At 32.7% G+C, this 135,444-nt stretch overlaps 12 protein-coding genes and 1 non-coding gene across 26 annotated transcripts; 7 read left to right on the plus strand and 6 right to left on the minus strand.

Moving 5' to 3' along the window:
• Positions 1-12,234: 12,234 nt before the first annotated feature.
• LOC101268297 (photosystem I reaction center subunit) lies at positions 12,235-13,283 on the minus strand. The gene is made up of 3 exons (NM_001329132.1): positions 12,927-13,283; positions 12,535-12,660; positions 12,235-12,430 (listed from the first exon to the last, which is right to left on the minus strand). The coding sequence occupies exons 1-3, from the start codon at positions 13,200-13,202 to the stop codon at positions 12,341-12,343; spliced, it is 492 nt and encodes a 163-aa protein (NP_001316061.1). The 5' UTR covers positions 13,203-13,283; the 3' UTR covers positions 12,235-12,340.
• A 1,439-nt stretch (positions 13,284-14,722) lies between these two features.
• LOC101268593 (soluble inorganic pyrophosphatase PPA1-like) lies at positions 14,723-16,335 on the plus strand. 2 transcript variants are annotated; one of them, XM_004244683.5, is made up of 9 exons: positions 14,723-14,821; positions 14,933-15,048; positions 15,139-15,167; positions 15,265-15,330; positions 15,408-15,515; positions 15,590-15,655; positions 15,738-15,858; positions 15,938-16,019; positions 16,148-16,335. In XM_004244683.5, exons 2-9 carry the CDS (start codon positions 14,949-14,951, stop codon positions 16,188-16,190), a joined length of 615 nt encoding a protein of 204 aa, XP_004244731.2. In that variant the 5' UTR covers positions 14,723-14,821; positions 14,933-14,948; the 3' UTR covers positions 16,191-16,335. The 2 variants fall into 2 exon arrangements, with proteins under 2 accessions (XP_004244731.2, XP_019070755.2); XM_019215210.3 differs by having other exon boundaries at positions 14,774-14,821; positions 14,936-15,048.
• A 7,282-nt stretch (positions 16,336-23,617) lies between these two features.
• On the plus strand, positions 23,618-26,524 carry LOC101268890 (B3 domain-containing protein Os03g0120900). The gene is made up of 2 exons (XM_004244684.5): positions 23,618-26,203; positions 26,346-26,524. Exons 1-2 carry the CDS (start codon positions 25,255-25,257, stop codon positions 26,405-26,407), a joined length of 1,011 nt encoding a protein of 336 aa, XP_004244732.2. The 5' UTR covers positions 23,618-25,254; the 3' UTR covers positions 26,408-26,524.
• A 6,904-nt stretch (positions 26,525-33,428) lies between these two features.
• On the plus strand, positions 33,429-34,747 carry LOC101268779 (B3 domain-containing transcription factor NGA3-like). The gene has a single exon (XM_004244762.5). The coding sequence runs from the start codon at positions 33,668-33,670 to the stop codon at positions 34,550-34,552; it is 885 nt and encodes a 294-aa protein (XP_004244810.1). The 5' UTR covers positions 33,429-33,667; the 3' UTR covers positions 34,553-34,747.
• Positions 34,748-41,117: 6,370 nt separating this feature from the next.
• LOC101243912 (RING-variant domain-containing protein) lies at positions 41,118-47,859 on the minus strand. Of its 2 annotated transcripts, none has more exons than NM_001329130.1 (7): positions 47,769-47,859; positions 46,742-47,081; positions 44,914-45,048; positions 44,790-44,832; positions 41,756-41,824; positions 41,558-41,672; positions 41,118-41,453 (listed from the first exon to the last, which is right to left on the minus strand). In NM_001329130.1, the coding sequence occupies exons 2-7, from the start codon at positions 47,011-47,013 to the stop codon at positions 41,323-41,325; spliced, it is 765 nt and encodes a 254-aa protein (NP_001316059.1). In that variant the 5' UTR covers positions 47,014-47,081; positions 47,769-47,859; the 3' UTR covers positions 41,118-41,322. The 2 variants fall into 2 exon arrangements, with proteins under 2 accessions (NP_001316059.1, XP_010324682.1); XM_010326380.4 differs by lacking the exon at positions 47,769-47,859 and adding an exon at positions 47,600-47,747.
• Positions 47,860-50,116: 2,257 nt separating this feature from the next.
• LOC101243804 (uncharacterized) lies at positions 50,117-58,068 on the plus strand. 4 transcript variants are annotated; one of them, XR_011211358.1, is made up of 9 exons: positions 50,120-50,412; positions 50,497-50,549; positions 50,893-50,952; positions 51,090-51,167; positions 53,706-53,835; positions 54,088-54,140; positions 55,580-55,765; positions 56,740-56,951; positions 57,150-57,380. XR_011211358.1 is itself a non-coding variant. In XM_026032651.2 (8 exons), the coding sequence occupies exons 1-8, from the start codon at positions 50,181-50,183 to the stop codon at positions 56,890-56,892; spliced, it is 966 nt and encodes a 321-aa protein (XP_025888436.1). In that variant the 5' UTR covers positions 50,117-50,180; the 3' UTR covers positions 56,893-58,068. The 4 variants fall into 4 exon arrangements, 2 of the variants coding, with proteins under 2 accessions (XP_025888436.1, XP_025888437.1); XR_003247891.2 differs by having other exon boundaries at positions 50,121-50,412; positions 50,893-50,973; XM_026032651.2 differs by having other exon boundaries at positions 50,117-50,412; positions 50,893-50,973; positions 56,740-58,068.
• On the minus strand, positions 57,436-61,475 carry LOC101244210 (probable aquaporin NIP5-1-like). Its single transcript, NM_001287359.2, is given in 4 exon segments — positions 57,436-58,067; positions 58,631-58,692; positions 58,775-59,194; positions 60,743-61,475. Coding segments are annotated over 4 exon segments (888 nt in total). The 5' UTR covers positions 60,953-61,475; the 3' UTR covers positions 57,436-57,871.
• Positions 61,476-70,829: 9,354 nt separating this feature from the next.
• Positions 70,830-73,843, minus strand: LOC101244509 (probable methyltransferase PMT18). Its single transcript, XM_004244687.5, has 6 exons — positions 72,851-73,843; positions 72,554-72,764; positions 72,174-72,462; positions 71,795-71,966; positions 71,411-71,706; positions 70,830-71,324 (listed from the first exon to the last, which is right to left on the minus strand). Exons 1-6 carry the CDS (start codon positions 73,553-73,555, stop codon positions 71,102-71,104), a joined length of 1,896 nt encoding a protein of 631 aa, XP_004244735.1. The 5' UTR covers positions 73,556-73,843; the 3' UTR covers positions 70,830-71,101.
• Positions 73,844-79,084: 5,241 nt separating this feature from the next.
• LOC101244792 (F-box family protein) lies at positions 79,085-84,253 on the plus strand. Of its 4 annotated transcripts, XR_003247628.2 has the most exons (3): positions 79,102-79,523; positions 83,358-83,474; positions 83,661-84,176. XR_003247628.2 is itself a non-coding variant. In XM_004244688.5 (2 exons), the coding sequence occupies exons 1-2, from the start codon at positions 79,210-79,212 to the stop codon at positions 83,716-83,718; spliced, it is 372 nt and encodes a 123-aa protein (XP_004244736.1). In that variant the 5' UTR covers positions 79,085-79,209; the 3' UTR covers positions 83,719-84,176. The 4 variants fall into 4 exon arrangements, 3 of the variants coding, with proteins under 3 accessions (XP_004244736.1, XP_010324683.1, NP_001316060.1); XM_004244688.5 differs by lacking the exon at positions 83,358-83,474 and having other exon boundaries at positions 79,085-79,523; XM_010326381.4 differs by lacking the exon at positions 83,358-83,474 and having other exon boundaries at positions 79,132-79,523; positions 83,642-84,176.
• Positions 84,254-86,925: 2,672 nt separating this feature from the next.
• Positions 86,926-103,969, plus strand: LOC101245081 (uncharacterized). Of its 3 annotated transcripts, XR_011211360.1 has the most exons (5): positions 86,926-87,159; positions 87,282-87,367; positions 101,674-102,565; positions 102,682-102,852; positions 103,518-103,969. It is a non-coding gene; the product is annotated as an uncharacterized protein (transcript). The 3 variants fall into 3 exon arrangements; XR_742615.4 differs by lacking the exon at positions 103,518-103,969 and having other exon boundaries at positions 102,682-102,984; XR_002028390.3 differs by lacking the exons at positions 101,674-102,565; positions 102,682-102,852; positions 103,518-103,969 and adding an exon at positions 89,080-89,387.
• Positions 103,970-104,012: 43 nt separating this feature from the next.
• Positions 104,013-106,341, minus strand: LOC101244098 (putative F-box/LRR-repeat protein 23). The gene is made up of 2 exons (XM_069287955.1): positions 106,183-106,341; positions 104,013-104,623 (listed from the first exon to the last, which is right to left on the minus strand). The coding sequence occupies exons 1-2, from the start codon at positions 106,331-106,333 to the stop codon at positions 104,160-104,162; spliced, it is 615 nt and encodes a 204-aa protein (XP_069144056.1). The 5' UTR covers positions 106,334-106,341; the 3' UTR covers positions 104,013-104,159.
• A 1,746-nt stretch (positions 106,342-108,087) lies between these two features.
• LOC101244395 (putative F-box/LRR-repeat protein 9) lies at positions 108,088-109,494 on the minus strand. Its single transcript, XM_019215202.3, has 2 exons — positions 109,059-109,494; positions 108,088-108,938 (listed from the first exon to the last, which is right to left on the minus strand). Exons 1-2 carry the CDS (start codon positions 109,382-109,384, stop codon positions 108,380-108,382), a joined length of 885 nt encoding a protein of 294 aa, XP_019070747.2. The 5' UTR covers positions 109,385-109,494; the 3' UTR covers positions 108,088-108,379.
• Positions 109,495-124,129: 14,635 nt separating this feature from the next.
• LOC101244687 (putative F-box/LRR-repeat protein 23) lies at positions 124,130-126,358 on the plus strand. 4 transcript variants are annotated; one of them, XR_742616.4, is made up of 3 exons: positions 124,130-124,527; positions 124,623-125,853; positions 126,104-126,358. XR_742616.4 is itself a non-coding variant. In XM_004244766.5 (2 exons), the coding sequence occupies exons 1-2, from the start codon at positions 124,367-124,369 to the stop codon at positions 125,173-125,175; spliced, it is 714 nt and encodes a 237-aa protein (XP_004244814.1). In that variant the 5' UTR covers positions 124,130-124,366; the 3' UTR covers positions 125,176-126,358. The 4 variants fall into 4 exon arrangements, 1 of the variants encoding a protein (XP_004244814.1); XR_011211101.1 differs by having other exon boundaries at positions 124,623-125,255; XM_004244766.5 differs by having other exon boundaries at positions 124,623-126,358.
• The last annotated feature ends 9,086 nt before the right edge of the window (positions 126,359-135,444 follow it).

Consider the following 135,444-nt stretch of genomic DNA (forward strand, 5'->3'; position numbering starts at 1 on the left):
TGACACCCGATCCCCTAATTCTACGTGTCTGTTCGTGACACCCGATCCCCTAAATCTACGTGTCGGTTCGTGACACCCGATCCCCTAATTCTACGTGTCGGTTCGTGACACCCGATCCCCTAAATCTACGTGTCGGTTCGTGACACCCGATCCCCTAATCTCATTGTATCAACTCATCAAGCCTTTTCCCTTATCAAGGCATCATCAATCTCATTACTTTAGTTCATCAAGCCTTCTCCCTTACCAAGGCATCATCATTAAAAAGAGATTAGGTTTTTTTATCAAGATTTGGAATTCAATAACTTCATCATGCTTAATATAATCACAATTATATAATCACGTTCATGCATGCATACAATTAAGCACATAGCAGGGTTTACAATACTATCAATACATATCATTCGCTATTAAGAGTTTACTACGAATAGTATGAAAACCATAACCTACCTCCACCGAAGAATTGCGATCAACAAGCTATCTTCTCAAAATCCTTGTTATTCCCTTCGTTTCTCTCTCTCTCTACTCGTTCTCTTTCTTTTTCTGTCTCTCTTTGTTCTTTCTTATTTTTCTTATTCCAACCCTCTTTCTTTTACCCTAATTAACATATAATTAAGTGTAAAAGATGACAATAATAACCCACAATTTAACTCAAGGTTACTTCTTTTATCCCCCAAGAAATTGAGTTATTAATATAGACCCACAGAATATATAATTATAGCAGGAATAGTCCAAAACGCCCCTTTAAAACTTAACCAGAAATTCGACTCAGCCTGGGATTGCGTATCCCGTGACGGGCCATCGTGCCTGCGACGGTCCGTCCTGCTGTCCGTCACATGCTACAGAAACTCAATTTTAAGTGAATGGCCTGTGATGGGCCATCGAGCCTGCGATGGTCCGTCCTGTCACTCCGTCACGAAGTTCAGAGAGTCGATTTTCAGTACCCAATTTCAGAATTTCTAAGTGTTTTGAAACGAGACCCTGCGACGGTCCGTCTTGCCCATGACGGTCCGTCGTGGGGTCCGTCGCTTCTGCCAGTTTTTCCAGAATTGAAATCTACTGCTCAAAACGACTAAATAGGTCGTTACATTAGATACCAATTTACCCATCATTCGTCCCTGAACGATCACAAGAAGGAGAATAAGGGCGAAAAGGAGTACCTGAATCTGTGAACAGGTGTGGATATCTTTCTCGCATATCAACCTCATTCTCCCAAGTGGCTTCTTCAACGGGTCGATTCTTCCATTGAACTTTGATGGATGCAATCTCCCTTGATCTCAACTTGTGAATTTCTCTATCTAGAATAGCAACAGGTTCCTCCTCATAAGACAAGTTCTCATCAAGCAAAACTGAATCCCAACGGATAATGTAGTTTCCATCCCCATGATATCTTTTCAACATCGACACTTGAAATACCGGATGTACTCCGGACAGCCCTGGAGGCAAGGCTAACTCATAAGCCACCTCCCCTACTCGCTTAAGTACTTCAAATGGTCCAATATACCTTGGACTTAGCTTACCCCTTTTTCCAAACCGCATCACCCCTTTCATGGGCGAAACCTTCAGCAGGACTTGTTCTCCCTCCATGAACTCTAAGTCTCTAACCTTTCGATCTGCATATTCTTTTTGTCTACTTTGCGCCGCTAGAAGCTTTTCTTGAATAGATTTCACCTTCTCTATCGAATCCCTCAAGAGATCAGTACCCCAAGGTCTAACCTCGAACGCATCAAACCAACCAATGAGGGACCTACATCTCCTACCATACAATGCTTCAAATGGAGTCATATCAATACTTGAGTGATAGCTATTATTGTATGAAAACTCCGCTAAGGGTAGGAAGCTATCCCAATGACCACCAAACTCTATCACACATGCACGAAGCATATCCTCCAACACTTGAATCGTTCGCTCAGACTGACCATCGGTCTGAGGATGGAACGCAGTACTAAGGTCCAACCTAGTACCTAATTCCGCATGCAGTGTTTTCCAAAACTTAGAAGTAAACTGCGTACCTCTATCTGATATGATGGATAGTGGAACCCCATGCAACCGAACGATTTCTGAGATATAAATCTTGGCTAACTTCTCGGCATTGTAAGTCACCTTAACCGGAATAAAATGAGCAGACTTAGTTAACCTATCAACAATTACCCAAATGGAATCATACTTACCCATTGTCCTTGGAAGACCAACCACGAAATCCATTGCGATCCTTTTCCACTTCCATTCAGGAATGGTCATTCTCTGAAGTGTTCCTCCTGGCCTTTGGTGTTCATACTTTACTTGTTGACAGTTTGGACATTTGGCAATAAAGTCCACAATATCACGCTTTTCCCGGATGATACAAGATAGTGATATCGTAGTCCTTTAGTAACTCCATCCATCTCCTCTATCTTAAGTTCAAATCTTTCTGAGTAAAGACATACTGAAGGCTACGATGATACGTGTAGACCTCACACTTGACCCCATATAAATAGTGTCTCCATTGCTTTAATGCAAACACCACCGCAGCCAATTCCAAATCATGGGTCGGATAGTTACGTTCATGCACCTTTAATTGCCTTGAAGCATAAGCAATCACACTCTTCTCTTGCATTAGTATTGCACCCAAACCAGAATAGGATGCATCACAATAAACAATGAAATTCTTACCTTCCACTGGCAAGGTGAGAATGGGTGCGGTAGTCAACAAAGTCTTGAGCTTCTGAAAGCTTTCTTCACACTCATCCGACCATACAAATGGAACATTTTGCTTAGTCAAGTTCGTCAGTTGGGAAGCAATAGAAGAGAATCCCTTGACAAATCGGCGGTAGTAGCTAGCTAACCCAACAAAGCTCCTTATTTCTGACACATTAGTAGGTCTTATCCAATTCTTCACTGTCTCAATCTTAGAAGGATCCACTATCACTTCATCCTTAGAAACCACGTGCCCCAAGAAGGACACTGCATCTAGCCAAAACTCACACTTAGAGAACTTGGCATAAAGCTTTTTCTCCCTCAACATTTCCAATACCATTCTCAGATGCTCCTCATGTTCTTTCTTGCTCTTTGAGTATATCAGTATATCATCAATAAATACGATCACGAAGAGGTCCAAATATGGCTTAAAAATATCGTTCATCAAGCTCATGAACGCAGCAGGGGCATTCGTAAGACCAAAAGACATCACTACAAATTCGTAATGCCCATACCTCGTTCGAAAAGCAGTCTTTGGCACATCCGTTGCCCGTATTTTCAATTGATGATAACCGGATCTCAAGTCAATCTTAGAGAAGACACAAGCACCTTGTAACTGATCGAACAAGTCATCAATGCGAGGAAGAGGATACTTGTTCTTTATGGTTACCTTGTTCAACTGCCGGTAGTCTATGCACATCCGAAAACTCCCATCCTTCTTCTTCACAAACAAAATCGGAGCACCCCAAGGGGATGCACTTGGTCTAATGAAGCCTTTGTTCAATAACTCTTGAAGTTGTGCCTTTAACTCTCTTAACTCCGCGGGAGACATTCTATAAGGGGGTATAGAAATGGGGCGAGTACCCGGTTCAAGATCAATACAGAAGTCAATATCCCTATCCGGTGGCATACCAGGGAGATCTGCAGGGAACACATCCAGAAACTCACGGACCACTGAAACCGACTCAATCGAAGGTACTTGGGTAGTGTCATCCTTGAGATGTGCCAAGAAAGCTAAACACCCTTTACTAATCATTTTCTTATCACGAAGAAAGGAGATGATACGCACCGGATTGGAAGTGTAGTCACCCTCCCACACTAACGGATCTGTCTCGGGCTTGGCTAACGTCACCGTTTTAGCATTACAATCCAAGATCGCAAATTGCGGAGAAAGCCAAGTCATACCCAAAATTACATCAAAATCATCCATTTTTAAGATAACCAAATCTACATAAGTGTTGCTCCCCACAAAGTTCACCAAACAAGACCTATATACCTTTTCAACTACCACAGACTCACCCACCGGAGTAGAAACACGAATAGGCATATCAAGTAATTCACAATGTAAATTTAGACCATTAGCAAATGAAGAAGATACATAAGAAAATGTGGATCCAGGATCAAACAATACAGAATCCATGCAATCACAAACCAGAAGATTACCTGTGATGACAGCATCAGATGCCTCCGCTTCAGACTGCCCAGGGAAAGCGTAACAATGGGCCCTATCGTTTGTCTGTCCATTTCCCCTACCATGTTGTGATGTAGTGGTTCCAGTTTGCCCATCACCTCGGCCATTTTGGTGACCACCATTACCTCGACCACCACGTCCTCCAGAATAACGGCCTCTACCATGACCACCTCTACCTCTAGCCATTGGGGGTCTATAACTCTGTTTTGGACAATTCCTCCTAATATGTCCAGTCTCCCCACATCCATAACACTCTCTAGAGTCAAGCATAGGTCTCTCAGAGAAGTGTTGACCAGTCTGAGGTGGACCCCCAACTACAGTCTGTAGTGAAGACTGAATGGGTCGAACTGAGTAACCTCCGGAACCTTGTCCTCTAGAGTAAGAACCATTAAACTCACCTCCCTTTCGAAACCTTTTTGATGTCGATGTCGTGGTGAAGTCATCTGGCTTCACTCCTTCCACCTCTATCACGAAGTCTACCACCTCTTGGAAGGATTTTGTCGTAGCCGCTACCTGTAAGGCTGAAATCCACAACTCTGACCTCAACCCCTTCACAAAACGGCGAATCCACTCTTGTGGACTGAAACATAGTTGGGTGGCATACCGGGATAATGCACGAAACTTAACCTCATATGCATTGACCGACATCCTACCTTGCTCTAGGCTCAAGAACTCATCCCTTTTCCTATCCCTCAAAGTTCGGGGGATATACTTCTCCATAAACAAGCTAGAGAATGAGGCCCAAGTCATAGGTGGTGCCTCTGTTGGTTGACACTCAATATGTGACCACCACCACATTTTGGCGTTCCCTTGAAACTGATAACTCACGAACTCAACACCAAACCGTTCTACTATACCCATCTTGTGTAGTAGCTCATGACAGTCAACCAGAAAATCGTAAGCATTCTCAGATTCCGCACCCTTGAAGACTGGAGGTTTCAATTTCAAGAACTTACTGAAAAGTTCATGCTGATCATTTGTCATGATAGGCCCAGTAGTCAGACGTGGAAACGTGCCTATATCTAATGAGGCATCCATACGAGGAGCCATAATGGCTGCATGTTGTACCTCTGAAACCGGAGGTGTTGGTGTAGAAAACACTGGAGGTGCCTGACCTTGATCAGACAGCCCACTGAGATAGGCGAGAACCTGATTGATCATCTCTGGGGTAGGTTGGGGTGGCAATCCCTCATTCTGCACTTGTTCATTCTCCTTATCCTCCCCCTCTCTTACCACTTCCTCAGTCGGTGGAGGAGTCACTGCCCTAGTATCAGATGGACTAGGTGCTCGTCCTCTTCCCCTAGAGGACGTCCTCCCACGACCTCTACCACGGCCTCTTGCCGCTGCTCTTCCTCGAGCTACAGCCCCAGTGGCTGGCTCAGACGCACCCTGTCCCGCCGGTACTGGTGTTGGTGCTGGCGTAGTCGTTGCTCTAGTTCTAACCATCTGCGAAATAGAGTGAAGATGGTCAGATACCAATTTGTATCACCTAAATACCAATTGGACCCAAGTAATAGCACGAAAGAAAGAAAGAAAGAATGGAATTTTCCCAAAGTCTTATAGCCTCTCAAAGAAAAGTAAAGGCGTCCCCCTACCGTTCCTCAAGACTCTATTAGACTCATTCTTGTGTGATGAGACCAACGAACCTAATGCTCTGATACCAAGTTTGTCACGATCCAAATCCGGGCCGCGACTGGAACCCACACTTACCCTTCTATCTGAGCGAACCAACCAATCTAAACTCTAACATTTCAATATAACATCAACAGTAAATAATGCGGAAGACTTAAACTCATTAATAAAAATCAATAATCAACTTCTATAACTCAAAACTTATCATTCCCCAAAATCTGGAAGTCATCACCACAAGAACATCTACGATCAAATGACTAAACTAAGAGTATTCTAAAAGCTAAAAATACATAAGAAGCTAGTCCATGCCGGAAGTTCAAGGCATCAAGACTTGAAGAAGAAGATCCAGTCCAAGCTAGAAGCATTAGCTCACCCTGAATTTCCGATGTAATAAGACTGGCTTGAATTACTGTTGAGTCGAAGACGACGGCACGTTTGCTGCACTCCACAAATAAACAAGAAGAAAAGATAAAAGTAGGGGTCAGTACAAAACACGGGTACTGAGTAGATATCATCGGCCAACTCAAATTAGAAAACAGTATATACCAAGTAATATCATAAAATCAACTATGATACTCAACATGTGGCAACAACAAGTACTATATCATTAACAATTACCATCAAGTTCATACATGAGGACTTAAGCCTCAATACCATACTCATTTGGGAATTATGTTCATTAGATTGAGTATATTAACATCTTTCAAGATTCATTATCTTTATTTCTCTTGTGTCGATACGTGACACTCCGCTCCCTCATATTCATTAATTCTCTTGTGTCGGTACGTGACACTTCGATCCCCTAAATCTACGTGTCAGTTCGTGATACCCGATCCCCTAAATCTACGTGTCGGTTCGTGACACCCGATCCCCTAAATCTACTTATCGGTTCGTGACACCCGATCCCATAATTCTACGTGTCGGTTCGTGACACCCGATCCCCTAAATCTACGTGTCGATTCGTGACACCCGATCCCTTAATTCTACGTGTCGGTTCGTGACACCCGATCCCCTAAATCTACGTGTCGGTTCATGACACCCGATCCCCTAATCTCATTCTATCAACTCATCAAGCATTTTCCCTTATCAAGGCATCATCAATCTCATTACTTTAGTTCATCAAACCTTCTCCCTTACCAAGGCATCATCATCAAAAAGAGATTAGGTTTTTTTATCAAGATTTGGGATTCAATAACTTCATCATGCTTAATATAATCACAATTATATAATCACGTTCATGCATGCATACAATTAAGCACATAGCAGGGGTTACAATACTATCAATACATATCATTCGCTATTAAGACTTTACTACGAATAGTATGAAAACCATAACCTACCTCCACCGAAGAATTGCGATCAACAAGCTATCTTCTCAAAATCCTTGTTATTTCCTTCGTTTCTCTCTCTCTCTACTCGTTCTCTTTCTTTTTCTGTCTCTCTTTGTTCTTTCTTATTTTTCTTATTCCAACCCTCTTTCTTTTACCCTAATTAACATATAATTAAGTGTAAAAGATGACAATAATAACCCACAATTTAACTCAAGGTTACCTCTTTTATCCCCCAAGAAATTGAGTTATTAATATAGACCCACGAAATATATAATTATAGCAGGAATAGTCCAAAACGCCCTTTTAAAACTTAACCAGAAATCCGACTCAGCCTGGGATTGCGTAGCCCGTGACGGGCCGTCGTGCCTGCGACGGTCCGTCCTGCTGTCCGTCACATGCTACAGAAACTCGATTTTAAGTGAATGGCCTGTGACGGGCCGTCGAGCCTGCGACGGTCCGTCCTGCCACTCCGTCACGAAGTTCAGAGAGTCGATTTTCAGTATCCAATTTCAGAATTTCTAAGTGTTTTGAAACGAGACCCTGCGACGGTCCGTCGTGCCCATGACGGTCCGTCGTGGGGTCCGTCGCTTCTGCCAGTTTTTCCAGAATTGAAATCTGCTGCTCAAAACGACTAAACAGGTCGTTATATTTATCCAAATTCTAATTAAACTTTTTCAATTTTTGGACAATTCTTATGCTTTCAAAATTATCATTTGTAGTTTTGAATTTATATGGAAAATGAGATAAATTAAATTATGATACCTTCAAAATTTTGATCTTTCTTAGAAAAATAATTAGTTTTGTTATCAATAACTTAATAAAGTCTAGAAAATAGTAAAATTTTGAAAAGTAAAAAATTTGACCAAAGAAGAAGAAGAAAAGAGAAAGAAAATAGAGGGGTTCAACTTGATATAGATGTGGGGTTAGGTGAGGATGAGAGGTGAAGAAGAAAAAATAAAGAAAGAAAATGAAGGAAACTTGAAAGTTGGGATGAACGATGAGTTAAAAATTGAAATGAAATTAAAATAAAAATAATAAAACTAAAATAAGTCAAAAAGTAAGAGAAAGAAATAAAGAAAAAATTTAAATGAAAAAAATATATTTTAAATTAATTAACACATGTCACACAATGATTGATGTGTGATTACACTTTCTTTTTAAAATCTGAAATCCGAAAATGATGTAATAATATATGTTCGAAATAGTTTAGGGGAGTAATAGGAAATCTGCATAGCTAAAATATCTTTTTAAAAATTTAGGACAACTTCATATGTCACTTTATGCCTTTTTTTATTAGTATCATTACCATTACCGTATTATTAAAATAAAAAGAATCTAAATAAAAAAAAATGAATTATCATTTCACCTTTCAACTAAATAAAAAAATAAAAATATTTATTAATTAATTAATTATTAAATAATAATCCTATCATATTAATAGATTATTATACATATGCTAATCATCATATAGAGTTAGACATCACTTCAAATTCATAGGAGTCATGATCTTTCCATCTCCTATACGACTACACATCTTTCGAGAAATTAAACATATGAGTAAAGTAATGATAACAAATTATTGTTTTGGTATTTGTTCTTCCAATAATTTCTTAATTTCTTTTTTCTTTTTGAACTATATCATATTAACTTATTTTTATATTTCTCTCATGATACTATGTACATAATTCTATTTTTTTCCCTAAATAAATATTTTTAAAAGATTGAGTCGTTTTTCTTGTGTGACTGCGATGCCTAGACGATAATTGCACTTTTCTAATGAGGTTTTATTCAAGATAGTCACTCAACTATGCACTGTTCTCTCAGAAAGTTACTCAACTTTCAATTTTCACTCAAAAGTCACTCAACTATGCACTTCTTTCTCAGAAAGTCACTCAACTTTGAATTTTAACTCAAAAATCACTCAACTATCCACTCTTTCCTCAAAAAGTCACTCAATCTATTAAATTATTTTTTAATTAAAATTTATTGATATTAATTATTTATATAACAAAACAAAAAAATTTTAAAAATAAATTAAATCATTTAATGATCAACCCACCTAACCCGACCCATTAAAAAATATGATATGACCCATTTTATTTTATCTTTAATCCTAAATTAATCCCTCTCTTTAAACCTTAAATTAGGATTAAAGACAAAATAAAATGGGTCATATCATGTTTTTTAATGGGTCAGGTTACGTGGGTGGATCACTAAATGGTTTAAATGGTATTTTTATTTTAAAATTTTTTTATTTGTTATATAAATAATTAATATCAACAAATTTTAGTTAAAAAAATAATTTAATAGATTGTGTGACTTTCTGAGGAAAGAGTGGATAGTTGAGTGACTTTTGAGTTAAAATTCAAAGTTGAGTGACTTTCTGAGAAAGAAGTGCATAGTTAGGAAAAATAACTTAAATACACAACTATAAGTTTTATATTCTCTAATTTTCCCTTCTTTTTTTAAATATTACATAATTCCCTTTTTTTTAATTTTAGTGTAAGTTTATAGATACATTACATTCTCTCTCCTAAAATAGACAATTACCATTTTAATGCCTATTTTTCTCCATTAAAACACTCAACCTTTTAAATCATTTTTTGGATTTTGAATTTTCTCCATTTAAACATTCAACCTTTCAAATCAGTTTTTTTATTTTGAATTATTAATTTTAATTAATTTCAAATAGAAGACCTAATTTTGAAATTTTGAATTTCAAAATTCAAAAAATTTCAAATTTCAAAAATCAGGACAACTCTTAACTTCTCCCGTTTTTCTTACTCCATCAAGTTTCACTTCCTTTTTTTCCATAATCATCTTCCTTCTTCTTAACCCAGCAAAATTTATTGGTTTCTTCTTTTTATTCTTAATCCATCATCTTTTTATTCTTAATCTGTAATCGTCTTAACCCAGCATCTTTTTATTATTAATCCATCATCAGTTCGTCTTTTCTTCTCTTTTTTGTTTTTGTTAATTGTTCTATTACATCATAGTAATGGATCCGTTAATTAATAGAAGGATATATGATTTCGACGATGAAAATTGGAAAGAAAACAGGAAAAAGTCTTTGCATGATCCTATGAATCTTCAGAAGGATTCAAACAAAGATTCTTGCGAAACATCAAAATCAAAGGTTGTCAAAATACAACAAAAAAAGAAAAAAGAAGCAGCGAACATTGTTGTTAGGCTTACATTGTCTCGGATTAGTATTTTGGTACTTAAAACTGTTGTTGAAATTAGTAAAAATTTTAAGGAATGTAGTGTGCTTGCCGATACATTTGAATAAGTGTGTATATTGTTTTAGATGGTGAATTGATCCATGAATTTGTTGTGTATCATAATATTTTATATGTATCATGAAGTTTTGAAAATTGTTATAATGTATCATTCAATAAGTTTAGTAAATGCGTCATCAACTGTGCTTGATGATACATATAGAATCAGTGTGTACATTGTTTAGTCAATTCACTGATACATGTAGTAGATATGTATCACATGTTTTGCATAAAGAATGAATTTCTGAAAACGGATATCATGTATCAGTAAGGTATTAGTTGTTTAGTTGATGTACTGATACATGTTTTGAAAATTGTTATAATGTATCATTCACTAAGTTTAGTTGATGTGTCATCAACTGTACTTGATGATACATATAGAATCAGTGTGTATATTGTTTAGTCGATGTTTCTGATACATGTATTCGTTTTTTTTTCAGTTCAAAATATAGTTTAACACTCATATCGTTCTTAAGTTTTATCGGACAGGAGTTACCTTCTACAATGTATCGAATTTCAATTTCTTTCCTTGATACAACAATATCCAACTCGGCTGCAATTGTTGCTTTGAGATTAGAAAACGAAATTGAATCTCCAACAACGATTCCGTCGATTTTGTAACTTTCATACTGCAATTCGTTCACCCAAATTCCAGAATGTCTCATCAAAATTGAAATATTCATCTTGAAAAATCCACTTTAACAACAATAAAATTACTGTAGTTCGAAATTTAACAGATTGTTCAAAAAAATTGTTTTCAAAATAGATGATATAATTTTTGTTTTTCAAAATTTGAAATTAATATCAAATTAAGTGCAGATTAATGATATGTTACCGTAAATTTAGCTGTTTTATTAACAACATTAACTGTACCATTTTTTCCCTTTTTTTTCTCAACAGTTTAAAATTACCATGTATCACTAGAGTCTAAAATATCACGGCTCAACAAATTTACTGGATTTTTTATAAATACTAAATTTGTCGGGACAGAATGTAATTATTGAATTACACTATGAGATTCCTTAAATTTTTACTCACAGTTAAGTGACTTTTAAGTGAAAATTGAAAGTTAAGTGACTTTTTGAGAGAAGAGTGCATAGTTGAGTGACCATATGAGGTATTAACTCTTATTGATTGGTAATATTGATGGATGTTATGTTTTCCTCTCCAAATCAAAGAAAAAAAGAATTAAATACACTTACTTTCTCTTATTTATACATGACATACAATTAGATTAGATGTTAACTAAATTTTTTTCTTTTTTCTATTATCATTTTTCTTGACAGTCTTAAATTTCTTATTTATTGTGTAGCTATATAATCTTGCATTTTCATAATAGTAATGATCCTTTGTTTAGGAATTCAAGAAACTAGGACATAATTTCTACTCCTTTAACAAGTACGTCTATAGTCAGAAAAAATTATGTACATGTGAATGAATATTTAATTTTTAATTTACAAGTCAGGATATTATACTGGTTACAAATTTTATATAGTAAATAAGAGATAAACGTGCGACACACGTTCCCAAAACTACTCTACACACACATATATATTAGTGTTACTGAGCCCGAATTTAATAAGTTGGAACAAGAGTAACACGAAAACTTCAAATATCCTAGTATAAAAATTTGTTACACTAACAATATTCTACTAGTATGTAATTAGATTTTGTCTATAATTAGAGCTAAACAAAATGAGGTTAAACTGAGTTGAAATGAGGCTAAAAGCTCTGTTTTATAGTCAAATCGATCTATATATAACATTGCTTCTCTGAATTTGAAGAATTGTTAGCGCAGATATCATTTAGTGTAATTAGATGGACAAATTAAAGTAATCAATTTGAAAGATTAATGAAGATGAATTAATTAAAAAGAAAATGGATGGTAAATTACTTCTCATTGTCACAATAGATACATTTTGGGAAACGATTAATACATTTCTTCAAGCTAAGCTTCACCATTTCCAGAACACATTTGAACCACACTTGTATTTGTCCTTGCCTTCACACTCCAACGCCAAATCGTCACTTATAAATGGCACTTTCTGAATCATTTCAATTTGTAAAAACACGCAAAATATTAGCATTGTCAATTAATTCATTCAACAACAACAACAAAAAAAAAATCACCGAAAATAGTTGAGATTACCTTTTGTTTTGCAAGGTCTTGGCATCCTGTAAAGTTCTCAGGGAACTTGCAGGTTCCAAACTGAACAGTATACGCCCTTGCGAAATTCGCACCACTTGTAGCCAACCTCTTCTTGTCATTCAATTCCTGTAGATTGACTGAATCACGTTAAATGTCTGTGTCTTTTTTATACTTTCTCTGTTTCATTGAAGAATGATCTAGTTTGAAATGAAGAAAGATGACTTTTGATCACATGGTTCTAAATTAAAAGTTATGTCAAATGTACAAAATTGTTCTTTCATCTTGTCACCATAAATATATCACGTGGAAAGTTGTTAGAGGTTCATTCTTTTTTTAAACAGACTAAAAAGGAAAGAAAGTCATTCTATTTGAAACGAATGGAATATATATACCTTGTTGGCTTGGCTTTTCTCAAGATATTCGTCGATAACACCAGCATTAGCAGAAGAGGCAGATGTGAAAAGTGCAGCAGCAAGGCCAAGCAGAGCAACTCTTCTTCCAGCAGATATGTTGGAACTGGATTGTTGTTGAGCCTTAATGATGAGTGGCAATTTTTGAAGTGAAGGGGAAGACATAGTAGTAACAGTATGTTTTGATGTGAGTTCAGATGAACTCATGCCTGATATAGCATAGCTGCAAGCCAATACACTTGAGTTCATTGCTGCCATTTCTTCTTTTCCTAATACTATCTTGGATTTCAATCAAACCTTTTTTAATTAGATAAAAGTTTTTATTTTTTTATTTTTAGGTGATGGATTTTGTTATATTGTTATAAGGATAGTGAGTGTAATTTAAGGTTGTGGTAGGAGTTTAGATAAGGTGAGATTGCCTTACTCCCTATTGGCTAATTTTGTTTTCTTGTTTTAGCATACATCTATATGTGTGGTGAACATGAGCCTTTTAAGAGTGGGCCCAATATCCAAATATGTGCTTGGTTGGGATTAATATTCTTCTGGCTGCTGAATCAATAGGTAATAGTAAATCGAGAAGAGTATTAAAGTATTTATCGGTATTAATTAATTGATATTGGATCTAATGTCGCTATTGATTTTAGGGACATTTATAGAGAGTGTTGATAGTCTCTAAAAATTCATATTTAGCGGCGATTAAGTTATGAAAAACAACAAAAATTAGGCTTTGAATAGGACTCATTATATATTGTTTCATTAATTATTTACAATTTGCAGGTACACTTTGGTTTACTACGCATTTGTATTCGTTGTATTTTTTTCAGCAGATTTTGGAGAGAAAAAAATACAAATACTAATATATGTGTATCAAATTGAATCCATATTAGGAGGTGAGAAGAGAGCGAGTCGAGAGGAGGAGGCAAGCGAAATCGAGCGAGGGAGGAGAGATGATGAATTCATGTTGTATAACAAATACGATTGATACAGAATACAAATTTAGTTTTTCGAACATAATGAATATAAAATACAAATTTCTCACTTTTATTTGATTAAACAATTGATACATTATGCATTCATTGAGAAGATGAATGCATATTATATTTGTATGAATACAAATACAATTAGTACAGAAATACAAATATAGTTATTCGAATATAATTGATTTAAATTATAAAACTCTAACCTATATTTGATTGAATACAATTGATATATGATAAAGTTGAATAAAATTTCTTCTTGACGGGAGAGTGAGGGAGAGAGTTTGCTATAAAACCAACATATAGTGGTTTATTGTATTTTTAAAAAAATTATGGTTGTGTTCCATAAATATGTCGATATTGTTATCTTGTTATGTAATTTTTTCTGTTAGCGTTGTTAATTAATTTCTTAAAGATGATATTTAGTGTAATATTATAGTATTTCTATGCCATAATTATCAGTTTTATTTTAAAAATTTAAAGCTTATGATCTTAATCATGTCATGACAGTAGGCATAGCCATAAAAAAAAACTCGTTATACAAGTATAGTTTCTAGGGCATGTACTTATCATTTTTTGTTCAAAAGAGTACTACAAGGAAATAGTGTGACACAGAAGAAATATTATTCTTCATCTTGTCTGTAAATAAATACTCAATTAATTTCAAACATCTACAATTTGATGTTTGACATAGTCTTACTAATTTGAAAACAAATTAATGGAAGATATTAAAAGAAGGAAATTAAATGGCAGAGGAGGAAATTAAGGAATAAGGAGGGTCTCCTCTCATTGCGTGTCTACTTTTTCAACTTATATATCACAATCATACTAATCACATTACGAAACTTCTCGATCCCCAATTAATTCGATTCATTTCATATTTCTTTCTTTCAATCTAAGGTACGTAAGGCATCAATCATTTGAGTTAGTTTTCACTTCTACTACATTAAAGTTCATACTCCATATACTACATTTGACGTTTGATTAGTTTCACATCTATTTTTAATACAGTAGACAGTAGTAAAAGATGAGCGATGAAAGAAGTGCCCCTCATTTGAATGAGAGGATCCTTTCATCTTTATCTAGACGATCCGTTGCTGCCCATCCTTGGCATGACCTCGAGATAGGTACGTACTGTACCTATCCACGATTTCATTTTCCGTTCTTCAGACTAGCTATTCGATCTCATTCTGTTTCTTGAATAATCGATTTTGTAGGACCTGAAGCTCCCAACGTTTTCAATGCTGTAAGTACACTAAATTAAATTACCCTCTCTGGTTTATAACTGCATATGATATGATCCGATGACATATATGTACATACATTGCATCAATCGTTAACAGGTAATTGAGATAACAAAAGGAAGCAAAGTTAAGTACGAACTTGACAAGAAAACTGGTCTGATTAAGGTATATATCACTTATCGTGTGCTAGCTCTAACACAATATGATCAGTGTATTATATAACTGATATATTTGACTTGCAGGTTGATCGAGTTCTATATTCATCAGTTGTTTACCCTCAGAATTATGGATTCATTCCTCGAACATTATGTGAAGATAATGACCCTATGGATGTATTAGTCCTAATGCAGGTTCGATTTTTTTCTTCACAAAACAGGGCAAACAGAAATTATACAGAACGAAAATATTTACTTTTGTCGAACAGGAACCTGTCCTTCCAGGTTGTTTTCTTCGAGCTAGAGCCATTGGATTGATGCCTATGATCGATCAGGTTATGTTTCTGATTATATTTATGTACTTAGAACTAATGTGAATCGCATTTGAGAGACTAATAGAACTTTTCTTATATTCAGGGAGAGAAGGATGATAAAATTATAGCAGTGTGTGCTGATGATCCAGAATATCGCCATTACACTAACATAAATCAGCTTCCTCCTCATCGTTTAGCTGAAATTCGTCGATTCTTTGAAGAATGTATGTTGTTTGAATTAACTATTTTATATCTGCAAATGTGTAATACATATTTTACTAGTGACAATTAATTTTGTTTTAGATAAGAAGAATGAGAACAAAGAGGTTGCTGTTGATGAGTTTCTGCCACCAAATACTGCTGCTGAGGCCATCCAGTATTCTATGTAAGAATGCAACAATTTCTGTGTTATTTAACTGTGACAAAGTCACTTAAAATTTGAGCGATTTTCTGAAAAAAGAACCGCGTATTATAGGTTCAAAAGAGGTTTACATTTGTACTATTGTTGGGCAGGGACCTTTATGCTGAATACATATTACACACACTGAGGAAGTAAATTCAAGTTTATGGGATACAAATCATTTAAATAATTTTGTTTTACTACCACAAAGTTGTGTGCTAAGAGGGATATATATCATCTCCTGACTAATTGATTTTTTTTTACTTATTTTTTTTAAAAAAAACAAATGTTTGTATTCTTATATGTATCTCAAATTGTTTGAGTTAAAATACTCCTTAGTTAGTCACCCTTTTAAAATAAAAATAAGGAAAACTTACTTCGATATGTTATATTAAGAAAATATTTATCCTTTTTTTGTCGTTGGACTCTTATAAGATACATAAAACAATTTATGAAACGGATATAATGCAAGTTTTATTCATGGTTAATACATATATCACGTACACCTAAAATAAATTGTGTCAATTTTTTATCAAACAAGAATAATGCATTTTACAACACTTCTAATACATTTATATTTCATGCATAATTTACTTTTAATACATAGCAAATTTATCATAGTACTACTATAAATAAAAAAATATCGCTAAAATAAATAATTATTTATTAAAAGTACTCATCCAAGCAATTTTCTTCTTAAAATAAATTGCAAAGTTCAACATTTGGAAGGGTGGTTAAACAAGATAACTGTAGATCAACAATGGACCAACCGATCAGATGAGCCCAATAAGAAAGAATGGAAAAATTATCAAACTAGTCACAATTCCTAACTTAATTATTAAAAATATTTACACTTTAAATTAATTATTGAAAATGTCAAAATGTCAATATTTTAGAAAATAATTTATATTCAAATTTTATTCTCAAAACAGTTCAACTTTGAATCAAATTCTACCTTCTTTACCCATTACACTTTTTCGCTTTATTATCATTAAATTTATTTTTCATCTTTCAATTTTCAATTTTTTTTCTCTTTCATCAACTTTTCAGTTTTCACCATCCCCATCATTCACTTTTTTTTTTCTTTCATCAAAATTTCACCATTATTCTCTTCATTGCTGAAGAAGAACTAATTATTCAAGTTCGTAACAATTTGTTTAGATCTTTCAATTAATTAAGAAATCTCTCAATTGATGAAAGTATTTTTGAACTCATCATTTATTTTGCGAGATTTTGTTTTCAAAATCACACATTATGTTGAATTTTTCCATTGTATGTATTGAGAATTTTCCGTCATTTTTAAAAAAATTTATGTGAATTTGTTAACTTACTCATCAAATATTCATGTATTTTAGATTTTTAGTATTTAAAATTTTTTTTGTCAATCTTTCTTTTTGATTTGTTTTTATATTTCAAAGTGATAATCTAAATACAAACCTGTATTTTGATTATTTAAAATTGTGAATGAATACAAAATCAAAAATAAACTAGTTGGTATAAACATATAATGAGCAAAACATAAAATATTTGACTGATGCAATTATGATGAATACACATATAATGAATACATAAATAAACTGTATTTTGGCTATTTATAGTTGAGAATGAATACGAAATCAAAATATAAATACAAAACTTTATGATATACATTAGGACGAATACGAAATCAAATCTAAATACAAATTTTATGGTATACATTAGGACGAATACGAAATCAAATCTAAACACAAACTATTTGGTATACAATGTGATGTTGAAAATAAACAAAATAAAATACATATGTAAGATAGATGAATACCTATATCATGAATACATGAGTATTGTATTCTGAATTTGGAAAATTTTTTAAAAGGAGATACATAAATTTCATAACCTTAACATGATAGCCAAATAACTTCATAAAATTTCAGACATTTTTAAAGATAAATAATAATTTTATAGCGTCAAAATATGCCTTAGTAGAATAAAATGCTTAAAAAAATTTAAGAAAATTGAATATTAAATTTTTAGAACAATGGTGATAGGCGTGTTTTTTAGAATATGGTGAAAGAAGAAGAAAGATATGGAAGTTGGTGTATTTTGATAAATTGTCAATTGATTCTTTGTTTTTGAATCAGATAAGACTTTTAAATAATTGTTTCTTTTTAATATTTTTCTCTCCATTTAATTTCTCCTTTCTGTTTTAAATAATTGTTTCTTTTTTGACATTTTTACTAAATATAAAAAGTATTGACAATGAATCCTATTAAATGTCAAAATATTGACATTTTGAAAATTTTTCCAAAAAGAATTCATTAGTTGGGCCCAATACAAGGCCCATTTTGCACAAGGAGGGACAAAACTAATACTAGTAGATTTACGTTTGGGCGATCACAAATAACATACCATTAGCCCTAGGAGTATCAAATGGGCGGGTTGGATTGAAAGTGCAAATATTATAATGGGTTGAATAAAATCGGGTTGGATCTTGACCCGCCCAAATTTACTTTGGGCTCAAATGGGCTAAAAAACTAGTTGGGTCTTGACCCGCTCAATTTGACCCGATAAATCTAAATGATTTAACATATTGATAATTAACTTTTATAATCACAATTTGAATTTTCGCTCAAGAATTTTTTGTTAAAAAAGAAACAAATGAATAGATAAATCCTAAAAGATGTTAAATTAATAATAATTCATATCTTCAATATAGGAATATATCTTAATAAAAAAATTTAAAACAGGTTGAAATTGGAGATTGAGTTGGGCTCAATTGAGAATTCTTTTCAAATGGATTATGTTTGAATGAGTTGAGATTGAACCCAATTCAAATTATCTTGAGCCCAACCCTTAAAATTCTGGGCGGATTGGACATGTTACATATGTTTGGTTCATTTTTGACACCCCTACTTAGGCCTCATTTGCATTTAATGAGTTATGAATCTTATTCATTCAGATTCAACCCATTAAGTGTATTTAATTTTTAGGTTTCATTCCATCAAGTTCATTTGTTTATTTTTTTAAAAAAAAATCTCTTAATGGGTCTTAAGGAGTCTGAATGAATCAAATCTATTGTACCGATGAAAATGAAATGGTGTTCTCTTGTTTGACATATATCTCTTAGTTGTAAATTTACTTAGTTACCACTTTGTCTTCCTCTTTTAACATTCCCTGAATTTTCCTTTTCTATTGTTCCATTGATTAATGTTCATCAGTATTATTGTTTCATTGGATCTGCATTATTTGGTATTAGAACATAGTCTTGAGTTTTGTGAGTGTTATCATGGATACTGATATCACTGAGATCAAATCAATATTAGAGAGGATAACCTTGGAGACAACTAATGTCTCCATGAGGCAAACTCAAATGGAGGATCATCATGAAAAAACTGTGGCAATCTTAAAGAAAACTCTAGAGGCAGCAAAAATGACAAATATAGGTGGTGAAGATATCTATACTCCATCTGGAACCTCTAACTAGGATGAATCAGAACTATTGAATGCAACAAATCACCAGGAATAAATCTTTTGGGGTGGGGAGGAAGACCAAATGTTAGAAATGCAGGAGGATCATGATAACTATGAAGAGGATGAAGGACATGAATAGAATTGTGAAAATATATGTACATGGTCTTAATGGAATCCATAGGTTCAATACATTTTAGGGTTCGTTTGGTACAGTGTATAAAAACAATGTTAAATATAGTGTATTAGCAATACTTGCATTAGTAATGTTTGTATTAGTTGTTATGCTCGCATTAGTTGTACATACATTATTTTTCATGCATTGTTTGGTTTGGTGTATTAAAAATAACATGTATTTACAAAAATATTTATTTACAGAAATCCTTAACAATTATGGTGAAAAAGATATAAAAGTGCTTTTGGGGGGTATTTGTGTCTTTAAAGTGATAAAGCATGCATTAAATCCCTTTGCATTACTAATACGTAAAAAATCCATGGTATTACACAATAGAATAAGCATCAGTTATGCATAACATGAAAAAAGGTACCAAACAAGATACTACTAATACACAGAGCTAATGCAAGCATTATTTTTGTTAATACAGTCTACAAAACGATCCATTAGAATCATGGCTACACTAAGGATGTTCCTCTAAACATAATTTTTTTTATGATCAAACCATAGTTTGTGAATGCAGCTGATGATGGCTATAAACAGACTAATGAGGTTTATAGAAACTTTCTTTATATATTCTACTAATGAAAATGAAATGGTATTATCATATATCTCTACTTGTAAATTAGCTTACTTACTACTTTGTCTTTCTCATTCTCTTTCTTTTTTTATACTCTTCCATTCATTATACTTCATCACTATTACTATTTCATTGGATCTGCATTACTTTTGACTCATGCTGCTTTAGACCAGACCCTCCCCGCCCCATTACTGATTTTTCCTCCACGGCTATGAAGGGCTAAAAGATCTACTACTTTAATTCCTGTTTCAAAAATAGATAATTTTATATCTAACTATATAAAGACGGGCGCAGATCTATGAATAGGAGACGATGTACCCCTAACGGCAACTAGCTTCGTTCTCCAACCATTTTTAACGTGCATTGTTATTTAGTTATGTTTGTATTAATTAGAGTTGGTATTGATTTGAATAAGTACCATAAGCGCTCTTACTTGAATTAAATTTAAGAGAATATTTAAGCCAAACCACTTCTATTGGAATAATCCAATAATTACATTAACCCATTGTGATGTGATTTTTAGGTAACGTGTGCATTTAATACAACTAATTAGTCAACTCAATAATGACTTTGTTCAAAGAATTAGCAATTATATATATATATAAAAAAAAATGTCTTTCTAAGGATGAAAGAAAGAATATTCATAATATTGATATTAGTTAAATGTTATTGAATTTAATATGATTATAAATTTTACGGACATTTACAAAGAATGTTAATTATCGCTATAAATATGTATTTAATTTCAATTAAACTATTACCGTGAAAATGAATTGCTATAACAATTCCTAAAGTCTTTTAATATAATGTTGCACCTCTTATGTACATGGACCACCTCTATATATATATATATAAGAAATACTATAGGCTACGTACCACCTACCTTAGCTTGCCCAATTTTTCAGAAACTTAATAATTAAAATAATGGAGGACATAAAAGCATGAAACTAATAATTACATTATATGCATATAGAGCTTAATATGTTAATTAATTAATTTCCCTTAGTTAACCAAGCCTGCATAGGTAGGATAATATAATTAAAAGTTCCTTTTCACCCTAGGCACTATTTTGTCTAGTAGCATTATTTCACAATCTACATCAAATAGGCTCTTTAATTTCATATAGGCACAACAGATGGAATGAAAGTCACCTTCTATTGAAAACTAACGACATGTCATCGTCAATTTATAAATTATATATATATATATATATATTTGAGATTAAACTTGAGACCCTAGATCCATTACATAAGTCTATACCTTGTAAAATTCTTCATAAAAATAACAAAAAATATATAGGAAGAATCTTGATCCGTGAGTTCACTACTGTACTATAAAAATAATTTTTAGCAGTGACAAATAAAAATATTAACAAAAAAAGTATTAAAAAATTATAAATATTAGTACTTAGATTCAATGTCGCTATAAGCCATTTACAAAAGATATTAATTGTCATTATATGTATATATATAGACAATTAAGCTATTGTCATTAATTAATTGCCACTAAAATTCATACAACTAATATTTCCTTCACAAGCATATTCAATACTCCCTCCGTGCTTATTTACTTGTTCATTTTTTACTTAACACACGTTCTAAAAAAATAATAATTGACATAATTAATTTATCATTTTACCTCTATTAATTGATGAAATTTCAAAATTAATTTATTCATTAAAGAGATTTTACCTTTTTTAAAAACATTAGCTCTATAAAAAAAATAGATAAATAATAAGTGAAAATATTTTCTTTTCTTGATTTATCAACATGATAATAAAAATTTAAATTGAACTGAGTAAAAAGAGACCAAGGGAGTATAACTTTTCTTTATTCTGGTTGTCTTTTTTTTTTTTTTCTCTTTGGTTACAAACTTAAATTATGAGCAATTAATATTTCTCCTAACAACAAATGTACTTTAATTTGATTGGTGGAAATGATAACAGAATGTGATGGGCCTATAATCAATACTTTTAGAATATGACCATTTTGATCATTTATTTCACTCATTATTTTACCAAAGTCCTCAATACTCTTGCTACCATATCATGAGTCCCCACTATATATGTCTCATATATATATACATCTTTGAAAAAATTGGCTCAATACCCATTTGGTCCAGGGTATTAATAATTATCTCCCAAAAGGTCTGTTTAACATATATTCCCTATGAATAATTTTTTATTTCTAAATGTCAAAGCTTAAAAGTTTGAACCTTAAAATTTTAACGATATATGTTATATAAATTGAGACAAAAAGAGAGTAATAAAGAGAGGTATTGAAAACACTCTCAAATTATCGGTGCGAATTGTTAGTTTTATTTCAGAACTATTGATGATATTCTTATATAACACCTCTTTATTTGACTGATTAAAAACACCCTGTTACTTGGTAATTCATATGTCTATCTAAGTTTAGTTAGTCAAGTAGAAATTTTTTTTAAAAAATTGTCAATAGTTTGAGGACGAAACCATTCAACAACGCTATGCTTATGGATATTTTCAATACTTCTCGAAGTAATACTAAACCTTAAACTCTAAACTTGATTTGGTAACATATAAAATAAAGGACTTGGGGGAATCTTAGTTAGTAGCTTAAGTAAATCAACAATCTGAATTTTCACTTTGTTAATAAGATCATCACATAATTTCGAAATATTAGTTTGAATTATATGATGGATGAGTCATAAAATTACAAGTTGAGATCAGTGTCTAACCCTATATCATATTTATGAAGATGGAATTAATTAAAATAAAAATAAAAATAAAAAAATGCATGAATTAAATGGTGTATATAGTTAGGTTGAGACTAGAGCATACAAACTCTTTTTTGATTTTTCATTCTGTTTAAATGTGAAAACTCTTTGAATATAATTGATCACTAGCTAGGTGGTCCTATCTCTAGCTATCAACAATGAAATATTAATGAGCCTCTCATATATACCTTTCCATTCACCTAAAATATATAATACATTTTTGAGATAAAATTTAAAAAATATAGTTCGATGCATTAATCTTTCGCTATATACGGAGTCAGAAAAAGGCATATAGTAAAAGTAGTAGTACGTAAAAGAAATAAAAAGAAGGCATTTGGTCCCCAATCTACTTATTGAATAGATTTATCCCATTCTCTCTGCACATTGTCAGTCCACCAATTGCATTAAAGATCACATTCTTTTTCATTTTAGGTTTATGAAGCTGTTTATTTTGTCATTTGTTTAGTATATAGTATTTATATTAGCTACATATTAGGTTTTTATTATAGAATATATAGATGTTACCATTTCATTTAGAAGTTGATCAGAGTAATAATTCGGGTTAAATCGAATTGATAAGTCAAATTTAAAATTTATGAATCACATTATTATTGATTTGATTTGGTTATAACAGAAATAAGTTAAATCCAATTCAAACTAAACCGATATAATATATATGATTTTAATTTTTTTAATTATAATATGCTTTGTAAGTATTTTTTTTTTTTAAAAAATAATTAGAACTTTCAATGCTTATACAAAGTAGTTCATGGGCTTCTAATATGACCAAAAGAGTTGACATGTGTTGTGTTTTTTTTCTTGAGTTCTTTTTATATGTTTTCCTAAGATAATGTCTTAAAGATGTCATTATGTACATTTTTATTTTTTTCAATTTTATTTATTTAAGTGTCTTTGAAATACCATTAAGCAATATAATATCACACGATCAAGTACAAGATCTCTTCAATTTGATCTCTTTTTCAATTGTAATTATACTAAAAAAAAATCTATTAAAAATTGAAACTGGTAAAAATCAATATTAAATTGAATTGATTTGATTTGTAGATTTAATGAAGACATAATTAATTAGTTATTTTTTTTAATAAAAATCAAATCAAATCAACCTATGTACATCCTTAGTAATAACAATACGGCTTGGAACAAGCAAACAGAAAAGAATAATATATATCGGGATCAATTATCTTGATATTATTTCTTATCGATGGAATAACATGTATTTCATAATCTTATAGAAAAAGGAATTTGACATACCTTAAAGATATTTTGACAATTTTTATTATTTTACTTCAATATAACTTATCACATGATTAACCTTTAGCTATTTATATTTGTAATTTTATGGATTTTATAGCTAGAAGGCCATTAAATGATCAGATTTAACTGCAATATGAGAATGAAATAATGAGGTTTTTGTATTATTGTACGGTCTTTCCTGCAATGACAGCAAATAAAAATCCAAAACATTTTTTAGATCAGTACAAGATTATATATATATATTGGTTTCTGTAATATTTAACCACTGGACTTTTGGTAATTAATTATTCAATGTACCCCCCAAACCCTATATATATTTTTTTTAAAAATCAAAAATTAAAGTATATAGTAGTACTATATATCTATGTACTTTGTCATTACATTATTGTTCTTGTTCCTTCCTTCCTGTTAGTTGCTATGTTTTGTTTACTTCTTTTCCGTACAATGCAATTGAACCGAGGATTTATCAGAAACAATTAATATAAATCATGATAAAGTTTGAATACATTTTACACCGTATATACGTGTATTATTGAAATATATCAACAAGAGTCTTAAGAGAATTATAGTCAAGTGAGCCTGTTGTTTAGTAGGCCTAATTAGAAATGAAAATTATACCACTCCACTAGTGTAGTGTCAACTGTTATAATGAAAGATCCATATCTGTAAAAAATAATAAATATCTACACATGGAAGTGTATTTTAATTTTTTATATATATAATATAATATAATATAATATACGATGACAAGGACAAGGACAAGTCAGATTATTGGAATGAAAGGAGAGAGTAAAAAATAAAAGTATAATTGCCTAACTTGATAAGATTCCAGGAAATAGACGCTACCACATATGATATGAAAGGCATCATCATCATCTATTTCTCTTTAGTTTGAGACCCTCTTTCAAAATCTTTTAAGCCCTAAAATCATTAATTTTGTCTATTTTTTTTTTCGATTGAAAATATCAATTCATTACTAGATCTGTTTGATCATGAATTTCTTTGGTAGTGTTGTAGGAGAAGAAGAAGCATCTTCTTCGTCTTATAACAGCCAACAACTTAAAAGGCCTAGTAGTAGTACTACTACGGAGCTTATGTTGATGGATTCATCGTCTACTTGTGATGCGTTGGTTGAAAGGGAACATATGTTCGATAAGGTAGTTACTCCTAGCGATGTTGGTAAGCTCAATCGTTTAGTTATACCTAAACAACACGCGGAGAAGTATTTCCCTCTTGATTCGTCTAGTAACGATAAGGGGGGACTTCTATTGAATTTTGAAGATAGTAATGGGAAGCCATGGAGGTTTAGGTATTCGTATTGGAATAGTAGTCAGAGCTATGTAATGACTAAAGGATGGAGTCGTTTTGTTAAGGAGAAGAAACTTGATGCTGGTGATGTTGTTTCATTTCAGCGCGGTGCTGGTGAGTTGTCTAAGCACCGTCTCTTCATTGACTGGCGCCGTCGCCCTCATCATGAGAATGGAAATAATCAATTTATGTTACCGCATCAATTTTCTGATGGGCGGCTCTTTTATTACCCAACAACATTTTCGAGTAATTTGTTGCTGGAAGGAGGTAGCAATATCGTTCATCCACCTAATTATTATAATCCTCAAAGTTACATGTATGAAATTGGTAACCGCTCTTATAATATTAGTAATGGAACTGTGATAAATGCAAACCCTTTAAAAAATGAGATAAGATGGGGAGGTTGTAGTAGTACTACTACAACAGGTAACTATGTGGAGCCAAGGGTGTTCGATTCGGTGCCAGTGGTTCAAGGTAAAGTGGCTGCAAAGCGATTCAGGTTGTTTGGGGTAAATATGGACTGTCCCATGGATCAGGATCACCCAGATACTTCATCTATCCCAGCAACAACAACGGTTTATTCTTATTTGAACAACAACAACTCGACACCCTCTGAAGAATCATCTAAAAAAGGCAAGTCGTTTGATTTGGATATCTGAATCTTCTGTTACTATATTATGTTTTTTAAGATGAATCAATGTGCATATACTAATGTTTTCCCCCAAACCCCACTCGGAAGAAAAAAAATGTTAAAAAGTATTATATATACATACAGAGATCAATATTGAAGGGATTCCTGATAAATGTCAAAATTATGGCAATGGAGGACGAAAATAACATATCCAGTGCAATGGGAAGTCTGTGAGATAGAAAAATTCCTAATTTCAGGTTCAACTATTTGTATATGTGATACTACTTTACCTAATACTGGTTATATTATTTATGATGACTTGACCCTCGTCTTAGTAATGCCGCAGTTTTATATTGAAATTACACAGGATACGTTGTTGTTTGTTGTTGAAAATTCAAAACATTCTTGTTTCTCATTCACTGAATCTCTTTGAATTAGTGGAATCGACCTATGTTTTGACTTGGGTAAATTAGGTATACTTCTATCATGTACCAATCGAGTCTATCTCTTATATTACTTCTTTTCTTCCCCTCTTTCTAAGTACATGAACAATATACACGTTTTAATATTAATTTTCTAATACATGAACTTTCTTCTTCGAAATCAAGGTTTACATTTTAGGTAGTATTTTAGCAACATTCCCTTCTTCAAGAATCACTTCTTTAAATTTTCATTAAAGCTAGTCTTGTTAGATTAGATAACATGTTTTCTCAAGTACTCTACAATCATTATTTAAGTCATTGAGTTATCATTCATCGTTTTTTTAAAACTTGACTCGTTAATTGATTTGTTCTTTTTCTTGTAAAAAAAGGTAAATTGATGTATAAGCTTTTTTTTTAATTAAGTCTTCTGAATTCACATAAGTCCCACAAGAGAACCTTTGCTCTAGTAGTCACTCATTTTCTCTAGTGAACAAAATGATTCTTCTTTACTTCATTTTACTTGCTTTCTCAATTCAAGATACTTATATATTCTTCTAAGTATAATTAAGTTGTTTAATTTCTAGTCTAGTGCATGTATCTTCATTTAATTATTTTCCTCTCCTCTTTTCTAGTACACCAATAATACATGATGTATCTTCATATTGATTTCTTATACATCAGACAAATCAATTATCCTTTTCTTCTTTCAAAACATGGTTCATATTTCGATAGTAGGGGGGTACTAGAGGAAGGAATAATAGAGGAGGAGATTATAAAATTAAAAATTAAATTCTCATTAAAGGTAAAAATTTAAATACAGTCAATTAACTATGTTATTAAGATTGGTCGTTACGTAAAAGTTACAAGATGAATTAATTGTCTTCTATTGGCTTTGAAAGTTGTGTTCTTGTCGCAACTTTGTTGTTCGTGTTCCCTCATGAAATGATTGGTTTCACTTTTACCATCAATCCATTGACTCTGAATGAACTCCTCTAGGCATTATATGAAAGTGTTACTCCCTTCGTTTCGTTTTATATTAAATGGTCAGTTTTATTTTATACGATAATTTAGAAAGTATTAATAAATTTGATTAATTTTACTGTTTTGCTCTTTGTTTATATCAATACATATAAAAATAAGTTAGGAAAAAAGAAATTAACTTTTTTTTCATAGTGGACAAGAAAATTATACAAGAATATTTATTTATATTAGTATATTCACATGTTATTAATATTTTAATAAAAGTAACAAGTGTTTTATGATAACTTAAATTCTAAATTAATTATAGGAGTTTGGTTAAGATTCTTATTTGGTTATCAAAAATAAGAAAGATTATTTCATCTCCTTCTTATCGTAATTATTTTCAACTCATTCTCTATCAAACCATTGAAGCAATTGTAGACAATCAACAATAGTAACTATTTTTTTTTCTTTTTAAAATCAATACTAATTGATCTTATAAAATAATTATTCAAACTTTATTAAGTCTTCTTTGCAACAAGAAAAAGTTTTTGGATAGGTGCTTCTATTCCTTCGGTCTGTATTTTCTCTTCTTTGTTCATTCAATCAATAATATAAAAAATAATTGAAAACAAATTTGATTCATATACCAATTATATGTACTTCAATTTATTCAGAAAATACTCAAAATTGATAGTATCAAAAATATTTGAATGTTCTTTCGAAAAAACAAATTTAAATTTGTAAAACTTGTTCTAAAAATAAAAAATAAAAATAAAAATAAAAAGAGAAGCTGAATAATTCATTAATCTTTAAATATAAAAATATAATAATTAAATTAAAAATCAGTACTTCCAAAAAGAAATTAATGGTGCGATTTTCTTGTCTTTGAGAATTGTTCACATTTCAAAAGCCATATTAATAATTGTAGAGACAAAGTAGGAAAGATTTAATTAATTTTATTCTGATTTTAGAAGTAATCAAATAATATGGGACGGAAGGCAAGTTCTTGTATAAAAAAGCTCTCTTTAAAAAACAGAAATGCCTAGTTTTGAATTTTATATTGTATTTTTTCAACCATTTTATATTTTTACTACAGAGAAGGGCTAAAATATTCTCAAAATATTAAAAATGGTACAAAATTACCCTCCATCCACTTTTGGCTTCAAAATATCCTTTCCACCCACCTATTGGGTCCAAAATACCATTGTCATCTACCTTTTGGTTTAAAATTGACCACTTATTTAACGGTTTTATATTTAAACTATTTAAATATTATTTTAAATATGTGGCGCTCAACTATATGAATAAATTGAACTTATTAATATAATTTATAAATCAATTCAATTACCCACCCATTACTAATTAAACCCCTCCAAATTAATAAACTCGTTACATTATTAATGCAACAACAGAAAAACTACTGTCAATTAAGTGTTTTTAAAAATTTGAGGCGAAAAATATCTATAGAAGTAAATTATCATACATTCAAGTGTCTAAATAAAAATTACCAATAAACTTAAAAGTCTTACTATGTTCATCTTAATTATTCTTACGTCTCAATTATGTGATGTTACTTCATAGGTAACTTTTTTTCAAAATAATATATTAAAGGTTTTAAAACAAAACATAAATATTTATAAAATTATATTTTAAAAAAGTGCATGAATTAATTAAGGATGTATTACTTCTTTACCTTTAATCATAAATTTCTAATTTAATCTTGAAAGAAATCCTATTGAAAGTGTTCTCCTAAATAAGCGGCTCAACCTAAATTTAATTGGGGCTTCATTTCGGACTCGAATAATTTGGACGTCATTTTCAACAATCTATAATATCATCGTGTTTTAGTAGTGTTTATGACGATTTTTATATTATAATTGAATTATTAATTGGGTGGGGTTTAGTTAGTAATGAATGGGTAGTGGGTTGGTTTATAAATTATACAAATAAATTAAATTATAACCAATAGTTGAACGCCAAGTATTTTATAAAATATTTAAAGAGTTTAATTTTAAAACAATTAAAGAAGTGGTCAATTTTGAACCCAAAGGTGGATGACAAGGGTATTTTGGAGTCAATAGGTGGATGAAAAGCGCATTTTGGAACAAATATGTGGATGAAGGGTAATTTTGTACCATTTTCAATAATTCAAGGGTATATTAGGCTCTTTTCCGTTTTTACTATTTGAAACTGGTCTCCCTTTAATTACTCCAAATTAAAATTAACGGAAAATATATGTCGAACATTTCTTATGATTTCCCACACTAATTTAAGCCCTGTATGCAACGAGTCACCCTTATATATATCGAAAAAACACACGAGGGTGCATGCTTCTTTTGATATTCCATAGAGACACAATATTCATTAAATTTTTAGATGAAATGTTCTCACCCTTCAGTATCACAGTATAGTGCGTAACAATCGACCCCACCACCATTCATATTAAAAATAAAATAAAATTACGTGTTTGATTTATGAAAAAGAATTAACCAGAATCTGAAAAATATTAGCCACCTTTTGTACACATTTTTAATTAGAAAAAATTATCATATTCCTCTACCTTAGCTTGCTCATGGGTTGTCATGTCCACTTCATCTTCATATAGTTAATGATTCTTTAGATAGAATATAAACAAGTAACAAATAAAGTAAAAGATTTGATTTAGTTTTACTTAAAAATAATTCATTATACTTGATCATGTCCTAATGTGCCTATGGAATAATATTTGTTCACTATGATCATACATGTACATTCTATAAAATATATATATAAATTCTAGCTAAACACACCTTTACATAAACAAAATAATGCTCCCCTACTACAATTTGTGATCCCAACTCTATAAAAGATTTTCATTACATAATAATAATAAGTACTTTTTTATATATAAAAATATGTCATTATTTCAATTTAAAAATAACGGACTAAAAAGGAAATAAAAGGAGTATTTTGATGTTTGAGCTAATTTTGTGTACTGATCAGACGTATGCATATGCAAGGTCCACCCTAGCTAGTCTTACTTTAATTAATTGAATAGGGATGTATAGGAGTACGTAGTGATTGCATAAATATGAATCATAGGTTTTTCAACTTCATGCTAATTTGAAGCAAAGCCAGCTAACCATAGTATATAAAAAGTATATAGATAGTATTGCTAACATGACACACATCATATATATATATATATTATACAATATGATGTAAATTATCGGTTTCATTTTCAAATAATTGAGAGACTTAAAAACATTTATATATTTGACTAGCTAAAATTATTAAATACGCCTTTAACAGCCACATGACATGAGTATTAAACTCGTAATAAAAAGTCGAGAGAAGTTTTAAAACAAACTCAAATTTGACAGAAATTTGAGAGTGTATATATGTTACAAATTCGAAGTGTATTTAAGTTTATCTCGTCAAGTAAATAGGTGTTTTTTAAACTGTAAATAGTTAAGAAATAATTAACAACTCTCCGTTTTAAAAATTGATCTAGTTTAACTTGTCACGAAGTTTAAAAAAATAAAGATTTAAATTTTTTAATCTTCTAATCTTAATTTAAAGTTATGATAAATATACTAAAACATCCTTTAATATACGATCTTAAAAGTGTCACGTGAAAAATTGAAACTAAAATATTATTCAAAAAATATTTTTTTAAACTAATAAAAATAATATTTTTTAAAAAAAACAGATCATTCTCTTTAAAATGAAGCGAATTATAATTTACACCGCTACTAGCATATACAAACTATATAGAGTGATGGCAAAAAGCTAGCTACTTACAACTAGCGTACTTGGGTGGCAGTAAGTTTGCTGGTTTTTGAGCAGACAAACATAATAAATTAGCTTTATTAATCATACTTCAAAATTCTAAATATAATTATTACTTATTTAATTATTAACAAAAATAATACTATAAAAAATAGGTAATATATCTCTTTTATTTGCTAAATTGAATATCTATCACATTGCAACAAATCCTACAACAATCAAAACTCAAAACAACTATTATTCTCTTTGTCTTATTTTTTATTTCACATTTTTACTTTATATTTACATTAAAAAATATATAATTTTACCCTTCTATCTTATTTAATATTTTCTTAAGTCAACATTATAAATAATAGTGAATAAAATTTTAAAATTAATTAAATACTTTATCAAGGATATAATAGGTAAAATATGATAATTTATGCATAAATTTAAGGGTAAAACTTATCAACTCCGGATGTTCACACCAAGTCAATGCATGCATGTCATGTGTTTAAATTTATAGTTTATTTTACTCTATAAAATTACATAATAATGGAGATTGCATTGATATTATAATCTAACTATTTATAGAAAGTAATGACAAATAAAATGGGATGAAGTGAGTATATTTTTTTATATATAATACTTTCTTTGTGCAGTATTTTACTTTTTAAAAGTCAAATTAACAATTTTTTTAAATTCAAATTAAATTATATTAATTTAATACTATAAATTAAAAAAAATAATTATTCAAAAATTATACAAACCAATATTTTACTTATCAATATAATAGAAAATACATAATAAAATTTTAATTATAATTGATCTCAAAAAAAATTATAACGATTAAAAGTGAACGGAAATCTGATAACGGTGATAGTAACTGTTCAAGCTACGTTCCATATATAAGAGCCGTAAAGATAAAGAGGAATTATTATTATATTATATGGTCCAAAGATAATTGGTGGGCCACTCTACATTAGCTAGCTACAATAGTGATCATCATCACATACACATACACAAAACCCAATTGTTTCCTTCAAAATTTTAATTCATTCAAAGCACGCCGGCCTTTAAAACTTTATCTCCAACTATAATTATTAATGCTTATAAAAACTTATCATAAACACACATTTCATTGTTTTAGTTTCATACTTAAACTATTCAAAATATAATAACAATAATGATTTGGATTAATTATATATATCATGACGGAGTCAGTATTTCCATCGAAAAGGTTAAAAAAACCATATGTAATAGTGTTGACAAATAAACTACACCAAATTTCAAGCTAAAATATTAAAAATGTTGCTAGCCAAATTCAAACTACGCGCTTACGAGTTTCTGAAACCCTATAATCCCTAAATAAACCGCTTGTGTTGAAGGGGTTCAATACATATTTGACCTTGTATACTGAACTTCACGTAAATCCGCCCTTCACTAAAAAGAAAAGGTGAATTATATGAGAATTTTTCTGGAGATTAGAATGAAAATTCGCATGAAACTTATTTTCTTACAAATTTTTCATACTAATTCCCAGGAAAATCCCCATGTAATTTGCAGTTTTGTTTTTAGTGCTTGGTTACATCTAAGTGTATCTACATACACACATTTGATCCAAACAACATTGAGGTGTATTTTTCAAACTAACGTATGATGTGTTAGGATCGAATCCACACACACACTTGATATGAATTAAGAACACACGAACTTTTAAGAGAAAGAGATGAGAAATCTAGAGAGAAACCAATATTTCGTGGTAACACTCCGTGAGTAAACTTTCACGGCGGTGGGTATATATATTAATAATTCAGAGTATTTTAGATTACAGAGAATAAATGGAGAATAAATATTGCAGCCTAAACTTTGGGTTAAACCGCGTAAACATTAATATATGATAGTACATCAAATATTAATCAGGCTCCACAATCTAACATAATGATAGTAATTCAAGTATTTTTGTGACATTTCACTCGAAATTTTATCTATTAAATTATAGACCTCCTAAAATCTACTAAAAACAAATGGAGCCTAGCTAGTTAAAAAAGAAATAAAATAGCATATTATATATATAAATAAATACAGTAGCACAAAGGAGGAAAATAGGGTAGAAACAGAAGAGAAAAAGGATGGTGATCTGAGTTATATATATGGAAATAGCACAGACTGGTTGGAGTTGGGAGACTGTACATACAGAAAGTGAAGTAGACACAACATAAATGATAATAGTCATATATAGCACCAGATCCCACAAAAACAATTACTAAAACTTTTTCAATCTCTTTAACCCTAGAACCATTCAATTTTCTAGATCTATACATTTTGATCATGAACTTGTTTAATAGTACGATGATACATGATGAAGCATCGGATTCAGCCTCATGTTATTACAGCCAACAACTTAAAAGGCCTAGTAGTAGTACTACTACGGAGCTTATGTTGATGGATTCATCGTCTACTTGTGATGCGTTGGTTGAAAGGGAACATATGTTCGATAAGGTAGTTACTCCTAGCGATGTTGGTAAGCTCAATCGTTTAGTTATACCTAAACAACACGCGGAGAAGTATTTCCCTCTTGATTCGTCTAGTAACGATAAGGGGGGACTTCTATTGAATTTTGAAGATAGTAATGGGAAGCCATGGAGGTTTAGGTATTCGTATTGGAATAGTAGTCAGAGCTATGTAATGACTAAAGGATGGAGTCGTTTTGTTAAGGAGAAGAAACTTGATGCTGGTGATGTTGTTTCATTTCAGCGCGGTGCTGGTGAGTTGTCTAAGCACCGTCTCTTCATTGACTGGCGTCGTCGCCCTCATCATGAGAATGGAAATAATCAATTTATGTTACCGCATCAATTTTCTGATGGGAGGATCTTTCCTTTACAGTCTTATCCAACAACATTTTCGCGTAATTATTATAATAATCCTCCACATAGTTATTACATGTATGGAATTGGTAACTCCAGTGCTAGTACTCCTTACTACAGTTTCAACAACAATACTAGTGTGATGGTTAATGCAAGTCATTTTGATCATAATCTGATGAAATCAACTAGCGTTGAGGAGCCAAGGGTGTTCAATTCGGTACCAGTGGTTCAAGGTAAAGTTGCAGCAAAACGATTCAGGTTGTTTGGAGTAAATATGGACTACCCAACGCCCTCTGAAGAATCATCGGAAAAAGGCAAGTCATCCATGTCCTTCGATTTGGATATCTGATATGTAGCAGAATCAAGATTATGCATATACTATCTTATAATGTTCATGGGAAGTCTTTGAGATAGAAAGATTCGTAATTTCAGGTTCAATTTGTGTATATTTATCAGTATTTTAGACAATTGAGATCGTCGAGGATGAAATACTACTATTGCTGGATCCTCTGAATGCTAGTTATTCTATGATTGATTTCTCAAATGCAGGCCCTGCAGGGCAGGTTATGACCCTGATCTAACTTATTTGTATATGATGCACCTGACTTACTTAGCCCGTTGACATAACACTATGTTAGAGTGGGTAAAAGTCTTACACTGGTTAGGTAATGGATTAGTGGTCTGCTTATATAGATTTGGATAATTCTCCGTTCATGAGCTAGATTTTGGGGTTGAGTTAGATTCATGTGTCATATCATTACGGGCTGGGAAGCTTAATTCTCCTTGTTTTGATAACCTTATAAAGATGGATCGCTAGCTCATGATTTCATTTGTTTGCTTCTTGGATCAAAACTTGATTACATTTCTTCTAACTGATCACCAAGTACAAGTCTTTGCAAATCTTTCTTCTTTAATTTTGCGCTCTTTCTCCTCTAATCATCTACCTGATCAATCAGGCTTAGCTTGTTTTACTTATGTATATTCCTAGTCCACTTGAACAACTTCTTATATCTTCTACATGGTATCGAAACTTGAGAGCTCAGCCTCATATTGACCAGGCTGAGGAACAATGATTGTCATGGAAGGAATTGATCAAAGTTGAGTTTTTTTTCTAGAATCTTGGGATTGTACTAGGTATGTTGTTGTTGTTGGGATAGAGGATTTTCATCTATCTGAAGATTCTCTCATGTTCTTGGAAGATATTTCCTTTCGATTTTGGGGTTGAGTTAGATTCATGTGTCATATCAACAATATGCTTTCTCATGTTTACAATCATAATCAAAATGATCCTCATCTGACTCACTTTCTTCTCAAAGTTTTGATTCATCTTCTCCCTAACTCGACAAGTGAAGGAAATAGTTCTTCTCTAATTTACTTCACTCTATACAATTAATGATTCTCTTTGAATACAAAAGATTTGTGAAAGTAGGTATTTATAGATATTTATTTAAAAATGGGAGTAGGTGAAGGGAATTAAAGAGAATAATTACGAAGTAGGGATTGGACCTTTACCAATTAGGTGAAAGTTCAAAAAATCAATCAAGCAGGTGGTCTACGGCCATTAGATCCTTAGAAAAAGGAGGAACTGAGATGAGAGGGATATGAAAGAAGGAAATGAATGTCTTCGATCTGGCTCTTGTTTCCTGTAGATTTATACTTTGCTAGGCTGACTAAGAAAGGTATTCTATATTTCTCTTTTTGTTGTTGTTCGGTTCGATAGAATTGGTTAGAATCTTCTCCTAGCTTCAGTTTCGATATGGTTGTTGAAATAAGATGAATTAATTGGCATTTATTGGATTTGGAAGTTATGTTATTGTCACAGCTTCAATATTGCTCATGTTTGTATACATGATCTCCTCCTGAAATATTGATCTATTGTTTAAAATTATTTTACCAAAACCTTACAATTACTCTATTATATAATAATAATAAATAAATAAATAAAAACTATTATATTAAAGGAAACAAAAAATGTGTAATTTTAAAATCTTTGTCTCAATCCAAATGTTTGTTCCATCATTCAGCTGTTAAGTTCCCTCGATGCAACACCACATCCTTAGAAACTAATTTTCTTTCGTAAGAGTCGTTTGATAAAGTGTATCAATAAAAATAACGTATTTATTAACTCTATAAATTAATAATATGTTATATGGTATAGTGTACTTTTTCAAGAATTAGATATACTCTATTGTATATGAAGATATGTATAACTAAAATAATAATATCTAGTAATAGTAATACAAAGGGTTTTAATGCATGCAGTACTACATAAAAAATGAGTTTTAGCGGCAATAAATAGCAATTGCTACTAAATATGTAATTTTAGCGGTAATTAGCACATTTTGTATATGTGTCTAAAGGTTTTAGGATATTAGATCTAGTGACATTTAACAAATGTCGGTAAAGATTTTAACACTCTTTATTAATGTGTCTTTTTTTCGCCGCTAAAAATTATTTTTGTTATAGTGTGATTAAAGACACCGCTGTTTCTCAAAAGAAATATTTTTTAATCTTTGTAAGTAAATATTTGAGCTCATACATACCCTTATCATTATACAAACGGCTCAAGTATACCCCTCAACTTTGTCATTTGAAACTGATATGTCCCTCGTAATAAAAGTATCTCATATATATCCATACTGTTATACAAACAACACACATGTACCCCTATCGTTACAAAATGAGCTCATGTATGTCCTTCATTTAACTGCAGAAGTGAGTCATTTGTATAATATTATGAATAAATTAAATATGAATCACTTTCATAACGAAGAGCATATCAATCCTAAATGACAAAGTTAAAGAGAAATATCAAATATTTTTTCTATAATTAATGTAAGTATTACTAATATAATATATTTTAACAATATTTTCATACGCTCTATCAAATGACCCCGACAGACCTAATGAGTACACATGCATATGCAAGGTCCACCCTAGCTAATGTGACTTTAATTAATGTAGTATAGGAGTACCCATGTATAGGTTTTCCAACTTTTTGAAGCAAAGCAAAGCTAGGTAACCATATGTATAAATATTATTGGTGACATGGCACAAAGTGATTGCAATTAATTAGAAGGTAGCTAAGTTAGTGTACTTGTGTGGCAGTGAGTATGCTGGTTTCTGGCCAGACAAACATAACGAAACCTTTTCTGCTCAACTTTCACGTTTTAGTTTGTGAAAACTTCTATATACATGTATATATATGTATGCAGCCTTATTACACTTAACTTTTCTTCTCATCACTCATATAAATGTAGCTATACTTTCATTTAAATAAAAAAATATAGCCAAAGAGTAGAACGTCTACACGAGTTATATATAAGCATAATATATAAATATGTCATTTAATTTTAATTTATTTTATGTTTATGCCGTTTAATTTTGAGTATGTATAAGTAGACACTCAAACATGTATAAAATTGAACCAAAAGATACAGATTGAGTAGACATCAAACGAGAACGAACTCTGAATTCGGCCCCTAAAAAAAATAGGTAAAATCGATGTTGAAATCGAATATGTGTTACGTGGCATATTACATGGTAATTTGTGTCCTACGTGGTGTCTTATGTGTATTGTGTCACATATGACTCATGTGTCTACTTGTTCAATCTTATACAAGTTTAAATACCTACTTATACACACTCAAAGTTTAAGGGTATAAATATAAAATGAGATCAAGTTAAAAAGCATATTAATGAATTATGTCTTATATATACTCAAAAGTCATAAAAAAAATATAGATTGGCGTTATACATGTATACATTAACTATATTCAATCTAGATCAACTTAAAATCACTTTTACATAGTCCTAAAAATTTTATAATATATGAATTCGCTTGAAACAATTCACGTTTGCGGGTATGTTGATTTTTTAAGAAAATAACGCAGCATATCGTAAAAGAAGAAGAAAGAAGAACACAGAATAAATGTCTTCAATTTAAAAAAAAAAAATCATATGCAGAAAAATTTTAACTGGCTGAATAAATAAAAGTCCATTTTTTTAAAAAAAAAAAAAGAAAAAGTTAAGGGCTATATGGCCTAATTAATAATTATCCCATTAAATTAAGGAAGGGGACATAAAACCAATCTTCCATCGTTTTTTAACTATTAAAAGCATCACTTGATAATACATTAAAGTTATGACTAGTGTGATTGTTTTGAAGTAATGAACTAAATATGATCATTGTTAGAAAGGGGCCATTGTTTTTAAAGTAAGAAAGTGACTCTAGCTAGAAAGTGGCCATTATTTTAAGTTTTGTGGTTTTCTTTTTGGCCAACTTTCACATATAGCAAACAAAAAATTTATATTTATATATACTATAGCAAAGTTTATATAATTGCGCTCCATAGCAAACATAAAATTGTATAATTCGCTATACATATACAATTGTATAATTCGCTGGCCTATTTCGCTGCAATTGTATAATTCGCTATCCTATTTCACTGCAATTGTATAATGCTTAATTGTATAACTCGCTGCCTATTTCGCTGTAATATTTTTATAAAAGTTGTTTTGTATACAATTGAATCGAATTAAAATGTATGTATCTTGCATAATTATAAGTGTATAGCAAGAAGATATATGTTTTTCTCTCGCTTTATACAAAAACAGAAACACAATATATACACTTCTGTTGTATAAAGCTAGAGAAAATTGTATTTCACTACAATTGTATAATTCGTTGGCCTTTTCCTCTGCAATATTTGTATAAAATTTGCATTTGTCTACAACTGAATTGAAGTAAAATGTTTGTAAATTGTATAATTAAGTGTATAACACGAAGATATATGCTTTTGCATGTGTGTATACAATTTTCTCTCGGTTTATACAAAACAGAAACAGAATTATACACTTTTGTGTATAAAGCGAGAGAGGAGAGCAGAGTAGAGCGGCGAGCGAGAATGGGAGAGTGGCGAGCGAGATTTTTGAGAGAGAGACGCCTGACAAACTTTGGCTAACGTTTGCTATGGAGCACAATTAAATCAAACCCTAGTTACTCCAATTATTTTAGGTTATTAGTTTGCTATTATATACAATTTTTCCTTTCTTTTTTATTTGGTCCGAATCCAATTAAATATGAATTTCGCATTGTAAAACCTATTTAGAGATGATATTTTACGCTCTCAATAACATTTTCTTCGTACTCATAGCTCGAGTTTAAAACCTTTAATTAAGGACGAAGAAGTTCCACTGCTGCGCTACGATCCATTCGTTAGGTCTTATGGTTAAAGATGCAAACGTCAAAATGAGCTATGTATAATATATAGGCGTAAAAAGGACAAAAGATTTATAGGTGGATAAGTCATAAGTGGATTTATCTTTGTTAAGTCAATTTTAATTGGAGAAAAAAGCAAAAAAGAAAGAGGAAATAAAAGAATTTTGTTTTGAGTACTGTTTTAACTTTTTGTGCATTGGCATTACGTGTATAATTTTTACATCATAGCAAAGCTTACTTAAAGTAATTTTACAAACCAATTGTTATATTTAGGAGTTTTAATGATTTAACTAACTAAAAAGAAATAGAATTTGCTAAAAAGATCTAGTCCTTTTGTGTTCTCATCGTATATAATAAGTTAATGGATTGCAGCTGTAAAGTTATGATCCTTAGTCAATGACAAATTACTAGGTTGTTTTTTCGTCTTTTTATACATTAGATATATTGACAAAAATATTCTGATTTTTGCAAATTGCAATCAAAAATATTTAAAGCACAAACCATTCTCAAAGAAGAACTACTAGTAAGAGACTTGATCGAGTGTTGCAACATCTTAAATTATTATGGAAAAATTGCTAAAATACACTACTTTAATTTCATTAATTCCCTACTAATGTATTAAATTACAAAAATCTTGTGCTTTCATATTGTTGATCTATTTGTTATTATTAAGATTAATAGATCACATCAGATCTTATTTAAATTGGACCCAACCCAATATGTGTATCTTGATTGAACTCATTTCACTTACTCTGTTCCATTCACTGATGACATCATCATAGTGTGTATATATATAAATCAAAATATATATGTAAGTTGATGGTATCAAACAATAAATCATAAAAAAATAACGGCTTATAAATAATTTTTATTTTCGGATAAAGTGTTCTCTTCCATCGTCTTTATATGATATTAGTAGTGCGAGCACTGATAGTTACCATTCGAGCTACGTTCCATAGCTAACAGCCGTAAAGATAGAGACCAATCATGGTCCAAACTTAATCGGCAGCCCAAATAGTGATTATCATGACACACACAAACTCCAGTATTACGCGTTTCAAATTTATAATTAATTTTCAAAATTAAAATTAAATTAACTCGATATTTTAAACAAAATAGATTTAATATTCAAAAAAGTACTATAACTTGCAATTTTTTTGCATATCAATGTAATGAAAAAACACATAATAAAATGATAGCCATGACAGTTAAAAGTGAACGGATAGAGTTATATTACTGTAACCTATGTTGCAGTGTTAGTGTGTGTGTTAATTCACAGTAAATGGAGGAATTTTCAAATATAGTCAAGACTTTGAAATATAATGAGGTAAAAATAACTAATATTTGGCTAATTACATAACGTAGCTAACCGTTCGAATTAAACACTTGCTGCTAATCGAAATTAGTTGCAACTATAACTATGTTAAAAGAAAACACTAATAGATGTTTATTTAGTTGCATAAGTTTCCGTTTCAAATAGACAAGAGCCATGCATAGATTTATAAGTTTTTAATTGTGTGATAGATAAATGCATAAATTACTCACAGCAGTCACCAAGTACACTGCACAAGATGTCTGATACAGGCAAAAATGAAAAAAGGGGAATAAGGCAACTTATTAGCTAGGCACCTAGCAGCATAAAGACAAAAAATAAAAACTTAAAGCTACAGAAAGTTATTGTGTTCTAAAGTAATTTTGGGAATAGAGGCTGTTGTATATAGAGATATCAAAGCTGCAAAACAAGATGTCAAACTGCACACTGCATCCTCAAACGAAATAAATACAATGGGTAAAGTACGTTATCAATCAGAAATTGTCATCTAAAAAAATACTGGCTCCAACAAATCTTTCAAGTTGCAGGCTGGATAAATTTCAATGTTTTCAGGGTGTATGAACAATTATACCGTAGGATGATATCCAAGACTGACGTTTCCTTCTAACCGGTGAACTACACTTCTGATACTCCGATCATGGCAGAACTCAAGGGCAAGCCGAAGAGCTGTTCCGAGTCCCAGCACAACTATTACCCCTGCACATTGATTCTTGCTTTCAACATGACAATGTACACTTAAACAGTATCTAGTGTCTATGTTTTGACAATAAACGATTAATGAAAAGATCAAGGGCATGTACCGATTATGATGTTCACAGGCAGTGCAGAGACTCCAAGCGTAATTGATATTAACACATCCAGAAACAGACCGCCAATGAGGATACAAAACGCAACCCAAAGTGGATTAAGACAACCCTGTACAAACTTACTAATTTTAGAAGTAATACAGAAGGCATCGACTTCAAAGCAGGAGCTTGGGAAAGTGTAATGCTCCTTACTCTATTCCGCTCTTGGGAAATATTTGTCCCCCTAAAAGAAGGATCGACTCTCCAAATCCAGTAACTTGTCTGCCATCCATAAAATGATGCAGTCAGAACATAATTACAAGAGTATCTATCCCAATAATTTGTAGCTGACTAATCTTTGAGATTATATCTTTTTCTGACTAATCTTTTGTCCATAATATATATATATATATATATAAAAGAAGATTTTGTTTCATAGAAAATAAATGTTTTATGGAGAAAAGATTATGAATTTATTTTTGGTTTGGTTGTGTGATAGATAAATGATGCAGTCAAAACAATCCCAATATATACACACAAATAAAAGAAGATTTTGTTTCATAGAATAATAAATGTCACGGTGTTCCACCAGATCTCTATATGAATTTGAACTTGGCTCAGAGATTTTAATCAAATATTTGGAACAAGGGACTACCTAATAAGATCCACCAGTTAACTTTATACTCTGACATAGTAGAATCTGGATCCACATTATTCATTTGATTTCTAACCTGATGTAACAAGTTAAATCAGTAGAATATTTGTCACAGAAAAAAGAGGGCATGTCCATATTTTGACGCCACAAAAACCAAAAAAAGAATAAATGAAATTACTATTTATGGATATATGGACATTGAGCCTAACTCAAAAGTGTAAAACTCACCAAAACAGTCAATACTCTCTCTAGAACATAAGCTCTCCGTGTACTTTCAAAAGCTGGTCCATATCGGTCACTGAGAACCTCAATTGTGAAGAACAGGGGGGAGAAAGAACCTATGCAACAGCTATTGACCTCTCTACGAGTACAAATCTTGACCAAATCTACATGCTCAAAACCAGTAATTGCCAAATAGACCACTTGTAATAATTACTTGGGAATCATGGCTGAAGATTGGTCGACTAACAATCTTAGGCCAAAACTGAAAGACTTGGATCAAAATTCAAAGAACTCTTCCCGATTAAGGTGTCTGCGAAAATTAATTCTTCAATAACTACAAAGTGTTTCTTGATTTTATCAATGAAGATAATTTCAATATGACATGGTTCAAAAGAAATGATCAAAATCGACAGACTGCAAATGAGGTTGCAGAAGTGGTTTCCGGATTTCAAACAGTTCCTGTGTGAGTTCTGCTTCCATATATCCCCTTTCACCTCCACACATGGCATCTTGTAAAACAATCTGTAGCAATGTGGGGAACTCCCCTGGGGAATCATAGTTGCTCCGTTGGTTGACTACCTAAACTCCCACCTTGTTGGTGAGGGTTTGATTCCCCACATTGTAATCCCCTCCCATTTCCCCTTCCCCTACCGCCAATTTAAAAAATAAAATAAAATGTGGGAACACACCCCTCGCCGTTAGTTGGGTGGACTCTTCACTTTTGATGCCGCACCCGTCTCGAATTCTTCAAAAATACACCCTTTCTGGCGAATCCCACACGCACCCGTTGGCATTTTTGAAGAGTCCGAGCAACATAAGCCTTGCCCTAGATGCTGCTACATTTGGTTGACTAGGCCAAGTATGGCTAAGGTTCCGGAGGAGGTTGATTTACTTAAGAGTCGACTCTGTTATGTAGGCCTGGAACATAAATCCCCGTTAAAAGGTTATTATCAGAAAACCGAGTATAAAATTATACCAAAATTCTGTAAGTAGTGTAAGAAGCTAGGTCATAACAGTTACTCGGTTAGAGTGGGCAAAAGTCCCACATTGGTTGGGGAATGGATTGGTGATCTCCTTATATGGACTTGGGCAATCCTCCCCTCATGAGCTAGCTTTTGGGGTTGAGTTAGACCCATGTGTCATCGATCAGAGAGGTGAAAAACAATGAAAGTCTAGGCAAAATTGGGCAGATCTCTGGGGCGGTGAATAAGAATGAAAATGGGTATGGACAGAAGCTTGAGGCTGAGATCACAAAAGATGTGGACATGGAAAAGTAAAAGTTCACAAGGTCATGATAGCTAGGCAGAACATCAGCAAGGTACTGGAAAACAGAAGCAGCCTATGAAGAAAAGCAATGTTGTTTTTCAGCCAGCTATAACTCATATAAGAAACAAGTCTAGGACTGCTATATTAGGAGTTAATTCTTCCCAGTCTAAGGGTAAGGATGACACACAGCAGGATCAAAATGACCAAAATGACATTAATGCAGTTAACACCTCTGCTTATCAGAACAAGATTATGGACTGAGCAGTCATGTTAGTGATGTCAATGCCAGAACTGCTAATGTAAGGACACAACAGAACAAGGAAAAATGAAGAACAAAGAGAATAGCAAGAACAGAAGATCAGGAAGCAACTGTAGGCATGCGATCTCTGGAAAGTCTGATAATAGTAAGAATAACTTAGTGAACACTTAGCAATCTGATAGTGAAGACACTGGTCAACAACACAAAATTTAGGATTTCAATAATATTGATCTATCTACCAGTCTTGCTTCAGAACTGAAAAACCAAGAGCCTATACAGTTGGTTGTGGACCTTAGGTATGATCCAACTACTCAGAAGTCTGTTGAGCAATATGAGGAACAAAATGTGAAGCTTAATTACCTGATGACTGTATACAAGACAACTTCCTGAACAATGAGGGGACCAAATCACTGGAAACCAGAATTGATTTTTTTTTTCTAAAGAAGAAGCAGATCATATCTCTGGACCAAGACAGGAATACAACAAAAAAAAAATTACTTACAGGAAAAAGGGGGAAGTAGCAGACAAAGAAAGGAAGGAAAAAAGCTGTAAAAAAGGCACACTGCCTCACAAAAAAAGGGAGGACAACAGACAAAATAAGACTAGCCAACTATTACACCATCCAATGGAGGCAGGTGCAGTCAAATGCTCAATTTCAAAAACCTATTAGCTGAAAGGCCAGAAGGATATTCATGCTTTGAAAAGACCAGTCTAGCTTGATGGCTGAAGCACCGAGCAATAACTTCAAAAAGAGAGCGAAAAGCATGCATTACTGATGCTTAAAGAGATCCAATGTCCAGAGCTCATCCAAAACCATTGCTATCCAAACAAAGAAAGATACTTACAGGTGCATGAGCCTCTGGAGATGCCACATTTACAGCTACTTGCCTGCATAAAATGGCAAACCTACATCGATATACTGTCTGATAGGGAAAAACAACATTAAAATGCATTTAGTCTACCACTTACTGGCATATTTCACATTTATTTGAACCTCTAGTACTAAACCATGTATCTATGCATGTCCGATGTGCTTTTGCCAATCCACCACGACAGTGGCATCCAAGATCGATCAATTCTTCCTCTTTTTCCTCTTGACATACTCTGCAAGAACATCACAGAACACAAATTTCAAAGAATTTCTATACTGGACCAGAGCCTCATTCTTTATATTTTAGAAAGCTGCCTAAGAGACTTGCCAATGTGAGTACCTAAAATTGTCAAAGGATTGGTACTCCAAATATGGAAATAAAATAATAAATAATAAAAAGATTGGCACTCTCAATATTAAATGGGGAAAAAAGGTCATTTTGCTGTAGCAAGTTCTGAATGATTACCAACTCGAAAGCCAGAAAGTACTACAAATATATAAAAGATTCTACCTTAAAAGTCCTTCACTTTTGCAAAATGACCATTTTGATGTCTCCTTTTTCAATTTATTCTGGACATCAATTTAATTCTTTTCTTATGAATAAAGTGGGCACCGATTCAAATATAAATCCTCTAAGCATTTCAATCTCACATATTTGATGTCTCCTTTTTCAATTATTAATCCCTTGTTAGTTATGTGTCGTACTCTACCATTCAACTTAGCAACAGTCATGTATAATGAGCACAACCACTACTTGGACCGTGATTATAAAAAACACATCAAATTCACAGCAGCACATGATGCAGTGCTAAACCCTAGCAAGAACAAAACGGTCATAGTGTCAAAAGGAAAGAAGGTATGGGACATAGTGTCATAAGAACACAATGTCCAAGTGATATTGATCAATAAGCAAATTCTGACGTTATTACAGAAATAGATTTTTTGTAACATCTCTGGAAAGAAAAGCTAAATCAAGGTAGAACAAGAGATCTTCCAAGAAATTGATGGTCCCTAGTTATTGAATCCAGAATCTCCCTAGCCCGCTTTGACTATAACAACACTTGTGGGAATAGCCTGATCTCAATGATTTACATAAAAATTGATGGTCCTTGAGTCCAGAGTCATGTGAAAGAATTTGATGTATCACGATGCTGCCAGACCAATGGCTAGATCCACACACTGTTTCAGTGACAAGACAGAGTGCTGACTATAGACAGATTGCTAAAATAGGGAATGCCTGTTTCTTTACAATGTCCCTTATGCCATATACACAATGAATAAAGAGACCATTTATTTGTCTTCTCTGATTATGGGGAAGCAACTGGGAAAAACTTCAATCCTGGAGAAAGCTAAGACACTAGAGTTTCACTCTTGGGACCAATATATCAATGAAATCATAAGTTGTGCAGAAGGGAAGGCACAAAGAGCTCAACTCTTCAAGATGATTTAATCTTGAGTTTGTGCATAGCTTGTGGAGAAAAAAGAACATGAGAACTTTAGAAAAAGTTTGTCAAGACCCTGAAATTACTGCTAGGGAAATAGCTTGCCGCCTGTGTTAGGGCCCCTCCCAGGATCAGTTCAATTATGTCTATTTTTCTGTTTTAGCCAGAGTATGGAGCTCTGTTGCTTGTATTTTGATAGTTTGGGTGTGTTTAGACTTTAGCCAACTATGGCCTGTTACTATTTTCACTAGTCACCCACAAAAAAAGAGATATCTTCCAAGAAGGTCTTGTCACACCAAGCAAGATTTCTTCTTTTTGGATTATTCAATTCACATGTGGCTACAATGCAAACGTTGCACATAAAAGAGACTAAGGATCAAAAAGTTTGAAACAAATAGAGGGTTGATACTAAAACTTTATATGGAGAAATCAGTAAAGAAATATATCAAAAGTCGTAATCTTTGTGCACGAAAAAACTAGAAACCTGCATTGTTCCTGAAAGCTATGATTCCTGGATAAGTAAGGCTTCTTAGGAGACTCTACAATGGTGGAAATGTTCCCAACTGGGTCTGTGATTAATGTTGGATCCTGGGAGTTGATTGATTCGCTTGCAGGAACCACTATGGTGAGTACAGATTGATCCACTCTTTCAGTAGCTAAGTCATGATTGCTGATCTCCCCACTCTGCTTTTCAATATCAGAAGGATCATCACAGTGAACGGTACTATCATGCCGGACTACACCGACATCTTGCATTGGTAACAAATACAAAAGAACCAAGCAAACGCGTTGCTATCCTTTTGCAACCCTTTTTAACATTCCTCCTATACAAAACAAACTCAAACTCAATATAAAGCTGAAAAATTATTTTGTTCACTGTACCCAGTAACAGATACTCTTAGTTGCACAGACTCTTCACTTTTGATGCCGCACCCGTCTCGGATTCTCCAAAAATACACTACCTTTGATGAATCCGACATGTACCCGTTGGCATTTTTGAAGAGTCCGAGCAAAATAATACTCACCCAATAATCAAGTAAGGCATTAGACTAGTTGAAATCCAAATTTCAGTTTATCAAAAAAGGAATTTAATTCAGTAATTATTAAAACATGAATTCATTTTTTGGTTTTCAATGTTCACTTACATGGATAAAACTTTTTAATAAAAAGGAGTACATTTACCAGGGCATAAGTACATGAACTAAACTGATCCATCTTAGAACCAACAGAAGCAAGTAAGAAACGAAAATTAAACAAACAAACAAAGAAAAAGAAGAGGTTTTTGACACCCATTTAAGCAAACCCACATCAAAAACAAGTAGAATGAAAAGAATAGTAATACCCATATCAAAATTATGGTGCAGTTCACAATTCAATCCCTCAATTAGATAAATTATTGTTTGAATCGATTTTTAACTTAGAAGCAAGCAAAGAAAATAAAGAAAGTAGAAACATTGTTAGGTAAAGATATAGAAATGTGTTGGTGCAACAGAGAGAGAGAGAGAGGAGACCTGAGACGGTAGCGGTGAGTGAAGTTGATTCAATGGAAAGTTGAAAATAGTTGTGGACCGGACGGACACAAGTCATTTTTACTTTGGCCGCCGCGGTGGTTTAGGGACCAAAGATACTAATGGAATCTTTTCTTCTTCTTTTTTAAGTTCAAAAACACATTAGATTCCCAATTAAATTCGAATTATTAAAAAGTTTACTAATAAGATTTCGTTGATTTTGTTCATGCTACTAATTCAAATTTAAAATTTTTAATTAAATTTAAAATAGTCTCATTACTGTATAATATAATTTACATTTTAAAATTCATTTTGGAAAAAAAAAGTTGTCACAATTATTAGGGAAATATGAATGAATACATTTATGTAAATGAAATTAATTAATGTTGTGAATTTACAAAAGGGGAAAATTACATGATAGTTCACGTCATTATAGCTATAGTTTTAGTCAATACCTCTAGCGATATCAACATTTTGTGTTAATTATGTGAGTCGAGATTTGTATGATTCAGAATTTGTATAATAGAATTTATATAATTTTTGTATAATATAATTCGTATAGCTATTTAAAGTTTAGATATTTATGTTGATATAAATTCGACAACTCTTATAGTTCAGTTATTTGTGTTGGTATAAATTTCTTATTTCGAGTTTATACAAAAATACTTAATTATACAAATTTGTGAATCATACAAAAGAAATAGTTCAAACAGTAGCTACAATTCTTAAATATGTAAACTATAGCTATAAAAAATAATTAAATTTATAATGATTATTTGTGAATCATTTAAAAATAATATTTTAACTTTTTAAAAATAAGATTTACATATTTAAAATGACAATAATTATAATTTAATATATTCAAAATATATATTGAAAAGTTATGATGAATATCACTGACTCTTCAAAACATTAATTTTTGTCCCATAAATCAAGTTACTTGATATTTATTGTTGGTAGAAGGTACTCGTCAATATTAAGTGAAAATAATTAAGGTACGTAAAAGTTTACTATGAGTATATCATACACAATAAATAAATAAAAAAGGAAAAAAACTTTAAAATATCCTCAACGTATTAGAAATGATTTTAAAATGTTCACCTTTCACCCGTTGATTTAAAAATGCCTTTAACATTTTGTTTTGGTTCAAAAATATCCTTAAATTAACATATATATGACATAAAACTTAACAAACAAATGTCAATTTTCATTGGTACACTACACATCATTTTTTGTTTTCAAATAAAAAGACCCACCCAATTAGCTAATAATCCGTGTTTGATTAGTCTTAGCATCTTTTACCGGTTCCTTAAGGGATTTTTTTATTTTTCGAAATTGAGGAATTAGAATTTGCTTATTGTCGAAATAGAGTGTGAAAGAATGAGTGAGGCGGAAATTAGGAATAGGGTTATTCATGGTTATGGTTAATAATTAAATTAAATTGTAATTCGAATCAAATCAATTAAAAAAATAAATATTTGGTTTAGTTTAGTTGGGTTAGGTTTTAAAATTTTGAAAATCGATACTATTTGGTTTGATTTTGATTTTACTAAAAGACTATCACAAAAATAACCAAACCGAATCGATAAATTAGATATATAACTAATTATTTATATATATTCATAAATAAATTAAAAATATTTTGTTAAATTTTATTTAACTTGGGTGTTTAATTTTACTATTTTTTCAAACGTAACATTTTAGCCAAGGTATAATAATCTCAAATCCAAGTCCATCAAAATTCATTTTAGTCTTTACTTACTGTACTTCACATAAAATAGTCACAATTTATCTTAAATGAATCATTTTGTTTGTGTAATGATAACTCTAATATTGCTTAATTGCTTGACTGGACCGACATTAGTTTTTCTGTAGATTGTTCATGTACATAGTGTTGTGTCTATCTACATATGTACGCCCTCAATAAAATTATTATTTTCAAACTGGATAAATCAGAAAAACTGAACCAAACCGACAATAACCAAATCGATGGTTATTTTTTTTCATTTGGTTTTGTTTGGTTTTAGATTTTTTAAAAACGATTAAATTGATTTGATTTTAGTTTTAATCAATGTCCGATCCAAATCGAACCACGAACCCCCTAATTAGGATGATGAATCACAAAACAATTTCGATGCTTTGACAAGTTTAATATCTATTTTTACACATCCAAAGTTGAATGACATAAATGTAATTTGAATCCAAATTAAATGACATATTTATGTATTATAACCTTTCAATTTGTGGGGACTTTTGAAATTTTGAGATTATAAATTTCCGACTAAATTTTAATTGTTTGAATCTCGAAATTAGAAATTAGAAAAACAGTGTTAGAAAACGAGGGAACAAAGGCAAGATGTATTTGGGGTGTTGTCATTCTCTTTTAACTCTTATCCGCAAAACACACAGAAGGACATGAGCAGGCTTAGTGTATGGGGCGGCCCATCGGCGAGCGTATTTCCTATTGGCAATGAAAAGGTGTTGAGCTCCATTTCGCATTCGAGAAGACAAGTGCATTTGAGAAGAAGAAAGACGATAAGGAGCTGCGCAGCAGATTTCAAGGTGCTCACTTCTGTTACAAGTAATTATAATAGCATTGTAATCCTCGATACTCCACAATCACGAGTCCTGCTTCTCGATTCTTCCAGTATGTTTCTAATTCTCATCACACTAATACTCATTCAATTTCACAAACAAGAAGGTTTCTGAATTTTATTTTGCTGGAAAACAGATAATGTGCATAGCATCCTTCACAAGGAAACCAAATGGACGGGTGCATATTGGGTATGCAATTGCTTTTTTTTTTTAAATCTATCTGTATAATGTCCTCATAGTAGTTGGATTCTCGCATTATTGAAATCCAAATGCATAGTTAGTGAGCGTTGAACAGTTCTGAGTTATGAAGATTAGTATCTGTCTGAGAGATGTTAGATGGTATTGCCGGTAGTAGTAATAAAAAAAATCTCAGTTTCGTGTCCAAATGGCGCGCAACATAAATTCAGGACATGACATGATCAAGACGAAAATTTTGTACTTTCTGTTGTATGGTTTAGGGTTATTGATCCTAATGCATATGTAGTGAATTGAGTCTTCTAATGTGGTACATTTTCTTCTGTTTGATTACCAGGACGAGTTTGCTGGCTTGCCGGCTATTGTTCCAAAGGGCCCTCTCGCAATCTTTGGCTTGGTAAATTTAGGTTCTTTTAAGGTTTTTGACAAATTATCACTAGTAAAATTAGTTTTTTAACAAATTTATTTTTCGAAATCTTACTGTCTCTTTATGGGGATTAAACTGATGTGCAGCTACTTCCTGCTAATTTTCAGGGGGGTGCAACTGCTGCACATTTGATGCTTGAACTGTGGCCTTCATTGCTGCTTGTTGGATGGGAGATAGATGAAATTGTAGTAACCTCTCATTGTCATTTCTTAGCTTTTCTCCTTTCAAGAGCATATTTGTATTTTGATATTTCTCATGCAAGCTTTCTATATCTTGGACCTTGATGCATCACAATAAATAAAGGAAAATATAAATTTAGAGGAGTTATATAGTATGATGCTAGCTTCTGTTTTTTTCTTGTTCCAATAAGAGTAATGAGTTATTCCAACTAATCCAATAACGAAAAGAAAAAAAAAACATTACTGAGTCATTCCACAACTATCCAAGGTCTTAAATTAGTATTATATTATTTTATTGAGGAAGCACCTCTGTTGCATCAATTGTTTTATTGTCAAAACCATGTGAAGGGAAACAGAGGGGATGGTGATTTGAAGCCTGACTTCTTGCTATTTTCTTTGAATAAGTACCCTTTCCTTTACATTAAGATGGGTCCTACAGAGCCACTAGAAAGAAAATCCCTTTACTGTGCAAAACTTACAGAAAACAGTCAATCTACTGGGGATATATGAGCATAGAGACATACCACTCCAATCCAAAAGAGTAGAATGATGTCGAAGTTTAGGCAGTTACAGGAATTCTAAACATCATTAGGGAGATCTCCTTTTCTTTTCTTTTCTTTTTTTGGAAAAAAAACTATGTGCATACTCTTTACAACAAGCTTAGCCAATGAGACTTATTCAACCTCCTTGTTGCAAGTTAATAAAAAAGGGCACTGCATAGGGTTTGTGACTTGGCAACTGGCTAATTATGATTCAACATAGATAGTATTTTAAAGGCAGTTGGTGAACATCAAATGAAGGAATACTAAAGGCCTTAGCTTCAGCGAAATTGTATTTCCAAAACGAAAATAGGAAGCATAAACAAGAATCATATTTCCTTGTAAGAATATAGGCAGGACTAAGAGATACATAGCTATGATTATTGAAATTCAAAATGTTGACAGGTCTAAAGTACCTTTCCAGCAGATTCACTAAATGATTCAATTGAACTGGCCTCTAATGTATTTAGGAATTGAGCTTTCACAAAATCGTAATGCACATGTGAGCATAATAGAAATTGCTTTTGGGTTTTCGTCGATTTTTGGCAGCCCTTGTTTTTTCTACAAGGTATTTGATGCAAATCAGTTTTTGATTGTTTCGTATATTTCCAGTGTTTGCTATGAAAAGTTGATCTTGTTCTCTAACTTATGTGGAAGTTATGTAGTGATCTTAGTGACTGAAAGTTGCGTGGAATTCCGGAGTTGATTGTCACATAAATGACATAGACCTTTAGTGACATGTTTTATACATCTCTGAGGAGGATATTATACTCCGCTTCTAATTTAGAAAAAAATATATGTGATGCGTTTAGAACCTCAAGTAAAGCTTATCATGCATTGTTACCTCTTCAAGATAGATTCCATGGTCGAAAATATACATGCTGTATTGATTTAGTGCCTTCCATAAAGAGCCTCTAATCGAGTTGAGTACCAAGCCTATTTGCACCTACTTTGAGGACTTAAGTCTCCTCAAGCAAGCCTTCAGCAAATTTCGTTGCAACTTTCATGTATTATGTGATATTGAGTTCTTGGTTGAGGCTAGGTTACTAACATGTACTAATGCAGAAAACATACCAATGCCAGAAGAAATTGCACGAGTTATAAAAACTGTATAGGTCGTCGAAGGAAGGAAGAAACAAAACTATTATTGAAATTTGTTGGTTAACGACACACTAGAGAGACCTTTCTATAGGAATTTTTAGTAACATGAAAAAAGAGAACTTTCTAATTCATGGGAATACTAATTATTATAATATTGTCATTTAGTAGTTTACTTTATATTCTCAATGATTCTCTTGACTTAAAACACCCCTTAAAATCGAGATGGTGAAGCAACTTGAGTTCACTAATCTTAAAGATAGGAAATATTCAAATCAGAAGTGTAAAGAATCATCCAAATAGTACCATTAGAATAATAGGCAATCACCAGAAAGAAAAATGGTGCTGGAATTCTTTCCTTTAAAAGTCACTAATAATTGCAAATAATATAAGTGGTTCTTGTAGTATGACAGAAAGAATCAATTCTGAATGGTGTTGTGACGCACAATCTCCTTGATGTCATTGAACTAGCTTGAATTGGTGCTCAAGTAACGACTGGAAAAATTTTCAGAACAGTGATAGGTGAACTTTTCAGAATAGTGACCATAATAAGTGGTGTGGTCAGAATATCTACCAGAAAGGGGTGCAGTGCTGTTGAAAGTTTGAAGGGCCACCTGAAAGAAGCACTGACTGCTGGAACAGCCACCATAACACAATATTTTCAATGATTCTCTTTACTTGCAATAATTACATGATCATTTAGAATATTTTACGCAGTGATAATATTTTCAGTTCGAAATTTTGTGTTTTAGATATCGATCCAATAACATGGAGTTCAATTAGTTAATAATGCCCCCAAAAAAGGATTTAGTAATGTTATCTGGCACATAAAACTAAATAATTCAAGTCATTGTCCAATTCAGCATTTTGATTTGTGAAAAGGAGTTGGCTTTTCTCATTATTCCAGTTGATTGCAAAAGCAAGAGAATATCTTGGGCTCTCTGATCTGGAGAAGCATACTCAAGGGGGAGGTGTGTTGGAAGTTCACATTGGAGATGTATTTTCTTCATCTGTTACTATTCCTGGAGGTTATGCAGGTATATCACTGCCTTATTTCAGACATGTAACCCTTAGTCGACCTATTAGTTGCTTTATGATAGAAGGGAAGTTCTTATCCTCCAGAAAATGATTGTTCTTGCAGCTGGTTCTGCAGCTGAAGCATTTCAAATAACTTCCCTGATTTATCATAATTTTAACTTTTTTTGCCATGCATCAGAAGTGAGCATTGGGGAACTTCGGTATGACTTCTATCCGAAGTTTACTTATATTCTTCTAAATGATAATTTCAGGTATAATAGTTGATTTGTTTTCTGATGGAAAGGTTTTACCACAACTGGAAGAGGTATGCTCAACTGCACAAATTTTGATAGGCATGCCACATGCATTAGTTGTTGCACTATTTTTACAATGCATGTTTATCTATCTTTTTATCAAACTATGTAGTTGATAATAGTATCTCTCATTCTCTCTTCTGAATAATTACATGTGGATTTTCTTTTTGGCTAATAACAGAGTTGATGGTTGAATCAACCCATTTAGGCACCCGATTGGGATGTGTTAGCTTCTGGATAAGTACATTTTTGTAGTTATTTAGAGAAGTACTTTAAGAAAATTTATAGTAGCATCTCATCGTACAATTATTTTGCAAAGTACTTTAATATACAGAATCAACCATTACGGAAATTTCTTTGATTTGTCTGGTATAGTCAAGATGTGTAGAAGCTGGTCTAGATATTACTGATAACAAAACGAAAATCGCTTTGATTTGATAGTGAAAAAAATGTCAAATAGTACCTAAATAATGACCAACAGAAAAAAACTTATCTTATTTTTTTTTAAAAAAAGAAATTGACAGACAGAAGATTCATCAGCTCCAAGTTTGAGCATCTTCTCTACTCACTTGTTGAAGGCTCTACCATAGCAAAAACGCTTCCAATATTTACCAAACACTGACTAGACGAAGTATCATTTTCATGCTAAAATCACTACTTTCTCAAATGCACTCACAATGATGTCTAGATTGATTGTGACTTGCAGATCTACTCTCATTTTTATCGATAAAGTAGATTTATTATTCACCAGAAAAACAAGTATTAAGATAGTGCTACTGTCATTTTGCCTTTGTATGCCTTGTTGATTCATTATGTTCACCCTTGTGAATCTAGTGTTGTCAAAATGGTTTCCGATTTACTCAATTAAGAACGTTTAACATTCAGTGAATGCAGGTTTAATCTCTAGTAATATCAACTTTAAAGCTGAATGGCCTCAGTCTCTTTAGATATCAATATACGTAACATGAATTCAAGTGTAGTTCACTCTGCCTTTCCTTTTCATCTAACATTGGGATATATGTTAATTTTTTCACACAGCTTTCCACAGAACTCTTAAGTTTTAACACATATATATACTGATTTCTTTCTCTACTCTCTCTATCTCATTTTGTGTTTTGATGTTGTGATACACAAGCTGAATGTGTTCATACGTTAAGATTTCACTGGATAGATTCTTAAATAACAGTTAAACATATGAAGCTTTGGCAGATTGGTTAAAGATGTTAACAGTTATCATTCAAAGTTTACAATAACCTTTTTTGGCAACATATGTGAAATAAAATGGAAGGAGTACCTCTGATCTTCCTAGAATTATGAGATTCCCCAATTTGGTACTTCTTGAATAATATATGTAGGAAGATTGTTCCGAAATAGTGATATGCTTTGCTGTCTGGTTCTTTGGTGGTAGATTTCCAGGATCTAATGCATTTGTTTCGTCTTCCCTTGACAGGTTACAACTTGGTTGGAGATGAATAAGATGTTGATGCCCAATGGTCGGATCATGGTGAATTGTGGCGCTGCTACCAAAGAATTGTCTGATAATTCTGAAATGATGCAACTGGATATTTCCAAAAGGGATGACCCTTTGGAACTAAATGCAACTATCAATGCATTATGCAAGGCATTTCCTGAGCAAGTAGGGTACTTGAATTCCATTTATCTTCTTTGTTTAGTAAAGCCAGTACAAAATTTTTATGGCCTTTTGGTTTCCAAAACTGCGCTTTTTGTCTTTCTTCATTCCAAAAGGTTACCTAGGGTTGTGAGCCTATGAAACTGATACTTTAAGTCAGTGAAACAAGGAGGCTTTCAAAAAGTAATCTCAGCCATATGTAATTTAAAAGTTCCTTCAAGATGTGCAATTTGATGGAGAAATACTGTTTAGTAATTATGACATGTTCAGTGTCCTATTTATTTTACAGTTTACACAGTGACATGGCGTAGAAATTGAAATGGTGGTTCGCTTGAATGAAATTGGTTGTGGTAGAAGAAAGTTATGTGAGTTTGCAAAAATAGAATGGTATATATACTTGTGTGCGTGTTGGACCTCAATAGGTTTGGACCAACTGTTACCACCGTCTGCACATCATATAGACCAAAAACCCATGTATCTTTGTGACCCAACAGTCCCAATAAAATTTACAATGATTTCTTGAAACATCTGTATAGTTTTCTAAAGTTGTGCCCTTGTTTTAGAAGGAATTCTTGACATTTCAAGTTGATCAAGGTATATGGGTGCAATGTAATGGTGTACCCTGTAAATGTGTGCTAAATTTTCTTGAAATGTGCAATTGCATGGTGTGTATTGCTAGGAAAAGGCAGACTGGTGACTCTGTTAAGTTAATGATAGCCTGCTCTACCTTGGCAAGAAACTTCCCCAGAGAGTTCCACTGACATCACATCTTCATGTCATAAAGTAAATTTCTTTATTTGCTGTGATCGCAGTGTTGTGAAAGACGATCGCCTCGTCTCCAATGGCGAGAGGCGAGGCAACCCTTCATTGCCTTTTAGCTCACAGTGAGCGCAATAAGACTATTTTCGTCTTTTGAATATCGCTCTGCATTTTGCTGGCTTTACCTGCTATGACTAAAAGTTCATTATCTGAAATGGCAGGTAAGCTGGAAAAAGCTGCCAAAGAGCGCAGGAGAAAATTATCTTGCACTGACAGGACCATTACCAGATTTGGATATTTGGTCTGCTCATCTCCCAGATCAATTAAGCTCAAGCGTCAAGGAATGGAGAAGTTGCACGCCTTCACCTTCGTGAATGTGACATTAGGACTTGGTTAAGGTGTAAATTTCCACATGCCAAACCATGCAGAAAAGGTAATTTTTGCCAATAGAAAAGGTCCTTTGCAGACCCCTATGTCTTCATGTCAAGGAGTTTTTCCTTCCTAGGTGTTAACTTTCGTGTAAGTGATAGATTTATAAGAAGGAAAACAGGGGATGCAGCCTTTATAGATTGACCCACAGGCAACCATCAGGCACGACCATCTGACAGTAGCCTGTTTCTATAATTTGCAGTAATTTCCAGTCTCTTCAGCTCTCCCTGTTGCATATTAAACGTGATGAATATCACTGAGAGTCTGAACTATGCTTAAGTCAGGATACTACTTGGAGTTGTTACTACGTCCTCAACAATTGTGGAAAAGCGTGATGATTTATTACAAACCGGCATGCTGTATTATATCCAATTTCAGGTTAGATAATTTATTTATTTATTTCAGCAATGAAGATGATATATGTATGCTGAAATGTAGTTGTTGTAGCATGTGATTAGCTCATTTAAAAGTTTAAAGTTATTAGAAAATTATATCACTGTTGAGTTAAATTCATGTCTGATTCTGGAGAAAGGAAAGTAACCTACAGGAATTAGTTGTAAGGAGGATAAAAAGATTTAAGTGGTTCTGGTGGGACGATTGTTAATAAGCATGGGATGCTTGAATATTTTCTTACTAGATATACAAGTAGAAAGCTTCTTATTACCGTCACACATAGTTTTAAGGTAGCATAGTTCACACAGAGCAAATCATAGAAAGAAAAAAAAGGTCACAGACCACAACCAAATTTCTGACTCTTCTTTTTAAGTCATTCACACAAAGTGAATGAGAAGAAAGAGTGTCTAAATGCAAATGTAAATTGTTACCGATGGTTAGACTGAAAGTCATAGTTTCCCTAGTCCTCCACCTTTATTTTCAAGCACACGATAGTAATATAAGTTGGAACAACACCCTTCCTTCAGCAGGCTAGCGGCGGAAGCTCCTAACCTGACGTGGTGTCTCTGTAGTGTCTCCGCGAAGTTTGACGAGCGTATAAACAGCCGCCCCTGCAAGAGCCCCCAGAGTTGGAGCCACTAGGTATATCCACAATGACTTGTAATTTCCTGCTGCAACAGCCGGCCCCAAAGTTCGTACTGGATTCATAGAAGCACCGCTTGACGGCCTGCTTATTCCATCAACACGTCAAAAAACACCCAAAAAGAACTACTGGATTTGCTTTGGCAAAAACTAAAGTTCTAAAACCCTTTGGGGTGGCCCAGTGGTTCGATCTTGAGACTTCCATGTTGGAAGTCTCAAGTTCGAACCCCCTACCCAGCAAAAGCAAGGGATTTGCCTTCTGGGTCGAGCAAGCCTGGTACGGATTACCTCTCCTATGTGGTTTGCAATCTATTGCATAGGAGCGGAGGTTTTATCCTGTACGCACCCTAAGGGTAGCGACTGCGGGTTTCCCTCTTTGTCATAAAAAAAAAGAAGAAAAAAAAACTCAGGTTCTAAGCCTAGCTGAGAATTCATGTCACAGTACTAGGCATGAATATATCATAATTGGAAGGAGGGTATTAATTTGGCTCTCTATTGGTTGGTTCTCTGCAACATTATTTGTAGAATAAATGAAAAAAATTTCTTCCCTATTGCAAGCTGCTGATATATGGTAATGCCCAAAGTGTTTGTTTGAGTTAGTATAGACCCATTTTCGTAATCTACTTGGGTGTTGAGATATTTACTTACCCGGCAACTAGAATATTGAGCATCACTGTGGCTCCAACGGCTATGCCAGCCAACTCTCCCACCTGTTGAAAGAATTAGTAAATACTAGTAGTTGGATGTATTTACTGGACATGAAGAATATATAAGGTATAGGTTGGTCTATACCGCTCTGGTGTCAGTTGCAACAGCAGTGACAACGAAAAGGAGATTGAATGTGATGAGGAATTCAAGAGCAAAAGCCTGGCCAGTGTTTACTGAAGGGACTGTAACTCCACCAGACATGAAGGGATGAAAGACACCTTTGAGTGCAAAAGAAGCACAAATGGATGCAGAAACCTGTGCTGCAACATAGGCTGGCACTTGAACCCACGGAAAGTGACGAAGTGCTGCAAATGCTATAGTTAGGGACGGATTCAGATGAGCTCCAGAAATATGGCCTGTCGACAGAATCACAATCATAACAGCCAGCCCTGAGCAAGCTGCATTCCCAATAAGAGATTCAGCTCCGTTGTACTTTTGGTTCACGATTGGCCCGGCTGTTGCAGCAAATATAAGGATAAATGTTCCCACGAATTCAGCTCCCAACTGTATCCATCACACACATACATATGTTTTACATTTTAGGGTATGATAAAGTAGTTCTAACAACGAAGGTCAGAATAACTTGCAAGTTGAACTACTAATTAAAACAGTCATCAGCATTAGTTTGTTATTTAGTGGCACCACAACGACTTGCAATATTTTTGGAACTTTCCATTTTCATGAGAAGAATCTTGCATGTTCTCTATATCAAAGGGAAAAAAATGGAAAAAATGAAAGCCATGTTTTAGAAGAATGTGTTGTAAATCAAATTAGAATTAAAGTAAATTGGGTGTGCAAGAAATACTAGTGAGTTTGTAGGTTCAATTAGACTAGCTTATTTAAAGGGCAAAAAAAATTAAAATCTACTCATTTGTAAAGTAAATTGTAGAATTAAATATTTCCTTCCATTTTAATTTATGCAACATATGTTCACTTGATATGAAGTTAAAAGAAAAATCATATGGTCATTTGAAAAGTTGGAACTAAAGATATGCCAATTATATCAAAATGTTCTTTAATTTTATGATGATTTTAAGCATGTCATGTGATTATGTGGACAGTTGAAACTAAAAAAAAATGATTAAAGAAAATAATAAAAAAAGTCAATAATTTTCAAGATGGACCGAAAAAATAAAATTAATGACAATAAAAATAATAAATACTATACATATAAACAAATTAAAATAAAAAGAGTAGCATTTATAGGCAAATTGACTTTTCACATTTAATTAATCACTGTTTTTGATCTATAACAATGGTGTAACAAATCAGGTTGATGGTTGACCCAATAGAGGTGCACCAACTACCTCAATATTATGGCGATTATTGTGTGCCTCATTGATTGAAATGAAAAATATGAATGAAATTATTGGCTAATTTGGGCCCTCTTGTGATGTAATTGTAATGGTTTAAGTACCTATATTATGTACCTAACCCTCAACTTGATCATTACATAGGTACTCTAGTTACCCCCCAAAAAAAAAAATTACCCTCCTCATTTCTCTTTTATCAAATACTTTAATTTTAATTTTTTGCGTAACATATTCAAAACAGAAGATTACCGTAGAATCAAAAGATTTTCTTTTGCTTTTTAAAAATTGCATATCAAATTAAACTAAATTATCCTTTTCTAATATAGTAAAAAGAAAAAAAAATTATCCGCATCGAGTGTTTACATCAAGTTAATACAATTTTTATTATTATGTGATTTAATAAAGTAAAAACAAATGTCAATTAGTCATGGTTAAATAATTGTGGGGACATTTTTGATCCCAAAATATAATGGAAGGTATAAGTGGTCTATTTTGCATAGTTTAGAGACAATTTTAATTCTTTTCCGTAAATTTAATCACGTGACATGCATGTATTGACTTGGTGTAAATACAAGCGTGTGTGGGTAAGTTTTACCCAGTAAAAAGTTATAGTCATAGAAATGCAGTAAATAGCATTCTATCTAATCGGTCCTAGAAAGAATGACACAAGTTTGAAATTTATTTATTTTTCTGTAAATTTCGTGTCGAATCAAATTAACGGGAGGGAGTAGTAGTGTACCTTTCGTGTGAGGGAGACATCTGGTGCAGGAAAATCTGCAAGACAGGTATGAGGAGCTCCCCATGTTGGTGCATCCAAAGGCAAACATTTGCATCGAGGCATTGACTTCCGATCATAAGAACCCATCGAATCCACTCGTAACGACGGGAATAACGGAGTCGGCGTACCCGGCGTTGCCGGCGCCGATATCCCATTTTCTAATTCCGCCATCTTAGATCAATAACTCCCAAACTTTTTTTTTTTTTGTTTTAAGAAAAAAATGAACAAAATTACTTTCAATAGAGATAGATATTACATATTTTTTTAGCTTTTATAAATGTTTAGCTACACGATATTCAGTTTAACAGCCAGATCGATAGATTGATCCAAATAGATAAATCAGAATACAACAACTGAAAGAAAAAACTTTTTTTTTGTTTTTTTTTTGGGGGGGAAAAGAGAAGATTGAAGAAATAGATGAAGCTTTAGTTACATGATTTAAAGGTTTTTTTTTAGTGTGTAACTAAGGAATAGAAGAAATGAATATATCCAGCTTAATTATGCAATTATAAGATGAATCTGAACTAAGCAAGAGTACATAACAAAACCTAGCAAAAGCAAAAAAAGCAAAAGAAGCAGAATTGAGTAACCTTGATGAAATTGGGAAGTAAGAAGAAGAAACACAAGTGATTTTGATTTTGGGTATTGCACTTGCATATGTAATACTAGTAGTATTATATACACATAATTTGTTAGCTATAATAATAATTAAAAGTAATAAAAAGGAGGCCGACAACCAAGAGAGGGAGAAAGAGAGGGAGAGAGAGAAAAGTCAATGGCCACAATGCTAAACTGACAGCCTAACACTTTCTTCAAATGAAATTCTCATGAATTCACCCAAAAGTACTCATTCATTTTTAATCAGAAATTTTGATTTCGAGTTCAGATTCCTCTGAATATTATATCATCTTTATTAGAAAGCGTTTCACTGTAGAGTTGAATTGAGAGTTTGAAGATTTCAGTTGCACTATTTGAACCTGGGTCTCGGTAAATGACATCACTAGCTTATACCAACTGTACAACGATACATTCATGTTAACTATGGATGCACCCTTAATCATATCTTTTTTTTTTAATTTCTTAAGATAGATATACATGTATATATACATCATTTTTTCGAAATTAACAGGTGCATTGCACCCTTACCGAGCCATGTGGGTCAGCCCCTGATTTCACCCCTAATGTGAAATATAAATTTGAATTTGATCATGCTGTAATATAAAAATTGAATATTAAGTGAGAAATTCAGATTTAATCGGATTCAAATATGATATCCGATGGAGAAATAAAAAAGGGGTCACGAATTCATTGGAGCCTGTGACGCACTGAAGCCTCTAAAGGCTTGTATTTTAGCAAATCCATCTTATACCAATAATGCATTAAATAATTTAGGAAGCCAAGTTGAACCCACCCTGCAGAGAGATTATAATATAGCTAGGCAGAGTCAAGCTCAAGGTATGTATAATTTATAACTATATATATACAAAGAACTTGGAGCTATTATATGTATTGCTTTTTTAATTATATGATAATTATATATTGTTGACTTACAAGCACTTCCTATGCAGTAACTTGTCTCATTTAATCAAAAATATAGGTTATGGTGTAGCGATAAAATTATTTTATTTTTAAGTAGAAATTTCAAAATTTAAATCTTTACATATGAAGAAAATTTTATTGAGATCATTATCTTCGAATAAATTCTATAATATGTGATTTTGAATTAAATCATGACTTCAATATGAAAGTTAAATATATATTAAATGGAAAACCAAAAGGAAAAAACTCGTCTCTTTTGCTCACTTCTTATAATTTCAACTTCAACATTCCATTTGTCTTTGCCAAAATGACACTCCTAATTATTTTATTTTTCATCCTAATGAATTTATTTTTTATCATGGGAATGTTATCATTATTTTAAAACGATTTTTTAATGATATAAATTTTAGATATAAAATGTTAGGATCATAAGTCACATAATCTTGTTTCTTTCTTTAAATTTCATGTCAAATTAAATTAGAATTCTGTCAATTGAATCGACGGAATATAGTCCAAAAAAATAATTGAAACTTCTTTTAAATTATAATTAAAAGTAATTAAAATCTAATTTGTTTCTCTTGTTAAATGTATAAAATATACCTAGGAAACTACTAGAGTTATTTTATATAATTAACTAAGGAGTACTAAATAAATAATTTTTTCTCCTAGTTACTTTTAAAACATTTGTGATTGTTTGTTTAACAAACAAATCAATAATTGATAGAAACATAAATAAGGACAAATTTGCAATATCCCATCGACCTACAGGAGAAACTAATAGATGAGTAGACTTCACTTTTCGATTAATCATAGAGTTATATATTTATTTATATGTATATATGGTATATTACCAAACCAATAATTATCCACTATTTCAATGCTATCGGCCTTTTCTGACCATATATATTTAGTTTTAAAAAAATTTATATAGAAAGTTGGCATATGATGTCTGGCAATACAATTTATTATTATTTAGTAAATATTTTTTTAGGACATTTCAAAATTTAAAATAATAGAAAATTTTGGTTGGAACTCTTATAAATTTTAAATTTATTTCAGACTTTTATATTTTATAAAACCATCCCACTATTTATTAATACGGTAGTTATGTTTATAACGTGTGTTTGTTATTTGACTATTAAATATATAATGGTATTTTTCATAGAACTAATCAAAAGTAATATAAATATAAATTTAAAAAATAAAAATTGTTTTTTAGTATATTGGGGCTTTATTATAAATTATAATCAATGAAGTAAATTTTTATCATGGAATATATTCATAATGAAATAATAACATAGTTTTATGATATTTTTAATAGTTTTTAAAATTTATGAATATAAATCATATTTATCATATTTATGATTAAATATATGATGAAACTACATCTAAATTTTCACACGAAAATATTTATGAATTTGGCATGGCCAAAGCTAGTTTGCCATAGTAGAAAGGGCTTGAAGTGATTTTGGTTTATGTGTATATTAGGAGGAATAGATTGTGTCAGCATGAGCTTAATATTATAAAGAATTAAAAAATTGTTAGTATATCTTTATCAAAATAATTATTATCAAAAGAATATGTGTGTAATTTATTTTTGATGACAAATGCATGTATGTCCACTAATATTATAGTTAATTAAATTCTAAACTTTTTTTTTTATCTATTTAGGATTAGATATTAATTGTTCGCGTCAGCGTGACTCACGTATGATAATTATTTTTTTTCAATTTATGTGATACAAATAAAAATTGAAAAATGAACTAAATTTGTTCCATGTATTTTTCTAAAAAATATTTTAAATTGTTAATTTATGTATCTTTTATCATTTTCAAATAATATATGATATTCCATCTGTTTCATTTTATATTATACAAGTGATTTTAGGAAAGTCAACGAAATTTTTTTATATGATTCTCACATATTTTTAGTTGTCATTTTACTGTGATTCATGATACTTTTTAGTTCTTACGTCATTTTCAAACAATATATGCAATTTTCTTTTGTTTCGATAAAAATAAGGGAATCAACCAAATTGCATTATGGTTTTTAACTATGTTTTTTTAAAAATATCTTGAATTGTTACATTGATACTGTAAGCTTTTTTTTTATGTAATTTTTAAATATGCAACAAATTAGAAATTAAAACGAAGAATTAAAGTTTTCAAATCATTATATTTTTATATTAACATATTCAAATATTTAAAACTCCATATATATGCACAAATTAATAGAAAGAAACCAAAAGATATTTTTTTTAAAGAATATATGAAAGCTCATTTTAATAATGACACAGATGTATTTCATTTTTAATATATGATCCCTCCTTTTCAATTTATATGATCTTATTTTTTTATTTCATCTCAAAAAGAATTTTTTTTTGAATTTTAATTTTTCTATATATCATATTTAAGATCACAAAATTTAAAAATATTTTAATGCACAAAATTTAAATATACATATAAATTTTAATTTTATTTTTGATTGATTCCACTTAATATTATATTTGATATAGAATTATTAAGAGCTAATCGTAATCATAATTTGTTTACTTTCATATAGTGAATAGATATCACAATAATTCATAAAAAATGGTGAAATACGAAAAATGAGGTAATACTAATAATAATAACTAAATATGTTTCTAGAACTATTTTAATTTTTTTGTTATTAGCAGATTTTTGTTTGCATGAAGTTACATTTTTTTAACCTTTAATCATCATTCACTTCATATATAGAAAGATATTTCTAGAATTATTTATTCTTGATAGATTTTTGTTAGAATGAAATTACATTTTAATTCTTAGTCATCTTTAATACAAGTATATCATCATATTCATTTTTATTTGTAAAAATACTTTTTAACATTTTTTTCTTTAGTTTCAATCTAATATATATTATTAATTTTCATCACATTTATTTATTGTTAAGTATATTAATTAGAGCCAAAATAAAGATAGAAATAATTAATTCATTATAAATTTTTATGTAAAAGCTAATATTATTCTACTAATATGTAAACAAGTCACTCTGTCTAATACTAGTTGTTTACTATAATATTTTAAAATAGCTAATAATATTTTTTCACTTTATAAAATTAATAAATAATTTTAATTTAATTCTTAATTTATCATTATTATTAGTTTTAGTAAATTTCTCTTGTGTTTATTATAATTAAAAGGGAAAATGCACAAGACACCCTCAACCTATACCCGAAATTGCAGAGACACACTTATATTATAACAAGGTCTTATTACCTCCTTGAACTTATTTTATAAATAATTTTCTACTCCTTTTCGGTTTACGTGGCACTGTCTTGTGGGTCTAACCTGTGTTGAATTTATTTTTCAAGTTAGTGCCACATAGGCTGAAAATGTATAGAAAATTATTTATAAAATAAGTTCAGGAATAATAGAACCTTAATATTGAAATTTCAAGCATAGATTGAAGGGGTACTTATACATTTTCCCTATTTAAAAAATAATATCTCAATTGGAAAATTCAAATGGACCCCACAATATTGAATTACACGAGGCATAATATGTAACTTAAAAGAAAAGAGTAGACTTTTTTTAAAAATATATTAAGGTCCAAATATTAAAGTTATAATACAATTTTTCTGTGCAAGCTGACCTTGCAAATATTTGAAGGATCATAATACCTTTTATCTTTTTACTTAATATGTCTAGGAACAGAAATGTTGAAATCATGTCTTCTAATATATATATATATATACTCTTTTAGGTTTTTTTATGAATGTCTGTATATTCGTCAATTAAATTAATGATAATCGACATTTGATAAATATATATTTGGTATATTTAACTTTAAAAGATATAATTATTCTTAATCGATCAATTATGTAACTTACCCTTTTTCATAAATAAATTAGTTTTATATTTGACAATACCAATATGTTCATAAGTTTTTTTCTGTAAATTTATATATATAAATTTAAATTATGTTTTGGTATTGCAGCTCAAGAGTTCTTGCTATAATAGCTTATATTATTCGATTTGTATATGATTCTCGTTACTCTATAATGCGATGCCACATATTTATTTTTATTTTGAATAAGTTAAACGATCGTATTTTTTGCAGCTTAACTAGTTGTAAAAAGTACTCTCTTCTTTAACACCATTCATTTTAATATATTCTTGTAATATACTTTATTCATTTTAAAATAAATAGTGTTTTACATGATTAAGAAGATATAATGATGTTTTTTAAAGTTTATCTTTAGGGAAAAGGGTCAAAATTACCCACTAACTTTAGTTTGTTAGTTGATTATATCCCTGTCGTTAAAATAAAGTTATTTACACCCTCGCCGTTATTAATTTCACCATTTATCTCTGAACTGGAGACAGAGATTTGAAAGACCTCAACTTTTCCATTGAAACAGGGAAAAAAAGAAAGGTCAGTACAAATGGAGTCATAAACAAATGAATATTTTAATACGGCAATGGCCGTGAGATTAACACAGTGAGATTAACGCAATTGATTATTTATGTGTGAATAAAAAAGTGAGCTTTTTGGTAGAGACAAGAGAGAATAAGTATGCAATTCGAAAATTAGAACGAATCACAAGGGAATGGAGCTTGTGTTCTATTAATGGAGGAATCAGATAGATGAATGAGACGTACAGTTGATGAGTAAAAGAAAAATGGGTAATACTGATTAAAGGGTAAAAAGGTCGGGGCATTGGTAAAATGGATAATGGGTCTTTCTTTAAATTTGGGTTAATTTGAGTCGATTTGGGGTTTTCTGTTAATTGAGGGTATAATAGTAAAATTAGTAACGGTGAGGATATAAATAACTTTGTTTTAATATAATCAACTAATAAACTAAAGTTGGAGGGTAATTTTGACCTTTTCCCCTTATCTTTACTTGTAAAAGAGTCTTACATAATAAATGTTCTTTGTTCAACAATAGTTATTCATTATTGACTTGACAAAAAGATTAAGAAGTCCTAAGTGATGGTGGTAACTTTATCAAATTACCGGTATTAAATATAAGTCATCTAAATAGTGAAAAATGAATAATATTTAATAGTAAGGATAAAATAAACACATAATGATAAATTATTCATTGTTTTGTAAACTGGACAAGTATTGTTGGATATCCAAAATAGTACAGTGAATAAGTGAAGATGGACGAACGGAGTACTAACAAACTACATCTTTTTAAAGGTATTTATTAAGGACAAGTTAGTTAAATATATACATTTTACGTTCCATGATGATTGTTACCTATTGTATTGTATTGTAATTTATATTATTAGTTTCGATACAATATTTATTTTGGTTAATTGTTACTTAAATTCTATTGTATCATATCGCTTAAATCCATTGTTAGGTAACAACGAAAAAACTCATTTTATGTAACGATCGATTTGGTGTGATCACGTCATTACCTTAGTGTTTTCTTTCTCATTATGTCTTTATTTATCATTTAATTATTATATTTCATCTTTTATCGTACCTTTCCATTGTAGCACAGTCTCGTACTCTACTTTTCTTGTAGATTTATCATTTAAATTATGGATGCATATCATTAACTAATGATGAAAAACTATATAATTTGTCGAAATATTATATTTATTAAAATAATACAGTGCGATATAACACAACACTGTATATTACAATATAATACTACATTACAAAACAATACTCAACAACCATCCAAACAAAATGCAAGTGGTATGCCCACCAATTAGAGAAGATATATTATGACTTTGTAATTCCTCATGAAGCTAGCTTGGGATGTGAGCAATGTTTTTAGCTTTTTAGGATCCCAATATAATGCTATGTCTATAAACTCAAATTAGAACTTTTTTTATGTTTATACATATGAGTAGCTTGTTAATCACAAAGGTTAAGCTCCACGCAGCACTGTTTAATTTAGTAATTAGTAGAGTACTTTACATTATTCTCCTACACTGAACTTTTAACAGAGAATACTTGGCCGACAATTAAGCAATGTACATATGGTATTAAGCAAAGTTCTCCCCATGTGCACTTGCTCTACCACACATGAACTTTTTATAAAAAATAAATAAATAGTTTTTCCTTATCTCATAATCACTATTATTATTACTCGTTCGATTTTAAAAAGAATTATCTACTTTTCTTTTTTACTCTATTTCATAAAGAACGATCTCTTTTTTTTTGGTAATATTCTAATTTCAATTTTTCACATGATATATTTAAGACTACAAGATTAAGGGCCCGTTTGACCATAGATTTCCTAAGTATTGGTATAAAATTTGGCAAATAATGTTTGTCCATACAATTTGCTATTATTTGGCAAATATTTTTGGCAAATATCCCAAATTCTCAAATACTAGTTTTTTCTAGTATTTGGGTCAAATTTTATTATTTAGGATCTTTTGAAAATTAAAATTTTACCCCGAATTTTTATCTTTTATAAAAACACCCTCTATCGTAGTTCCTTGTGTTGTATTACATAATTTCTTACGTGAACACCAAAATAGTGATGAAATTATAATAGTTGCTTGCGTTGTATTACATCATTTTTTACATGAACACCAAAATAGTGATGATATATTTAGTGAATATTAAATAATGATATGATTGTTGATGAAAATGATGAATAATTGACTCAAGGTAACAAAGTCAATGTACTCTGTCTACTTCACGATGTATGGAATAATGTTTGTTACACTCACTCCAAATTACCACACTGATCTAGTGTCATGGACACTATTTGTTATTGTTGTAACGAGCATACAATTGGCTTGTACTACAAACTTATAGTTAGTTTTGATAATTTCTAAAACTTATGGGTATAAATCATGTTTTTCTAAAAAGGTAAAATATATTTCCCAAATCCTATGGCCAAACACATGGTGAAATTTCATCCAAATTTTCACTCAAATAAAATTTGCCAAGAATATTTGGGAATCTATGGTCAAACGCTAGCTAAAGACCAACTTTTTACATTTAATATAACTTTAATGTAGTACTATAAGATTCAAAAGTCTTTTGCTATTTTCTTAAACTCCATGTCAAGTCAAATTAGATCGTTCTTTTTTAAACGGAGGAAGTTTTATTTTGCGTAAACTCATTCATACTAAAAAGGAAGTATAAAACTTGTTTAGTTTGAGAGTTAAATACCAAATTCTTCTCCACCCCTCCTTTTCCTTTTTGCTACATTTTTTTTGGTGAGGAGAAGAAACAAAAGGGAATTAAAAAGAAGAGGAAGATTGTGGAAGGAATAAAGAGAAAGAATGATTGCATAAGGGCCTAAGAAGAGATGGTGACTTTTTGTAAGTGGGTGGTTGACTATCTAGTGGAAATCAATGGTTGTCATTAAAAGGAAAATAATAGATGTAACAAACAAACAAACACTCTACTCTAGTTCATTTTATCTAATTTCATGCAAAATGTGATTAAGGAAGCACATATAGTGTTTCGACCCGTCTACATTATAATCGAATTAAATTTAATTTTACACTGAAAAGTTTTTTATGAAGGATAAAATGCGTCCTTACAAAAATGATGTATTCATATCTAGGAGAATTCGAACAGTACATACCAGTCCACCACAATCTTAGTTGATTTCATTTTCAATCATCAATCATGCATCATACGGCCAGGACAAAACCTAGTGGGAGCTATTGTTCAATATAATTATGATGTGTTAACAATAATGAGAAGTTGAACCCCAGAAATTGAAGTTACTGTTCCATCCATTAACGAACGGCCAGTCAACAACATACATAAATGATGCATTAATAGATATCATCATTGAATAATTTCGAGTGGTCAAAATTTTTTACCAAAATAATAGGATATTATCTTAAAGAATATTGTAGTGTGAGTTTTCTTTCCATCTGAGATCATCATTTTAAGTGACAAGTTATTTATTCTACTTTAAATATTACTGTTGTTTGATCACATAACAAGACATATATTATCTGTACATATTGAAGATATATACTAGTATAGTGTTCTTTGCATATCTTATGTGCTAAAAGTCATGTGCCTAATCAAGTACTCCCCCGATAGTTTGATTCAGCACGCAGTTCAAGGAACATATTTCAAATTTGTGGCTCAAAATGAATGATAAAAATTTGTGTGGTTGTAAATCATTTCATTAAGGGTAAAATAGACATTTTATAGTTAAATTATTACTTAATATAGAAATGTGTCATTTTTTGGGACTAACTGAAAAGGAAAGTAAGTCACATAAATTGGGACAGAGAGAGTAATAGTTAGTGCTCCATGTCATTCTTTTTGAGACTGACTAAAAAGAAAAGTATGTCACATAAATTGGGACGGAGTAAAAGTTAGTGGCGGAGCCTGTAATTTCACAAAGAGTGTCCAGATATAGCACAATAAAAGCATTTTTCAAGAGATTCAAACACATGCGAAAGCACTTTTCAAGAAATAAAACTAGTGAGACTCAAACACACACGCATGAACACTACCTTATTCCAAGGAGGTGAAACCACTGGACTATAATAACTTGTTATGCATGTTAAGAGTGTTCAAAATACGTTATTTAATCATTTCCTGTATCATTTTACTTATATTCCGACGAAGGGTGTCCAATTGGATACCCTGACCACCATGTGGCTACTCACTAAGAGTGATATTGTACCTAAGAAGCAAAAAATATAGTGCAAAATGAAAGAGTATGAGCATGAATTGATCTTCTATCCTATTGATCTGCAAATGAAGTTAATAATTCCAACTATAAGCAATAACAAGAAAGAAACTTAATAACCATACACGACGATATTGTATGGTTGATTATCTATTCTCGTTTTGGTTCACCGGTCCAGTAAGTTTTTACAGCAATAAGAATCTTCTCTGGGTTGAATGGTCCGCTCTCATGATCCACGATACGACTCTGCCATCTCATACCGTCTGCAATACTTTTGATTTTCACTAATGCTTCTACTCCGTCTCTGAATATAACTGTACCTTCAGGCCTCAATATTCTATCCATCTCAAGTAGAATATACGTTATATCACATCTTCATCAATTCAAAAAAACAAAACTCGTATTAATACTATGTAATTTTTAGTAGTAACTAATTAAAATCAGGACGCGTATATGTACCTGTCCTGATATAGGCTGATCAAACCACCAGCATGAATGAGATCATAAGTTCGCGGATATGTTGAAAAAGCTTCACACCAATCATTGTATGTACCAATAAAGCCTCTTTCATATATGATACCCAATGTGTCTGGCTCAATTTTAGCAGGAACCACATTCATTACCCAAACTGGATGTTTCGCAAGAGCTGCTGCAAATCCACCTAAATAAGCATTCGCGTCCATCACATTTCTGTATCGTCCTTGAGGCAACAGACCAATTAGACGTTTGTAGTATGACACACGCTCGCTCCATACCTGATCCATATCCATTATTACATATAAAATCAATCAATCAATAACGGAGTTATATTTTTAAAATGATTGATTGCTCTTTTTCTATTACCTTGTTATCCTCCTTAAATTTTTCAACTGTAATGCTTGGTACAGAGCCAGTACTGATCCTAGGAGGGATAGCAAATGCTCGTTCGGGCCATTTTTCTAATGCACCACCTGCTACTTCATTTGAGTTGGTTACTTCTGGTAGCGGAGTGATACAAGCTTCCATGTCTTGATACCTTTAAGAATGAACATAAATGTCTTTGATGAGTTTGTTGATAGTATATCACTGCATAAAAACTGTGAATTACATGGGGATTTTTTAAGTATGAAAATCCGCAGGAAACTGCAATTTTTTTCATACTAAACTCCTAGGAAAATTCCTATGTAATTCACAGTTTTCTTGTAGTGGTAGTAGTAATATAGTAATTAATTACATTACGTACCATGCTGCATCGGCTTTGTCGCGTGACTTGCACATCAATGGTTTTTTGTTTTTGATACATTTATTGTGATTCAGAGGCTTTTGCCACACAGATAAATCACCCTTTTCAATCACTTTTTTCCAGCAAAGTTGTCTAGCAGTCTCTTCAATAGAATCCTGTTCTTTCTTCAAATCTTCTTGGCTTCTTTCCCAACCTCTCCAATACATCTTCCAACGAATCGGAGGTCCCGAAAGTATCCAATAACCCCCGGGACGTAAGACTCTGTCAACTTCAATTAGGTACAACCCATCTGCAATACACAAATGATCACGATTTTTCATAAGTCACGACTAGGTATGAAGAAAATTTAATATGTGAAATGTATGTATCGAAGATCTTACCATACTTGTACCATGGAATTAAACAACGAGAACAATGAGCCATATCAAAAGCCCTAGCTGGATATGGAAGTCTCTGAGAACCCATAACACCAATCATCGCTGGAACTCCTCTTTCAAGTGCAAACCAAACTTGTGCTTCATGTGTATCTCTTGGAGCAAATGACATAGCTATTATATCCCTCCTAAGTAGATAAGCACCCCAACTTGCAACCTATATATGTGTATATCAATTATTAGATACGTGTTTATAAATTAACGAATAAATTAGTTACAAGAAGATATGCATAAATTGCTTACACCACATCCTGTATCAATTGCTGTGCGAATAGTTCCAGTAGTAAGGGGAACGAGTGCACTTATATCATCAATATAAGCATCAGCTCCGTGTGGAAACATGGTTCCACCTCCTGGAAATCTCAAACGATCCCCTTCAACTTGGACCCAATTTTGAACAGCCTTCTCAATGCTAAGCTCTTTATGTGGTATATTCGCGAACCAAGCATAGTCTTTACTCTGTGGCCATTTGAAAGGGATTTTATAATTGGGTGGAGCAGGTATGAGACAACGTAACGCCTCTTTCTCTTCCTTATTTGGACAATGCCTCTCTCTGTACTTTAGCATATTACGATCAAATTTTCTACCCCTTTGTGGCTCTTGACATGGTGTGTATTCACTATACAACATTTCACATGGTGGAAAGTTTTCTAGTGACTTTGTATTGTTTACCACTAGTTGATGATGACTCTCGAAATCCATAGGAACTACTGATGATGCTATCGTTGATGATGATATTGATGATGATGATGACGATGACTTATCATGATCACATCCAACTTTCGTGTATACTTCAGCAGATGATGTTGGCCGTCTACCATTGTTCTGCCAAGCTCCTAGGATATAGAAAAAGATGCATAGACCACTAACACCAACAATCCAAGTAACTCGTTTTCTCTTAGATTCAAGCTGGTATAACTTTGGAGATCCACCATGGTCTTTTGCCATCGAATACAATTAATTTGACATCAATTAACTTGAACGATTTTATCGATAGAGGTAATTAACACTTGAAGCTAACAAGATTGATGAAGTAGTTGAATATGAATGTGCATGAATTTTAAGGCCAGTTGATGGATACAGTTGAAAGGTTACTAAATAATAGGAATACAGGGGATGGAAATGAATAAGAAGTTTACAAGTCTACATGACTTCGTCCAAGCTAAAACAAATTGAAGGTAGTGAGTGAATATCTTGGTTTATACAAATAATTATATGTAAATGTTTTTGGTGGACAGGTTGAAAATACCGTAACATCTGCCTCAAATGCCTCCTTACTTGAAAAAATAGGAAAAATTGCGTAAAAATTCATCAACCAATAAATTGATCAAAAAATCATGGATTCTTATTTCATGACATCAGCTTAGAAGAGTGGGGTGAATAAATTTTGGTGCACCCATCAACTTAAAATCCTTTATAATAGTGCACCTATCATCTTAAAATCTTAGATACGCTTCTGCTTTTATAGTTACTAGTCTTCGGGCACGTGCGTTGCACGTGTATCTCAAATAAAAATCAATAAAAAAATAAATGAAAAAGTATGTAATAAACTATTAGGAGAACATGATATTTTTTTCGAGTGTTCTCTCGATATTTTCGATCTACTGCACATTAGATAAGTCTCCAAAGCTTACCCATTTATAAGCAATTAAATGTACAGACAGTCATCAATAAGTAAAATTTCCAAGAAAGACACATCAAGTTAAAGAATTAAAAAGGGAAAACGTGACGTTACTTAAAGTCTTCTTGTATCCTTAATGTGTGTCGTTACAAATGTAACTACTTCTTTAAAAACTTTCAGATATACCAAGACTTACATTTACAGGGTTACAACTACTATCCATCACTGTTAGAGAAAACTTGGAGTTGCTACATTTGTTGAAGAAAATGTGATATATTTTGCTAGCAAACAACTGCAATTTCAATTTATTATTAATAGTTTAAAAGTTTATAACATGGTTTCTTTTTCTGCGGGAAACTATGCGTAGAGAGTTTCAAAGAGAGTTGATCATCATTCAGCATCAAACCATATGTGTACAACAACATTCAATTTTTGATATGTGTGATTATACCTTTCAAGCTATTTATTTTACCTATTAAAAAAATTAGAAAGTTATCATTCAAATGAAGTTAGCAAATCAAACGGAAAAATCTAGACTTAATAAGATTGTACCTGAAAATTAGAAGACACTTTTGTACCCACTTAACAATGGTAGCTTGTGTTGAATGACTAATATTGAGTATGTTTATATAGTGTAGTCTTGAAGATTTGTTGATAAAAACTCTTTGATATTCCTCAATTACTTAATTTGATTCCTTTCAACTTCTCATAATTAGCAAAATACGTTTCAACTTCTATATTAATTGAAACTTTATTAGTGTTCATCCTATTTGTTTCACACATAGTAATTGAATAGACTGCTGAACTTCTCATTTTGCTCCTCTATTATGTAATTCAAATATTACTATTTAATTAGATATTTAATTTATATTTGGGTAAAGTATTTTATGACTTTTTAATTTAGTATAGGGGCAAAATAGTAATTCAACTTTACACTTTAGAGCTTTATGCTTATAATAATATATGATTAATATACTTAGAGAAAGCAGTTAAGGGAATATCGCCAGTTCTTTGAAAAAGAATTCTGCTCAGAAATCCCTTTGAGGAAGATTTAGCCTAGCCTTGTGGTCCTATAAAAAAAAAATGGTGAAACAAATAGTCAATTGGCAAAGATGATAAAACAAACAATAGACTAGAAGAATGATCTTGTACTAGGGGAAGCTCCTACATGAATAATTATATTATCGGAAAAAGGGTCATATTTGCTCTTGTACTCTTAAAAAGGGGTCATATTTATCCTTTGTTATAGTTTTTTTGATATATTTATCCTTACCATCCAACTTTACGCACATATTTGCCCTTATATAATTGAAGTGTTGTGTCACCATTTTTATAATAGTCTATGTGGCACCACATGATGCTTACATGGCTTCATTTGTATACATTTTTATTGTAATTAAATTTTACTTTCTATTTAGTACCTATCCGACCCATTTAGTAAAATCCCACCAACCAACATAAAGACCTATTACTTTCATCAAATTTGCTAAACCAAACTCACTTTTACCATCATTTACCATAAACTCCTAAAGTTTTTCCATTATCGACCCTTTTCTAATGAACTGCACACCAATTTTGTTTAAATGACTTCTTGTTGTCACTGGAAATTTGCCTCCCAAGTGATGTCTCCTCAAAAAATCAATTGAAGCACAGTGATTTTGTTGGTAGTGAATATGACATATGATATATATTGCTGTAATCATGATCAATAACAAAACAATTGATGATATCAAAATTCACATTAAGAAATAGAGATTTCCACTAAGTTATTATAAGAAAGGTTGGGTGATTCTAATGTCGATTGCTTCGAGGCTAGCAGTATTAGATTGAGAACTGGTTGTTTTCCACAGCCATAACTTCTTCAACAACAACATTTTTTCTAAGTAATCTCAAGAAATTTCACCAAAAAATTGATTTTCCCACAAATAAAAACCTTTTAAAGCATCCACTTGATTGAATTCTGAAATTGGTCATTTGTGATAATGCCTCAAACGTATATAATTTCACTCTCCAGATAAAATGTATATACATGGAGCCATGTAGATGCCATATGGTGCCACATAGACTATTATAAAAATAGTGACACAATACTTAACTGTATAAGGGCAAATATGTGCTCAAAGTTGGATGGTAAGGGTAAATATATCAAAAAAGTATAAGAAAGGATAAATATGATTCTTTTCTAAGAGTATAAGGGCAAATATGACCCTTTTCCGTTATATTATTAGATGTTGAAATGTTCTTATGTCTGAGTTGTAAGTGCATGACAATTATTTTTATATTGTAAAATTTTGATTTTTTTAAAAATAAGAATAAGATTTTTTTGGTTGTATAGGTGGAATCATATACCATGAATAACAAGCTTATAATACTAAAGTTGTGCTCTCGAATTCAGATTTTCAACAAAAATTTTGATCACAGTGAGTGAAATTTATAAATCTTTCCACATATTGCTTGGACCTAAGCTCTTGAGTAAAATAGCAAGCTGATATATGAGCTCAAACAATTTAATAGAAGAATTGACTGATGATATGATTTTGTATTTGTTATTATTAATTGAGCTTAAATTGATCAATCAATTCCATTAGTTATAATAATAAAATCTCAAAGATGACAAGAGATATATTTTAAAATGTCGGGTGATAGAAGAAATATATATTTTATTTTTCTTTAAACTAATGCACAAATTAATTGAATTGACATTCCATATTTATCATACCACGTAGGACACTTGTGTCTATATATTCAATTTTATAATAGTTTAAGTATTTACTTGTGCAAATTCAAAGTTGGAGGATATAATTGTTCGTTGACGCCAAATTAAATGTAATATTTATGTATTATACCTTTTAAAAATATATTTCATTAACACAAAAAAAAAAAAACAAGATAAATAAGAATCCAAGTAGAAAAAACTGAATTAAACAATGAAAAAAAGAAAGACGGATTAAAACCATTTTACTCAATTTATAGTTGACCTAAAATAAAGATGAGTCAAAATCATTTTATCTGGTTTATATTTAATTTAAAATTAAAAGAAACACGAATTAGAACCATTTTATCTTGAGGAGAGGATTAAAATAGTCTCTCTTCTTTGGGTTAAGACTCAAAGTGATCCTTGAGTTTTTACATAAAGCACTAATAGTCCCTCATGTTTGTAATATTAATGCACTTTTGGTCCTCCTCCAAAAATTTTTACCTATTTTTAGCATTGATTTTATCCATAACCTATGTATGGGAAGTTCAATCGTCATTTTATAGATTTAGTAGAAATAACAAATCCATATGAAAGAATGTGAGATGAAAAACACTTTGTTTTATTTAGTAGAAATTATATTGTATGTAAAGTCGAAATGTTCATCACGATAATTTCATGTGCAATAGTACAATTTTTTATTTTCCTGCAAAATCATATGTTAAGATGTCCTTAGTTTTGTTGCAGTAATATTTCTGGTGAACAAAACAAGGTGTTTTTCTTATCATCTTCTCTCAGATAGGGTTATTATTTCTATTAAATATATAAAAAGACGATGGAACATTCCTTATATAAATTTTTGGACAAATTAATGTTAAAAAATTTGGGAAGGACCAAAAGTGCACCACTATTGCAAACATGAGGGACTACTAGTGCTTTATGTGAAAACTAAAGGATCACTTTGAGCCTTAACCTAAAGATGAGAGACTATTTTGAGTCTTTTCTCATTTTATCTTTGACTTGAGTAGTTTTTAAGGAAAAGGGTTAAAAATATCCCTCAACTTTGGTTTATTATTTGAATTTACCCTCGCCGTTAAAATGACGTTAAATTTACTCCTCTTATATTCAATTTCATCAAAATTACCCCTCATTAGATGAAATCCCCAAAATTAGCCCAAATTGACCCAAATTATCCAATTTAAAAAAACAAACAAACCATATTCCCTATTTTTAACCCAGTTGACCCAATTAACCCAATGCCCTATTAGCCATTCATCCAAATTTCATTACCCATTATTTCTCTTTCTCTCTTTCAGAAACCAAGTCAAAGAACAATGTCTTTCATTCACATCTGAAAGAATCGATCGATAATTTATTCATAAGCTAAGTCCAACAATCTTTCGAGTTTGTTTAGGTTTTACTCTGCTGGATTTTTCTTACTTGATGAGGATATATGTCGCCATTTTTATGGTGTGAAGGATATTTATGATAGTCTTAATGTAAAGGCACTGAGTTCTCGCATTGATGAAGTTGTTGATAAGATGGAGAGTTTGCAAGATAAAATTGAACTAATTGTACAAGAGATGGAAAAGAACAAAAATCAGTTAAAAAAAAAGGAAGTGTTCCCAAATTGGAATACAAGAAGTTCTTGGAAGAAGAGGTGATTAAGCCTTTATACTCCGCTCATATTGCCCTTACACAAATTAGAATGCCTAGAGAAGATGAAATTGGAAATGTGACTATTAAGGAACATCCCTTAATTAATAACTTTTTGATTGAGTAGATCCAAAAGTATATTATCCCGAAGGAGAATAAATATAAGATGGTTAATATTTTTTTAGAGAAATAAATGAAAGATGCTTAAAGAACAATGACGGAGGTTATTAGACTTAGCTTCTGGAAGAGATAAAGAGAGATTATGGGTAAATGGGTAAAGGGGTAAAGGAGGTAACAGAGCATTGAGTTAATCGGATTATCGGGTCGGGCATTGGGTTAAAAATAAGGAATATGAATTTTTTTTAAAAATCGGGTAATTTGGGTCAATTTTGGGGATTCCGTCTAATGAGAGATAATTTTGATGAAACTGAAAGCGGAAGAAATAAGTTTGACCTTATTTTAGCGGCGAAAATAAATTCAAAAAACCAAAATTAAGGGGCATTTTTGATCATTTGCCCTAGTTTTTATCATATTTATTAAATATGATACTTATATACTCTAGTTGATTACACTACAATTCATCTTCAAAAGCATCCATTTTCTTCTTCACTCAAACCCTAGAAAAATACAATGAATAGAAAGGTGGTGAAAAAGCCGCCATCGATGGAACTTCCGGAAGGTATATGGGCTAATATACTACACAAGCTTGGTGTTGTAGAGATACTGGAGACAACTGAGAAAGTGTGCAGCAAGTGGAGGCGACTGTGTAAGAATCCTTCAACGTGGCGAGTCATTGACATGTGGAACCTCAGAGACCTCTCTGAAATGGATTACGACTTAGAGGTAATGTGCCGACATGCTGTTGATCGCAGCCAAGGTGAAGCTGTTGATATCAATTTGCAGTACTTTGCCACTGCTCAGTTGCTTGAGTACATAGCTGAAAGGTAAAATCTTTCCCCAAATTTTTGTTTTCCATTGTGTTTGTTTGTTTTCCTTCATTTGGATTTTTTGCTTTCCAAAGGTAGCATATTTCTGTTGGAAATAAAAAGGAAATCTAAGGGAGAAAGTGAACAGAGAATAGAGCAATAGAAAAGTGAAGCTACTGCCCAACTTCTTGTTTCCGGTTTTGCCATTATGAAACTAACGAGACCTGCCTATTAAAAAGGCTTACAATGAAACTGAAATACTGAAATTTAGGTACCCACTAATTACTAGTTAGCTACTAATCTGCTACTATATCTAACATTGCTAAAATAAAGGGAACTAACTAACAACCTCTTAAAGACTTGGTCAAGTATCTTTGAATCACTTCTCAACACTCCCCCTTGATTCAAACCTGCAAACTCCAAGTTGACCTCTGAAGAACTGGGGCTTTGCTTGCGGAAGTGACTTCATGAAGATGTCTGCTATTTGCTCATTTGTATCACAAGACTTCAAAGTAATTTCTCCAGTAGAAACAAGACCTCGAATATAGTGATAGAGAATATCAGTGTACTTTGTCCTACTGTGTAATGCTGCTTATTCGTCATCGCAATAGCAGATATATTGTCACAAAAAATCTTAGTCACACCAGCTGGTTTTTGATTAAAGTCTGCAAGAAGTCTCCTTAACCAAACTGCTTGACAAGCTGCAGAGGTTGCTGCAATATATTCAGCCTCTGAAGTTGATAAGGACACTATTTCCTGCTTCTTTGAACTCCATGAAATTGCTCCAGATCCAAGATTAAACAAGAAACCAGATGTGCTCTTCCTGTCATCAATGTTGCCTGCGTAGTCACTATCAGTAAAGCCAGTTAGTGTGAAATTTGTTGCCTTAGAATACCAAATTCCATGCTCTGTTGTCCCAGCGATATATCTCAGCACTCTCTTTGCAGCTCCAAGGTGAAGCTTGCTTGGATTGTGCATAAATCTCGATATGACTCCAACAGAGAAAGCGATGTCTGGTCTTGTATGAGACAAGTAGTTCAAACCACCAACCAGACTTCTAAAATAAGTCGCATTTGCCATTTCAGAACCATCATCACGACACAACTTCTCATTAATATTCATTGGCGTAGTAGCAACTTTACAATTTACCATGGTAAACTTTTTCAAAAGATCTGTTGCATATTTTCTTTGTGAAAGAAATATGCCATCAATTCCTTGTTTCACCTCAAGACCAAGAAAATAATGCAGCAGACCCAAATCAGACATCTCAAAATTCTTCATCATGCAGTCCTTAAATTCAGTGACGATAGACTCACTCGAACCCATATATATCATATCGTCAACGTAAAGACATACCACCAAAAAATCATTTTTACCTTCTTGTTTTACATAAAGAGTAGGATCATTGTTACTTCTTTCAAAACCATTCTCCTGGAAATACGAATCAATTTTGAAGTACCATGCCCGCGGCGCTTGCTTTAAGCCATATAGTGCCTTTTTTAACCTGTAAACCTTATCTTCTTTGCCATTAACTACAAAACCTTCAGGCTGTGAGACATAAACTTCCTCTTCCAAATCACCATTTAAAAAGGCAGATTTGACATCAAATTGATACACTGGCCAATTTAAATTAGCAGCCAAGGCTAAGAATCTCACAGTTTCAAAGCGGGCAACAGGAGAAAAAGTCTCGTCGAAGTCAATACCTTGTTGTTGGGAATAACCCTTTGTGACGAGTCTTGCCTTGTGTTTTTGGATGCTGCCATCTGCATGATATTTGGTTCTAAACACCCATTTGAGCCCAATAGCTTTCTTTCGTTCTAGCAAATTTACCAAGTCCCATGTTTGATTCTTTTGAATAGCCAACAACTCCTCTTCCATAGCTTTGCACCATTTATCCTCTGTTTCAGCATCTTCAAAGAAAATAGGATCTGAAACAAGTAAAGAAAAAATACAACATATATTGTCAGCATATTTGGATTTGGTTTCCTATCCCTTGTTGATCTTGTTAATGGAGTTGGCTCAGCTGAAGGTTCTTCCAATGTTGGAGATGTTGCTGGTGCAATTGATGAGGTAGTCGATGGACCTGCCAAAAACTGATCTGCTCCATACTTTTGATCAATAATAACGTCAGAAGGAAACAATTGAATATTTGAACTTTTATTTCCTGAATTAAAGTTCCAGCTTGCATCTTCATTAAACACAACATTTCTATTGACCATAATTTTGCCACTCACTGGATTGTATAGCTTATAGGCTTTGGATTGTGAGCTATATCCAACAAAGATACATTTTTCACATTTTTCATCAAGCTTACATCGAGCCTGCGAATTCACCAAAGCATAAGCTATACATTACCTTTGGCTTGTTACCTCTCCAAGCTTCATATGGTGTTCGATTAAACACTGCCTTAGTGGGTGAAATATTCAGCAAATAGACGGCAGTGGCAACAGCTTCAGCCCAAAAACACTTCAGTACACCTCTACCTTCTATCAAGCTTCTGCCCATCTCGACAACTGTGCCGTTCTTTCGTTCAGCTACACCGTTCTGCTCCGGTGTCTAAGGTGATGTGAGCTCTCTGTGTATTCCATTTCCTCACAAAAGATTTAAATTTCTTGAAATTGTCAAACGTTTCAGATTTAAATTTCAAGAAATATATCCAACTCATACGAGTATAATCATCAATAAAAAGCAGAAAGTATCGACTTCCTCCTAAGGACTCAACACTCACAGGACCGCACAAATCAGCATGTACTAACTCAAGACAAACAAAAGCTCTCCAAGACTTGCCTACAAGAAAAACCTTTTTACTTTGTTTTCCATAAACACAACTTTCGCAAAAATCAAGATTCTCAACTTTTGGCAACCCAAAAACCATTTCCTTTTGGCTCAATAACTTCAACCCATTAACATTTAAATGACCATAACGCAAATGCCACATTCTAGTTTCATCATCTCCACTAGCTACCATAACACACTTTTCAACCATTGAAACTTCTAAAGGAAACATTTTGTTGTTAGTCATTGGAACTTTAGCAATGGTTTTCCCAAATTTCTTATTTTTAATAGTGCAAACACCATCATCAAAAGAAATTGAGTACCCGCTAATCATTAGTTGTTCAATGCTAAGCAAATTATGAGATAGGCTAGGAACAAACATCACATCTTCTAAAATTTTAGTATTACCTTGGCTAATCATAATGCTAACAGTGCCTTCGCCTTCAACCTGAACCTTCTTGTTATCTCCAAGCCTCACGTCTGATTTTTTTGACTCATCAAGATCCTTGAACAATGATTTTGTTCCAGACATATGATTGGAACATCCACTGTCCAAAAACCAAACATCGTTAGGAGTCTCTTTTTCACAAGAAAGGGCCATGAACAGCTTACATTCATCATCATTTTTCTCTGCAAAGCTTGCTTGGTTATTCTCATCCTTACTTTTTGCCAACAATAAGCTTCTTTATGACCTAGTTTTCTGTAGTAGTGGCACAAAAACGTCCTTTGCTTCTCTTCATTTGGTCTTCCACGTAGGCTAAAAAGGGGTATAAAATTACATATAAAATAAGTTCGGGGGGGGGGGGTAATAGGACCTTAGTATAGTATAAGTGTGTCTCTGGGATTTCGGGCATAGGTTGAGGGGGTACTTAGGTATTTTCCCTATTTAATAGGAAAAGTGTAAGTTCTTTTGGGCGTGGAAGATGTAACTTTTGTTTGTAAAGATCACAACTCGAACTTTTGTTAGCTGAATTTTACTTTTAATACAAGTTGTTATCAATTTCAAATAAATATAGTTTAGCGATATGCTTGTTTATGTTTTAACTGAGCTTAGAGACCTTGGTTCTCCTGTGATAGGTTCTGCTGATGACCAATTACTCTGTAGATTCTATCAGCAGGTGTTTGATTTTATCTTTTACCGATTTTATTTAGCCTTCACTCTATAAGCAACTGGAGAAGTAACTGACTTATTAGGTAACTACTGCTGACAACTTTGTATGAACTTTAATCTCAATGCCTTGGAGTATTTATTTTAAGTACTTTTGAAGTATTTCATTGTGTATAGCTCTATACTTATTACTTAGATACAACCTAAACATTCCAGTTATCAAACCATCTGTTTTCACATTCATTTTCGTCAGAGTTTCAGCTATTTTGCAGGTTGATGCAGCTGTTTTTGAGAGGGAGCGCATGCTGCTGGTCAAAATATCTGAGCTAGCCGTGGACTCAGATTAACTTTGCTGTCATGCTTCTTGTTTATAAAGACCTTTGCTTAAACTGATGTTACGTCAATTATGCAAGATGAGTAGCTTTACGAATGAATTAACTACTACTGAAAAGCTTAAATACATGCAGGTGAATACCTAATCGGTTTCTTTAATGCATATAGGTCATCTAACTTCTCTAATGGATTGAAAAAATTGAAAGAAACTATAAGAGAGAGACCACAAACTAAATTTTATCAGGTGTAGGAGCACAATTGTTTTTTCTCTCCACAAATTCAAAACAAAAAATGAAGTTGAAGGGAAATCTACTTTGTTATGGCCCAATTTATTTTTTCATCTTGTAATTTGTTTGGATTGAATGCTTCACTCGAAACATTATGTAGACAATCCCCAACAACAGCGTACAGATTGCTGCAGACATCATGTATCATATCATTCTTCTTTTCCATCACGATTGTTCTTCTCTGGTGGTACTCAGATACAATTCTCATTCATTTATTTCATTAGGATCATGAAATTGTGAAAGAAGCAGGACTAGTTTTGAAATTTCTTATGCCTGGATTGTCTGGATATGGTTTTTTGCAAAATGCCATGAGATTTGTTAGGGCGCACACAATTTTAGACCCTAGACTTTTCTTTTCAATGGTATCTTTAGTTATACATATTGCTTTTATTGCCTATGCTTTGGTTCATTGGACAACTCTTGGTTTTAAAGGAGCATCGTTAGCAACATCTATTTCCATTTGGATTCAATTGATCATCTTTGGTCTATTCATGTTTTTCTCCAAACATATCACATGGGATTACGCTTTCTCATTTGAGACATTTCATTTTCATCATATCCTTACTAACTTGAAATTGGCTTTGCCCACTGCTGCCATGATCATGTTTTTCTCCATACACATACGTTCTCGCTCTATCATATAACTATTCTTTCCTTCTTATATTATGTGGTGCTCTTCATTTCATTCGTTTGCATACACTCTACCCTCTGCCCTAACTCTACTTGTGGGATTACACTGGATATGCTGTTGTTGATGATGATGTACATGTATATACACAGTTTGGATTACTGCGCTTTTGAGATTCTTGTGTTATTGGCTGGTTTGATGCCAAACCCGAAAACATCGATTTCCATAATTGCGATGAAGTAAAAGCTTCTATACTTTAGACACATTTTCACATTCATCAAGGCTGACAATTTTTCTGTTTGTGACTTTTCAGTATAAATACCCATGCCATTGCCCACATGTTATTTTCCGGAATGAGTGTAGGTGTAAGGTAATCTACAATGCACCAATATGAGTTTAACTTTAATGCGTTGTCCAGAGGAAGAATGCTTACATAGTTATATCTTAAGATACATTATAGGTAACTATATAATGTACTAGGAGTAACAATTACTCCCCCTGTTTTAATTTTTTCATTTTACTTTTGATATATTATACATATCTTTAGCTTAAGACCAGTAAAGATTCAAAAGTCTTATTTACTTTTTTAAACTCCGTAGTTAGTCAAAGTAAGACAAACAAATTGAAACGGAGGGAGTATTACATTATAAATCATGTATGTAATTATTACATTATATATATGCAACACCATAGTTGAAAAGGAGCTTGAAATCCCGATGGAGCTAAACATGTTGTGGTTGTTGCTTTCAAGCAAACTATTGTGTTAGTAGATGTACTTTGTTTGGCTCTATTGAATCATCATGTTGCTGGGTTGTCCTCTTTAGTGATAGCACGGAGATAATTAACAAATCTGCCCTCCATGGCACCTCTTCTTTTAATATCCTTTGTACTCAAATTCACTCAAGGAAATTTATCAAGTCAGATTTTTATTTGTGTAATATCCGGAGATTTTTATTTCTGTACTATTGGCTTGATATGAGGTCTATCTTGCCAAACGTCTGGCTTATCGCTACTGATATTATTGAGTAGATAGATCATGGAAAAAATTAGAGGGCTCAACAAATAGCAATAGAGAAAGTGAACTTTCAGCTTAATATGTTCTTTGGTTTTTTGTATAGCTTTGATATTGTTTAATCACTTATTTGGTACGTCGTGTATATGAGAGAAAATAATACATGTATTAGCTTTGATATTGTTTAACCACTTATTTGGTGGTATCATTTGGATCACAACACTAATTAGTACTATTTCATGTTGCCTGATGACATCAAAATCTTGAATTTCCTTAAAAGCATATTAGCTGTTCTAGTATGTGTTTGTTTTTGGAGATAATAATTACACTATGTTCGATCATTCATTACTAAGTTTGTATAGTTGGAAATCATAGAAAAAATTAAAATTTTTTATTTGTCTTTGCAATTTTTTTTCAATAATTGAGAGACATTAATATTACTATTAACTTCATAAAATGACTCATTTAACATAACTGTATAATAAAGTAGAGCATTGTATGTGTTAATAAGAAGAGAAAATTACGTGGTTAAGCAAACTTATATTACTTAATTACTCATCAAATCTATAGTTTGCTATAATTATTACTCGAGACTAACATTATACATTAATTATGTGGGCTGACTTCGAGTTTGTATAGTTAACCACATTTGTGTATGTATAATCGCTAGAATATATAAATACATTTGTATGATATACAATTATTTAATCAATACACATATACAATTCACCTTTCTCCCACTCTCTGACCTCTCTCGCTCGCTCTCTCCTCCCTTTCTCGCTCACCTCTTTCCTCTCTCTCCCGATTCCGCTTGCTTTTTTATACAGATGCATATGTATAATATACAATTATCTAACGAATAGACATATACAATTCACCTCTCTCCCACTCTCTACCCTCTCTCGCTTGCCTCTCTCCTCCCTCTCCCAATCTCTCTCAGCTCTCTCCTCTCTCTCCCAATCTCGCTTTCCCCATATATAAATACACACACGCACACACACACACACACACATATATATATATAATAGACAATTATCAAACCAATATACATATACAATTCACCTCTGTCCTACTTTTGCCTCCTCTCTCTCCCAGTCTTATTCGCCTCTCTCTTCCCTATAACATGTAGTTACGAATTGTAATTTTCAAATTATAGCTATGGAGAGTAATTAGACTATTTTTTTAGTGGCTATATGTGAAAGTTCCCTTAAGAAGAATACTTTTTGGGCCTAATGCACCCATACGAGAGCTAGATATGTGAGATGGCCCATTAGTTAATTTAAAACTACGCCCTAATACTAGCTATATAAACACCATTATAGGTGTTGAAAGAAACACTCTAGATCTCCCAGTGAATGGCTAGCGAGCTAGGGTTAGAGAGTTCCTCTGCATATATACATATATAATTGAGGATATTTAGGTTGTGAACCAGGGATCCATTCTCCATCTGAGGATTCCTAGATTGGTAATTGAGTCATGGCTGCCGATCGTCTTCTGAAAATAGAAAATTTGTAAGTCTCCAAACAAATGAATTATTATTCTATGCTTTATATTTAATTCTATATGTATATATATATGTGTGTGTGTGTATATATATATATATAAAATTGAGGATATTTAGGTTGTGAACCAGGATATTTGTTCTCCATATGAGGATTCCTAGATTGGTAATCGAGTCATGGTTATCGCAGACGGTCAGCTTCTGAAAAGAGAAAATTTGTAAGTCTCCAAACAAATGAATATTTCTCTATGCTTAAATAGTAATACATAAACTTGGGATTATAGAGATATTGATGCATCTAGATAAAGTGTATGTGCAACTTGACGGTGATTGTGCATCCTCCTACATGTTGTACACACTTTATCTGCACTCTTCAGTATCAATAATAAGGTTGGGTACTAGATAGAGTTGTACCGATTCCATTTCGGTTACCATTCTAGTCTATTTCGGATACATTGAATCGGTACTCGTAACGGGACCGTATCATGATTTTGTGGTAATTCATTCGGAACCGGACCATGAAATTGGATCTGTTTTTTTTTTAAATTTTTGTCATTGTTTTATACTTTTATTTAGTGTACTTTTATTTAGTGTTTCGTTTTTTAAAAAAAAAAACAAATTACAACTTAATTCATCAACTTCAAATAACATAAACCTAAAAAATTTATAATTTTATAAATTTAAAAAATTACACACTTAAATTATTTGGAAGTAAGATGACAAAATGAAGGATCGGAAGTTATTCTACCTAGTTGTCCCCCACCTTGAATCAAGGCGAGGACAGCCATTAAGAATAACATCCACTCCTTCATTTGTCATCTTGTTTCCAAGGAGTTGAAGGTGGTTCGGTTCAGGCATGTTCTGTGCAATAGCTATGGCTTCTACATCGTATTCATGGATCTGGTTGTTCAACTTAAACAACTTTAAAGAACGACTTATATTGAGGTCTTTACCTTTTGGACTAGCCCCTTGCTGGGCCATATTTTCCTATGCACCCTGAGTAGGAGTAGTTTTTATCTGATTCTACTTTGGAATTTAACATGTCTTGAACTCATATGTTCCCATACCGGCTTCAGCGAGAAGTTTAGTGCAACAGTGAAGAAGTTCTCATTGTTAAAGGAACTCCACTTTTGTTACATCTCAATCATAAAAAAATCCATTGAAACCATAAGCCTTTATAGTCATTCTTTAAAGTCATTTTAGTTGAACAGCTAGATTCATGCGTACGATGAAGAAGCCATAACAAATACAAAGAACATGCCTAAACTACACCAACTTCAACTGTTTGGAGCTAAGATGAGAAAAGAGGATTGAAAACTATACTTAGTGGTTTTCCTCACCTTGAATCATTTGATCTGCGACAGTGTCTTAATGTCCATCTAGAAGGCGACATAGGAAAGCGATGTTCTCAAGAGATCAAATACCTAAGGCACGCTTAGGACCGCACCAAAAACTTTAGGTTGGTATTGAAATGCATGATTTTTAAAAATTGGATGAGGATCAGTGATGATTAGGATTTTCTTACATCAACCTCATCTCGAAGTACAATGATTATTATGATTGTTTTATGCCAAAAATTATTCTAATGTTGATTTTCAAATACTATTCTAATGATGATTATGAAAAATAGTTGTTGGCATAATTTTTTTTATAATAATCATAGTCATTTAAGATGAGCTTGATGTTAGGAATTCCAATGGATAATCACCAATTGTCATAAAATGATTCAAAATCATGCATTTTAGTACCAAGCCCGAAATTTTTGGTATGATCCTAAGACTGTCTTAGATATTTAATCTGTTGAGAACATCGCTTCCCTACATCTCCTTCTAGATGGAAACTAAGACATGCTTTATCTGTGTCATCGTGTAGACAAATTCAAGATTTAAACTTGATGAAAGTTTTTGTTTATGAAAAAAATGTGATGCAGGTTTTATGGATTGACTTGATATGTGGTCTAGCTAGCCAAACGTCTGGCTTATCGTTACTGATATTATTGAGTAGATCATGGAAAAAAATTAGAGGGTTCAACAAATAGCAATAGAGAAAGTGAACTTTCAGCTTAATCTGTTCTTTGGATTTTTCAATAGCTTTGATATTGTTTGATCACTTATTTGGCATGTCAAGTATATGAGAGAAAATAATACATGTATTAGCTTTGATATTGTTTAATCACTTATTTGGAACGTCAAGTATATGAGAGAAAATAATACATGTATTAGCTTTGATATTGTTTAATCACTTACTTTTGTGGTATCATTTGGAGCACAACTCTAATTAGTACTAACTCATTTTTCCTGATGACATCAAAATCTTAAATTTCCTGAAAATCGTTTTTTAAAATAATACTCAAGAGTTTTAGAAAGAAGAAGCATATTAGCTGTTCTAATATGTTATTTCTTGAGATATAATAAGTCTCACTAATAACTATAGACTATGTTTGATCGTTCATTACTAAGTTTTTATAATTGGAAATCATAGAGTAATTTTTTTATTTGTCTTTGCAGTTTTTTTAAATAATTGAGAGACATTAATGTTATTATTAACTTCATAAATTGACTCATTTTACATTAATGATATAACGGAGCAGAGAATTGTATGTGTTATAATAAGAACATATTTTGGGCCTAACGCACCCATATGGGAGCTAGCTATGTAAGCTGACCCACTAGTTAATTTAACTCTACGCCCTAATATCGTCTATATAAACACTATTATAGGTGTTGGAAGTCACACTCTAGATCTCCCAGTGAACGACTAGGGTTAGGGAGTTTCTCTGCATATATACATAGTTGAGGATAATTAGGTTGTGGAACTAGGACATCCATTCTCCATATGAGGATTCCTAGATTGGTAATTGAGTCATGGTTTCCGTAGACGATCCCCTTCTGAAAAGAGAAAATGTGTAAGTCTCCAAACTAATGAATTATTACGGTAAGATTTATATTCAATGATACTATAGAAATTTGGAATGATAGAGATTAAGACTGGGCATCGGATCGAATTATTCCATTACTGTTCCTGTACCATTTCGGTCCGATAGTATTCGGGACGGAATGGAATATAGTGAACCGGTACTCAGAACGGAATGTGATATGTTGAACTCATATGTTCGTAGAATGTCTTCAACGAGAAGTTGAGTGCAACAGTAAAGAAGTTCTTCACTGCTGCACTCAACTCCTTAACGAAGACATTATAGAAACATATGAGTTTAAAACGTTTGAGTTGAGAGGATATGTTGAAAATATTCATAATTAGTTACTAGAAATAGATATGCAACATTAAAAATATAATGCTCATAGGATGAAAATCATCTATACGTTTGAATTATATGAGAGACTAAGCTCGAAAGTTATATCTAAAATAATATGAATTTAGGTGGGAATTCATATCATGCTATTTTTTATGTTTAAAAGTCATAAGGGTTCGAATAACCATAAAAATCATGCTAAATCATTACAATAAGGTTTTTAAACCAAGGTGAAAGAATGAAGATGTAAACTAATAAAGAAAGATCACAATTTTATAAAACCTAGCTTTACTTCTACCAATCTTGTTAATTTCTTGAAAACCAAAAAAAATTCGGCATGAGAGTGAATGAATACTCTCATTGAAGTCTTACATACATGAGAGATTGAAATTTGAACAAAAAAATGGCTTAAAAGACTTGAAACCCTAGTTTCAACGCTGATTACAATAGTTTCTGAGTTTGAGGGGGTTAAGAGTGTAAGAATTGAGTCTTTGAGCATGAAAACCCCTTTTAGGATATAATGCGTAATTTAGTTGTAAGATTTAGGAATAGTGAAAAAATTCAAAAGAAACCTCAATTCAAAAATTGTCGAAAACCTCCCACAAGGCCATCTACAGTTTGTGGTTTGATCTATAGGCCTTAGATCCTATCCGTGGAATCAGACTGAAATTTTAAGTTTCTAAAGTTCATTCTATGGGCCCAAATTATAGCAGTAATTGGATTTATGAACCGTAAATGAGGTTTGTAGTTATCATACTCTGAAAAGTGTATTGTGGTTAAGAAAGATCATAATTTCATAAAAATCCTCTCTTTACTTCTATCAATCGTGTAAAATTTTTAAAAATCAAAATACTTTAGGCATGAGACAAAATTAATATTCTTATTGATGCCTTGCATGCCTGAGAGATTGATATTTGAATAAAAAACTTGCATGAGACTTGAATCTCTAGCTTCTACCTTGCTTACATTGTTTCTGGGTTTGAGGGAGTTAAGAGTGTATGAACTGAGTCTTGAGCGTGAAAATCCCTTTTAAGATATGCATAAATGTTGTGGCCACTTAAGAATAATGGGAAAAATACAAAAGAAATCCCGATTATAAAATTGTGAGAAAACCTTCATGAGGCCATCTATGGTCTCTGGTTTGATCTATGTGCCGTGGATCCCAACCGTGGAAGTCAGATTGAAAATTGAGTTTCTAAAGTTCATTCTATAGGAACCAGACTCAAATAATGTTTCAAAACTTCATTTTATGGGCCTAAATTACGGTACATGGATGCTTTTATGATCCATAACCGGTTCGTAAGAGTCAAACAGAAAAAATGACTTTACATGTTCTTTTTATGAGTTCGCATTGTGGGTCGTATTTCAATTTAGGAATTATAAATAACGTTCGTAGTTAGCAAACTATGAAAACTCGTTAAGATAGTGTATGGTAAAATGGTCATAACTTCTTACCCTGACTCCCGATTATGCAAATTTGGTGGAGTTGGAAGAAGATTCATAGAACTTTAATTTGATATATCATGAGTATCCAATTTATTATTTAATGAGTGATATGGTCATTTGTAGTTGTCACGCCCGGAATCTAGACTCCAGACGAGACCGGCGTCGTTGACCTTTTAGAGGTCGCAGACAAGCCTACATACGTCATTCTTACTTCATCTAGGTTAATTTTAGCGGAAAATTTGAACTTTTTGTCTTCTTAATTCAAGATAAACATTTTAAACTTAACATCATAGGTGTTGACAAATCAACCATCTAATATAGTGATAATCAAATGAAAGAAATAGTTCATAATTGCCTTAAATGTATTTTTGCCAAAACGATACCAATATAAAAGTATGAAATAAAGTGGAAAGAAACACTAGTGGAACATGCTCCACTAGCTAAAGCCTAAATCTAATCTAGATAATAACGGTAGACATCCTCGAAAGCACGAGGGCCTGCCAAGTCCGGTTGAAAGCTCCACGTCTGGATAGCTGCAACTTCAACGTGTAAGCTCTAGCGTCCACCTGTCCCTGCACTTAAAAATATTGAGTTGTATGGAATTAGTAAACACTTGTACTAAGTATGGGTATATGCAAGCACACACCAAGGACATGTATGAGTAAGAATAGCTCTTTCCTAGCAACATGATTATAGCAGGTCAAGTAAGTGGACTTGCCAAATTGAGATTATGAAAGTGAGTGAACTTTCCAAATTTGGATTAGGAAAGTTTATGAGCTTTCCAAATTTGGATTAGTAAAGTTATGCCACGAGAGTAACATGCATCATCATACTTAACATTTTGCACACAGCACACAACAACGTACACATAGCATATATTATAATTCATATAACACATAACGTTGTTCATATCATTCATTAGTATGCCATGAGACCTTGAAATCATAGACTTGACATTAAGACTTCCCAAAAATGAGGGCTCAACATATGGGACCTCAACTAGGGAGTCTGCTTTAGCAAACACAGAGTCTGTTTCATTCATTCATACGTACTTCATTTCATTTCATTCATGGGCCAGTGTAAACATCAGCTATACCTAGGATGTAGTTTAAGACTTTCATCTGGTTTGTTGTGTAATGACCAAGAATGACCAAATGTCATTACTTGAATCTAAATCACCTCTTGATTATCCTATCCTAACACCTTTGGTGTCATTCGTTTCATTATGTGCATCATTTGAGGCTGCCCTCATTCATTCATTGAAAACTTTAACTTTAACCGATATAGATCATGTGATCATCATGAAATCCAGTGTCATGAAATCCCACACTGAAAAGAGGTGGAATCACCGGCCAAGTGACCCAAAACATGCTAGCGTACATGGGAATTGAACCCCGCCAGATCCCTATATTGGTAGTATAGGTTCGAAGACTAGGATATATAACGAGACCCATACCCGACATGCCGGAAAGTCTCATCTCATGAGAGTTACATGAACCTCCGTCCTTCCGAGCAGGGATTCCAGTTTCAAAGGGAGTTCTTGACCAGTTGGAAAAAATGTTAGAAGGCATCGACGCTCATAGCTAGTCTATCGGTGCTCAGTATAAAGTGCTATTACATTCAACTTATACATCATGGAAGCTGACTTTTAGTATGAGGACATCGTAGCTCAATAGATGATTTCTCATCTCATCATTAGTATTAAGTGTGTTAATCTCAATAATTTCATTAGAGTGTTCATAGAGATTGATCTCTTCATTAACTTTACACTCTCATAGGTGAGTACGTTTTGGTAACATTTACTTAGACTCATTTGAGATTGCTCTCATCTTTTACATTAGCCTCATATCATGTTGTCACCACATTCATTATCATTAGCACATTTGCTCTTCATAGTTTTTCACCCCTTTTTACGTGAATGTCCTGTCACAATCGGAATCTAGACCCCAGACGAGACCGGCATCGTTGACCTCTCAGAGGTCGCAAACAAGCCTAATTACGTCATTCTTACCTTACATAGGTTTTGTGGAAAATTTGAAATTTTTGATTTCCTTAATCATACTTGATAAACATTCTTTATATTTCGTAATCGTTCTTCATCAACCATCTAACATTTGAGAGATATGCAACTGAAAGAAATAATTCATTAAGTATTAATTGTATATAGGCCAAAATAGCACCAATACAAAGTCTTAACCAAAACAGGAAAGAAATGCTAGTGGAACATGCTCCACTAGCTCAACTCTAAAACTATGCTAGAATGTAAAACAGTAGCATCCTCGAAGCATGAGGACCTACCAAACTCCGGATGAATGCTGACGTCCAGATAGCTGCAACAACGAACCTGTAGCTCTACCATCCACATGTGCCTGCACCTAAAAGTAGATGTTTGTATGAAATTAGTAAACACTTGTACTAATTATGGGTATATGCAAGCACACACCAGGGACATGCATGAGGAAGAAGAGCTCTTTCCTAACAACGTGATGTTTGGAAGTCAAGTCAGTGGACTTGCTAAATTGAGATTGGGAAAGTTATTCCATGAGAGTGACATTCATCATTATAATTATCGCATGATACCAAACACATAACATCTTCATATAACACATAACATATAACACATAGTTTCTTTCATATTATTCATTCACATACCATGAGATCTTATTATCATAGACTTAACCTTAAGACTTTCCAAAATGAGGGCTCAACATATGGGACCTCAACTAGGGAGCCTTTTTTAGCAAACACAGAGTCTGCTTCATTCATTCATACTTACCTTGTTTCAGTTCATTCATAGGCCAGTGTGAACACAAGCTATACCTAGAGTGTAGTTTAAGACTTTCATCGGGTTTGCTGTGCAATGATCAGGAATAACCTAATGTCATTACCTGAATCTAGCTCACCTCTTGATTAACCTATCCTAACACCTTCGGTATCATTCATTTCTTTATATGATTCATTTGAGGCTGACCTCATTCATTCATTGAGAACTTTAACTTTAACCGACATAGATCATGTGAGCATCATGAAATCCAGTGTCTCCCCCACACCGAAAAGAGGTGGAATCACCGGCCAAAGCGATTTAATAACATGCTAGCGTTTATGGGAATTTAACCCCGCCAGATCCCTATAGTGGAAATATATGTTCAAAGACTAGGAGATGTATGGAGACTCATACTCGGCAAGCCAGACAGTCTCATCTCATGAGAGTTACGTGAACTTCCTCCCTTCTCGAAAGAAGGCATCACCGCTCATAGCTAGCCTATCGGTGCTCAGTATAAAGTTCCATTACATTCAACTCATACATCATGGAAGTTGGCTTCTAGTATGAGGACATCATAGCTCAATAGATGATTTCTCATCTTATCATTAGTATTAAGTGTTTTAAACTCAATATTCTCATTAGAGTGTTCATAAAGACTGGTTTCTTCATTATCGTACACTCTCATTGATGAGTACGTATTGGTAACATTTACTTAGGCTCATATGAGATTGCTCTCATCATATACATTAGCCTCACATCATGATTGTCACCACATTCTTCATTATTAGCACCTTCATTTTTCATAGTTACTCACCTCTTGTTACATGAATGTTCATTTCTTCATTTCATTACGTATATCTTAGGTTCACTTATTTTTGAACGTATGTTAAACTTATGTGTCTATACATACATGCCATGGGGCTTCATTCATAGTTCGTTAAGTGATTCTTATTTTCCTAAGATTATGTATTAAAAGACTTATGTATCTTGTATATATACCAAGATCTTGATTTTTGATCTAAGTAGATGGCATCATTCTTGAATATTTTACTCACGTATGACTTATGTATCAATACGGAGGTTTGGGCACGGGAACCCAACTCTTGAATCATTTGGATATCATTTATATTTTTCATTGACTTTATTTTCTAATATTCATAACATTAGAACCTTAAATTAAATCTCAACATTTTCATAAAATAATTAATTTTCTATTTTAATTAGAATTGTAAAGTAAATCTCAATATTTACATACAAGAATTAATTTTCTATTTTAATTAGAATTCTAAATTAAATCTCCATATTTACATGAAAGAATTAATTTTCTATTTTAATTAGAATTCTAAACCCACTGAAGAACAATCGGCTGATATTCTCACCAAGCCTCTCCCGAGCCGACAGCACGATTACCTCAGTTCCAAGCTTCCGTTCGCTTCCGCTTAGCTCAGCTTGAGGGGGGATAATAACATATAGTATTAAATAAATAGTATTAAATAATATTAGTGTACTAATCCTAGTCCTATTAGGATTAGTACTCCTTCCTATATCTCCTATATATATCTCCCATGTATTCTCTTATAATGTTAACACTTCAATACAATCAATATTCCTTCAATATTTATATTAATAAATCAGAGTATTTTTGGTTACAGAAAATAAATAGGAAAGCCTAAAATAGAAGTTGCAATAGATACATGAATCAGAATGATTTATAGTAAAAATATTAAGCCTCATAAAACAGGTGGAAGAAAATTTTGAGAAATGAAATACACTTTATAAGAAGTATACTTAATGTATTTGAATTTGAAAAAAAAAACATAAAAATAATAATGGCAGAAAAAAAAGAATTGTTTTCTAAAGAACGAAATGTAATGAATTCAATAATCAACCATTTCAGCAATGTTATGAGTTGTGCACTAAGAGGTCCAAAAGTAGTAATGTCGCATTGCAGTTGAAATCAATTTGCTTTGTTCATACAAGAAATCTGCTGAAAGGAGTAAAAGAGAAGATCAATTTTCAATCATCCCTGCCTACACTTAAACAAAGTTTAAAAAGGTCATCAAAAGAGGAAAAAAGAATTACTAAAGTTGGATGAATCACTACGACATATAGTACATATTAAACTCCATGAAAACTTTCGAACGAAACAAAATTCTTAGAAACTCAATTAATGTATTTGAATTTCACTTCACTATAGTGGGAAAAAACCTACAATATAGAGGCAAGAAATTCCTCTACTTATAGACAACATAGGATAGTTTGAACAAATATTTATTGTGTCTTATCGCAAATGTCACAACTCTTTGAAAAAGTTACAAAATTTAAGAAAGATCACAACCTTTCATAAAAGTCATAATTTTTCATAAAAGTCTCAACTCCTAATAAAAAAGTCAGATCTTTTCAAAAACGTTACAACTTTTCATGAAAATGGAAAGCTAGTTTTGGAAATAAATAAATTTAAAAGGAAATTCTGATTTCTGTGGAGCCACATAGGTGGGGCCTAAGATTCTCTTTTATATAAATATATGATATATGATTTATGTAAGTTTCCCAAGTAAAAATACCTTCTGGGCCTAATGAACCATACATGTGTTACCTAAGTGAGATGGCTCATTAATTAATCTAACCCAACGCCCTAATATTGTCTGTATAAACATCATTATGAGTGCAAAAAAATCATATTTAGTTGATTTTTCTATTACAATAGTGATTAATTTTTGAACGCTTCATCCTCAGATTCTTTTTCTAATAAGTCTTCCATAGCGGTAAAGGCCATTTTTATTGAGAGACCAGTTTCTTGATTGGTAATTCGTTTGTTTGTGGGAATGTACTTATCATTTTTGATTTCCTTTTCTTTCTCCGAACTATTCCTCTTTTTCTCGAGAGCTTTTAATGGACAAAACTTAGTTATCCAGACATCCACACTTCTTGATCTATTGGATTTTCAGTGCTTTTTATAGAGTTCCTTCCTTTGAACAGTTTTCCCCTTTTTTTAATTCTAGAGAAACTTTTATTCATTAGCGCAATATTTTTCATCCTCAAAATCTATTGGTGTTGTGCATGTAAGAACCCGATTCTTTTCCTTTCTTTTGCATCCGATTTCCTTTTCTTGTTTTTTCTTGAGTTGTAGGTCATGAGATTTCAAATGAGTTCATCCATAACTAACTTTTCTAGATCACGTGCTTCAGTAATGGCTTGAACTATTTTGCTAGGCTTACATATGATCATTCGATACTATTTGTATTTTTGGTACATAATTGGAAAAGATATTTTATCCTGAGGCAAAGCGTTTCTCCAAAATCTTAAAGTCCTATATTTTTTAAATTTTTTATTTTTTTATACAAAAATTATGAGTCATAATCAATTTTAAGTATGAGAAAAAAGTCTAAGAAAATATCCCTGAAAATTGTTGGTAAGATGTAATAAAAAAATTTAAATTCTAAGAAAACATAAAGAACAACATTAGAAGTTAAAAAAGAGATCAAAAAATGTTGAACAACAACACTCTCAGTAAAGTGGAACATCACGTCCATTCAATATCATAATTAATTAAATTTAAATGGACGATGTTGGACTTCTTTTGTAGGAACCTCAATCAATCTCTTTTTTATTATTATATGTCATATCAAGTATATGCTGATAATGACCCTTAAGTTGTTATTATCATAAGTGTTTTTTGTCATTGTCTCAAAATAGTCACTACTATTTTTAAGGTTTCATATCACAGGCCCCAGCTTATTTGGATAACAACATAGTTATTATTATAGTTATTGTTATAGTATGCAGTTACAAAAAGTTAATGCAATTATCAACCAAGCAGTAGGTGGCATCTGAATGTTCACAACCGGATATACTAAACCAAAATTTTGACACAAAATATATTAAAATCTCAAAACATAATTTATGATTTATCACAAAAATATACAAAAATAATCATAAAAACAACCTTAATTTCCTAACAATCAAGAAGGCAAAGTCATGTGCTTAATATATTTTTTCAAAAAGATAGTCTTTCGGGTCGTATCCAAGATTACTCTTCACAATTTTAATTCAAAGAAGCCAGAATGAGTTATTACATCTTTATCGAAAATTAAAATATTTATCAAAAAGGTGAGTTATCACTACAATAAAAATAATCTTTAATGATAATTAATAGCTTAATTATCGTTAAATTAGTATTTTGAGAGGCAATTAGTACTCTGTATAAATGTCGTAAAGTCTATAACAACATTGAATTCAATGGAAATTAATTAATCTCGGTAAAGGTTGTAGCACTCTTTGTGAATATGCATATTTATTGCCGATAAAAAATATTTTTGCTATAGTGTATTTTAGACATTTGTTCGTTTCACAAAAAGTTGATATCTTATTATGCTGAAAATAGAACAAAAGAAGTATGATAAATTAGTTAACTTGCAATAAAAGATCTGAACTAATTGTCTCTATACAAATATTTTAGAAATAGTGCAATGACATACAAAGTGTTTGTACCTAAGAAAAAATAATCAAAATAACATACTAACAGTGGCAATCAAGAGAGCAATCATTTTGGTTCTTTTAACAATTTTTATCATTGGTTCCGTATTAGTTACCAAATATTTATTGTTGTGCGCTATCAAATATAGCACGACCCACAAGCAATTTTTCCAAAAGTATATGAAGAAACGCAGTAAAAAGGGACAAAAGAGAAGATATAATTTCAATCTTGTTCACTGGAATTTTGAAGATAATTCAAAAAGAAGTCACAAAATAGCAAAGAAAGAAGTTGCAATAGATACATGAATCAGTATGGTTTATAGTAAAAAAAATTAAGCCTCATAAAACAGGTGGAAGAAAATTTTGAGAAATGAAATACACTTTATAAGAAGTATACTTAATGTATTTGAATTTGAAAAAAAAAATATTATGACAGAAATAAAAGATTTGTTTACTAAAGAACCAAAGGTAATGAATTCAACCATCAACCATTTCACCAACGTTATGAGTTGTGCACTAAGAGGTCCAAAAGTAGATATGTGGCATTGCAGTTGAAATCAAATTGCTTTGTTCATATGAAGAAGCATGTTGAAAGGGACAAAAGAGAAGATCAATTTTCAATCATCCTTGCTGACATTTAACAAAGTTAAAAAAGATCATCATAATAGAAAAAAAGAATTACCAAAGTTGGATGAATCACTATGACATATAGAGATCATCATAATAGAAAAAAGAATTACCAAAGTTGGATGAATCACTATGACATATAGTACATATTAAACTCCATGAAAACTTTCGAACGAAACAAAATTCATAAAAACTCAATTAATGTATTTGAATTTGACTACACTATAGTGGGAAAAAACCTACAATATAGAGGCAAGAAATTCCTCTATTTATAAACAACATAGGATAGTATGAACAAATATTTATTGTGTCTTATCGCAGATGTCACAACTCTTTCAAAAAGTTACAACATTTAAAAAAAGATCACAACCTTTCATAAAAGTCATAATTTTTCATAAAAAGTCACAACTCCTAATAAAAAAGTCACATCTTTTCAAAAAAGTTACAACTTTTCATGAAAATGGAAGGCTAGTTTTGGAAATAAATAAATTTAAAAGGAAATTCTGATTTATGTGGCGTCACATAGGTGGGGCCTAAGATTCTCTTTTATATAAATATATGATGCATGATATATGATTTATGTAAGTTTCCCAAGTAAAAACACCTTCTGAGCCTAATGAACCATACATGTGTTACCTAAGTTAGATGGCCCATTAATTAATCTAACCCAACGCCCTAATATTGTCTATATAAACATCATTATGGGTGTTGGAAAACATACTTTAGACAACCTAGTGAACGGCTAGGTTTAGGGAGTTGATAGTTGAGGATAAGTAAGTTGTGGAACTAGGGCATGCATTCCCCGTATAGAGTTTCTGGATTAGTAATTCGAGTCGTGGTTACTGCAGATGATCTGCTTCCAAAAGGAGAAAACATATAAGTCTCTGATCTAGCAAATTATGATAGTACGTTTTATATTCATAATGGAATCAGAGTTGGTATTTAAATGTGATTTCTCTAATAAATTCCCTCATTATGACAAGGAATAATATTACACCTTATCAATAAAATAATGATAAGTAGTGGCAGCATCCAATTGTCGATGTAAAGAAGTAGTTTTACTTTGATCGATATCTACAATCCTTCATTTTTCATTTACCATTTCTCTCACATCACCTTGATACTTATCACTATCTGTAGTACCTTTTAAAGCAACTTCAATAATATTATCAATTTGTTTGTTATTTTTATTTTTATTTTTGATCAGGCAACAAATATCTCAACCATGACTTTGTTGCTTACAATAATTGCAACACAAGGGTAGATTATCATACACAATCTCCTGGAAAACCTCGATAAAACTACCATATTAATTCCATCTGCAAACTGCAACATTATACGGTTTGACACAACTTATGTTGTTTGCTCCTTAGGATTATATCCAATAGACCATGAAAAAACCCTGTATTGGTGCTCCTCTCCATTGTAGGGAAGATAACTTTGCGAGATGAAACTAGTACATAAACTTCATATTGATCAAACCTCAACAAAAATTTTCTTGGATCAAGTAAGCCAATCTAAAAATTTCCCTAGGTACCAAGATGTTTCAATAAAATTGACTTTAATTCCTTCAAATCTGTCACTCCATGGGATAATTTAAACTTCATTGTTTGATGCGAATCCTCTCCAATCATAAACTCTTGCCTTTCCGCCATTGAAAATGTGATAATAGTATCTCCGTAAACTATTTTGATTGACTTTATGATTGTTTTTGAGCATGTGAATGTGATCCTGTTTCCAAATCTAAACTACTAACTTAAGTGATGAAATTTATAGGAAAGAACACGAGGATTTAAGGAATCTTAATTATTGTCTATTTTAATGAAATTGATCTTTAATTATTATCTTTGTGTAGGTAATTTATGTAGATTGTTTCTTTTGCATATTAGAACATGGTATAGAAGTTAATATTTTATATGTCATAAGTCGATTAATGTTTAGTAATCCATGTAAATTCAAAGGAAAACCATGGCGGGAGGAGACCAACTCAGCAATTTGCCCAATTCAATCCTACTTCACATCCTATCTATGTTGCCAAACAATAAAGAAGTTGTGAGAACCAGCGTATTATCTGAACGATGGAGGTTTCTTTGGAAATCGGTTCCAATATCTCTCAATTTCAAGTTTCCGGCTAGTGACAATGAAATTGACACTCTTGATTATCTAGTTTCTATCCACAGAGAACTTTATTATTGGAGGTCTTACGAGAAAATTCAAAAACTCAACGTGCAGGACCTTAAGTATGTGCAGCGTTTTTCTAAAGATGTCGATTTGTGGGTACATTTTGCAACTAAACTTGCTAATGTTGAAAATTTTGGACTTGAATTTAATACAGATAACCAAAGGTATGAGTTTCCTCAATTTGCATATAAAAATGCATCGTTGAAGAGTTTGTTTTTAGTTCACTTCCAATTGAACCCTTTTGGCAATGTTAACTGGAGTAGTCTCGTTTCTCTTTCAATGTATAACATGGAATTCATAGATGGTGTAATGGAGAAGGTATTATCTGAAGTGTACTTAGAATTGGATGAGTTTTCGGGCATACATCGTTTGGAAATAAGCTCTGTGAAGTTGAGAGAATTGATTATGCGTGTGTATTAAAATGAGATCCATGATCTAGGGCTCAAATTAATAGCCCCCTACATTAAAATATTGGAAATCATGGGGTGGTGCAGCGAGATACGCATCATAAATGTGGCATCACTTGTTACTGCAATGCTTTGTTTAGATTTTGATTTTGATTTTGATTTGGGGAAAGAACAGTACTTGGAGAAGGAATGTAGTCTTTTTAAGGAGCTTTTTCACAGTGTTGCCCATGTCGAAAATCTTACATTGGGATCCTGGTGCGTCGAGGTATATTCATACGTTTCATTGTGTTAAATTCAGATTCTTTTTAGGGACTCTTTACTTACTATAGGATCATATTTCCTTGTTTTAACATATTTTGGTTTGTCTATTTCCGTTGTAAGTGCTTGTCCATCTTGGAGTTGAAAGGGTGGGAGTTTCCACCATCAAGCCGGAAATTCTTAAAACTTGATGTAGAATTTAATCAGTTAGACTTTCCTGGAATTTGCTGCTTTCTACAGAGCTCACTGGATCTTGAGACATTGGTCATTCATTGGTACGATGTTGAATTGGGAGTAAGTTTCTTTTAGACCTTTATGCTTTTTAAACAACTATTCATCATTAATATTTCAATAATAGGTACTTGTATTGAAAAGTCATCATCTTTTTATTTTGTCCTTGCTTAATATAGTGGATTCTTTCCTACATATTCAAGTTCTTAATATATATAATACCTAATATTCATATTAAAAAATAATCACTATTAATCTTAATGATGTCATGGATTACAGCATGAAGCGCGAATAAGTTATCTAGTCTTATATATAAGAGCTTTTGAAAAGAAAAAAACATGTTTTTACGACACCGCTCATTTAATCTAAACTCACCTTCTATATTTATAATTCAAAATTCACTTCTTCAAACTTACAGTGGTGATGTTAATGTTTAAAGCCCTTACTCAGCTACCTATGCAAAGTTTCTTTAAAAATATAATTACACCTTAAATGACGTTGTAGTGTAAAGAACAAATACTATAATTTCAAAAAAAAGTGAAGTTAAGAAATTAATCTTATTATTCATGATTTTACAGTGAGTACAAAGTACAAGAAAACAACATAACATTATAACTAATAGGAAATGATTAATGGATTAAGGAATAAAATATCAACGCTCATATAATTAAGTTATTGTAACGAATAATTAAGTTACTGAAGCTATATATTTCTCCATGAACAAGCAGTGAGAACAATGAGAAAGAAGTTCAGAGGAGAAGTTGAAGCAAACTAGTCCATGACATGAAGTATCAATCTTCCAATTGTAAAATAGAAGAACTTATGCAATAAATTAATTGATGATTGTTGCCATTGGAGTTTGAAATCTTTCCCTCAAGAAACCATTCATTTTGTGCATCAAATTGAAATCGGAATAGAAACAACCAAATAGAAGATTAGAGATTTATTTGGATGAAAGAAAAGTCTTATATAAAAAATATCACAATTCAAATAGCTACTCACTTCATTGATTCGGGAGAATGGTTGAGCTCCTAGAAATACTTACTAGTGAGTTGGAGGTGGTGGAGAAGCATAAATGTATGCTGGTGGAGGTGGTGATTTCACGAGTGGAGGAGGTGAGCTGTAGTAATAGATTTATGTAATGCAACAAGCCATAATTAAAAGTTGTTTGACATAGAAATCAAACTACCACATTTCTCACAAATATAATGTCTTTTCTAACAAAAGCTAAGATCGATTTATCACAGCATCACAAAAACAAATGCAACCACCACTTTTGTTCTGAAAAAAGAAAGGAAGATGAAAAACCACTGCTACTAAAATCCCTTTGTCTTCTTCCACATTCCCATCAAACAAGCCACATTAGTTTCTCAAGATATATAGTCTCTGAAGCGGAGGAAGTTATCATTAGAGAAACAGTAATGTGAAAATTCAGAATAAAACTCATAATCTTGACAGGAAGCACAAGGTTGCTTAAGATCTACAATCTGTTCTCTGCATCTTTTACCTAAATCTCCTCCAAGATCAATATTATAACTGCAGCGCAAGTCAAGTGATACAAGGTGTGGACAGCCATCAAGAATAGCTTCAAGTCCAACATTTGTCAACGTATTTGCAATAAGTACAAGGTGCCGCAATTCAGGCATACTTTTGGCAATGGCTAGAGCTTGACCATCATCTGCAGATATTAAATTTCCAAAAGTATCATATTCACTGGCATTCAATGTGAATGACTTAAACATAGGACAATAACGACCAACACTTTCTATATCCTCTTCGCTAATAAAGGTCAAGTGAATGTGCAACTCCTCCAACAACGGCAAGTTCTTGGCGGCTACAGCCAAACCTCAAGCAATGTTAAAACACTTGACAAGTTTAAGATATCTGAGCTGACTTGATCTGTTGGGAAAGGTTTATAAATTGATGGGAAAAGGGTCAAATATGCCCCTAAACTATTTGAAAAGGTTTAGATATACCCTCCGTTTAAAGTTTGGTCCATTTATACCCTCGCCGTCCAACTTTTGGTCTACATATGCCCTTTTGGGTGTTAGTTGGCCAACTCGGAATATCCAACTCATTTTACTTTTATTTAAATGCCAAATGGATTTTCCACGTCATTTTTATATATTATCACTTGATATTTATCTTCAAGGGAAAAAGATCAAATATGCCCCTAAACTATTCGAAAGGTCTAGATATACCCCGTTTAAAGTTTGGTCCATTTATACCCTCGCGTCCAACTTTTGGTCTACATATGCCCTTATGGGTGTTAGTTGGTCAATTCTAAATATCCAACTCAATTTACTTTTCTTTAAATGCCAAATAGGATTTCACATCATTTATATATATTATCACTTGACATTTACATTAAAAGAGAAAGGGGTCACGTATGTCCTAACTATCCGACCCAATTTTAAAACACATATACGGCCGTCTTTTAAATGGTTCAATTATGCCCCTAATCCGACGCATATATGTGTGAATTATTTTGTTATTTACATCATCATCGCCTGCTGCAGCTTGCAGTTGTGTCTGTAACGTTGTTGCGGTGAATTCCTCTGCTCTAGCCCTTGCCTGCCAGGTTTGCGCCTCCAGCTCTGCGTTGCGCCAAAACTCTTTTCAAACCTCGACTTTCTTTTCCTTTAGTTGTCGTGCCATTGATTCCTCGGCGCTTCCAATTAGAGCACGATAGTGTTCGCCATTTAAATGGTTCAATTATGTCCTAATCCGACCCATATAGGGTATTTAAAAAAAAAGGGTCGGGTTGTATAGATTATTTAAAAGACGGGTCGTATATGTGTTTTAAAATTAGGTCGGATAGTTAGGGGCATAAAAAACCCCTTTCTCTTTTAATATAAATGTCAAGTAGTAATTTATAAAAATGATGTGGAAAATTCATTAAGCATTTAAAGAAAAGTAGAATGAGTTGGATATCTCAAATTGACCAACTAACAACCATAAGGGCATATGTAGACCAAAAGTTTGGACGCGGGGGCATAAATTGACCAAACTTTAAACGGGGTATATCTAGACCTTTTGAATAGTTTAGGGGCATATTTGACCCTTTTCCCTTGAATATAAATGTCGAGTGATAATACATAAAAATGATGTGGAAAATCCATTTGGCATTTAAATGAAAGTAAAATGAGTTGGATATTCCGAGTTGGCCAACTAACGTCCAAAAGGGCATATGTAGACCAAAAGTTGGACGACGAGGGTATAAATGGACCAAACTTTAAACGGAGGGTATATCTAAACCTTTTCAAATAGTTTAGGGGCATATTTGACCCTTCTCCCTAAATTGATTAATTTAATTATAACAAGATTATTAAAATTTTAGCATTAGAGAAAACATTAACATTAGTAAGTAAACATCCAAAATTTTCTGTCTACGATCCTTAGCAATAGAGTACCTCTTAGCAATGTAATTGAGAAACTCTCTGCTACCAAAATTTTGGATGCTAATTATGAGTAATTTGCCCTGGCTACGATCCACGGCTATGCGATACATCCTATCCAGCAACATATACAGCACCAGAGGCATTCTACTAAAATGAGATTCATGCTTCAAGTCAATAACACGCCACATAGCGGGATCATGGCACACCTTCCACCATGTGCTACAAACCCTCTGTACACTCTCCAGTATCTCTATCGTTCCCACACGCCGCAGAATGCCCATTGTGATTTCGGCTGGAAGCTCAACCCACGGTGGCGAGGGTGAAGGTGGTGGGTGCAGTTGAAGATGCTTTCAACATTTTACTTTACTGCAGAAATAATCTCTTGTGATTTGATTTTAGAGACAGCAAAAAAGGAAGTGAAAGCGTCACATAAACTCTTCAAAGTCCATTAGGTTAGTTATACTCTTTATTTTTCACCCCAATATAATTAAGTAAAAGATGATTCATCGATTTTATAAAATGGACAATATTGATGAAGATTTCAAAATAGTATAGTGAAACAATTATTGTTGGATGAATTGAATATTTATTATGCATTTTAAAAATAAGGTACAATTTCCTTTGGGGTACTCATTCCTTTTTCTTTTAATGAGGATTGGGAAGGTGAAAAGACTCGTTAATTAAAACTTAAGAAACTTTGCTCCTCTATCCAATTTAATGGAAAACTGATACAGAAAATTGAATGAATAATTAAGAACAAAGAGAGTAAATACAGAAAATGTGAAAACTAAGAGATGGAATTAATAGTTGACAAACCCAAGGAATATAGCTTCTGCCTGTCTCTTTCTTTCATGTATTGAATTATTTCTTTGATGGAATTAATAGTTGATATAAGGTTTTCTTCTTTTTTGTGGTTATTGAAACATGACTCATTTCGATAGTTGAGTCAATTCAATTAGATTAATTGAGTGATGCACATCAAAGTTACCAGAAGAATCAGAGTAAAATTATCACCTTTAGTAAGAGAAGTTGTATTGGCAATTCTTTTTAACTTTGAAAATCAAAATTCTGTTAAATTGAATAAATGTATACTTCAAATCGATATTTTTTCCAAAGATTTAAAGCTTGTGCACTCTACGGGTATAGTAACCGAAATGGGTAACAATCACATAGGGCCATACGGAAATCAACACTAATGCAAGCAGCAGCTGTGCAAATCGAGAGAAAAACCAACATAACTTTTTTGTTGAGATTTGCATAAATAAATACAAGCTATGAAGTAAGAACAACAAGGAGTTTTACGAGGAAACCTTATTTATTTAAGGGAGAAAAAAACTACCAGTTGTCACACAAGATTCTCAATTGTTTAGTGAATAGAGACTGGAAATACGCATTACGAGATTCACCTTTTAATTTCACACGCAAGAGCTCAATGATACATGTAGCGACCTTCTCCTCAATCAGATCATACTTTCTTAAAGATTAAAACAGAGTTCTTTGATAGGTAACACTACTGCGAATGAACCATACACTCACTCAAATTACTTTACATCTTCAAACATCTCCACCATTTGCATCCTTCGCAAATTCCGTTGACACTTTGATTTGTTGGTGCCTTTTAAGAAGGGACATAAAACTCATGTACCTGCTATCATTCTATTATCATACTTCTTCAAACACCAAGACTTTGGGTGGTGAATACAAAAGGTAATATCTCATGAAAGTATAATTTGTCACAAGAATCTACAATCGGCATTTTGCTATACAACTAAAAAAATTGTCTTATGATTTGAAAACTCAAATTCCTGCGACAACCTATCCAATCCGGAAGCACAGATTAAACAACACTTGATTTCCATAAAAATTAATTACATCCAAAATTAATAAGAGATTATAAAGAAAAATGAGTAGACAATACAGAGAGGTACAAGGTTTTAATTCTCAAGAAATCATGTAAAATTAGTAGTCGCTCTATATTTGTCTAAATAATCCTTTCACAAGTATCATTTAAACTTTACTAGGAGTACTAAATACACCACATGTTCTCCCAAGCAAATTCTAGCAAATAAACCAATGCAACCACCAGATATGTTCTAAAACAAAATACATTTAGTCATCTGTGAAGACAAAAAATGGAAGAAAGATGAAATAATGGTGGGTAAATTTCTTTCTTCATGACATTCTGTAAGTTACCAGTTTTCATTTTCACTATCAATGTAACGAACAATATTGCTAAGATAGTCTTGGTATTCGTATTCATCATAGGACCAGCATCCATAGTAATAATGTATTTTTGAATCAAATTCATAATCATGAGTGGAATCATGAGGTTGCTTTAGATCAACAATTTGTTGCCTGCATCTTCTTCCTAAATCCCCTTCAAGATTAACATTAGAGTGACGCAAGTCAAGCGATACAAGGTGTGGACAGCCATCAAGAATGGCTTGAAGTCCTACATTTGTCAATGGATTCAAAAGTAGAGCAAGGTGTCGCAATTCAGGCATACTTTTAGCAATAGCTAGCGCTTGAGCATCATCTGTAGACAGTGAATATCCAATTCTACTGGCATTCAATGTAAATGACTTAAGCAGAGGGCAATAACGACCTACACTTTGTATATCCTCTGCAGTAATAAAGGTCAAGTGAGTGTGCAACTCCTCCAACAAAGGGAAATTCTTGGCAGCTGAAACCAAAGCTCCAGCAACGTTACCACAGTTGACAAGTCGGAGATGTCTGAGCTGACTTGATCTGTAGGAAATATTTAACTAATTGAGTAATGACATCTACACCACAAGGAAAAAGACAGACATTGCACCACAAATATAAGAATTTTACTAAATTTGATTTTTAAACATGAAAGAGAAGTACCTCTCAGCAATGTAATTGAGCAGGTCTTTGCTACCAATGCTAATTTTGAGTAATTGGCTCTGGCTACGATCCACCGCAATCCGACATATCTTATTCAACACACCACGCATGTCACTATTAGGGTCATATTTCAAGTCAATAACACGCCACATAGCAGGATCATGGCAAACCTTCCACCAAGTACTACAAACCCTCTGAGCACTCTCCACTATCTCTACCGTTCCCAAACGCTGCAGAATGTCCATAGTAATTTCCACCGGAAGCTCAGCCCACGACGCCGATTGCAGCGGTGGTTCAATTGTGGATGCTTTATGAACAATCGGCATTTTGCTATACAACTAAAAAAAATCTTCAAATTCCATCTAGGTTTTTATTAGGGAATTATATCAGTTTTTTGTCAAAACTGTCCTTAAATTATACTCTACATTTAAATTACATTCTTAATGTATTATTCTTAACAGAAAACATATCTCAAGTATTTAAAAATGAACAATTCATCCTTCTATTTGAATTTATTAGAAAATCAACACATCTCACAAAAATTATTATTTTTTGAAATGTCAAAACTACTATTTTGAACTTTTTTGGTAATTGAAACATTTAATTTCATAGTTTTTCTTTTATTTTTCATGTTATTTGATATTAAAAATATTATCAGTTGAAATATGTTTCTTCTCAATTGAATATGCTAGAAGTGACGTTTATTGGTGAATTACACTTCTAATAATGTAGAATGAAACTTAAATGCGACACACGATCTGATCACCTCAATATTATAGTTAAGGAATATCTATGAGATTTTGGTCATAGTCTAGGAGATACTGGTGCATTTTTCCTTAAGAAAACAATGATTGACATAGTGAGTATATCCCTTACCCCTATCAATATTTTTTCCGAACATTTAAGGCCTCATGCACTCTTCACATATGGCTTGATTTGTGAATCTTCAAATTTCCTTGTATGCCACCAAATTCTTTCAAGTGCATTTCAGTTGGTCCGAAACAGAAGCAAAACAGAGACGAGAGACGAAAAACAGCACATTTCATGCAAAACCAGCGCAGTCCTCATCTGAAAATTCATAAAAAGGGACATAAAACTCATGTTCCTAAGTCATGTATAATTATAGGTCCCAACCTATTAAAATCTGATTAGCTATGTCACCTAAACCAAGTAGATTATTCTGAAGAATACATTTTAGGTAACAAAAGCTCAATTTTCTAGAAACTTTTCCACCTGCTATCATTCTATTATCATACAAAAGGTAATATCTCGTGAAGGTACAATCTATCACAAGAAACAAACGTGCTTCCAGAATTTATATTTAATTGGAAGATGCAATGACAACTCAAATTAAATTGATAACATCCAAAATTGACAAGAGATTATAAAGAAAAAAGAGTAGACAATACAAAGAGGTACAAGGTTTCAATTCTCAAACAATCTTGTCAAATTAGTATCGCTCTGTATTTGTCTAAACAATCCTTTCACAAGTATCATTTAAACTTTACTAGGAGTAGTAAATATACCACACGGTTCTACCAAACAAATTCTTGCAAAGAAACCAATGCAATCACTAGATATGTTTTGAAACAAAATCCATTTAGTCATCTCCAATGTCAATGAAAAGACAAAAGATGGAAGAAAGATGAAATAATGGTGGGTAAATTTCTTTCATCATGATATTTCTGCAAGTTACCAGTTTTCATGCACAGTCACAATTAAAGCCTGCAATTGTGCTAGAAAAGTTTGACATTGGATCAGCTGACTAAACTTGAGTGATGCATAACCATAGTTACAGAAATTTTTCAGTAGAAAAATCGGCATAAATATGGCAGCCTTCCTATTTCACATGTCAAAATTCTGCTAAATTGTGCAACTTTTACTTCAAATCGGTATTTGTTTTCAAAAAAATCTTATTTCCTCGCACACTCAGAAAGAGGAATTCGATCCATCAAACAAAACCAAAATCCTTCACAAATATTCCGGTCAACTTGTGCCTTATGCACGTCTCAACTATTTTGTGGCAACGAGTCACCTCAAATGCTAAAGGAAACGGATTATTTTGGCCACTCTGATTGCAGTTTGTGTGCAACACTAGTCACTTCACCTGTAAATGCTCCAAAAGGATGCTAAGGCGATCAATAACCTGCAAACTACGAAATGCAATGATTGCCACAACGCAATCAGCATCTGTAATTTTCAACGATACTTTCATGGAGACACTTGCTACTAAATGGACTGTTATCATAGTCAGTATATCACCATCAAAAGACGAATTATTAAAAATTTTAACATCAAATTCATAATCGTTAGTGGAACTGCAGTTATTCTTAGGACTCTTTCACCTATCAAGATATTGAAGTTCCTGCCTCATTAATTATTTCATATAAAAGATGATACTATTTCACATTATTTCTTCCCAATCCACCACATCACCTTGCCCTCTCATATCCAATACATTAAGTGGCTTCATCAAAAGCTTAATACAGATGGAGCATTTGATCCTATTAAAGAAATGTCGGAGTAGCTGGTGTTCTATGCCAAGCCAAATGGATTCAAGTTTCAACTTATTTGTTCCACCATACCTGAATCTGAACTCACTGCATTCTTAATCAATTCACAAATCACAAAAGAATCTAACCTGTCTCCACTACATATAGAAACAGGTTCTCAAGTAGTTACTCTTATACTTAAGACAGGATATGATTTCTATTTCACAAATTATTTTGGATCATCATTGAAGAGAACGTTGTAAAACATGGAATTACTTAAACAAAACGAATCATGGCATTAACCTAATACACTACATTATTATAATCCTCCCTCCTTTGCTTTACACGACAATAAGTAGGAACTTTATCCATAGATCCTATATTAAAAATGCTCAAAGTTAATATTGGATAACATCATGTACACCTCAATCTCAAACAAGGAGGAGACAACTATAAGAATCCGCAAGCAGTGGTTATAATGAGATATTCTCTGTTGACAAGTTAGTTAAGGGGTGTACATTTACAAATGATCAGTATGATCTAATTCTCAAAGTCTACCAGCAAAAGACCGATCCTACTACTATTGACTGCAGTGCTATACATGCTGCTCACATTGTATGTAAAGCAATCTTTGTGTCAAATAATAAAGTATGGATTGTAGATACAGGTGCTACCAATCACATGGTCTCTGAATCAACAGGGTCTATTATTAGCCAGTTCTTTAATGAAACAATGATAACATTTTGTGATGCAGACTAGGCTTCTTGTCCACTCACCAGAAGGTTTGTTACAGGTTACATGGTCAAGATAGGTGATTCTTTGGTGTCTTGGAAAGCCAAGAAGCAGAACACAATCTCCAGAAGTTCAGCAGAAGCTCTTCTAGTGTTTCAGAGTTAGTGTGGTTACTTGGAATGATGAAAGAAATGGGAGTTGAAGTTCAATTGCCAGTGCATGTTTATAGTGATAGCAAGGCTGTTATTTGTAGTTTTGATGATTTGACAAACTTAGGGACCTCATAAAGGTACCGGGTTTTCTACTTGAGTATTGCAGGTGTCTTGTTTGAAGTATTGCAGATGAAACAAACTCAGGGACCTAGTAGAGGTACCAGGCTCTCATGATGATGAACCAGTCGACTGCCAGCTGGAGACGGTACAGAAAGTAGGTGCACACTTCCCGATGGCGTCAGAAAAGTGTGACCTTTCCAGCCAATGGCAAAGAAGTTTAGGAAAGTGACTTGCCCATATAAAAGGCACTTTCCTAAACATTTGTGATTAGTTTTTACAACTTGATAAAAAACTTTTCAAGAACTCTTGCAAAGGCTACACAAAGCAAAGGCAGAATTATTCCAAGGACAACAACAACATCTGGAGCTTTTCGTCTAGTTGTTTAGGAATTTATTCTCTTGTTCTTAAATTGTAAACCACTCCTAACTCTATAAAGGAATTGGCGTGTTGTGTTAGAAGTCTAGGTTGTCCAGGTGGGATGGCTTAGTGGGTAGATTGTTTTTCTACTTAGGCTTGTTGAGCAATAGAGGACTATTGCTTAACGATAAGATTGATAACTCTTTCTTACGTTTGGTGTAATCATGTTTCGCTTTTGCTTTTGAAGATTAGTGAAAACGATTGAAAATCCTGTGAGACAGGTCGTGGTTTTACTCTCTTAAGCAAGGAGGTTTCCACGTAAAATCATTGTGTTGATTTTACTGCATTTAACTTTCTGATATTTTTTCTGAAGTGAAGTAAGGGACCTGGTCCATTACTTATTAAGTGAAGGCATACATTCTATCAAGTGGTATCAGAGCAGGGACTACCTATTTGGTTAACACCAAGGAAGTGATTGTGTTCTAGAATGGCAGCTCCACTTAACCTCGAAGAAGGTCAGTCATCACACAGACCTCCTCGTTTCAATGGACATTTCTACAGTTGGTGGAAAGTTAGAATGCACGATTACCTCATGGCTGAAGATAGCGAGTTATGGGAGATTATACTAGATGGACCCTTTGTTCCAATGATGGAAGAAAAGGATGGAGAAAAGACCATTACTGTTCCAAAGCCCAGGCAGAAATATGATGATGCTGACAGGAAAAAGATTGAAAAGGTTTCAAAGCTAAAACTCTTCTGGTCTGTGGGATAGGACCTGATGAGTACAACAGAGTGTCAGCCTGTGAGTCTGCTAAAGAAATTTGGGATTGCTTGTTGACTGCACATGAAGGAACTTAACAAGTCAAAGAATCTAAGATTGACATGCTCACCTCACAATATGAGAACTTCAAAATGAAGGAAGGAGAAACAATACATGACATGTTCACCAAGTTGTCTTCCATTACAAATGAGCTGCGAAGTCTGGGTGAACCTATAAGCATGACCAAACAAGTCAGGAAAGTGCTTCGAATTCTTCCAAAGTCTTGGGAGAGCAAAGTTGATGCCATTACAGAAGCCAAGGACTTGAAGGTGCTGACCATGGATGCCTTGATTGGTAATCTTAAAACACATGAGATGAATCGAAACTATGATGTGTCTAAAAAGGAAGCCAAGAAGGACAAGTCATTGATGTTGAAGTATAAATCAGATGAAGATTCAAGTGATGATGATGATATGGCATATCTCATCAGTAGATTTCAAAAGGTTGTGAGAAAAACAAAATTTATAAAAGAGGAACAAATGGGACTCAAAATGCTGCTCAAGGTGATTCTTGCTACAAGTGTGGAAAATCTGGGCACTTCATCAGAGAGTGTCCTTTGCTCAAGAATGAAAACAAGGAACATCAAAAACACAGGGGTGACAAAGAAAACAAAAGGGACCTGGTACCTGGTAACAGAGATCGTAAAGCTGCTGCTGATATGGTTGTCAAAAGGGCTCTTGCTGCATGGGGGGATTCTTCAAGTGATTCAGAAGATCCTGATGAGCCAAAAGATGTGTCTATGGTTGTTGTGCATGAGGAGGAAACTGTCTTTAATAAAATGTTTGCTCTCATGGCATACACAGAAAATGAAGAAGAGGACAATCAGGTAACTCTTCTTGACATGAAAAATGACTTGGATAAATATTCTCTTAAAAAATTGAGAACCTTGGAAAAAGTCATGCTAGATTCTGTGATAGAGTTAACATCTGAAAGAGATACCATGAATGCTGAACTTGAAATTTTAATTGAAAACAAAGGTCAATTTGAAGATACAATGTCAAGAATGGTGTCTCTAGAGTTAAATAACTCTGATCTTAAGAACCAGTTGTGTCAGATTACTGAAGAAGCTGAAAAGCTGAATGGAAAGTCAATTAGTCTGCAAGCTGAAGTTCAAGAAAAATTGAAAAACTCTGAGAAAAATCTTAGTCTGTCACTTGAAAAGAGTAACAAATTAGAACAGGATATTGTGAAACTTAAGGAAGAACTTGAAAATTCTCTTAAGTGGACCAAATCCTCAAAGTTGCTGTCTAATGTGACAAATCAGAGTAATTTCAATAAGAAAGGACTAGGAAGTATGAACATAAGTCCTCCTTATAATCCTCACAATAAGTATGTGTTTGTGTCTGACAATCTGTTGTGTCTTCATTGTGGTAAGAACGGACATTTGAAGAATGAGTGTGTTAGCTGGAGAAACTCGTGTGAAAGATACTCTAATTATGCTAAAAGACAAAATGTACCAAAAGAGAGACCTGGTCCTACAGAGCCTGTCTCAACTCACAGATTTTCAAAGAAAAAACTTGTTCCTGCTCCTATGTCTTTTGTTAGAAAGCTTCAAAGTCTACCATATTGGACCAAGTACAATCTGATCACTCCTTTGTCTGCCTACTGGGAACTCAAGCTGAAATGGGTTCCCAAGCTTAACAAGTGATTTTTGGTGCAGGTGAGTGAGAGGAGCAGCAGTCAATGTTGGTATATGGATAGTGGTTGCTCTAAACATATGACTGGTGATGTAAAGAACTTCCTCTCACTCAAGACCCTCCAAGGAGGAGGTGTCTTATTTGGTGATGGCAAGAAGGGTACATTTTGGGAGTTGACAAAGTAGGAAGATCTCTTGAAGATTCAATTGACAATGTTTACCATGTGGATGGGTTGAAGTACAGCTTGCTAAGTGTGTCACAAATCTGTGACAAAGGAAATGAGGTCAAGTTTACTTCTGAGAAATGCACTGTGGTGAGTTTAACTACAAACAAGATAATTCTCACTGCACACAGAAGTAAAAATATGTATGTGGCAAACTTGGAAATCTCTCATGGAGATGACTTAACATGTCTCAGTGCTCAAAATGAAAATGCTAATCTCTGGCATCGTAGGCTGGGACATGTGAGTTCATCTTTATTGAATAAGTTGGTCTCAAAGGACCTGGTCCGAGGGTTTCCCAAAATGAAGTTTGCTGAAAATAAAATATGTGAAGCTTGTGTTAAAGGAAAGCAAATCAGATCATCATTCAAGCCCAAGAATCAGGTAACATCATCAAAAACCTTAGAGCTGCTTCATATGGACCTTTGTGGACCCTTGAAGGTTCAAAGCAGAAATGGCAAGAAGTACATTTTGGTGATTGTTGATGACTATTCAAGATACACCTGGACGAGATTCTTGAGATCAAAGGCAGATACAGCTGATGAGCTGGTGGTATTCTTCAAAATGATTCAAACCAAATTGAATCAAGTTGTTTGCAGCATTAGATCTGATCATGGGACAGAGTTTGAAAACTCAACACTGGATAGATTTTGTATGGAAAATGGTACAAGCCACAACTTCTCTGCTCCAAGAACTCCTCAACAAAATAGAGTAGTGGAGAGAAAGAACAGAACCTTGGTGAACATTGGCAGAACTATGATTATTGAATCAAATCTTCCTCAAAGTTTCTGGGCTGAAGCTTTTAACACAGCATGTCATGTTACCAACAGGTGTCTAATAAGAGCTGTGTTGAATAAGAATCCATACGAACTGCTCAACAACAGGAAGCCATTGCTGAACTATCTTAGAGCTTTTGGATGCAGATGTTTTGTGCTGAATAATGGGAAGGATGATCTGGGAAAATTTGATCCCAGAAGTGATGAAGGAGTATTTGTTGGATATTCTTCATCCAGCAAAGACTACAGAATATTCAACAAACGAACACAATGCATTGAAGAAAGCATTCATGTTGTTTTTGATGAAAATGGAAGCTTGAAGAATAATGGATCAAATGATGATGATGATGTGCTCAAAATGCTAAAATCCAAGGAGATTGAAGGTGCTGAAACTGATGCAGATCAACAACTGAAAAATGATTGTGATGATCAAAATCACAGTCTACCTGAAGAGGATGCTGAGGTTGAACAGGATGATAGGGAACCTGGTACTACTCAAAACTCCAGCCAGAGTACATCAGACTCCCCAGAAGATGATGCCAGTCCTGATGAAAAAGATCATGATGATCTGCCAAATCAGTCTGCTGCAAGGTCTGGATGGAAGCATAGTTCATCACATCCTCTTGATAATCTCATTTCTCCCTTGAATTCTGGAATTCAAACTAGATCAAAAACAAGAAATCTAGTTGCATTCTCAGCATTCATATCATCCATTGAGCCTAAGAATGTTAAAGAAGCATTAGGTGATGCAGACTGGATCAATTCTATGCAAGAAGAACTTCATCAATTTGAAAGAAGAAAGGTATGGTACCTGGTTCCTCGACCTGAAGGCAAAACAATAATAGGAACCAGGTGGGTATTCAGAAACAAACTTGATGAAAATGGAGTTATTACTAGAAATAAATCCAGGCTGGTGGTGCAAGGATACAATCAAGAAGAAAGAATTGACTATGATGAAACTTTTGCACCTGTTGCCAGAATGGAAGCTATTAGAATTTTAATAGCTTTTGCTGCTTTTATGGGATTCAAGCTGTATCAAATGGATGTGAAGAGTGCATTTCTGAATGGAGATCTCAAAGAGGAGGTGTATGTCAAGCAACCTCCTGGTTTTGAACATACAGAGCTACCAAAACATGTGTTTAGATTGAATAAGGCACTATATGGTCTGAAACAAGCTCCAAGAGCATGGTATGAAAGGTTGTCAAAGTTTCTGCTGGAGAATGGTTTCAAAAGAGGCAAGATAGACAATACTTTGTTCTTACTAAAAAGAGAACAAGAATTGCTTATCATTCAAGTTTATATGGATGACATAATTTTTGGAGCTACTTCAGAACATCTCTGTGAAGAATTCTCATCATTGATGGGAAGGGAGTTTGAAATGAGTATGATGGGTGAGTTGACATTCTTCCTGGGGCTGCAAATCAAGCAATCATCAAATGGAATTTCAATATGCCAAGAGAAGTACATCAAAGAGCTGCTGAAGATATTCAATATGTTTGATTCCAAACCTATTGACACTCCTGTGGGAACAAATTCCAAGATGATAGTAGAAGAATCTGATCCCCTTGTGAATCAGACAATGTACAGAGGAATCATTGGCTCCTTACTATATCTGACTGCTAGCAGGCCTGATGTTGTGTATAGCGTTGGAATGTGTGCCAGGTTTCAAGCATGTCCTCGTGATTCACACCTGAAGGCTGCAAAACGTATTCTTAGATACTTGAAGAAAACAGGGGACCTGGTTCTCTTTTATCCTGCAGGTGATACTTTTGATCTGGTTGGTTTTGCAGATGCTGATTTTGCAGGTTATCAAGTTGACAGGAAGAGCAGCTCTGGAATGGCTCATTTCCTGGGATCATCACTTATCTCTTGGGGCACCAAGAAGCAGAACTCTGTGGCTCTTTCAACTGCTGAAGCTAAATATGTAGCTGTTGTTGCCTATTGTTCTCAATTGCTGTGGATCAGGCAACACTTAGAAGATTTTGGAATCCACATCAAAGCAATTCCTCTTATGTGTGACAACACTAGTGCTGTGAGTATGGGAAAGAACCCAGTTTATCATAAGAGAACAAAGCACATTGATGTCAGACATCATTTTTGAGAGATCATGTTGAGAAGGGCAATATTGTGCTCACATACTGTCCAACGGAGGAACAGATTGCAGACATCTTTACCAAGGCTTTGAGCAAGGATCAATTTGAGAGAAATCGATTAAATTTGGGGATGTTGATCTCCAAGTGATGCTTTTAGCCTCCAACAGTAAAACTCTTTTGATGGTTAGAATTGCAGTGCAGGTATCCTTTGTGTGAATTTTAAATATCTGAACAAGATCACTTTTGTATCTTTCGTAGGTATACTCTCAATAGGGACCTGCTCAGCAAAAGAAGAGACTAGAACAATTAAGGAATGAAGTTAAACTCTATCATGGTACCTGGTACCTGTCCAGGTTAGCATTTTTACATTAAATTTAAACTAAAAATTTGACGTTGAAAATGCCACGTGTCAGTCATCGGTTACTCTGACCGATCAGTCCAATCGTTTCTCCCTCAAATGATGCATCTAATCAAGGATCTGGCACCCTTTCACTTCTTTTAAAAAGGCCTTTTTCTTTTTGGAACTCTCATCTGTCTCTTAACTTTATCTCTCTTTTTTTATCAAAAGGCTTATCAAATTCAAAGGCAAAATCTATCCTCTTCTTCCCCTTGTTGCTTTTCAACGAAACCTTCCAGTATCACAAACATGTCTTCCTCTTCATCTTCTTCTAAGAAAATTTTGGATGCCCTTAGTGAAATTGAGCCCCTTACATTCTATTCTCCAACAACTGCTCAAACCAGACTTCCTCCCCCACCCAGTCCTCCACAAAATACTCTTGATAACCCTTTCTTCTCCATAGATCTAAACACTTCTGCAGTGCCCACTGGACCTGGTCCATGTGAAGACATGTTGCCTGAGAACATGTTTGAAGGAGATCTACCAAAACATAGGGCTTCCGAGTCTAATATTCTGGCAGCGAGTGAGGAACTCGTGATTGAAAGTCTGGCAATGATGCGAGAAGAGGCCAGAGCAGAAAACACTGATGTCCTGGAAGGAGAAGAGGTCAGGCCTTCTCAACCCATTTTCGATAAAACCCCCGATTTGGGGCGGTACTCCTCTTTCTCTTCATCTAAATCTGCAAGTGAGGAAGTACCATTAAAATGGAAGGTTGAGAGTCGAAAAGGGAAAGAAAAGTTCGTGGAGGAGACTCCTAAGAGACGACCTAATACAAGGTCTGCTGCACAAAAATTGATGGTAGATGCCTTGAAGGCAAGCGCACGCTCTGCTGCTACAATCAGAAGTGCACGAACCTTCAAGGTATCAAATTTTAGGATACCTAAAGAAAAATTGGTTGAGTTGTCTGGAGAAGAGGTTGAAAAGAAAAATAACAAGAAGAAGTCAGAAAAAAAAAGGGAAAGGGTTACAAAGAAGGTTGAAAAGTCACAGTCAAAAGGGAAGAGATCTGAGAAAAAGAGAAAGCGGACACAGGGACCTGGTCCTCAATCCAGGAAAGTTGAGAATGTCAACTTGTAGGAAGTAGTTGACAGTCTGAGGAAACAAGCAGTTCTCGCTGGAAGAGTGTTTGATATGGGGATTATTACTCTTCCGGGCATGGATTCTCTGCATGACATGGTGGAGATCCAATCTTGGCTACACCTGTTCAACAAGAAATCCCCGATCCTCCATGAAGAAGAGGTTCGTGAATTCTATTACAATGTTCAATTCATGGAAGATGGGAGTCTCCTCACACGTGTGAACAATATTGCTATTTCTTTGAATGAGGTGGTGTTGGGAAGAATCCTCAGAGTGCCTACAGAGGGGACCTGGTTCGTGCTGAACAAAACTTGCTCTTCAGAATTTGCCTCCATGATTTCTAAGACTCTCACATCTAAGGTTGCTGGGATCTATAAGAAAATTATGAAGAGTGAGCATCAGCTGGTCTTCGAGTTCGTCAACAAGGTGGTTCTTCCTCGCACAGAAAAGAAAACACTTGCTACTGCTGCTGACTTGTACGTAATGGAGATGCTTGCAGCTTTGAGGCTCTGAGCCTTCCTAGTCTCATGATTTAACACATTCACAAAACAGTTATTGAGAGGAAAGGAGTACATGGAATGGGGTATGGATACTTTCTCACTGAAGTATTCAAGCACTTTAAGATTCCTCTTGGTGTTGGAAAGGTGGGGACAGTTAAACAAACTATCTCTGAGCATACCTTGTTTGAATGTGAATGTATTGAAGGCAGAGGCTTACCAAAAATCAAGATGGCTCAACTTCTTGAGGACCTAGATCAGCTTAAACATGAGATTGAAGAACTCACTGTGCGGTTGAGTAGTAAAGAGGCTGAAATTGATGTACTCAAAGCAGAGCTGCTTACTGCACAGAGTGAGGGACCTGGTTCTTCAGTTGTACAAGCTCTGGAGAAAGAGAACAATGAGTTGAAGGCGAAGATAACTGCCCTGCAAGAAAAGGCCATCAAGGATAATGATGCTGCCAATGCACGACTCACTCTTGTTATCCAGTCCCTATCTCAATCTCCCCCCTCTTCCTAAATTGTCAATCAATCCTTCCCTGTGTCATTTTTTTGTGTGGCTGATCATCGTGTTGATGGATTTTTAGTTTGTCTTTAATGTATTTATGTTATAATGGCATGTTGGTTACTTTATTCCTTTGCTGTTCTTTCTATGTTCTTTTGCGATTGCTCTTCCTCTACTGTTTGATTTCTTATTCGCTCTGATCTTGCTCAGTATTTATGTTGACTCAATGGTTTACTGCATATCCTTTTTATGATGCCAAAAGGGGGAAGTAAACTGTTAGTATCTAAATAAGGGGGAAGTAATCTGTTAGTACCTAAATAAGGGGGAATATACAGTAAGGGGGAATACACTGTCAGGGGGAACAATTTTGGTGAAGATCTCAGATCATATCATTGTTTGTCATCATCAAAAAGGGGGAAAATGTTATTTGTAGTTTTGATGATTTGACAAACTTAGGGACCTCATAAAGGTACCGGGTTTTCTACTTGAGTATTGCAGGTGTCTTGTTTGAAGTATTGCAGATGAAACAAACTCAGGGACCTAGTAGAGGTACCAGGCTCTCATGATGATGAGCCAGCCGACTGCCAGCTGGAGACGGTACAGAAAGTAGGTGCACACTTCCCGATGGCGTCAGAAAAGTGTGACCTTTCCGGCCAATGGCAAAGAAGTTTAGGAAAGTGACTTGCCCATATAAAAGGCACTTTCCTAAACATTTGTGATTAGTTTTTGCAACTTGATAAAAAACTTTTCAAGAACTCTCGCAAAGGCTACACAAAGCAAAGGCAGAATTATTCCAAGGACAACAACAACATCTGGAGCTTTTCGTCTAGTTGTTTAGGAATTTATTCTCTTGTTCTTAAATTGTAAACCACTCCTAACTCTATAAAGGAATTGGCGTGTTGTGTTAGAAGTCTAGGTTGTGCAGGTGGGATAGCTTAGAGGGTAGATTGTTTTTCTACTTAGGCTTGTTGACCAATAGAGGACTATTGCTTAACGGTAAGATTGATAACTCTTTCTTACGTTTGGTGTAATCGTGTTTCGCTTTTGCTTTTGAAGATTAGTGAAAACGATTGAAAAACCTGTGAGACAGGTCGTGATTTTACTCTCTTAAGCAAGGAGGTTTCCACGTAAAATCATTGTGTTGATTTTACTGCATTTAACTTTCTGGTATTTTTTCTGAAGTGAAGTAAGGGACCTGGTCCATTACTTATTAAGTGAAGGCATACATTCTATCAAAGGCTGCTATTGTAAACCCAGTCTACCATGAAAGGACAAAATAGTATTTTCACCGTGAAGAGAAAGGGAAAGTGAAGCTTCTTAGAAGATTCGGACACGTTGTACTTCAGCCAAACTCCGGTGAACTATTTATGGATGTCTCGTTGTCTACCGATATAAGCAAGAGAACAACTACAGAAGTAACGGGGAGCAACTACCAATCAAGTGAGCTTTGACTCAATTCTTGATTCTGGTTTGTTGTTCTTTCTGTATATTTGAAATAATGAAATAGCTACGCCTTAATTGACTTCTTTCGCTACCAACGATGGATTTGAAAAACATATAGAAATAATGAAGTTCTTTTTCTTTGTCCCTAATCCCTAATTACTTGTTCATTTTTGAATGGGCACATCTATTAAGAAATTCATTATTAATATAGTGAGTTTACCATTTTAACTATATTAATTAAGAAGGGGATGAATTAAAATGTTAAGATTGTCGATAAATTGTACTTTTTTTCAAAATAATTAATTCAGGGTGTGACAGGTAAAATTATTTTGTTATTTCTTGATTTGTTACAATGGACAAGTATATAAATACAAATATAAAAAGAAAAGTGAACAAGTCATTAAGGACATAGAGAGTGTTAATAGTCTTTTCTAGGGGAATTAAAAAAAAATACTCCCTCTGTTCCATTTTATATTTCATCAAGAAAAGTGAACAAGTAATTAAGGACAGAGAGAGTGTTAATAGTCTTTTCTAGGGGAATTAAAACAAAATACTCCCTCAGTTCCATTTTATAATCCATCCTTTTCTATATATAGTTACTTCATAATACTTTTCATTTCATAAAATCAATGCATAAATTAGCATATAGTCCTTTTTTATCCTTGTGTGTTATTAGCATTGAAAACATACATTTGACCAATTTAGAAAAGTTAGGTAAATGATTCATGTTTGTTGGTTAAATTAATTCATATTCATTGATTGAAAACGTTAGTTCTAAAAAAAATTAATAAGGGTATAAATGTAAAGTTACATCATTTTTTAATGCAAGTGCGAAGTAAAAATATTATTAACAATAATAAAATAGTCTTTTCCATGAAGGTATACTCGACTCTTATCTATTTTTACGTGTTTAGTGAATATTGCGATACATTTCTCGAGAAAAAATAAATTAATGATAATTTTTCCTAGAGACAGTGAATCAACAAATTACTTTCTCAGTCCAATAATACGGGTGCACTACTCCTCTATTTCTAATCACTCGTTCACTTTTTTTAGTTGTCCTTGATTACTAATTTATTTTGACAAATCAAGAGAGGACAATTTCTTTTTACCTATTCTATCCTCATTTGATTATTTTGAAAAATATAGAACTTCTTGAAACTCTTAAGTTTTTAATTCATTCGCTTCATAATTAATAAGGATGAGTGATATACTCACTATGTCAATCATTGTTTTCTTAAGGGAAAATGCACCAGTATCCCCTAGACTATGACCAAAATCTCATAGATATTCCTTAACTATAATATTGAGGTGATCAGATCGTGTGTCGCATTTAAGTTTCATTCTACATTATTAGAAGTGTAATTCACCAATAACGTCGCTTCTAGCATATTCAATTGAGAAGAAAAAACTGATAATATTTTTAATATCAAATAACATGAAAAATAAAAGAAAAATTGTGAAATTAAATGTTTCAATTACCAAAACAGTTCAAAATAGTAGTTTTGACATTTCAAAAAATAATAATTATGAAGAGATGACTTGATTTTTGTGAGATGTGTTGATTTTCTAATAAATTCAAATAGAAGGATGAAAATTGTTCATTTGTAAATACTTGAGAGATGTTTTCTGTTAAGAATAATAATTTAAGGATGTAATTTAAATGTGGAATAAATTTAAGGACAATTTTGGCTAAAAACTCACATAATTCCTATATAAAAAAACTTAGATGGAATTTGAAGATTTTTTGTGACGCTTCTTTCACTTCTGGTAAAAACCTAAACAAATCAAAGAATTTTTTTTAGTTGTATAGCAAAATGCCGATTGTTCATAAAGCATCCTCAATTGAACCAGTGCTGCAATCGGCGCCGTGGGCTGAGCTTCCGGTGGAAATCACAATGGACATTCTGTAGCGTCTGGGAACGATAGAGATAGTGAAGAGTGCGCAGAGGGTTTGTAGTACTTGGTGGAAGGTTTGCCATGATCCCGCTATGTGGCGTGTTATTGACTTGAAATATGACCCTCCCTGTGTCAAGCATTGTGTGCTGAAGAAAATATGTCGGATTGCGGTGGATCGTAGCCAGGGCCAGTTACTCAAAATTAGCATCCACAAGTTTGATAACAAAGACTTGCTCTATTACATTGCTGAGAGGTAATTTTCTTTCATGTTTAAATCAAATATTTTCCTTGTAATTACTCAATTACATAGGAGTTCTCAAAATGTCTCCGTCTTCTCAAATGTAATAGCGTTGCTGGAAGTTTGTCGGCAGCCGCTAAGAACTTGCCGTTGTTTGAGGAGTTGCGCATCCACTTGACCTTAATTACTGAAGAAGATATAGAAAGTGTTGGTCGTTATTGCCCTCTACTTAAGTCATTTACATTGAATGCCCGTGTACGTTTTAACTTTGGATATTCACGACTTCCAGATGATGGTCAAGCCTTAGCTATTGCTACAAGTATGCCTGAATTACGGTGCCTTGCACTAATTTTGAATCCCTTGACAAGTGTAGGACTTGAAGCTATTCTTGATGGCTGTCTACACCTTGTATCACTTGACTTGTGCCGCTATAATAATATTGATCTTGTAGGGGATATAGGAAGAAGATGCAGAGAACAGATTGCAAATCTAAAGTATCCTCATGATTATGAATTTGATTCTGAAGTTTCACATTACTTATCCTCTTATGATAACTACAAATCTAGGATGATGTATAGTTGTCTTGATTCTGATACATTCACCGGCTACAGGAACTATCATGAGTCCAGTGATGATGATGATTACTTTGATATTCCGTATTAACATTACTTTGATGTCATGGCCAAACCATTGCTGACTTGACTCCAGAGCTCAACATTCATTTCCAAGATATTTTTAATCAGGTACGAACGCTTTTAATAATATTGCCCCAATCTGTCATTATTTGCAATTATGTAGAAAAATAAAAAAAAGTTCAGTATACATAAATGTGTGTTACATCCTCCATTCATCTCTAAAGAGCTTCTCCAATTTTTTGGGTCATACTGAGGTTTTATATGCTCTTTTTGGTGGTTAACAGTCTCTTTACATTTTATGAGACTTTAGATCTTTTTGATTTGAAGTAAACGTTTGTTCAATTTAGCAACATTTTGATATTCAAAGTTAAAGGACTTAACTAAATTGATATTTTGTGTGACAGATTTTTCTGAATTAGGAAGACTTTAACATTTTTCCAGTGATTCTTTTACAGTAACATTGGTTAATATAATCAGCAAAGACTAAAAATATAACTACCAGATCTATTAAAAAGCAAAAGTAATCATCAGACATGTTATTCATCTAGTGTATCTCCCGTGGCTAAGAGAATAACTTAAAGGATACTTCACATCTTTAATCTGTCGAGAAAGTCTGTTGCTCAAGACTTGGTCGAGCCCTAACATGTTCGCAGGTCAAGAAGAGGACGAGCATCAAGAAAATTTGTTGATAGGTCACTGAAAAGTTGTAAGTGCGTGTGATGCTCTCTCTTTCTCTCTTCCGCACTAAATTAAACAAATTCCTTGGCAATCTCAAACGACATAAAAGCGTCAATAGCAGCATATTCAATTTGTCAATTCCTCTGCATCCCATTTACACAGTATAACATTCAATGGCTTCTCCATTACTTTCCCAAGCACCTCTATAGTAACACCAACACCGTCCTACACAAAGCTGGAGAAGAGTAACAGGGTGATTTTCCTCTGCCTTGAAACAGGGCAGCCACTCGATATCAAGCCGAACTAGAAGTTTATGGAGTCCCCGGCGATGGAGATGCACAGTTTCCAGAATCTAATCATTAAGAGTCATGAGGATACTTCACATCTAATGGCGGATTTACGATTTTTGTTGAGGGGTTCGAATTATAAAGACGTAAACACGTAAAAATTACAAGATAAAAAATATAGAGAGACGAGAGGAAACTATTAATTTTAATATGCTAAATTCAACTTATATTGTCATGTTGTGTTTAGGTTCTTTCTACTTTTACCATGCTCTATCGAGCTTTGTTAAAAAAAAATTAGTGTCTTCTTTTAATTTGTAGTATTCTACTTTTTTGAACTTTTTTTTTTGAATTTTGATTTAGTTCCCGTTCAATCATATGTTACTTTAAAAATCATCAAGACTCTTTAGAAAACTGAAAAGATCGAGTGATTGATATAGTGCATATTCAGAAATATCCTCATGACTCTTAATGATTAATCTAAATTTATGTTATCTTATATAATATAATCTAAATTTACTTCACATCTTTTATAGTGCATATTCAGTACTTCTAAAATTTTCCCTTCAATTAATCTAAATTTATGTTATTTCATATAATATATTCTAATTCAGTTTTAAATTTTATAACAAATCATCGTTTTCTTATAGAGTTTCTTTGAGTTGTACATGAGAATATAGATATGTAAAAATAAAACGAGTAATATAAATAAGAAGAATAAAAGGCGAAAATATAAAAAAAAATGTGGCTAATAAATTTAAATAAAGACATTGAAAAAAAGAAATAATATAAAAGGTAAAATAATAAAAAAACAACATAATACATTTTTTATTGGGTATTCTAAGTCTAAAACTTGAGCCTTTTAAAAGCAAAAATAAAAAGTTTGAAAAAAATTGTACTAGTGAGAATCAAACTTGATACCTTAGATGATTCTGCAACACGTTTGGAACAAAATAAAAATATCTTCATTTTGAAATTTAGGTTAAAAATGAACATCCTAACCAATGAACAAGACTCAAGTTTAATTAGTAAAACGAATTATTTTTATATTTACACGCTTAAAGCTAAAACTTTATCTTATGTGTATGGTGTAATTTTTCGATGAAAGAGTTTGAATAAACGTCCTGAGCTGCACGTAGGTCCGCCCTATTCACATTGTTAATCTATCAAGAAAGTTTATTGCTCAAGACTTGGTCAAACCTAAAATGTTCTTCGCACATTTGCCTGTCAGTTGTCATATTGTTCCCAATGAGGTGATGCAAAGGCACACAATCATCTACAGCAATATAACCATGCAATATATTCAATCTATAAACCATTGATTATCATATGCTTTAAGAATATACATTTATCAGAAGTAGTTTCGTCCTCTCGTGAAACTCAAACTCAAATTGTTAGTGCATCGAAATATCGGATTCGATTCCATAATTATGTCGAAATGGAGAAATTCAATCCTATTTTTATGTCAGAACGTGACAATCTACTCCATCAACACACCACAATAACAACACAATCACAATACAAGTATACTCTCAAGTCATACAATCAAAGAGTGATTCATGACATATAATTATTCATCTATCTAATTGACAACAAGTGTGTATCAAAATTGCAACATTCACACATTCCTACATTCATTACAATGAAGCATAAACAAGAATACATCACACAATCATAGAATCACAATCATCACCTACCTCGAAACAAGCTTGAAATCCTAAGAAACTTGATTCTTTCCTTTCCGGATTCGTTCTGCTTGTTTTTGGTCTACAAACAATCAATATAATACGAGAATCAATAAAAAAAATCACTAATTATCCGGATTACTAAGAATACTATGGACCCTAGATCAAATCAATGATCTCAATTATCCAATTAAGGTTGTTTCCAGAATAGAATCTATAACAAAATCTTTCCCCACCAATATCAATCCATTCCATTACGTTCTATGGATCGAAAATGAATTCGGAGAGTTAAAAACTTATCTCTAGCCTCAAGAATGGTGAAAAACTAGTAGAAGTTGTTTGGGTACGTTCCTTAGCTTTAAAAATTAAAAAGTGTTGAATAAGGTCGGTTAGGAATTTATTATCGACATTAAGTCATGTCTGGTCCGCTACAACGACCACCATCCCACCACAGCGGCATAGCCAAAATGGCAAAAACACCCGCCAAGGTGTCATTCTTGAACCAATGAGCTATTTCAACGGTTCCGAAATCACCATTTCACTACACACCCCTAACCCCTGACGCTCAGAAAATATCCTTTACGGTAAGATCAATTGCGTAAGTTCTACTCGGTCAAATTCAATTTTGTAAAGTCGTGCAGGTTCTTTAACGAGTTATCTAACTACTCCTGCAACCAAAATCATAAATAAATCACCCGATTGCTACCAGATTTTCCTACACTTTAATGACTTCAATTTTGTCCAAATCTAAATTAGTGAGAAATTTTAAGTTACTACCAAAAAATTTCCAACCCATAAATTCTTCCCTATCAATTTTCTATAACAACGAAACCCGATCGTTATAATTTACTTGCTTTCTATTACTTATAATAAAATATCTGTCTCAAAGAGATATTGGAGAGTGTACAGAGGGTATGTAGTACGTGGTGGAATAGTGTGTCCTATGACATGCGTGGTGTGTTGAATAAAATACAATAATTACATGTTGTGCTCAAGGAAAATACAAAAAAATATAACAAGTCATGTCATTGTTACTAAAATATACTCTCTTTCTCTTTGTTTCTAATTACTTTTTTTATTTTTGAATTAAAATAACTATAAGAAAATAATTATTGATATAGTAAATTTATCATTTTATCTCTATTAATTATGAAGTTGATACATTAAGAATTTAAAATTTTCAAAATTGTTATCTTTTTTCAAAATAATTAATTGAGAATGTAATATGTAAAACTGAAAAAATGATATTTTTTTAATTTTCAAAATAGACAAGTAATTAGAGATAACTAAAAAAGAGAAATGAACAATTAATTAGAGACAGAGAGTAATACATTATCTCTAATAATAATTAATGAATAGTATAAACATTATTAATAAGGGACGATGAAAATGAATCTGATTTAATAAACCTTTATTTGATTTACTAGATATTTTGAGACGGTGAGTTTTGTCATTTTGACAGGGAAATGAAAGATAATTTGAGAAAACCAAAATATTACTCTCCCGTCCATAATTATTTGTTCATTTTTTAATTGATATGCCTATTAAGAAAACAAAAATTGATAGTAAGCTATTCCCTCCTTCCATAAATGTGTGTCATGTTGCGCTTATCGAAAGTCAATTTGACTAATTTTCAAAAGTAAATTAGATCACATTAATTCGATATTCTAAACAAAAAACTAGATATTCTAAAACTATATGAAAAGTACTATAAATTACATTTTTTGTACATTAATATGATAAAAAATGCATCTTAAAATGTTAGTCAAAGTTTTTATAGTTTGACTCTAAAAATAAAAATCATGACAAGCAACACCGAACAAAGGGAGTAATATTTTAGCCATATTAAGTATGAAGTAGGTGAATAAATACTTAAAATTTTTAAAAAGTTCTATCATTTTCAAAACAATTCATTGAGGGTATAATAAGTAATTTTTATTCTTTCTTGATTTATCAGAATGGATAACTAATCATGGACAACTAAAGAAAATATGAACAAGTGATTATGGACAACTAAAAAAGAAAATATAATCAAGTAATTAGCAACAACTAAAAAACAAATGTGGTAATTATGAACAAAGAGTATATGAAAGATTCAAATTGATGTTCAAAAGGGGAGTGATTAAGCAACTGGGACAATTTTAGAATAAATTTGTGATAATATATTATGTGATTTTATAAACTTTGTTTATTTGGTACGATTGTACAAATCATTGAGACAATTTTGATAATTTTATTGTAGAAATATCACATCTAGGATATGAGAAATCAAGGATTGTATTTATCAATTGATAGTATTGACGTATTGATCAATTGATAGTATTGATGAATAATAATGTTAAGTACATACTCTTTATATAGGAGAGAATTGTAAAGTGTTAAGTTAATTATACTTAGAGTCCTACTATAATACACATTATTATTATAATACTAATATTACAATTATAAATAATATAAATACTAATTGTACTATAATTGTAATAGTAATTCTAGTCGTAATATAATCCTAATCATACTATAATTTTAGACGAAATATAATCCTAATTAACATAGGTAGTCTAATCGTAGTGTGACTCCAATTCTTCAGTAGTGATGTAAACTCGTCAGTCAGCTTCCTTGGACCTGTTCTAACCCTCAGCGTCCTTCTTTATCAACACTTGCCGCAAACACATCAATCAGTTGCGTTGAACCTGTTCCAATCGACAACTTCCTTCTTCTTCAACATTTATATCTTATAAGGTTCTCATGTTAATGAAAAAAAACAATATAAAAATTCTAAATTGCATATCCAAAGAAACCTTTAACATTATCTCATAATTTCATATCATGATTTTTATCACATGGTCAAACACGTCGAGCCCTAAAGATAAAAGATCATGGTCCAATAGCAAAAACACTAGTATCCTATCCTGTTTAAAAAATAATGACTTTCTTTTTTCTTTTTAGTCTGTTTAAAAAAAGAATTGATTTTTTACAATATTTTAATTTTAGCTTTGCACGTGACATGTTTGAGACATTTCTTTCAATCACATTTATCTCTTATTAATTATATTATTAATTAATCATTATAATTTCGAATCGGTTATATTTTTCATAAAATTCTCATAATTTTTGTGGCTTCTTATTTACAAAAACTCATTTACAAGTTTATTCTTTTTATTTTACAGTTTTTCTTTTGAGTTGTAGAAGTTTGGATTTTCTTTATGACAAGAATGGAGGAAAATGATGTGTTAATTTTTCCAAGGAAGCCATGATTTAAAGGTGTATTTGTAACTTCTTTTTCTTGTTAACATGTTGTTTATTCTATCATTTTTTTTTCTTTTTCTTGATTTATTGTGATTTCCACCTTTTTAAAGACTTTGTGTATTCTATTAGAATACTTCAATACGAATCAAGAATCAACAATTTCAAATACTTAAAGAAATAATGAGATATTCAATTTCATAGTGTAAGTTTGACAATGACAATTAGGTTAAGTAGGTGCAATTAGTCCAGGGCTTAGGTGATCTTCTTGGAGAAAACTGTTGCTCACAATGGAAAGTGTTTGTAGAGGAATAATGATTTCTACAGCCAATAAATCTATTTAATAATTTAAGTTATAATAAATCTACATTTAATAATTGAAGTTAGGCATAGACCATGAGATGTGCACTCTTCTACAGCCAATAAATCTATTTATCTTTTTTATTCTTTATTTGAGTTTTGCTTTTCATATTTTTAATTTATTGTTGCAATTAAAAAAAGACAATGTAAAAGCATGAAGGCAATGAAGAGGTGTAAAGGAAAAGAAGATTAGGAAAATAAACATTCACATTTCTTCATTTTGTTAATCAATATTCTTAATTCACAATGTGATATAGACTTCATTCTTTAACTACATTGCTGAGAGGTATTCTTTCATGTTCAAGTCTAATGTTTTAGTTGTTGACCTCTTATATAGGATTCTCATAATGTAATCAATTTGTTAATCTTTCCAACAGATCAAGTCAGCTCAGACATCTCCGACTTGTCAATTCTAATTATGTTGTCGTCTTAAGTATGTCATGTGGAAAGTTAAAGTGTTGCCAACAAAGGAAAGAAGTCATTCTTTTTTAAACAGACTAAAAAGGAAATAAAGTGATTCTTTTATAAAGAGAGAGTATTTAACAACTTATTTGACACAATTGTTTTAGAAATTTTCAGACGAGTACTGCTCTGTTTTTGCGTTATATGTGCAAATGCTGCCCCTGTTTTCGTCTCTGTTTAGGACCAACTGGAATGTGTGCTCAATTTGAAAATAGAAATTAATTGAAAATATAAACATACAAGGAAATCATTCAGTCCTGAGGTTGTGAGGACAACTCACCAAGAAAGTGAAAAGATACGAGGCAAAAATCTTGATCCGAGTAGAACGTTCTCCCATGATCCCTTCGAGGGTAACAAGATGATCATCAAAAATATCATTACAAAGCTCACCAAGGATGCTTCATATAAACTAAGATAATGTTTTTAACATCTTCCAACACAAGCTAGAAACCAGAGTCCTTAGCATAAAAGGGGAAAAAAATACTTAAAGAGGAGAAGATCTATTGCTTCCCAAAGAAAACAAGCTTTCATGGTAAACTCCAAAATCATCTCGTGTCGGAATATTTTTCACTCTTCTAAAGTTGTTTCTTTTCAAGTTGTAGAAGACGACCACATCCCCAAATATCAAAATTATTTCTTCATTCCATGTCCCGAAGGTAGACATATGTTTTCCACACCTAAAGTTAGACCAAATCGATGCTATACTCCTTCACCCAAATACAATTGATTTTATCCTTTAGTATCCGCAAGTCTAGAATAAAATTCTCGTACAAATGATCTTGGTTTGCGAGGCAAAACATCCCTTTCAGATCCAACATTTTCAGGCTAGAAATAGTCTTAAGAGATGATGGATGAGATATAGTAAGGAATTTGTCATTTTCAAAGTCAATCGAAAAAATTCTACCAGGTTTGGCATCAAGACATAGTCCAGCCAACCAATACGCACATTCATTGACAAACAACACTCTCAAGTTCGCATGATATGAATAAGGAAACTCAATAATTTCTTTCCATCTACCATTACCAATATCATTTATCGTAAGTACCTCACATCTTAGTTGTGGAAAGTGAGGATTCCTATAGAAAAAATGAACCACTTTGTATTCCTTATTTGAATGTAGATATCCAAACCCCAAATCTCCACTTTGACAATGTAAAGGGACACGAGTAGGTGTACATTTTGGCAATTCACGCAGTTGTTGCATGGCAGGATTACACAAAAAAACACGACAATCTCCTGTTAAAATGCAAACCAACCCATAGCAGATCAGAATCTGGCAGCACCAATAGAGCTTAGGGAATGTGTCATTATATAATTCATTTCTTTCTCCATCCTCTACTTCAGTGTGTACTGAAACAAATCGTACTATACTCCTTTCCTTTAATAAACTGCTATCCACAATAAGAAGTTGGGGAGCATTTTCCGTTGATTGTTTGAGGTGGTGAGAATAGAAGGAAGGATTAATAATAAGGTCATTCCATGGCTTGGATACACACCTTAACATGGATAATGTCTTCACAGGACATCTAACAAAAATAGAGATGATCTCATCATCAGTCAACCTATCAAACTCATTATTTGCAATGTTCTCATTGCATTTTATTGATGTTGTCATCTTCTATTTTTAGGCTGCATTTTCGCAAAAAGAAGAAGAAGAAGTTATAGCCACTAGAGAAAATATTTGCATCACAACTTATGTTTCATACAAAATGAGATTTGTAATATTTTTGTATAAACAAATTACTCTTTTCAATAATATTCAAGGCGTACAAGATCATTTCTTTCTGTGAGTGTAGATGTGGACAACTAAGGTTGAGTACATATGAATTTAACAATAACAAGTCTAATTTCACAAGTGAGATTTAGAGAGGAAGAATATCACTACAACAAAAAAGTAAATTGATAACATCCAAAATTGATAACATCCAAAATTGTTGTAGTGATATTCTTCCCTCTCTAAATCTCACTTGTGAAATTAGACTTGTTATTATCAAATTCATATGTACTCAACCTTAGTTGTCCACATATACACTCACATAAAGAAATGATCTTGTACGCCTTGAATATTATTGAAAAGAGTAATTTGTTTATACAAAAATATTACAAATCTCATTTTGTATGAAACATAAGTTGTGATGCAAATATTTTCTCTAGTGGCTATAACTTCTTCTTTTTGCGAAAATGCAGCCTAAAAATAGAAGATGACAACATCAATAAGTTGCAATGGGAACATTGCAAATAATGAGTTTGATAGGTTGACTGATGATGAGATCATCTCTATTTTTGTTAGATGTCCTGTGAAGACATTATCCATGTTAAGGTGTGTATCCAAGCCATGGAATGACCTTATTATTAATCCTTCCTTCTATTCTCACCACCTCAAACAATCAATGAAAATGCTCCCCAACTTCTTATTGTAAAAAGAAGTTTATTAAAGGAAAGGAGTATAGTACGATTTGTTTCAGTACACACCGAAGTAGAGTATGGAGAAAGAAATGAATTATACAATGACACATTCCCTGAACTCTATTGGTGTTGTCAGATTCTAATCTGCTATGGGTTGGTTTGTATTTCAACAGGAGATTGTCGTGTTTTATTGTGTAATCCTGCCATGCAACAACTGCGTGAATTGCCAAAATGTACACCTACTCGTGTCCCTTTACATTGTCAAAGTAAAGATTTGGGGTTTGGATATCTACATTCAAAGAAGGAATACAAAGTGGTTCATTTTTTCTATAGGAATCCTCACTTTCCACAACTAAGATGTGAGGTACTTACGATAAATGATGTTGGTAATGGTCAATGGAAAGAAATTTTTGAGTTTCCTTATTCATATCATACGAACTTGACAATGTTGTTTGTCAATGAATGTGCGTATTGGTTGGCTGGACTATATGTTGATGCCAAACCTGGTAGAATTTTTTCGATTGACTTTGAAAATGACAAGTTCCTTACTATATCTCATCCATCATCATTTAAGACTTTTTCTAGCCTGAAAATGTTGGATCTGAAAGGGATGTTTTGCCTCGCAGACCAAGATCATTTTTACGAGAATTTTATTCTAGACCTGTGGATACTAAAGGATAAAATCAATTGTATTTGGGTGAAGGAGTATAGCATCGATTTGGTGAACTTTAGGTGTGGGAAACGTATGTCTACCTTTGGTTCATGGAATGAAGAAATAATTTTGATATTTGGGGATGAGGTCGTCTTCTACAACTTCAAAAGAAACAACTTTAGAAGAGTGAAAAATATTCCAACACTAGATGATTTTGGAGTTTACCATGAAAGCTTGTTTTCTTTGGGAAGCAGTAGATCTTCTCCTCTTTAAGTATTTTTATCCCCTTTTTATGCTAAGGACTCTGGTTTCTAGCTTATGTTGGAAGATATTAAAAACATTATCTTATTTTATATGAAGCATCCTTTGTGAGCTTTGTAATGATATTTTTTATGATCAAAAATATCATCTTGTTATCCTCGAAGGGATTCATGGGAGAACGTTCTACTCGGATTAATGATTTCCCTGTTTCTTTGGCTCCTATCTTTTCACTTTCTTGGTGAGTTGTCCTCACAACCTCAGGATT

Source organism: Solanum lycopersicum, chromosome 8, assembly GCF_036512215.1.
Source record: "Solanum lycopersicum chromosome 8, SLM_r2.1".
Classification (NCBI taxonomy): domain Eukaryota; kingdom Viridiplantae; phylum Streptophyta; class Magnoliopsida; order Solanales; family Solanaceae; genus Solanum; species Solanum lycopersicum.

Excerpts from the sequence above, each read along its gene's own strand:
- LOC101268297 (NM_001329132.1), bottom strand. The coding sequence starts at position 13,202 with ATGGCAGCAATGAACTCAAGTGTATTGGCTTGCAGCTATGCTATATCA. Across the intron at positions 12,661-12,926 it reads AGAAAAGCCAAGCCAACAAG|GAATTGAATGACAAGAAGAG; the intron begins GTATATATATTC and ends GTCAATCTACAG. Across the intron at positions 12,431-12,534 it reads AAGACCTTGCAAAACAAAAG|AAAGTGCCATTTATAAGTGA; the intron begins GTAATCTCAACT and ends GAAATGATTCAG.
- LOC101268593 (XM_004244683.5), top strand. The coding sequence starts at position 14,949 with ATGAGCGATGAAAGAAGTGCCCCTCATTTGAATGAGAGGATCCTTTCA. Across the intron at positions 15,656-15,737 it reads TGATGCCTATGATCGATCAG|GGAGAGAAGGATGATAAAAT; the intron begins GTTATGTTTCTG and ends TCTTATATTCAG. Across the intron at positions 15,859-15,937 it reads TCGTCGATTCTTTGAAGAAT|ATAAGAAGAATGAGAACAAA; the intron begins GTATGTTGTTTG and ends ATTTTGTTTTAG.
- LOC101268890 (XM_004244684.5), top strand. The coding sequence starts at position 25,255 with ATGAATTTCTTTGGTAGTGTTGTAGGAGAAGAAGAAGCATCTTCTTCG. Across the intron at positions 26,204-26,345 it reads TGAAGAATCATCTAAAAAAG|AGATCAATATTGAAGGGATT; the intron begins GCAAGTCGTTTG and ends ATATACATACAG.
- LOC101268779 (XM_004244762.5), top strand. The coding sequence starts at position 33,668 with ATGAACTTGTTTAATAGTACGATGATACATGATGAAGCATCGGATTCA.
- LOC101243912 (NM_001329130.1), bottom strand. The coding sequence starts at position 47,013 with ATGCAAGATGTCGGTGTAGTCCGGCATGATAGTACCGTTCACTGTGAT. Across the intron at positions 45,049-46,741 it reads AGCTTTCAGGAACAATGCAG|AGTATGTCAAGAGGAAAAAG; the intron begins GTTTCTAGTTTT and ends ATGTTCTTGCAG. Across the intron at positions 41,825-44,789 it reads CTCCAGAGGCTCATGCACCT|ACAAGTTACTGGATTTGGAG; the intron begins GTAAGTATCTTT and ends TATGGATGGCAG.
- LOC101243804 (XM_026032651.2), top strand. The coding sequence starts at position 50,181 with ATGAGCAGGCTTAGTGTATGGGGCGGCCCATCGGCGAGCGTATTTCCT. Across the intron at positions 50,974-51,089 it reads TAAATTTAGGTTCTTTTAAG|GGGGGTGCAACTGCTGCACA; the intron begins GTTTTTGACAAA and ends GCTAATTTTCAG. Across the intron at positions 55,766-56,739 it reads GCAAGGCATTTCCTGAGCAA|GTAAGCTGGAAAAAGCTGCC; the intron begins GTAGGGTACTTG and ends CTGAAATGGCAG.
- LOC101244509 (XM_004244687.5), bottom strand. The coding sequence starts at position 73,555 with ATGGCAAAAGACCATGGTGGATCTCCAAAGTTATACCAGCTTGAATCT. Across the intron at positions 72,765-72,850 it reads CAATTGATACAGGATGTGGT|GTTGCAAGTTGGGGTGCTTA; the intron begins GTAAGCAATTTA and ends ACACATATATAG. Across the intron at positions 71,325-71,410 it reads ATCAGCCTATATCAGGACAG|ATGTGATATAACGTATATTC; the intron begins GTACATATACGC and ends GAATTGATGAAG.
- LOC101244792 (XM_010326381.4), top strand. The coding sequence starts at position 79,210 with ATGAATAGAAAGGTGGTGAAAAAGCCGCCATCGATGGAACTTCCGGAA. Across the intron at positions 79,524-83,641 it reads CTTGAGTACATAGCTGAAAG|AGTTTCAGCTATTTTGCAGG; the intron begins GTAAAATCTTTC and ends CATTTTCGTCAG.
- LOC101244098 (XM_069287955.1), bottom strand. The coding sequence starts at position 106,333 with ATGCCTCTGGTGCTGTATATGTTGCTGGATAGGATGTATCGCATAGCC. Across the intron at positions 104,624-106,182 it reads GTACTCTATTGCTAAGGATC|CCGCCAAGAACTTGCCGTTG; the intron begins GTAGACAGAAAA and ends GTTTGGCTGTAG.
- LOC101244395 (XM_019215202.3), bottom strand. The coding sequence starts at position 109,384 with ATGCCGATTGTTCATAAAGCATCCACAATTGAACCACCGCTGCAATCG. Across the intron at positions 108,939-109,058 it reads CTCAATTACATTGCTGAGAG|ATCAAGTCAGCTCAGACATC; the intron begins GTACTTCTCTTT and ends TATTTCCTACAG.
- LOC101244687 (XM_004244766.5), top strand. The coding sequence starts at position 124,367 with ATGTGGCGTGTTATTGACTTGAAATATGACCCTCCCTGTGTCAAGCAT. Across the intron at positions 124,528-124,622 it reads CTCTATTACATTGCTGAGAG|CGTTGCTGGAAGTTTGTCGG; the intron begins GTAATTTTCTTT and ends CAAATGTAATAG.